The 144,179-nt window shown below is 36.4% G+C and overlaps 10 protein-coding genes and 1 long non-coding RNA gene across 11 annotated transcripts in view; 6 read left to right on the forward strand and 5 right to left on the reverse strand.

Moving 5' to 3' along the window:
• The first annotated feature begins 763 nt into the window (after positions 1-763).
• On the forward strand, positions 764-9,933 carry LOC146146798 (acyl-CoA desaturase-like). The gene is made up of 7 exons (XM_083388654.1): positions 764-1,006; positions 3,770-3,882; positions 4,481-4,611; positions 5,412-5,617; positions 6,418-6,464; positions 7,146-7,331; positions 9,073-9,933. The coding sequence occupies exons 1-7, from the start codon at positions 972-974 to the stop codon at positions 9,261-9,263; spliced, it is 909 nt and encodes a 302-aa protein (XP_083244780.1). The 5' UTR covers positions 764-971; the 3' UTR covers positions 9,264-9,933.
• Positions 9,934-12,135: 2,202 nt separating this feature from the next.
• LOC146146799 (HBS1-like protein) lies at positions 12,136-19,666 on the forward strand. The gene is made up of 10 exons (XM_083388584.1): positions 12,136-12,792; positions 12,895-13,251; positions 14,006-14,155; positions 14,542-14,722; positions 15,196-15,373; positions 16,108-16,273; positions 17,040-17,180; positions 18,079-18,272; positions 18,651-18,810; positions 19,443-19,666. Exons 1-10 carry the CDS (start codon positions 12,295-12,297, stop codon positions 19,584-19,586), a joined length of 2,169 nt encoding a protein of 722 aa, XP_083244710.1. The 5' UTR covers positions 12,136-12,294; the 3' UTR covers positions 19,587-19,666.
• Positions 19,667-20,397: 731 nt separating this feature from the next.
• On the reverse strand, positions 20,398-24,446 carry LOC146146800 (COP9 signalosome complex subunit 7b-like). Its single transcript, XM_083388585.1, has 7 exons — positions 24,238-24,446; positions 23,758-23,925; positions 23,433-23,557; positions 22,873-22,950; positions 22,295-22,400; positions 21,740-21,876; positions 20,398-20,836 (listed from the first exon to the last, which is right to left on the reverse strand). Exons 1-7 carry the CDS (start codon positions 24,433-24,435, stop codon positions 20,794-20,796), a joined length of 855 nt encoding a protein of 284 aa, XP_083244711.1. The 5' UTR covers positions 24,436-24,446; the 3' UTR covers positions 20,398-20,793.
• Positions 24,447-25,555: 1,109 nt separating this feature from the next.
• Positions 25,556-26,899, forward strand: LOC146146801 (transport and Golgi organization 2 homolog). Its single transcript, XM_083387000.1, has one exon. The coding sequence runs from the start codon at positions 25,632-25,634 to the stop codon at positions 26,445-26,447; it is 816 nt and encodes a 271-aa protein (XP_083243126.1). The 5' UTR covers positions 25,556-25,631; the 3' UTR covers positions 26,448-26,899.
• A 1,631-nt stretch (positions 26,900-28,530) lies between these two features.
• LOC146146802 (proteasome subunit alpha type-3-like) lies at positions 28,531-29,707 on the reverse strand. The gene has a single exon (XM_083386895.1). The coding sequence runs from the start codon at positions 29,662-29,664 to the stop codon at positions 28,909-28,911; it is 756 nt and encodes a 251-aa protein (XP_083243021.1). The 5' UTR covers positions 29,665-29,707; the 3' UTR covers positions 28,531-28,908.
• A 4,121-nt stretch (positions 29,708-33,828) lies between these two features.
• Positions 33,829-65,157, forward strand: LOC146146803 (tripeptidyl-peptidase 2-like). Its single transcript, XM_083388530.1, has 31 exons — positions 33,829-34,128; positions 34,477-34,608; positions 36,175-36,270; positions 36,730-36,834; positions 37,121-37,245; positions 39,002-39,165; positions 40,113-40,267; positions 42,285-42,361; positions 42,812-42,939; positions 43,661-43,760; positions 44,392-44,540; positions 45,380-45,495; positions 45,866-45,956; positions 46,642-46,725; positions 48,051-48,166; positions 49,026-49,144; positions 50,010-50,116; positions 51,269-51,423; positions 52,887-53,003; positions 53,705-53,899; positions 54,465-54,602; positions 55,109-55,353; positions 56,120-56,198; positions 56,443-56,478; positions 57,480-57,640; positions 58,744-58,840; positions 59,601-59,731; positions 60,772-60,905; positions 61,603-61,724; positions 62,528-62,647; positions 64,387-65,157. The coding sequence occupies exons 1-31, from the start codon at positions 33,970-33,972 to the stop codon at positions 64,474-64,476; spliced, it is 3,843 nt and encodes a 1,280-aa protein (XP_083244656.1). The 5' UTR covers positions 33,829-33,969; the 3' UTR covers positions 64,477-65,157.
• A 581-nt stretch (positions 65,158-65,738) lies between these two features.
• Positions 65,739-69,742, reverse strand: LOC146146804 (F-box only protein 36-like). The gene is made up of 5 exons (XM_083387500.1): positions 69,604-69,742; positions 68,183-68,297; positions 67,760-67,932; positions 66,808-66,909; positions 65,739-66,033 (listed from the first exon to the last, which is right to left on the reverse strand). Exons 1-5 carry the CDS (start codon positions 69,700-69,702, stop codon positions 65,947-65,949), a joined length of 576 nt encoding a protein of 191 aa, XP_083243626.1. The 5' UTR covers positions 69,703-69,742; the 3' UTR covers positions 65,739-65,946.
• Positions 69,743-74,756: 5,014 nt separating this feature from the next.
• LOC146146805 (bile acid-sensitive ion channel-like) lies at positions 74,757-86,188 on the forward strand. Its single transcript, XM_083387067.1, has 9 exons — positions 74,757-74,995; positions 75,660-75,795; positions 77,345-77,560; positions 78,009-78,219; positions 79,086-79,275; positions 80,705-80,844; positions 81,514-81,621; positions 82,710-82,842; positions 84,965-86,188. Exons 1-9 carry the CDS (start codon positions 74,845-74,847, stop codon positions 85,156-85,158), a joined length of 1,479 nt encoding a protein of 492 aa, XP_083243193.1. The 5' UTR covers positions 74,757-74,844; the 3' UTR covers positions 85,159-86,188.
• Positions 86,189-112,211: 26,023 nt separating this feature from the next.
• Positions 112,212-114,217, reverse strand: LOC146146806 (uncharacterized). The gene is made up of 3 exons (XM_083386333.1): positions 114,065-114,217; positions 112,943-113,172; positions 112,212-112,371 (listed from the first exon to the last, which is right to left on the reverse strand). The coding sequence occupies exons 1-3, from the start codon at positions 114,215-114,217 to the stop codon at positions 112,212-112,214; spliced, it is 543 nt and encodes a 180-aa protein (XP_083242459.1).
• A 20,853-nt stretch (positions 114,218-135,070) lies between these two features.
• On the forward strand, positions 135,071-136,981 carry LOC146146807 (uncharacterized). The gene is made up of 4 exons (XR_014494832.1): positions 135,071-135,240; positions 135,398-135,465; positions 136,179-136,257; positions 136,779-136,981. It is a non-coding gene; the product is annotated as an uncharacterized LOC146146807 (long non-coding RNA).
• Positions 136,982-138,532: 1,551 nt separating this feature from the next.
• The window catches only part of LOC146146808 (complex I assembly factor ACAD9, mitochondrial-like), an 8,774-nt gene continuing 3,127 nt past the window's right edge, over positions 138,533-144,179 (reverse strand). Inside the window, exons 9-14 of the mRNA XM_083387733.1 lie at positions 143,204-143,453; positions 142,834-142,962; positions 142,011-142,090; positions 141,169-141,391; positions 139,719-139,917; positions 138,533-139,069 (exon numbers count right to left, since the gene is read on the reverse strand). Coding sequence (XP_083243859.1) covers positions 138,906-139,069; positions 139,719-139,917; positions 141,169-141,391; positions 142,011-142,090; positions 142,834-142,962; positions 143,204-143,453 — 1,045 coding nt within the window. The 3' untranslated portion in view covers positions 138,533-138,905. The remainder of the gene's footprint in view (positions 139,070-139,718; positions 139,918-141,168; positions 141,392-142,010; positions 142,091-142,833; positions 142,963-143,203; positions 143,454-144,179) is intronic.

Below are 144,179 nucleotides of genomic sequence, written 5' to 3' on the forward strand. Positions count from 1 at the left end.
AAGTATTTAGAGTTTAAGTTCTACTTGGATTCATTTTTCATTTTTAAATGGTTTACGCCTGCGATCAAAAAAATAAATAATTGCAAATCACTATCTTAATCAAATTAGAAAGCGAAGTTCATAACTCAACAACTAAATTTGCACAAGTTTTGACAAACCAAAGTTGAATACTGGACTAGTGTCGCAAACAGAGAATAAAGCGAATTGTAATAGTTCGTAAAACAATATCAAATTAGGTAATTTTCTATTTGAAATTCCTATTCAAAGTCCTGGGTTTCCGAATTGAAACCAACGTCACTGATATAGCAAGTCACGTTATGTGGTTATTAAAAACCTTCATCAGTCAAAACATCAGGAAAACATTTTATTGCGACCTAGCCTATATTCAACAAAGTTCACAATTTTACGGACTGCAAAACTTCCTGTGAACTTGTAAGTGGCGGATGTATTTGTGTAACCAAATGGTATTTAGCAAAACATTCAGGTTCAAATTAAGTCAATAGGTCCTACGTCGCAAATTAAATTAGATCCATTGTAAAAAAAAACAACTTAGGTTGCATTCGGCATGTGTATCATTCAAGTGATTACAACATCGCTTTAACCCTAACGATAAGTATATTGTTTAAAACCAATAGTGCCATCAGTTCCAATGAGTTCGTAATTTCCACGAGCAGTATAGGCAACAGTTTGCTATATTGGCCAAGGTTGTGAAATCTACAGCAAACACCACAATCCCGGTTATTCAGAGCGATGAAACGTTAATGCGAAATCGTGTGAGGGAAGCTGTCATTTAAAATAGCACTAGGACGTGCGTAAGCCAATGCAGCCGTTTCGACAAAACGTCAACAAGAGAAGTACTTTCGCAATCTACTGTCAAAGGCTCGTGTTGCTAGAGTCCTAATTTTTCCGTACTTTACTGTTGTTTCTTATCAGCTATCTGTGTTTTAAAAAAAGTTTAGGCTGTTCCACAAATGCGGATGGATCACAACGAAACTAAACAAGAAAGGTAAGTATTGAATTGAGTGTGTTGTCCCTTCCGATATATGACCAATATATGTTTAGTTTTTTAGTTAATCTATCTAGGACATCTGTTTAGCTAGATTACGGGATACCGCTTTTTGTAACTGTAAATTAATTGAAATATTTAAATGTTGTCAGCTTTGCGCGTTTCACATCAAATCTAAAGCCTTTATGATACAGGGCATTTACTTAGCGCGGGGTAAACAGCTGATATTTCGCGGTATGGGATTAGGCTGAGCACTTCAGCAGGAAAACGCTTACGCAATAGATCGAGCAGCAAACGTGAGCCTGGAAACCGCAGCAAACTGTTTGGTGATATCAGCTTGCTTTGTCTCGGAATCGCGCAATGTTTAGCATATCAATCAATCAGTCAGCTTTTCGAATGTATTCCAAATTACAACATACAATTTGTTTGTTTTAACAGCGAACCATTAGCATATAAAATTGAAGGTAACCCCCTATAAAACAAGTTTTTGCTCAAACAAAGCTAAATATTTGAAAAGATAATAAGGATACTACCTCGCACCAAATTGTGTAACGACCGCGTGTCTTTTAATGAGACAATCACAAGCTGGATTAAAGGTATAAATTTATAATTACACATTTTAATCACTTTGAATTTTTTTATGTCCAGCCCCAGGGGTCGAGTTGACTCTGGCCATTAAAAGCATTGCTAATATTACAAATGTCTTTGGATTATACCTCATAAACAAATGAAGAGTTCAACTCCCCAGCTTTAAATGCTGCGCATTTACATTACCATTAGGATTATGGAACCTATTTTACTGACGAGCTATAACTTTATGCGTGTCCGGATTGGGCCACAGGCCAAACACGATTTTGGTTTGGAGAGGCATGAAAAGTTTCAGAGAAGACGTCAAAAAGTGACTTCGTAAAACAACTACCCTTAGACACCTGCAATTGCAGAATACGGTTCGAGAAAACAAATTGTGCTTTGACTTCATTGATGTATCCACTTAAAAAATTGCGCGCAAAAAACAGTAGAGTTAAGCGCGTTTGTCTAATTTAAAAAATTGAATAGATGTAGCTCATGATCGATTGGGGAGCATTATCGTAGTGGAAGTTTCGCACGCAAAATAAAACCAGGACGAAGCAACATATTGTGGAGCTATTAGTCCGCGACCTTTCCCCGAAAACTTAATGACACTTCCTTCCCCGAAATGACGCTATTGGCGAAAAAAATGCGCGAAAATGTACAACTACCAGCTACCAGCTACCACGCAACTGAAAATGCATAAAACGAAGATATTCAACATGCGGCAGGTAAATCCAGATTTCAAATTTGGATTTGAATGAAAACAAGCTTATTCATGACGTCATAAATAAGGTTAACTGAAACAAATGTTTGTAGCACAATTGGTAAAGCTATACTGGCGGTTGTTGTCGCTCTTTCTACTGCCATTTTTATAGTTATATTTTGTTTTGTGTCTTTCTTGTCAAGTGTTCGTTTAACAAGTGGTACACGCTCGCCCAATAACATTTGATTGACATAAGGTGAAGGTTGTCGGCAAGTAATTGGCCGCCGGTAAAACGCTGACGCCGCACTGCATGGGAATATTTAATTTTAAAGCAAGCCCCACAATTGTTTCGCTATACCCTACAGAATTTATTCTAAAACGTGTCACTGGAGCGTGTACACTTGGGAGCAAATTTACGCGATTAAACGAATAAACTATATCGGTTCCAATTATTACCCAATCCAAACGACAAAATTGGATTCAAATGCGATTTGGGTTCAAAGCTAAGCATCTGATATTCTACTTTGAACATCCCCACGTGTTAAACACGATTTTTTCCCAGAGAACTTTTGGGGAGTTCTTGGCACATTCCCGTTTTGAATCAACAAAAACAACCTTCTGTTGCAATTTGTTTGATTTTTTCAATCAGTTAACCTTTTTTTACTCAGTCAACCGGCCATTTTCGATCACCCACGTCTCCAGGGTGTTATAGCCAATGATTGTAAAAAGAGATTGCTGCAGTTTTCCTTAACCGAAAAACAATGTTACCTTAACCGAAAAACAATGTTACGAAGTGCGGTGCTTAATCGTTCTAGATTTGATAAAGATAAAGATGCGCTAACGCAAAACATAATACAGCATAAGAGGAATCCGTGACCTGTATACGAAAATGTTAAATGTTCTCTTTTGTCAAAACTACGGGCAGGATGCGTAACTCAAAATAGATGTTAGATGACTCTGAACATTTAGTCGGCGCTCTAATATCAACAGTGTTGTAATGACTTAAGTCAATACACTTAAGTCGCTGTTTTTAAGTGACTTGACTTGGCTTGAGTGTTTTGGACCAATGACTTGGGCTGAAATGAGGTGGTTTCTTTAAGCAACTTTTTTTTATAAAATTAAGCTGTTGGTCCTAATCTTTGCACATAAAACAATTTACTTGCTACATGTTGCGTTTTTCTTACTTTTTAGTTTAGTAATTGCTCATAATCAGACGATTTTACCAATTTAATGATTTATCGTTTCATTAATTTATTATTAGATGGTTCGACTTGGAAATGACTTGAATTGGGCAACTGATGACTTGTTAGTTTTTTAAAAAGACTTGGACTTCTGTTATTTTACAAATGACTTGACTGGGACATTTTAAAATTACTTGTTTACAATACTGAACATTAACTCTCGGGACCTTGTGTCTCAGTTAACCCATGAAAAGTTTTCCAACAACTCAATCCAATGATAAGCATTATGTTTATTTTTCTATTTTTTAGATATAAGGTGACGATAGTATGGAAAAACGTGGGCATCATGACGGTCTTGCACTTATCATCGCTTTACGCTATCATTCTTATGCCGCGCATCATGTGGCCAACTATACTTTGGAGTAAGTATTTTGTCTTATTCAGACCTTTTCGAGGTTACTTAATGTACGTTAGTTTTGTTCTAATAATTTATTTGTGTTGTTGGACAACTTGGATATAACCTTTCTATATAAACGACTGATGTTACATTATATGCTTCATTTGGCGCTGGTCGAGAATCCTACTATACATTTGCGGTTTGGATGGGTCACAAGTATTATTGTTATATTTATTGTCCAATATTTACCATTTCAACAACTAGGTTCGTTACTGTAAAAAAGTTGTGGGTTCTAGACCAGCGACCTTCGTTCTGCTAACAGCTTCGTGCAAAGATTTAACATAAAAAATTAAACGTTTATTATATTTTATCATGTTTTAAATACTTTAACTTCAACAAAAGCTTTGGACTTTAATTAAAATTAATCATTAGTCTGTTTAAAAAGTTATACACTATCCTATATATAGCATTTGTTTTGGTTAGCAAAAATTGGCCACTGCGAAGAACATATAGGAAAAGTCCTATGTACATTCTTACTTCTATCTGTGTTTCTTAAATAGTAGAATCGAGATAATATATGAGCAAATAAAATTAACCATGACTAAAACGGTGTTTTCGGACAGATGCGGCTTACACACTGTTTGCCGGGCTTGGAATCACGGCTGGCGCTCATAGGCTTTGGACACATCGAACTTACAAAGCCAGACTACCTCTTAGGATCTTTCTTGCTCTGGCAAATTCAGCAGCTCTGCAGGTGGGTTAATCGTCACACGTTATGGGAACATTTTTTCACAAAAACAATTGTTTGCGTTAATTGTAACAACCTGATATGTATTTTATTTTAATTTTTTTTTAAATAAACAAACACTACAAAATTTTTCAAACTTAAAATGCCGCAGAGTTCTTTTAGTAGACGCTGAGCGATTCACAAAAACTGCGAATTGTGTCAAAACACACTAGTTTCCGGCTTGGTGTATGATTCAGCTCTTTATACACGCCGAAACTATGCTTAAATTTAAGCCACAAATCAGTCTTGTCGCTTTGTTTGTGTTGAAGTCTAAATTCGCGGGTAGTTAGCGGGCTTGGATAACATTTGCGATCTTGTGAATAAACTTGATAACATGCTTGTGAGTTGCGTGCTCTTTCTCTTTCTTTCCGTTTTTTTCAAGTTGTTGCTTGTTGCCATTCGCTCTAAGTTGTTGTTTTTGCATCTGATATCTGCAGGTGTTTTATAATTTTATATGCGATCTTATATTTATAAATTTCATTTTTTACTTTAACTACCATTATTGGCATTTTACGCATGTTTTCTATACAGAAACTGACGATGCCTATTTATACGGCGAAATAAATATTTCTGTAAAATTTTAAGAAATGGTTTCATGTTTTTATACCTTTTTTTGTAAACAGATTTTTTTGTAAAAAAGATTATCTGATACGAAAGCAAGAATCTTTCTTTTGAATTTTATTGTCTGCGGGAGATTTCTCACTTCCTAAAGTGTTTCAGCTTGTGAATAAACGTAAAACATAAACATAAGCCTATTTTGGTACTAGAACTCGATTCTGGAGTGGTCAAGGGACCATCGGTGTCACCACAAATACTCGGAGACAAACGCGGATCCCCACAACGCAACCAGGGGCTTCTTTTTCAGTCACATGGGATGGCTCTTGGTGAGAAAACATCCAGACGTAATAAACAAGGGCAAGACCATCGACCTCGGGGATCTTTATCGCGATCCAGTGGTCATGACGCAACACAAGTTAGTAAAATAAGATATGCCAGTACAAGTTCACACAAGAATGTAGTTTAAACTATGCACAGATTTGTTATGTAGTTGATAATTAATTGCAAAGCCAAAAAGAGTAGATCGACATCATCTTGATTAAGACGTTTCAATACAAGGTTAAATGAAGATGATATAAGCTCGTATCGAAACGTCTTAATTAAGATAATGTCGATCTACTTGGCCCTTTTGGCTTTGCAATTCATCATTTATGTGTTTTTATGTTTACAAAAATCAATTAGGACAGTATGCGACATGTTAAACCCAGCTTAATGGTACAAAGATTATATATTTAGAGTGTTTGACAGTAACTGGTTTTGCCCATAAATTCTCACTTAACGGGGATGCAAGAGCTTTACAAAACACCATATATATTAACTTTAAAGTATCCATAAACTTCAATTAACAGGAGTGCAAGAGCTTTACTAAATCATTAACTATATTAACTTGAAAGCACACCGAAAGTTATCGCAGACTCACCGAATCTGTCGATCAATGATGCAAGCCATACAGGCTAGAAAAAAATCTTCTACAGTGAGGTTCGAACCCACAACCTCCGGCCATACCGAAACCGTTGCCCCACCAACTGAGCTACATAGACTCAGAGATGAGCGAGTCAATATCAAACAATACGTCACTTGAAAGAATTGATTTAAAATGACCGACATTTTCTCACAACAATGCGTTCTGATATAATTTGGCTTTTGAATCTGTAATATTCTTAATGATCTTAGTTGTAACCGATTACTCTTTTTCACTTTGTTTGTTTTTTACAGGTATTACATACCTTTCATTTTGACAATGATGCTCGTCTTTCCGACAGGTCAGTTTGCTCTTAATCACTGCTTTCTATAGTTAGAAAACATTGATAATATCCCTTTATCCGAAATACAACAATCGTGTATGCGCGAAACCACCCGATCCGTCAGTTGTAAGTGCAGTTCTAAGCAAAAAGGTCTATGACAATTAATGCATCCAAGGACTAAAAAGTCAGACTACAGACCTTAAGTCGTGGCAATACAATAATCATCAATGTTGGGCGCAAAAATGCTATAACTCCTCGACGAGTTTTTTTATTGTATTGTTAACATTTAGCCAATATTTTTTAACCAATAAATCTGTGAAGTGGGCGGTCTTTGCTTCTAGGACGACCACTTTATGTATCCTGGGGGTTTAGCTAAAGGTCAAATAAGTGCATTGCCACGACCTCAAGGTCCAAAGGTCAGATTTTCTGTTCCTTGGATGCCTTAATTGTCATGGACATTTTTGCTTAGAGCTGCACTGATTTAAATGGTTGAGCCCGCAAAATTTGTCAATCATTCTACAACAACAACAAACAGTCATACGTTTTTTAAAGAAATCGTCGCTGTCGGCTGTGGCCTCTGATGTATATAATAATACATATTCTAATTAGTTAATACCGGTAAAAAAATTAACTTGTTAGAGAGTCGTAAAAAAGAAGACTCTGGTTTGGTTGAGAACCTTAAATCCATTTCTGATACAGCGGTACCAGTGTTTTGCTGGGGCGAGAGCTTTATCATGTCCTACTTGGCATGCCTTCTCCGCTACGTTGTAAGCCTACACGGAACTTGGCTGGTCAACAGTGCGGCTCACCTGTGGGGCAACAACAGACCGTACGACAAGAACATCAACCCAGTCGAGAACTCCTTTGTTTGCTTTTTCGCGTTAGGTAGGTTGTTGAACGTAATTAGGGGAACAAGTTAAGCAGGTTTTTTTTATCAAGTATAATTAGGTAATTTTGATAACTCTATTGTTCCGTAACCCTCTCATCGAATTGAGAAAATTTATTTTTTACTACGTTAAAAGGACCGGAAGCCACCCATTAAATCAGGGGCTTTTAAACTGGGGTCCATGGAACCCTAGGGGGGGACTCTTTTAAGGAGTCAATGAAGGTCAATTTCCAAAGTCAATTTAAATGTGACGTCAATTTATGACGTCATTTTCAAAATTTTTTGCCTACCGTGGTCCACGCGAAGCAAAAATAAAATTTTAGGGGTCCGCGGTAAAAAAAGTTTAAGAACTCTTAAACATATCAAATTATAATTAACGCTCAGTGTTTGTTTTGCGTCGAATAAAATATTAAATGACAAAAGTTCAGTATTCATAATGAAAGGCTTAAGTCGATCTATAGTCCGGCACTTTATGAAGCAGGGCTGCGTAGTCGTTTATAAATGAACCCGTGTCAGACTTCCGAGTCCGAGGCCCGGGCTTGGCCAAATGTGCGATTTATTCGAGTCCCGAGTCTGACTCGGCCTGTTGCAGCCTGTATTTCACCCATTTTATAAGTGGGTGTATTCAGCAGTCCACTCTTACGGGTGTCATATATTTCATTTACCGACAAAACATGGTTAAAAAAATCCACAATATGCCAGTGTTGTAATGACTTGAGTAATTGACTTGAATTAAGTGCACTTAAGTCACGGTTTTCAAATGACTTGACTTGACTTAAGTCTTATAAACCGAATGACTTGACTCAAGTCTTTTGGACTAATGACTTGAATTGGACTAAAGTCATTTTGTCAAACATCTTGGGATTAAAATTAAATGTATTTCATTTAAGTATAACTCAAGGTTTGCACTATAAACAATTAGATAGTTGCATATTGCGTTTTTCTTATTTTTTAGTTCAGTTATTTCTCATAATCGTACGAGTTTAAAAATTCCAATAAATAATCGTTTTATTTTTAGGACATGACCTTAAATTGATTTCATCTCAGAATGACTTGACTGGGACTTGATTTGTAAAACCGATGACTTGGATTGGGACTTGACTTGTTATTTTCGCAAAAGACTTGACGTGGCCTTAAGTTATTTTTCAAATGACTTCACTGGGATTGAAGTCATTTCAAAATGACTTGTTTACAACACTATAATATGCTATTCCACCTTAACAATTTACAGTTTGCGGCCTTTTTCAAAATTCGATACAGCGCATTCGAGCGTCGGGTATTCTTGAAACAAATTGACCCGTCAAGTCCCGAGTCATATTGCGCTGTTACGAAGTTCTTTGATGCTGTAAAATAAAAATTATAGCTTGCTTCGGTAATTATTTAAAACGTATTTTCAAAAAAGACCGGTACTAGAGCAATTATATTTGTAAATACCACTATTTTTACACTGATGATGGCATGAGGTAATGCCAAAACATCTGTCAACAGCGAAATGTTGATAACGAATAAAATGGCTTTAGTATTTTTATTAAAATTGCTAAAAAAACGTGTATTCCAAATATTTAAAACGAATATTTTTTACAATAAACAAATTCAAGCTTATTAGGTAATTGCGTTGTCAATAAGTTTTTTTTTCTATTGATATACCATCAGCAACGTACGCTTTGACTATAATATGATTCAAAATCATTATAGTTCATGCTTGGATGATAAAACTGACGTCATTTATTCTGTTTTTAGGCGAAGGCTTTCACAACTTTCACCACACGTTTCCCTTCGATTACGCTACAAGCGAATTCGGCACCAAACTCAACTTCACAACCAAGTTCATTAACAAAATGGCCGCCATTGGCCAGGCTTACGATCTCCGCACAACGCCGCCTCATGTTATCGAGGCCAGAATGAAACGGACTGGAATGCCGCGCACCTAAAGTCGCACTATTGAGACCAAACGAAAAACACGTTATAGATGAAATTTTTAGTTATGCTATGGAGCTAACAACGTTTTTTAAAGTTTTTACCGAGCCTGTTGTGGCAATTGTATATTTGTACATTAGGCCTACAGTTTTAGTTTTTCACTTTGTGGTAATAGGCTCACATAAAAGAAGCTAATGTAGCAAACTTGGCTGTTTGATAAATACGCTGTTGTTATTGTTGCAGTTGACAGTTTAATTTGTTGTATACCACCTCAAAACGTAGGCTACCAATCGGCCAAGGAAGTGAATATAGACCTTCGAGGTCTGAAATTGCCAGCATCCAAAACAACAATAATATTTAAGTATTGTTTGAAGGCTAAGCACAACAGGCTTTGAAAGGTCGAGTTGTGTTCTTGAATTGTGTTTTTTTAGACTTTTCGAATATATGTTGTATACACGTTAACTATATGCGCAACCTATATGTTATATATCTCATTACAAATAAATAAGTTGCTTATTAAAAATCACCGAAGTCCGCAGCCCACAAAAAAAAATGAGTGGCCAATGGGCCCAGGTTTGGAGCAGTTTGAAGTTACGACCAATTTTGTTGTAAGTATACATTTCTAAAATTTGTAATTTCACCGTGCTTTTAAACTTTTCGCTTCAAACTATATGCAACTCTGCACATCCGGTATATTTGGAACACTTCAAATACATGTGACTAAAATGAAATGTTTTAGAATTATCTTAAGATTAACTTTTGGCTTTTAAATGTAGTAAGGGTGAGGAAAAACCTATTGTAATAGAATAAATCTACAAAAATATTTTAGGAAATGCAAATGGAGAACAAGGAATACAGGAAAAGTTTTGGTACGGTAGATTAAGCTTGATCTTTATAACGCTGTTTAACTCGCTACATCAACCAGAAAACCTTTTAGCGATATGTGTATTTGTATTAAAAAAGAAACGTAACTAAGGTTATAACGTGTGAAACAAAGGCAACTTCCAGTCCAAAGTCAACACCGTTGCTTTAAAGTTCGACTTCAAAGTCGCAAACTTAATAAAAATACAAGAAACGCACATTTATAAGGCTTAAAACAAACTGGTTTGTTGGTGGCAACATTGAGTCAAATTCTTCGTCTTTACTCTCTGTGGGACAAACCGCACTCGTTTTCCTGTCAGACCAGCTCACATCAGAATTTTATTTTTTTTTTTATTTTTTTTTCTTGACTGCTATTCTATGGACCTTTTCTTTTTCTATAAACTAAACAAACAGAAAAACATTGGGCTGCAATAAAACCATAGCCATACCAAAGAGATAATCTCTTTGAGCCATAGGCCTACAACTTTAGATAAGCCTTTCCAAGACAGTTTGTATTGACGTGATTAAGTTGAGCAACTCAGTGGTAAGTTGGAGAAATTTACCTGCTATCGCTACAACCATGATTAGTTTTTATGCTAAAAATGTATAAAAGCAAAGAGATTATAACTTATAATCTCTTTGTGTAAAATTGTGCATCATGTGTTTCACATGGGGTATTTCATAATTTTTGTATTATTTTGTATTGAACTTCGTGCGCCGCGCGCCTATTAAGAAACAATATATTTTTATTTTTTTACGCTGAAAACGTTTTGTTTATACAATGTAAAAAGGCTTGAAAACCTGACTCTTATATTTTTAAATTTAAACAACCCTAACAAATATGTCTTTCGAATCAATCCCGAGTGCGTTATGCGTGATTGCATTCAGCTGCTGTCACGTACGTAAGAGCGTGACCTAAACTTTACCTTAATTGTTTTGTAAGGCAGTTCAGTATTGTGCTTATTGTTTTTTAACTGTTGATAGTATATACCTGTACCTGGATTATTGTGATAACAATTGTAAAAATCGTAGCATGGATTAGGGCGCTGGTCTAGAATCCTACTGTTTTTTTTTTCAAATAACAAAACGAGTTGTCAAATATTAAATTAAAACAGCTCGTTAATAAATATGGGGTAATTTTATGCTCTTTTTTATTTGGTATGTAGAAAGTAACGCAAAAAAGTCTACAAATACCGCATACCACAACGCACATTATTATTATTTGGTTAGGGTGTCGGTTAGCCCTTGTGTATGCGGTATTTGTAGACCTTTTTTTCATTACCTACTAGTAAATACAGTAATAATAATACATGACCCACCAGAACCAAAATGCTAATTTGCACCCTAATGTAAACAATGTTGGCAATATAAACCTTCGATGAAAATGTGATAGGTTTCTAGACCAGCGCCCTTTTGTTAACAGTAACGAAACGAGTTGTCAAAATTGAAAGATAGTCTTTTACCCCTGCACCAAAACGTTATTACGTTATTAGAGACGGTCTCTTTGTATAACCACTTGTGGTTCGAGGCTGATCCTTCCCCAAATCCGGCAACGTTATTTGCTTTTCTGTTTGCATGTGTATTGTATTAAGTGTGGATGGGGAGAAAAAATAAACTTAAACTTATTATTTATGATTTGTGTTAGGCATAGCAGTTCCTTAGAAATATCAATAAGGGTGCAAGCACCAAAAGAGGTAATGGTTAAATAGCCTCATTGAAATTAAGCTAAACTCTGTTATATCTAATACTACCACCAGACGCTAACCCTAACCCAAATCAATCAAGAATCTTTTATTGGTGCAAACGTAAAAGAGCAATCCAGTCAAATAACCACTTCCTATTTAACTACAGATTGCTAAAAGGTCTTTGTGTGGTTCAACAACAATTTTTTTACTTCTAGGCTATTAGCGGTGCTGATCCTACCAGGTCTAGTTTCAATTCAGAAGTATATTTATTCATATATATATATATTTATATCTTTAAATCTAACAAATATTTACTTCCATGTATATATTTAGGGTTTAGTTAATTTGAAAGCTCAATGGAACTTTTTTTGTTGAAGTCCAACTTTTCTTTGAGGTATATTGTTGCTGATCAAGGTATTCACAATTCAACAGTCGGAACTTAACATGATACTTTTATGATTTGAGTTTATTACATTGAAAAACATTTAATTTACAAAGCATGGCTAGACATCGAAGCATTAGAAATGCAAAAAGCTTTGATTATGATGATGATTACGATGTCTTTGGCCAATCATATGAAGAAGATTATGGTGTTTCTCCGGGAACAATGGCTCAATATTCCTACTTTCGAAGTGACAAGGATCTTAACTCATACATGCCTACCGAAGCTCCGTTAAATGAGGTCCCAGATGAACATGCGGAAAATGCTCTTCAGCAAAAGTCACCTAGTTCCCTTGCAACATCCATTGAATATGTTTGTGATATAGTGGGTGAGACGTATCCGCAGGAGACAATTCGTGACGCCATTATCAAATTTGATTCTGACATAGAGAGAGCAGTTGATTATCTCCTGAATAACGAGGTTGCCCAAACTAGCAAAAAGTATAATGTGGCAGATGAATGGAGTCAGAGTGGAGATTATGCAAGCAATGGGGGTAATTCTGTATCAAAGCTACAAAACAAAGAACAATATGGAAGACGCTCGCATAACAAAAAGGTGATTGACTTTATTATAGTTTACTTACTGACTAAATAATACTGTAGACACACTTAAAGTTTAAAATATTCAACAAAACGCTTTGTACTGTTATATTTCTAGACATCTAACGAGGTGGATTCCAAGAAAATGCAACATATTTCTATCTCAAAACCAAAAAATGGACCAACAGTTTCAAAAGTCGAAACAAATTCTCGCACTCTAGTTAAAACTGGATTCCAAACTCCAGGCTCCACAATAATCACCTTAAATTCAAATGAACCTACTAAAAACTCACCAAGCACTTCCAGAAAAAGCAATCACTTGGTAGTAGATGGCAGAACTAAACAGAATCCCTCCAAACAACGTGACTCTTCTCCTGCTGCCAACTTACCATTAACACCAAAAAGGCCTCCCAATGCTGAAATTGCTGGTTCTTCCACACCTGGCAAAAATAGCAAAACCAATGTTAACTTTGAGGTTGGTCATACTAACACTTATATTGAAATTGTTTCTATTAAAATGAAGGAAGAAACATTAAATAATCAAATTCTATGTAAATATAATTTATTTATGTTTAAGAATTGTATATCAATATCTATTAACCCGAATATGTAAAAGGAACAGCAGTGCCTTCCATGTTTTACAATGTATGCCAGTATTTCTTAAACTGGTAAAGAATCCACCCTTAAAGCCCAGAGTAAATGATATTAACTACATAAAAATCAAAGAAATGAAGCATGCTACCCAGTTGGATTGCCTAAACCAGGGGTTCCTAAACTCAGCGGACCCCTAACATTTTTTTTGCTTAGCGAGGACCACAAGTAGCATGCAATTTTCAGCGATGAAGTCATAACTTGTTATCTTTTGATTTCGGTCCAAAAAATGTGAAAGTTTAATGGAAATTACATTCAATGCAAAAACGTTTTATTTTTAATTAAAGTTATTTTAAAAATTGATTACTTTTTATTTATACACTACTATTTCCATTAGGCCTTTATGGACCCTCTAAAACTAGTTCACGGACCCCGAGGGGTTCATGGACCTGGCCGAAACCCAAAGAGTTATACCTTACACATGGGCAGAAATAACTATAAAAACAAAGTATATTGGAAACTTAACCTAAGTTGACTTACAATCTAAAAAAATATGAAATACATCATACAAAAAGAGACGTAAAAAGATCTGTATGTTGGCCACCCCTGCAATATATATATATATATCACCACTACAGGAGGAGCTGCAGAAAAGAGTTAGCGACAACAAGATCCAGCTGAGCATGGTTGTTATTGGACATGTGGATGCTGGCAAGTCCACTATGATGGGACACCTGCTTTACCAGAAGGGGGTTGTTTCTCAGAGGATGATTCACAAATATGAGCAGGTTGGTTACTGTATTTTTAGCTTGCAAGACAATTTAATTTTTTATATACTCTTCCAAATTTTGACATAACTTGATAAAGATGTTTTAATACCTACTTGTATCATTTTCAGTTTTTATATATAATACTATTTTCAAGTTTAATATAACATGTTAAAGATGTTTCAAGACCTACTTGTATCAGTAAATTGACATAACTTTGTGTTATAAAATATAATTTATTGATTTATTTTTTTTTGCCTGTTTATTCGTTGTTTTTTGAAGTAAATAAATGCATTTTAAATTGTAGCTTTTTATATTTTTTGAGTTCTTTGAAATGTACAGTACATCATATTTCTATGTTTGAGATGAAGCAACCCAGGTCAATCACTTATTTAAAAAAAATTAAGGAATCTAGAAAAGCTGGCAAGGCCTCATTTGCATACGCATGGGTTTTGGATGAGACAGGCGAAGAAAGGACCAGGGGCGTGACCATGGACATTGCTCACAATCGTTTTGAAACAGAAAAGCATCTAGTAAACTTGATGGATGCTCCGGGGCATAGGGATTTTATTCCCAACATGATAACAGGTTTGTTGCTCTCAATCCAACTAAAAAGGAATAGGATTTGTTTTATAAATAGACTTAAAAATTTGATAAGCAAACAACAATACCACACTGTCCACACTACATAAAAAGTAAACTGTTTTGTGTGCAAAAAATAATATAGATTATCAATTTTTACCTAATAATAAAAAAAAACACTTAAGTCTGACTCAAGTTGGTTTATTTGTCTTACTTTCTGAAGCCTACCTTAAGTCAGTTTGCTTTACGACTACAGTAACTTAAGTCAGTTATAGACAAAGTGTTTTACTTATATCTTTACGACATTGGTAATAAGTTGAATGTACTTTTCCGTTTTTGATTTGTTAAATATACACTAAATATAATATATATATACACGTATAAAAGTTAAATACATAAGTATAAAGTTATCAACAATATAGCTAAAAATCCTATCATATGAACACTAAACTAAAAAAACATGGAATCTGGTTTTTAAGGTGCTTCACAAGCGGATGTTGCTATTCTTGTGGTGGGATCAAGTACAGGTGAATTTGAGGCAGGATTCGGTGTCGGTGGACAGACAAGGGAACATGCGCTTTTAGTCCGATCCTTAGGTGTCAGTCAACTGGCTGTGGCCGTCAATAAACTGGACACAGTCGATTGGTCCAAGAAAAGGTAAGCTCAATCTCCCAAACCAAAACCAGAACTGCTTTTTAAACAACACACCGCACTTTTAGAAAAAGGCTTCATGAAACAATTTAAAAATAAAGCTTCAGTGCATGATTACTAGATGGCACACTAGGAAATAATCAATAAAGAGTGTGTTTGATCATAAAATATGTCTTTTCAGAAAAAAAATACAACAGGAAATTATGAATGAATGATATTGTTTTTGTTCTGTATGAATCGATGAGTTATATTTTTTAATAACCAATGATTCTTAACCATGGAATGCACACCATTTCGTAGTGGAGCACAAGCTCTAAACGAATATTGAACTTAATTCTGCTTTTATGTTGTCGTATTTTTTCCAGCAAAATGTGTAGTTAAGTAAGTAAAGATATGGTTCATGATTTTGTGATTTGCAATCGTTTTGTGACTACTAATTTTTTAGTAGTTTCTCAGTTTTTTTAGAAGATATTTGTTACTTTTTAAGTTTAGTCAGAGCAATATGGTATACAGATCTAAGTTTTGCAAAGGTATCATACAATCTGCCCATTGCCAACCCCTTCACAAACTTTAACAATTAAACTGAAAATTTGTTTCATGCTTTGCAAAAACATTTTTTGGGGTTTGTGGATCCTTTATGTTGGCATTTTTTAGCACTGAATCTCTGTAAATACCATTTTATGTAGAATTTACGGTTTGTCTTGACTAACTTTAAAATTATTTTTATTTGTGCTGCTCAGGTTCGATGATATCGTCTCCAAACTGCGGCATTTTTTGAAACAAGCGGGTTACAAAGATGCAGACGTTAGCTTCGTTCCAGTCAGTGGCCTCCTTGGAGAAAACCTTACAAAACCTGCTTCTGCACCTGATCTTGTTGCTTGGTATAAGGGGCCCAGTCTTTTGCAGGTTAGACACCTAAAGAAGTCCCATATTTTGTAATTAACATTTACATCATTGGTGTATGCTTGTTTCTCGACTCGCTTCTCTCTGAGCTTGTGTAGCTCAGTTGGTAAATCGACGGTCCCGGTATGGCCGAGGTCGTGAGTTCGAACCTCCTTGCAGGCTAATTGTTTTCCTAGCCTGCCTGCTTGCATTATTGTTAGGCAGTTTCGGTGAGTCTGCGATGGCTTGCGGTAACATTTACGTTAATATTAAAAAAATAACAAGCTAACATTACCAGTTTTCGTTTTGGAATTAAGTGCAAATATAAATTCAATTTGGTGGAATGCAGCGCTGTCTGGTTTCAGTTACTTTCCTTTTTCTCGGGACCAGTATTGGTATTTGTTGGCTAAGATAATTTTGCATATAATCACAATTAAAGTTTTTAATCTCATTTTTTTAACTCATTCAATCTTGCGACTGCCACAAGCCTAAATTCCGCGTGATTTATATTGTAAGGTTAACAACCTGTTAACCATTGTTTTTTTAATATTTTAGGCTTGTGGCACACTTTCTCCTTAACTATAATTATATAGTTTAAGATACACGACATGACAATGTTTAATATCATATTATTGTTAGTTATTTAAGTGATATTGTGCATTCAAGTGTGCTTGCTGCAATGCCCAATTTGTAAAATAAAAAGTTATTTCCAAGAGTTTAAAAAAGTTTCGCTTATCAGTTTTATCACTGAATAACGGCTCAATTGTTTTTTTTTTCGGAAAATTACCAGGTGATAGATTCCTTCAACCCGCCAAACCGTCCCGTTAGCTTTGCTCTACGTTTCTGCATTAACGACGTCTTTCGAGGGCAGGGTTCCGGAATATCCTTGAGTGGAAAGATTGAATCAGGCGGGATCTGTCCCAACACCAAGGTGCGTTGAGTATTTTTCCCGTGGTCTTTTAGGCGTATGTAATCATTCCACAAGAAAAATGAACTGAACCAGCACATTATGATTGATCTTGTAAATATAAGTCTTTGCGTTTAAATCGCTAGCCGAAAAATCGACTTTAAATCATCGGCGTTTTTACATTTTATTAGCACGAACTGCTGTAACATTGTTGGTTTAACAATCCAGCGGTTCCCAAACTTTTTTAAATATTTTGCGGTGGGTCCTTAGCAATTATTTTGATATTTCGCGACCCTATAAAAATCAAAGAATGCTATAGGAAAAATGTAAAATCCACACACCAATGAAAGAAAAGGCTAAAACTATCGAATACGCATTTAATGGGATGGCTGCACTTGATTTACTGCAATTAACGCATCAATGTACCCGAAAGAGCTTTAGTATCAAATCACAATTATTGCTGTAAATTGCGGACCTTCTAAAACTGCTATTCTAATGTGTTTTGTTCGTCACTCAACCTTACTGCTGTAACGTAAGAGGGTGTACTGACACCCGCATATGCATAGAGCGGGACCAAATAAAACAAACCATCTTCTACAGCAGTGCTTCCCAACCTTTTTCGATTCGGGACTCACTTTTAATGCAAGTTTTGTTGTGGGACCCACAATGAGATATGACTAAACGAATGAAAAACAAATTAATCAGAAAAAAATACATACACAGGCATCTTACTATCAATGCGAAACTTGAGCTTGCATATTGGATATTTTCAGACCAAGCATAAATATTACGTAATGTTATGCAATAATTTCCCGATCTAATAGAAAACTGAAACATTTAGAAAAGCTTCGAGAATCGAGACCCCCTGGTTGGGAAGCACTGTTCTACAGTAAACATAAACAACTGTGCCTTTGCCGAATAGGTGTTGGTAATGCCTGCCGGCGAACGTGGTGTGGTGAAAAGTATTGAACGTGACGACATGAAAGTGGACGTGGCCCTGGCCGGCGACCACACTGTGCTCACGCTTAACGGAGTCGACATCATGAAGGTGACGGTTGGCAGTGTGCTCTGCGACATCACGCAGCCCATACTGGCCGTGACCAGACTTCAAGCCAGGCGAGTTTTTCTCTGGACTTTTTTAGGACAATCTTTGATGGCTAATGACCAATTTCACCAAAAGAGCACAAATGTCGTTTTGGGACAGTTATGGATCATCATTTGTTTTGCGATATTATTTAGGTTTTTTTGGTGTTGTGTGTCATGGAAGTAAAGAAAACTTTTTAATCCCCCCATGACAACTATAAATACCAACTAATAGTACCAAATATAACGCCCTACTGAATATACCGACCGTTGCTGCCAGGCATTGTTTAACTTGTAAAATTGTTCTTCGGAAAATGGTTTATTGTTTCTTTTGCTGGAAGACCAATTTTACAAGTTATAACGCCCTAATAATCTTCGTTTTATAACTTGCGCTTGTTTGTCGATTTTCAGAATCGTGGTTTTCAACATCGAGGTTCCTATCACGAGGGGATTCCCCGTTGAGTTGCACTACAAAGCAGTTTCAGAACCGGCGATCGTTCGACGCATCATCAGCCAGTTGCATAAGAGCAGCGGCGAAATCATCGCGAAAAAACCCAAGATGATATTAAAGGTGCTTACTTTACTAAGCAAAATGTCTTAAAGCAGGGATCATCAAACTCCGGCCAATGGGACAACATTTCAATCGTAGTTTATCTTCATTAGGAAAATATGCTGCAGGACGTAGTTTGAGGACTCCTGCTTTAGGTGAATGGCCTATGGGTTTAATTTTGTCTGGCCGCGTCATATTTTCCTAATGAATATAAAATACAGGTAAAATAAAGTCGGATGCAGCTCAGCACCAAATTTTGATGCAAATTAAACTGAGCGACAATTTAATAACTCTCAATTAGTAATGACGTCATGTGGTGTCGGATCGCGATTCTTTTTCTCCAAAATTTCGAGTTTCGGAATAAAATTTCAGGCATCAGACAATCCGAATAAAAGGCTAGTTTTTTAAGTCTGCGTTGTTTTCCTTAGTTGGCCTGTGTATAATACAATATTATATAGGCAGTCAAAAACGTCAATTTTAACTTAAAATTCTTTTGAGTTTAGTACGAAATAAATGTTCAATTTGTTAAGTGTGTTAAATTAATAAATATAGCAATTTTCTCACCTTACAAAGACGCTAAAATGATAAACAATAATTTGCAAGCACCCAAAAACCGCCATATCGTTCGCCTAACTGTGGAAATTTTCCCAAAGGGACAAAACGCTCTAGTCGAGGTGGAGACGACTCGTGCTGTTTGTTTGGAGGAATATGCAGTGCTTAAAGAGCTCGGACGTTTTACTCTTCGTTATGGAGGTTCCACCATCGCCGCCTGCGTCGTTACCAAGCTGCTGTCCTAACCGCCTGTTCACTTATTGCCACGTTAACATATGCTGGTCAGGTGTAAATTGAAAGCCGGTCGGTTATCGGGTGGCATTTCAAAAATTACCGAAAAAATACGATTTTTTTAGCTTTAAAGGTAAATGGGCTCGACGTGGCCATGTAAGAAATCGTTAAGTCAGCAAAGCGGTTCCCGTCCTTAAAGGAAATTTAACATTAATCCCATGACAAAATGGTGTAACACTTGTGAACTACGGCGGCACTAGTTTTTTATGCTATTCTGTGGTACCGGGTTGAACAGGCGCTTTCGTCTAATCGTTATTTAACTATTGGGTGATGTTTTCCGAATTAAAACACTCGAAAGAGTGCGTCAACTGGCGTCTTAATGTTAAACTAAAAATTAGTACTCGTATCTTTTCATCACATGCTGGACTGCGAGTTAAATTTTAGCCTGTTTCGGTGCACTGAGTTTCGTGATGGTGTGATTCTTCTTCTGGCCATGCTTTCGGTTTCTGTGTGTTTCAATTGCAATAGTATATTTTCTGCTTTTATTTATTGGAAAAGATGCGAAAAAAGTACGAAGGGATATATTTACCGCGCGTGCGTGGTTTTGTAAGTCAGGCCTAAAAAGCAGGCTGGGAGGCGAAGACAGAGATCCGGAGCTATTTTTATTACTTTTGTTAAAAACAACACTTGTAGTCTGGAGTTGGAGTTCTTATGCTCAATTGGTAAGCGGTTTTGATACAACTATTTGTGTGCGATTAAAGACCATTATTGTCACATTACATTTTCATAATGTGTTGTCCCAGTTCCATTTTTAGTGGCATTTCAACAAAAATTCCAGTCGGGCTGCCGAAAATCTATGTATTTATTTCCTAGGAGTGCTGTAAGCCAAAAAAGGTTGAGAATCACATGGGTTAAGTGTTTGATGACCCTGGACCAGTGCCAGTGCTGTTTTACTTTAGCCTTGATAAAAAGTGCGCTAGTCAAATACTTTTGGTGATTGACAATCTCCACTTTCAGGTGTAAATATAGAAATTGCTAGAACCTCGTATGGAATCTATATGTTTGACTGGTATTCAAAGTGAAAATATATTTTAGGAATGCAAGCTAATTGTGATGATCACTAGTCCTCTTTGCCTGAATAAACCATATTTTTATATTTTCTCTTTGTGTTCTCCTCAGGACATCACGAAGCATAGCCCATTTATGTAAGCTAAAGACTGTTCAGTTTTTTGACGACCACAGTTTCATTCCACTTCCTCGCAATCTAAGTAAAAAAAAAACTTTTGTCAGTTTTATTAATATTTAGATAATTTATTACTACAAAGCTGATTTTTAATGAAATTTGAGGATATATATCAAATTTTTAAGATATTAAATGTCATTTACAAACATGGTTGTCAGTTTGTGATAAAATGATCCATAATATATGATTTAGGTCAATACCAGGGTCCAGGACATTACAAAGAGCACACCTCAAATCAGTGATTCTCAAACAGTGGTACATGGATTTAGCAAATTTTTTTTTGAATTTTAGACAATAAACTATAATTAACAACAGGCGTGCAGCCACGCATACGAAAGTTGATTGTATATTTAATGGAATAAATTAACTGACAATTATGACAATATTATGATATTTCCCTACAACTTTGCCATGCAGTTATGGTAAAAAGTGTCCGGCGAATTGTGTTCATATTTTCGATAAAGGTTTGAGAACCATTAACCTGCAGTATATCAGCGTTGATTTGATACGAAATAATGGACAAACGGATTTATAATAGGGAAAAAAGACAGCCAATCTTTTTTATAATTAGGGCAGATCATGTCAACATCCAACAGAATTTGCTAAATGTTATCAGGACTTTCTTTAGATGAGAATGAAACTTGGTTTTTCAACAATATTTTTTACCACATAAAACACACAATGCCATATTCACCATGATTGAAATGTCTAACTTTGAAGGAAATAGTACCACTGTAATCATATAGCTTTGTATGTGGTAGTATTCAACATTATCTGAATTTTTTAACTGTATGTGTTTCCCTCTAAGCACCTATTGTACTAGTTTTGTCCAAAGCAAGAATAGAACATCTAGCATACAGTATAAATTATTATCGAAAAGAAGCTAACAGATTGTTCAAATGTAAATGGATTTCAATTATGTACCCCTTGACTTTTGATTTCTTTGGTTTAACCTCCACTCCACTGGAAGGGGCTAGATGTTGTGCATGTCGGGACTCGGCCATTTGAAATTCAAGGTCCTGGCTGCTTGTCTTCTTAATTGTGCTCATGATGTTTTCAACCTGTGACAACAAATTTGCTCAAAAAATATCTTGAAACGCTTACACAGACCACTTAACAGGTAGCACAGTTGTACCAAATATAGCTAACCTTAGTTGCACTTACCAGGGATGCGGAGTCGGTTAAAAATAACCCGAGTCCGACTCCGGCCAAATGTGAGATTTTGTCCCGAGCCCGGCCCTGACTCTACAGCCTGGGCAATCAACTAATAGGGGTGTTATATAATTCATCCACTCTCAATACATGGTTAGAAAATATTTCAACATATGCTATTCCACCTTTACAATTTCCAGTTGGCGGCCATATCAGTTTTAAAATTTGGTACTGTGCACATCGGACTCGGGACTCGGGTAGTTTTAGGTGGTCTTACTCGAGTCCCGAGTCCGACTCCGCAGCCCTGCTTATCACATTTTTTGTTACCTCAGTTTTGATGGCTGCCTTTTTGACATCATCTTCTTTGAGGAACGTATTAGCACTAAGCATTTGTGTTCCTATGCTTTGTAGCATTGTTTTGCATCTTGCACACCTGAATTGAACGTTTAAGAAGTCAAATTTAACATTTGGCAGACCTGTAAAATTTAAATTGAAACAAAAAGTAATTGGATAAACATTTTGTCCATAATTAGACGAATCTGTCAGAATGCATTAAACCAGGCGTGGGTAATTATTTTTGATGGGGGCACATGACAAACAGAAACTGTCTTTGAGGCATTGCCAAAAACTGGATCTAAAATGCAGTGTTCTAAATTCTAATGACCTTAGTCAATGACAATCACTTGACTCTTTTTGACAAATAAAAGTGACTTGGACATTTGAAATTAAGCGTTTTCATCAAACATTTTTAATGAAATTACCAAATTGTTTTGTAGAAAGAATTTACTTGCTATATGCAGCTTTTCTCGTTATAATTTAGTTGACATAGTTTTATACTGCTAAGGTAAAGCTGTAGTTGATTCTGTTTACGATTGACCTGAATTTATTTTTATATATGCATTTACCATGATTCTAAGGTGTCCACCATGTAGGTCATATCATCATTAGTTAAATCGCGACCAATTGCCCAATCAACTTCCAGTCTAAAAAGGCAAAAGAAACAGTTATTAGCATATAAAAAGTTCAACAGGGCTACCAAGTACCCCTTGGGTGTTAACAAACTAAAGCAATTTGAATATCCTTCTATATCAAAACAATAGGGTGTGGCAAAAGAAATATAACACATTTTAAAATTTTAAGTATATATATTTTTCAGTTTTGAGTTGCACACTGCTAGTCAGTCCTGACTTCTCATTTATCAAGATAAACTATTTGCAGTAGGTCAAGTGACATTAAAAGATTGACAAGTATAGTTGCATAAATGAATCCCATTTTGTTTGAAACCAACAAAATTATTTATGCCCCTTAACGCATTATGACAAATTACAGAAAAGATAGAACATATTGATAAACATTAATGTTATTGGGTTATGGTATTTGAATGAATCGCATTGTTGTGCCTGGTATGGTAAACCCAGTCTTATTTTGCACAGACTTAGAAATATGTGGTTAATTTCTTTTAAACCTTGAGTTTTGTTGGTCCAGCCTTCCATGAACTATGTCAGCATAAATGGCAGATATCAACAAATTTTCTAAATCTCTCACATTGTTGAGGTTTACTTCTTTCAGAATGGTGTCATACGAAATGTACTAAAAACAAATAATGCGTCCAAACCTATACTGCAGTTATTTTTAAAACTGCTATCTATGTAATACAACACTATACAATATACTTATAAGAGAAAAATATATTAAATGCTGGAAATTAAATTAAAAAAAATAGGTGCAATGTGATAAGTTAATTACAAGAAACCTTCAAATACCTTTTAAGGCTTCAATCAAATGCTTACTTTGGATTTTGAAGCTAAGCTAATAACTGTAAGTAGCCTTAGCTTTTGAGCCATGGCTGGTGTTAAGACTGGCAAAAAGGCAGACTGATTCATGTAATCTTTGTATGTGCCGTATGAAAACACATTTAGCAGCTTCAAGTATTTAGCACTATCGGGGTCAGTGCTCATCTGAAATGCAAAGTTTTGTAGTAAACACATCATACACTAAACTTTTTATTGTTTATTGTTTAGCTATTGTAACTTTTTTTTCTTTACAACTGCCATTTAAAGCGTTTGTTTACATTGTGATACATAACTAAGCAATAAACAAAACACGGCAATGGACACACTAGGTTGTTGCCCCCAAAAAAGAGTGGTTGTTTTTTTATTTAATCAACCATGTCACTGATTTTATGTAAATATATAAAAAATAACCTAATTTGGGTTTAAATAAATTGAATTTCAGCAAGATATGTTATACAACAAAATGGTTTGACTAACTTCTTGAATGTTTGCACATTCTAACAGCTCTCCAAATACAAATATGTCAGTTGATTCCAAAACTTGCTGCACAAGTGCTTTTAATGCAGATCCATGTGTGGACTTGGCTAGAAGCAAAAACTGCTGCAAACTTTGGTTGGAACTGATGATATCAGGAGATGAAGAAGTAATACCTTCAGCATTTATTTCTACCTCCATTTTAAATTATTATCCTTTAAAGAAAACAATGTGATGTAGCATTCTGATGCATCTTTACCAAAGTGATAATGCTTTTTTAAGCATTTTTACATTTTAGAATGCTAAAATACTTAATAATTCTTTGGCAACCAGCTAAATTTTAAGGCTGGTCGAAAATCCTACCACTTGCACTTTGACAGTTATTGAAAAAAGTAATATTAAGAGAAATGACATAGTATTGCCAAATACGGTTCCGCTGTTTTGGAACTGGATTATTGGACCCTGTTGGGGTTAGTGGTGGGTAATGCGTGGAGTAGTTACAAAATGGGTTAGGACTGAAATTATTAGGGGAGTTAGTGATTCACTTAGTGGTGGGTAATCGGTGAGGTAAAGAGTTGTATATGCCTGCTTCTGGCCATTTAATCCTTATTCCGACACATTTAGGACTTATCCCGTAGGATATTACGAGTTACGAAGTAGTCCTATCATTCCAACGTTGAAGTTGTTCTTATTTTGATCTGATGGCTGAGGTTGCGGAGCACTGTTCCTGTACATGTACACCACTATACATTGCATTCACACCAAACGATGGTCAACCGGTAATAAACACAATTAAAAAAAATTACCACCATACGAATACTGCGACTCTGTACCTCCGTCTAGCGGTAACTAATCTGCCCAACAATATTTCTGTGGTATTCTTTTATAGGCCTACCGCACTAAGACCCGTCTATATTTCCTAAAGTTTGAAAACGAAATTAAAAATTGAAAAAAAACATTTACATTTAATATTAGTATTTGGTATAAAAATCAAAATAACAACTTCATTCCAGAAAAGCATATAAATTAACCTTTCCAGCGATGCTAAATATCAGCGCAGCACATTTGGTGCGCACGTGAACAATTGGTGGTTGGTTCATATTTTGCAAATTAAAGGTTCTGTAACTGCTGATTTTAGCGCTGGTCTAGAATTCTACCACGATTATAAAATCAACGCACAAAATTTGAGTTAGGATGCGAGTTAGCGTTTGGGTGTGTGTGGGTCAAGTATTATTATATTCTTTATTTAATAATAATACTTAACCCACCTTAACCCAAATAATGTTTCATTGTGGTAGGATTCTAGACCAGCGCCCTGATTTTATGTTGTGCATAATTTTCTTCTTTTGTGAAGCTAGGTTTTTATTTATACTGTAACTCTGTTTGTATGTAAAAACATGTGCATTATATTTGTCTACATTGATCCGACTTGTGAAAATGGAAATTATAAATTGATCCTCGCAGCTAATAGAGACGAGTTTTATGAGCGTCCAAGTTCCGCAGCCCATTTTAATGGAATAAATAACAACATTCTTTGTGGACATGACTTGCAAGATGGTGTCGAGGGTGGGACTTGGCTTGGTGTGAACAAAGATGGAAAAATTAGTTTTTTAACTAACTTTTTAGAACCTGAACAAACCAAATCAGGAAAACCAAGGGGAAACATAGTAAAAAACTATTTGGAGAATGAAGTTGGCCCATACAATTATATACAAACTAAGTTAAGGGAGGTAGATTTTCGTCCTTTTAATTTTGTGGGTGGTCAGATTTCTATGGCGGATGTTGATTTGCAATATTACAGTTCTAAAGACAAAGAACTGAAAAAAATTGGCCAAGGTTTTCATGTGATCGCATGCACAAGTTTGTCTAGCAAATGGAAGAAAAAGGAACATGGTTTAGAATTGTTTAAATGTGTTCTGGAAGACTTGACTGGAAAACCTCCCCAAAAAATTAAAGACTTGTTGTTTTCTGAAGTGCTAAGCAATAAATCCTCTCTTTTTCCGGATGATCTTGTTAAACAACAATGTAAGTCTAAACTGGGCGATGAGTTTCTTAAAAAGTACTGCTCAATAATGATTGAAGGGCTGTCATCTTATGGAACTGTAGCACAAACAGTTTTACTTGTTGACAAAAACAACCACTTCTACTTCCAAGAAAAGTCTTGTCGTAATAATGATTGGGAAACTCACTCATTTGATTTTCAACTGAATTGACAGACCATTGCTAGTCGTTGCAATTCGTAATTGTTCCTGACTCACATGGTTTGTGGTCGTCTGTTTAGCAGATGTGTTTAGTATAATTATGTCATGTACAAAGTTATTTAGCAGATGCAGTGTTTCAGCTATGTTTATTGTGAGCTGGAAATCAGCAATCAGATGTCACTTTTTACCGACAAATTGTATTAAAATTCTGACAAGCTTTCGCACAACCCTGCTCATAACTTAGTATAACCTGGGCAATATTTTATTAAAACTGCTGTAAACAGTTGCATCTCATTTCCAGTGTTTAATCTATATTATCATATTTGCAAGCTTTTCAACTAAATCCTCTTCAACATATCAGTTAGGTATAGTGTTTGACATTACCTTAAAAAGTATTATTGGTACACAGTTTTAACTTTGCAGTTATTTTGCCATTGTATGTGTTTTATGGTGTTTGTGCAATTACCAACAAATATGCAAAGTTGTACTTTATTTATTGCAAATAATAATTCAACAGTTTTTTAGTGATTTTAGATTCCTTATGAGATGGCCCTTAGGCTAAACCAATTTTTAAATATCTTCCGCATCAGTTCTCCACAAAGACTTGTTCCTGGATCAGTCAGAACTTTAACTACCTGTTTAACTGGGCACAATTTTGGGGGGTTGTCATTTCCAAAAGGCAACACAAATGCTTTTCTAAACACAAAACTGCCTTTACTCAATCCTACTTGTGGAAACAAGAGGGGTAAGAAAACATTCACGATTTATATAAATCAAAAAACAGCTCTTCTGGTAATTTCGGCAACCTATGCCAGTCGCCCTACACTCATTCGGTGGCATTTACCCTGGCGAAGTTGACTCGCATAGGTTGCTGATATATTGGTAAAGAATACAATTACCAGAGGAACTATTTTTTGATTTATATTACTTAATTATTGTGCCTGGTGCTTTGTTGTTGGTCGTTTAATGTATTCCCAATGTGATTTTTATGTTTGTTTAGGAATTGACTATCAACCAAACAACAACAAAAGAATCAAAACGCATGGATGGAAGACAAAAATGCAGACTACTAATGGAAAAATAACAATTATAAAAAGAATGATGAAGGGTGTGTCACGAAGAAGGCTGACACCTTAGTATAATTTAAAAACTACTTAATCACTTTTATTGACATTATGTTTTGGTCAAAAAGATGGGATCTGAAAATGCATTGTTGTAATGGCCTTAGTCCAGTTCTCAACCTTTTTTCTTTCGTGGCCCATTTATGTTGCAAACAGTTCTGTGGCTCAATAGTTTTATGAAAGAAAAAAATGTAAAATAGGTTTAGAACTAAACACAGTGTTGCTCTGGTTTGTGCAGGATTTGATTAAAATATTTCCGTGAAAATATTTACTTTAGGATTGACTCTCTTTTTGTAAGTGACTTAGCTTCAGTGGTCCCAATTTTTTATTATTTAGGGCTGTTCCACATTTAAGGTTTTCTGGGTAAAACTGTTAATACTTACAGAGTTTGCAATTTTTAGGATTTGGGATGTAGTTTTTATATGGATGAGAGTTTTTTATATTCTGGATGTTGGTGGATAACTTTTTAAAGGGTGTTAAAATATAGTTTATTTTAAAATGATAAGTTATTATTTGTTAAAGGAGGCTTATCCAATCCCACGGTTATATGTAAACCTGGGTAAAATTTTGTAGGAGGAAAAAGTTTAAGAGGTGGTAGATTATGTGAAAGTAACCACAACTTACAATGTTTAAATAATAAATAAACTTTGCCAACATGTATACTGAAAATATCTATATTGGCAAGCTATCCCTTTTCCATCTGGGAAGTCATAAGGAAAAGTGCATCACCAAGGGCCCACAAAAAGTAACATAAAATATGTTGCTATGAAGGATATGCTAATTTGTGCTCACTGACTTCAGGTCCCCTTTAAAAATGGCCAGTAATAAACTAACCCTGACAAAATACACAAACTGCAATCCAAATCTAGTTTTGGATTGTACTATTCATTCTAATTTAGTTTAATTATGATGTAGGTTTCATATTATTCTCATTCTAATTAAATATTTCCTAAAAAAAAAGTATGCAGTATAGATAGTTCAATATTAATAGTTTAATACCTTTCAATACTGGCCACTTTACAATAACCACAACAAACATTAATTTAAGGTGTTCTTTAAAGTTGTAAATTTCACACTCGTGTGAAAATAAAATTTTGTAAGCAAATGACTTGTTTTACACAAAATACCAAAAACTTTTCTATGGATCAAACTATAAGTTTTCCTCAGTTAAATTGTATTCTATAGTTTGCAATCAAAACTTTTAACAGTGAGGCCTCTAAAGAAACAACTCGCAACATAGTGAACTTTAAGAATCAAACCAGAAACCGGACCAGTTTTTGATGTGGCAATCACAATATCTGAACCTATATAGCTGCCATGTCAAAAACGAAAAAAATCATGAATAACTTCCTTTAATCCTCTTCAGAGTCACTTTCTTCCATAGCCCGTTTAACCTCATCCTCAACCCGGTTTATAATTTTCTGGGGAACCATTTGGTGAATGCCAGTTGTGTCCTTGGCCACCCAGCTCATTTGCAATTGAAATGCCTTGTCCTTCACCTCATCATGTACGACGTAGATAATCTTCGCTGCTTCTTTGATTGCTTCCTCACATGACAACTCGCGAAGTTTCAGTTTCTCAATTTCAGTTTTTGCAGACTGTTTTGCTTTGCCAATTGCACAGCCATTGTAGCCAAGTGGAACACCAGAAGGATCAATCATGAACAGCTCTGGCTCATCATTGTAGAAAGAAGCTAGAAGAACGCTGGCACCAAATGGACGCACAGAGCTGTACAGTGTGTAAGCATGCATGTACATTGCCACCCTCTCTGTAAGGTATTTTAAAGGAACAGCAGCACCATATTGCAGTCTGTAGTTACTGGCTTCACTTCTGGCAATATCAACAACTTCCCTTGCATCAGTCAACAAACCAGCTACAGCCATTCCAATGTGCTTGTCAATGTTGAAAATTCTCTGGTTGGAGTCGTTTTCATGTAGCTTTGAAGTGATTAACTTCTCCACAGCCAGCACTATTCCATCTCTGCAGCGAATTCCAATTGCGGTGCTGCTATTTTCAACTGCCTTCTGGGCATATTCAACCTGAAATACCCTGCCATCAGGAGAAAATTGGGCAGCAGACAAATCATAACCAGTACCGATTGAACTCATGGTATAGTAGGTGCAATTAAAACCTTAAAAATATAAATTAAAAGTTTTTGCAACATATTTTGTGTGTGGGTTAAAAAAATCACTACTGTTTAACATATAGTTATATATATGCTTTCAGCGTCATTCACCCTGAGGAGGGCCGCCTGCATAGGTTGCAGAAATGTTGGAATTAAAATTAACAGAGGAGACTGTTTTTTTTTTTATTTATAGTTATAAAGCTTCATAGAATTACAGATCAATTTAAACTGGGGTGAAGATATACATTGGTGGCACTGATAAAATAGAAACCTATTTTAGTGTGTCAAATGAGATAATAGAATTCTTGGCACTGGTCTAGAACCCTACCACAATCAAGATCAACACAGATTATTTGGGTTCAGGTGGGTCAAGTATTAATATGTTTGGACTACTGGTTTAGTTACTCTACTTAATACAAAATGTGGTAGGATTATAGAAAACTTCCAAATGCTTTAAACATCACACATGCTTGTGGATTAGCTATATAAAAAATGAGATTCGGGTGGTAAAAGTATTACCAAATTTTATTACTTAATTTAAATCATTTTAATTTTGTTAAGGCTTCTTGTTTAAAACATTACCAAGAAAAGTTGCAAGTTGGTATTATAAGATTACATTTATGACAACTCAAGCTGGCCTGCACAGCAACATAATAACGTGGGCTTAAGGTTTGCTGGGTGAAACAACAGTATTTTAGTGGTACGATGTTCTACAGAAAGGTTACAAAACGGTACAAGTTTAAACATTTTGGACACATTTTTGTCGAAGATTTGTAGTACAAACATCATTTGGGTTAGAATTCTCTACACCAGGGCCACATTATGTTAAATACGCAAAACGGTATTCTGAATCTCAATTGGCGACGGCTAACAACTGTGGCAAAATTGGCGCTGGTCTAGAATCCTACCACAACGTTGAAATGATTATTAAGCAATGCATAATATGTGGGTTAGGGTGTCGGTTAGTGTTTGGGTGTGGGTAGGTCAAGTAATATTGTTTAACACTATTACTGGACTCACCCAAACCCAAACGCTAACCGGCACCCTAACCCAAATAATGTTCGTTGTGGTAGGATTCTAGACGAGCGCCGCAAAATTTGCTAAAATGCAATCAAAAGATTTGCGGGGTGAACCTTTTTGAAATGATATAACGTTCTACAAAAACACTGAAAATAATAGTGAATCCAAACTTTCTACCTTGTTTGAAATTTGCATGCTCATACCAACATGTAGTTGCTGCCTAAAAATTGTAACACCGATTACCACTAAAAAAATGTAAAATTCTACAAATAAACAAAAAATTACCAAAACTTGAAACCATACTGTAAAAAAATAAACCTTTTATGCAGGAAATTCAATTGTCAGGCATATTCAGCAAAAATGGCTTATTTAAAAATAAAAGTAAGTAAAATAAAACTTTAGTGTGGTAACCAACTAAAAAAACGAAATTTTTTTGACTGACTTAAAAAAATAAATATTAGGCAAATTTGAAATATTTTTTTGCTTTGAGGCGCTACAGTTATACTTTAATAAATAACGACCACATATGATAGGGATGGCCTTTGGACAAATTTAACATGACATTTTAAATGCGCTAAAAATGAAAAATATAGGCTACGTTTTGTTCGGGTATTCTGATGTTTAAACAATTTTTGTTGTAAAGTTCGCGGACAACGCTGAAAATCAGCAAAATATTGCTAACTTGTTAACAAAAGATTTGTTGTGTCAGCCGAACGACATAGAAATAAATTCTTCTGGTTGCGTGTGTAGAGAAACGACGCATGTCTGTTTGTTCTTGTAATTATAGCATGTTCGCCTGTTAAAGTGTTAAATATTTCACCTCCATACCCTTTTCCCTTCCTGGCCGTTCTGGCAAATCCAGCCGGCATTTCGACTTAGTTAATCCCCAACGCTGTCGCTCTTGTGTTATATAGTGTCACGCGGCTGCTTGATTAAAAAACTACAGTCAACAATGCACTCCTTACTGGCGGCAACACGTGTTTTACTGAGCTGTAAGCTATTTTATTGAAAGCGAACTATGCTGAATTATGTGAATGTACAATAAATATTTAAGCAACCTGACAATATGCACTTTGAAATGCTACGACAGTTTGTTTAGTTTCGATTTAGTGGAGTTCGCAGATAGCACGGTGGTCATGTCTCCCTTGTTGAAATATACACGTGGTTCCGGCTGTAAAAAATAATTATTGCTGCAATTTGCGATAACTTTCGAAATCTACCTGAATTTTGTCTGGTTGAACAAAATGTAAGAATTCATTAATCTGTGAACTCTAAATCACAATCTCATGGCCGTGTAAGTTTGGTGAAGCCTCTGTGTTGAAACCAGGGAGTCGAACCGCAACCGAACCGGAACTTTATGAACCGGTTTTGGGTCAATTTTTTGCGAACTCGAACCGTTTTTCATAAGATTTTAAGGAGCCGAACTGGAACTGAAACGCATATTTTAAAAGAACCTGAACCTTAACCGAACCCGAACCAGTGAAAAAAAATAAAACGTTTATTTTTTTATTTTTTAGATATTTCAATAATGAGTTGCTGTTTTTTTAATACGTCACATAACTTAGATAACATAACTAATTACTTTCTACTTTAATTGACCCACATTTTTAGATTTAACGCAATTTATATTGTATCCGAACCGGAACGTTTTGAACCGGTTTTAAAATAACGATGGTCGAACCGGAGCAGGACCGGGACTTTAAAATTGCTCGAAACCGAAACCAGAACTGAACCGTATTCCGAAAAAATCCGCATAAATTATCGTAATTAACTGCGTGACCGAACCAAATTGAATTCTTCGCTTACTATGAGTAAAAAAAAAATTTCAGCGCAAAACATTTATAAACAAAATTATCGCAATTATCTATCTGTGTGACCACAGCTTCAATTGTAGAAAGAGCATGCTTACCGTTAGTCGTTTAAGGCTGGTTTTGCTAAGCCTAAAAATACTTTTAAACTCACCGTGATCGTTAAAGTACGGTGCAATGCCAGTTTAACATTTACCTGAAATTTGATTTGACAAGCCATAATTTTTTTTTATCTCCTGCCCCTGTTAGCCTTTTGCGTCATTGTGTTATTTATCGAACTGTTAGAGGGCTGCGGAATCGATTTTAACCCGAGTCCGACTTCAAATGTGCGATTTCGTCAAGTCCGGATCCGACTCTACAGTCTGTATTTCACCTATTGATGTTGCTCAATAAAATAAGGTGGATATTCAACAATCTACTCTTACGAGTGCCATATAGTTCATCCACCCACGATTCATAATTGGCAAACATTCAACCTTATATCATTACACCTTTATATTTACAGTTTGTGAGGTTTTAAAATTTGGTACTGCGCATGCGCACGTCGGACTCTGGCCTCGTAGTCTTACTCGAGTCCTCATTCCCCGGTCCAAATTCAGAAATATTAACTGACTTCGCGGCGCTGCATCTAAGTTTCACCAGATTTTTTTGACTAATACTTTGACTAAGTAGAGCGTTTTATTTCTAATTTGATGATGTTTTAATTTTCTATTACTTGAGTCCCAGAGGCTTAAAATTTCGAGAAAGGTGTGGTAGGCGGTTAATGAAAATATTTTATTTTTTACCAGAATATTACTGTAAAACCATAGAATACTAAATCATAGAATATTAGTATTCTATTTCTATGGTAAAACATTACAAAGTAAGATCTTGTCCGCTCCTACAGTATTACCAAAAGCTATTCAGTCGATATTATCGCGAAAGACAAATCATTTGTTGGTGCTGGTCTAGAATCCTACCACAACGTTTTACAATTATTAAATCAACACTCAATATTTGGGTGTGGCGGGTCAAGTATTATAATATTTATCATTCAGAAATATTGCTTACCCAAACGGGCCAAACACTTACCCAAATAATATGCGTTGTGAGGATTCTAGACTCTAGAGTAGACCAGCGTCAACGTATTTTCTTTACCATCCAACAATATTACCAATTAAGTATTATATTAATACCTTATGTATTTAGTGTTTTGTTCCTCTCTCTAAAAATATAAAAATATTATTTTTCTTAAGCATTTTAACGGTTCAACCTAATTTGCAACATAAGCTACTGGATTAACACTTTATTTTTTAACATTATATTGTAGTTTATTTTATTCAACAAGTCATATTAGGTTCAACCTTTTTGTGAACCCAATTGATTTTAGCTGACTATCCCAGTACGCATAGCTAAATTGGGCGAACATCTTAACAGTACTAAACCACCAGGCAAATTGGCAACAGAGAACAGATTAAAGAATGGAAACCATCGACACAAACTATCCTCTTAGGAGCATGGTGCCCAAGAGTGAAACTGGGGCCCTAAATTTCCTCAGAAAAAATCCTGAATTTGATGGAAAAGGTGTGACAATTGCCATTCTCGATACTGGAGTAGACCCAGGTGCTCCAGGTTTGCAGGTAAGCGAGACATAATATTAAAAAAATTTCAAAGTTGGGTTTTGACTAAAAAATGCTGTTGCGCTGGTCTAAAATCCCACCACGTTGATTTTCAAGGTAACAAAACGAGTTGTCAAAGTTGAAATTGCAAGGAAAGGCAAAAATATGTTAGAATTAATTAATACTTGACCCACCCGAACCTAAACCCTAACTCTCACCCTAACCCAAATATTGTGAGCAACATAACCCGGGACGAAAATGTGGTAGGATTCTCGACCAGCACCAATGTATTCTCTCAAAAAATGTTTTAAAATTCAATTTTTACATTTTTTTTGTTTGAATTTGACAAACTGATCCCTTTTTTTTTAGTTTACATCAGACGGCCGACCCAAGATCATTGACATAATTGACACGACCGGAAGTGGGGATCTTGACACAAGCACCATTGTAACTCCAGATGACGATGGAAACATTATTGGCCTGAGCGGAAAGACTCTTAAAGTATAATAAACGCTGCAGGGTTTTAGTCAGGGTTGTTGGATAAACCTAAATCATATTAGGAAACGCACAAAATTTAGTAAATTTGTTAATTAATTTTTTTTTATTCCGAATGCTTATTTTGCAGGTGGAATTCCAATTGTCAGATTTCACCCTAGTTCTATCTTATATATATATATATCTAATTTATGACATTGAAGTATCATCTTTTTTGTAAAAGGGTATTTCAATTCGTAATAAGAATATCAAAGCCCATACAGAAGTAGGTATCATTTTGGATGTTTCAAATAACTCTTTATTCATTTTCAACATAAGAGAAAGTCACTGATGGTAAGTGTATATATAGTGCTAAGGCAGACATCAGAAAGAAGGAAACATGGATAGATACATAATCTAAACCAGATGTGCGGCGATTAGAAGGTAGGTAGCCGATAGCAGATAAGGCCATCCACGTGATCAGATGTTGAAAAGATAGAGTGGTATAGAAGCATGGTCTGCGTTAATTTCCGGGTTGTGCCGTGTTATTTCTACGGTTTCCTTAATCAAAAGACGACGCCAACACCGACTTGTCGCAAGAATCTTGGGGTTTTTAAAATTGATTTTGTGACCAGGATTTTGATGCAAATGCCTTGCCACATCTGTGTCCTGCGTGGACCGTGATGAAGGGTTGTGGTTGTCCATACGCACTTGTAGGTTACGCTTGGTTTGTCCAATATAAGTAGATCCGCACGAACATTGCACTTTGTATATAACTCCTGAACGACGTAACACATGTTGGTGGTCCTTGTGTATAAAAAACGAACTGATAGGTGTGGTTTCATAGGTGTGGAGACAAGGACCACCAGCATGTGTTACGTCGTTCAGGAGTTATATACAAAGTGCAATGTTCGTGCGGATCTACTTATATTGGACAAACCACAAGTGCGTATGGACAACCACGACCCTTCATCACGATCCACGCAGGACACAGACGTGGCAAGGCATTTGCATCAAAATCCTGGTCACAAAATCGATTTTAAAAACCCCAAGATTCTTGCGACAAGTCGGTGTTGGCGTCGTCTTTTGATTAAGGAAACCGTAGAAATAACATGGCACAATCCTGGAATTAACGCAGACCATGCTTCTATACCACTCTATCTTTTCAACATCTTATCACGTGGATGGCCTTATCTGCTATCAGCGACCTACCTTCTAATCGCCGCACATCCGGTTTAGATTATGTATCTATCCATGTTTGCTTCTTTCTGATGTCTGCCTTAGCACTATATATACACTTACCATCAGTGACTTCTCTCTATGTTGAAAATGAATAAAGAGTTATTCGAAACGTCCAAAATGATACCTACTTCTGTATGGGCTTTGATATTCTTATTACGTCTTACTACAACCTCCAACCATTATGCTCCAAAGGTATTTCAATTATTAATTAACCTTACACTAGGTCATATAAAAAAGTAAGGTGATTTGAGTTGTCTTTGCCTTGCCTTTAAACTATAGTAATTAAGGTTTAGTACTTGAAATACATTTAGACCACTCATGTGCATTACAATTGTTTTTATTATATTTTAGATTCCTGAAGGATGGAGCAATCCAACCGGAAAATACAACATTGGCGTTAAAGACCTGTCAATGATTTTTCCGAAAAAGCTTAATGACAGACTTCAGGTATGGGAGATTAAGTCATATTACATTATAACGTATGTGTACACTATGCTGAAAGAATGTGACCTTTTTGAGAATAAAAGCCTACAAAGAAAAAATATATAACATTAGTGTTTCAAAGACAATATTGATGTTGTTAAAATAAATATTTTTTTTTTAAACCATGACTTTACGTTTTCCCATACACTACAATAATTTTAAATCTAATAACTCAAATAGGCTGGTTAAACTAGTGGCGAAAAACCATTGGATGGAATGGATATTAGCAGTTGGCATGCTGATATTTGTAGCAAGCGTTTTTTTCGTTCGCACATGTGTTGATTGGTAGATACTTAACTGACTGGCGAGTGCAAATTTTTATACAATATGAACCCTGTCTTATGTTAGTGACTTTTAGTATTGGGATTAGTTAGTAGAGTTAGTTACACATATGAGCTAAACTTTTTATTTAACTGTATATAGAAAGAAATGAAGGAGGCTGCATGGGATTCCCAGCACAAAAGAGTGACGGCAACCACCTTGATGCAACTCGACCAGAAAAGTAAATCTGAAGAGGAGCTTTCAACTGTAAGTTGATTTTAAGGTCACACTTTTCAAAACAAATCAAAATAATTCTAAAATTAACTGGGCAATTGGACATGGTATCTCTTGACCCCTTGTCAGTTGTCTTTGATTAATTATGTTTAGTCGTTTTTATACACACAAGAAACTTGTATATATTGTTTCATACAGTATGGCTTCCCTTTTTCAGCTAGGACTATTCACACTACAATTAAGTTCAAGTTACTTCTGTACAGTCTTTTCACTGGACCCCAATATGTTTTTAATACTGAAATGAAATTTGCTATAATAGGAAGAAAAATTGTCCAAAGAAGATCTTCAGGCCCAGATAGAAGTTCTTGATAGACTTGAGAAGTCATGGACTTCACCAGGAACACTCGTGGACTGCGTTGTTTTTCACGATGGAAAGACCTTCCGGTTAGCATATAGCAGTGGTTCTTAACCTTTTATGGCTTGAGTACTCAGATATAATAAATATATTGCAGCACCCTGATTGAGAACCACTGGCTTATATCGTGGAATTAAACTAATTTTTCTTGATTTTAATTTTTCTGTTTAAATATGTGTAAGTGGTCTTAACATTGTTTGCCCTTGGAAAAGCTTCCCTAAACTAAACTAAATAAAGGATGTTCATCACTTTTAAATAAGGTTGATAAACAGGAAGCAGCATTTAACACTGCTATTGCTGTTTCTTAACAAGCTCTCATTGAGCCATGGCATGTGGGCAGGAGTTCAAACCTCGACGGGGTAGATTTTTAAAGCCTTGCCTTGCTTGCATGACTATCCTGATTAAACTCATTTTACCTACTATAATGTGTGGCGTTATATCCTTGACTTGTATGGCTTAAACAGGGCTTGGTCACAGAATATACACAATGTGTATGTGAATGTTTTACTTCCTGGTTTGCACATTATCAATTCGAATTATTGTTACAGATTGACTGATTGTGGACCTCAGCAAAAAAAATTGTACAACAGCTTTCCGTGATAAATAACTTTTGTTACCATTATGTTGAAGTAAAATGAAGTAAAAAATTGCACTAAAATAACTGCTGTTTCATAAATCTTTGGTTTCTCTAGAAAACACAAAATTTCCTTGGGGAGCTGTGTTCTATAGAGGGATCTAAAATCAGTAATTGAGCTAACACTTAAAACATCACGATTTGAGAAATACATATTACCAAGCACAAGCAAAAGCAATCCTTACATTCATACTGTATTATTATTAAGTATTCTCATAATTCTGTTTGTTGAGCGTGGATTGTAATGTCTATTCAAATACTCAGCTCGACCCCAGCATATTCTTCAGATTTCGCTCAATTATTACTCGCTTCGCAGATTTGCAACAACCTGGATAAACTTTTTCCATGTGTGTTTTACCTAATTTTTTGAATTAAAAACCCTAATATATTAGGAATTTAGAATGAGACTAGTTAAGTTTCTGATTCCAAGCTAAGTACAGGGTTAGGTAAAAAAAAAACAGTGCTTTTCAAAGTGACCCCCTGGGTTTTTTTAGAATGTCCACCAGTTTAAATATTTATACTAACAACTATAAACATTGGAACACTATATACGGATCTGTTCATAAGTTTAATGGTGAAAATAAATAGACGTAAAAAGCGACATGCTTTATTTTCAAACGTTTTCGGCAAAAAAAAAACGTTTCTATAAACGGCCCGTTTACGTCTATTTGGGCCGTTATTTTTACCATTAATGTATATAAACGGGTGTAACTGATGTGGCCTTCATATCACTGATGATGGCATGAGCATTTGCCGAAACGTTTCAACAATAAAGCATGTCGCTTTTTACGTCTATTTGGGCCGTTATTTTTACCATTAATGTATATAAACGGGTGTAACTGATGTGGCCTTCATATCACTGATGATGGCATGAGCATTTGCCGAAACGTTTCAACAATAAAGCATGTCGCTTTTTACGTCTATTTGGGCCGTTATTTTCACCATTATGAACATATTCTGTTAGCAACTTTAAAAGCTCTTTGGTTACTTAAATTCTATTTAACCAAAAGGCTAAACAAACAATAATTTAAGGTGTTCTAGCTCTTATAACACTGAGAGGTTTGTGCTTTTGAACAGCAGAAACGATCAGCTTAATATGTGAAAATTGACAATAATGGTTCCTTAAAAAATAACTGTGCGACTCTTCACAGGGCGTGTGTGGATATCAGCATGACGGGCGACCTCAAGTCGTGTCCAGTGTTGACCAGTTACAGCGAATCGCAGCAATACGCCACGCTTAGCCGCACCGCCATGTTCAACTTTTCTGTGAACATCTATGAAGACGGAAAAGTGTTGTGCATCGTCGCTAACGGCGGTGAGTAGTCCTTTATTTTTTTTTTTAAATATTTTTTTTTGGTTTCTCTTAAAAGTATTTTATCACTCTTGTCAGTATAAAAGTCATAATAAAACTAACCTAATGGTTGAGGTTTAAACAAATTGACAAGGTGCTGGTGTTCATAGAAATAACCAGGAGTCTACCAAACACAAACATTGGTAAGCAATAAAACTCAAAGTTTAAAAACCATAGTAAAATCAGGATCAGACATTTTTTTAAAAAGCAATATATATTTCGATATTTCGCCTATACTGGCATCGTCAGTTCCTATAAGTAAAGTAAAATACATAATATACAAAGCAAAATAATAATAAAATTAATAAAAAGGTCACAAAATTAGGAAATCAGTGATTCCACTTACTTATAGGAACTGACGATGCCAGTATAGGCGAAATATATATTCCTTTTTAAAAAAATTTGTGATCCTGATTTTACTCTGGTTTTTAAACTTTGAGTTTTATTATTTATATACGCGTCAGCGGAACAGTGATCGACAAGCAGAAACCTGCTGCTAATGGTTTTGGATTCCATTAGGATACGCCCTACTATCAAACACTTGTATTAAACGCTAATGTAAAGACTCGCACGATTTTTGTACAGTTCTGTCCACAGTCTAAATCTAAACAATGTATATAAAATTATAATATATATATTTATATATATATATGTATATATATATCTTGAACGGAAAACACATATCCTGTGTTTTATCCTCTACACACATATCCTCTATCCATGTTCGGAATGAACTCGCCATCAACTGTGATTGTGCTTGCAAAATGCGTCCACCCCTCAAAATTACAAAAATCTAACCTAGAATGTATAGAAAAAGCGTTTCTCTACGAGCTATCACATACAGCGTCGCCGCGAAATTAGTCGGTTAAGTAATATACCGACACTAACACAGTCTCCTCATTACGCTCAAGGTTCGCACGGAACACACGTGGCAGCCATAACTGCCGGATACTTCATCGACGAGCCAGACAAGAACGGGGTTGCACCCGGTGCGCAAATCGTCGCCATCAAGATCGGAGACTCTCGTCTTGCGACCATGGAGACAGGCACCGGCCTTATTCGAGGGGTGAGTGAACGACGAACATCAGTCTTGCCTTCTGTATTGTGACCAGGGCTGGGGAGCCGGAGCCGGAGCTGGAGCCCGGAGCCCGGAGCTAAGCATTTTCTCTGGAGCCAGAGCCGGAGCCGGAGCCATTATTATTATTTTTGTGGAGCTGGAGCCGGAGCCGGAGCCATTTTTATTATTTTTGTGGAGCTGGAGCCGGAGCCGGAGCCCTTTTTATTATTTTTTTGGAGCTGGAGCCATTTTTCAATTTGTGGTGCTAAAGCTAAGAAATTATATTTTGTTCCATCTCCAACGTTAGTTAGCTAAAAGCAATTTTTAAAACTTGCCATTGAATAAGTGACTGGTGGCACCGGAGCTGGAGCCGGAGTCATTGGGTGTGTGTTTGATGGCTCCGGAGCTGGAGCCGGAGCCAAAGGATATGAGTTTTACGACTCCGGAGCTGGAGCCGGAGCCATTTAATAATTGCCTGATGGCTCCGGAGCTGGAGCCGGAGCTAATGCTATTTTACGGTGGCTCCCCAGCCCTGATTGTGACTACCGTTTCCTGGTGCAACCCTGACTGGTTGAGTTTTATATAACAACGTCATTCAGGGCTGAGCCTTTAGCTTTCCAGTTTAGTTTTTTTGTGCGTCGTATAGGTTGACAAATTGCAACGTTGCCTCTTTTGCCCCGGCTGGTGTGTTTAGTTTTGCATTATACAGGGCAACACAGATGGAGTTCTAAATATTAAACCTGTGGTTCTCAACCTGTGGTACGCGAAGTCATTTTGGGTGGTACGCTGTACGCAGTATGTTTTTAAGCAAAATTACAGTTTTACCAAAAGGTTAAGCATTTTTTTTATTGTTATAAACTATACATTCATTATAATGATTGTATAGTTAAATATTTTATGCTTCTTTAACGATAGGAACTATTATCTTTCCGGAACATCTATGCAATTTATTTTATGACATCATAGCAAAAGAACAAAGAATCACAAAACTTGACCAGTATCTTGCGAGTTAAAAAAGGAAAACTTTTTTGAGAGTAGTGGGCCGCATATGTTTCGAAATTGCCGGCCTAACTCTAATTAGCTAATCCACCCCTTTTAATAATCCTATATACATTTTGAGTAAAGTTGAGTTTTTCGACAATTTGTTGGTACGCAACAAGATCACAGAAGCTCGAGGTGATGCGCAGTGAAAAAAAGGTTGAGAACCACTGTATTAAACGTTTTAAATGTGATCTTTTGAGTGGGCATGAAAAAAAAAGTTTTATATTGTTTTTCGACCGTTTAGTTAAACACAACTGACAAACGCGTCGTATACTGAGTTATATCCGGGCCCGGGGGCTTTTACTTTATGAAAGGCGTTCTCACTCACTTTATGATTGTTGAAACGGAGTAAGTATTGTATTTATTTTTAGGTTTACACTGATTACAAGCCAAAACTATTTCATCTAGTTTGATTGCACACCTTTTTTACACAGTGATTTCCAAACGGTGCACTAGTGTGCTTCGCGAGATTGTAAAGTGGTTCCTGGAACTTTTTGTAATGTTGGAAAATAACTCATCTATATTACCAATAGGCATACACGCAAGCATTTTAGACCTACATACTCACTATCCACTACCAGTTATTGATATTAGGACATTTACATATATAGTTTGTCGCGTGTTAACGGCAATTGTAAAATTACTTGTTCTTCTGTTAGAAGTGTGCTGCGAAATATTTTTTTTTAGTGTGCCGCAAGCTAAAAAAGTTTTGAGAACCATTCATCAGGTGGTTTGTAAGACAACTTTGGTAAAGCACGTTTTACCTTCGTTGGCAAACCCCTTTCACACAAAGGTTACCCAGTTGACAATTGCATTAAGTTTAAGTAGTGGCGTGCAGCGCAATCTCTATTATTTGTACCTTTATCGATCGGTTAGCAACGACGCGCCTTTGTATTTTTTCTGCGCCGAATAATCCGATGATAATTGACCCGGAAATGTCAGAAAGCATTCGCGACCACGTTGTGATGTGCTGTTTATTGATTAGGTCACCGAGGCTGTCCGCTTGAGATGCGACATTGCAAACCTCAGCTACGGAGAGGCCAGTCACTGGCCGGGCTCTGGGTAAGACAAATTCGCCACTTTTGAATTAAATAGCTACGTGATAAACTTGTTGATAAAATAATAATAGTATTGTTTACATTGGAATCTATTCCTGTTCCAACACTTCTAGTTGTTGGTCCATACCGTAAGATACAAAGTATCCATACCGTATCTATTCCTGTTCCAACACTTCTAGTTGTTGGTCCATACCGTAAGATACAAAGAGAACCTCAAAGGTTATAAAAAATATCTAAAACAACTTTATTGAAAAAGAGCAGAATACTAGAGTCACACAAAATGCATCATCAGTTCTGCTTAAAATCTCATTCGAATTAAGATTTTAAGTAGAACTGATAATGCTAATTTTCTGCGACTCGAGACCCATAGACTGAGAAACACAGGTTTAATATCTATAATTAAGTGTCAAAAAGGTTTTATAGCCTTGTCCAACAAAATATCGAACGGTTTTAGAAAGATCTGCGCTGCCATCGAGGAAGCAGTTACGAAACACAATCTGATTTTCGTGTCCAGTGCTGGAAACAATGGTCCCGGTCTATCCACAGTCGGATCACCAGGGGGCACCACAGAGAACATTATCGGTAAATATTCGTGGAAGATGAAACCGGCTGTTAAATCAAGTTAGCTTTAACCCCCATGAAGTAAGCTGGTATCTGCTGCCGAAACGTCGGTTTACACCAGAAGAGCTATTTCTATCTATTGTTATGTTGCCTGTTGGAGCTAATATGTATTTTGGAGTTTTAGTGTGTTTCTTTATAAGTTTATGACTGTCGATCTAACCTACAATTTGGTTTCAATTTGGTTTTGTCTTTCGAGTCTTACCGAGTATGTTTTTCAACGAATTTTTAACAAAATATAGGCAGGAAACCATCAAAGATTCAGAATAAATCACTCAATATTAAAAGAAAATCGCACTGTCTCTGTTTAAAGATCGTGTTCACTAACGAACACACTAAACCGTAATTTTAAAAAGTAAAATGTGTACTTCAGAGGTAGGTAACACATACCGGCTACGTATAATTATAACACCGGCTTGTCTTAATAGGGCAAACGAAATTAGTTGATTTGTAGCCAGGCGTTGCTGGTTTTTTTGGGCTCTCCTTTGGTGAGATTCGAATTTACGACTCTGATAATTCCGTAACCGTCGCTCAACCGACTTAGCTACACAGGCTCAGATTTGCCATGGCAGCACTGTATTCTGCACCATGACATTACCCAGGTAGGGGAAATGTGCCGTCTGCCTTTTCATTGATGAAAGACACAGCTAGCACAAGTATAAGGTTTCTCGTATTGTTTCGACAGGCGTCGGTGCTTGGGTGTCACCTGATATGATGACTGCCGAATACTCGATGACTGAAAAACTGCCGAGCAATCAATACACCTGGTCATCGAGAGGCCCAAGGTAAGCTGATTAATTAGAAGACTGATTGATTTTGAACTACATAATGTCTCTCGCAAAAGCAAATCGGTATTTTGAGACCGGAATGTTAGTTTTTCGATAACCCATTTTTTGTCGTTGTCATACAAAACGAATAGTTGGTATCATAGTTATATTGCCAAAAGAGCCGTTACCTATGCTATAATACATTCAGGATAGATATATACGTCCTATCGATTGTATAACTCAAGTACTGGATAAAACATTTGTTAAACACTTATCTGTCCGTCGTTAGAACTGATAACGAGTATCGCATTTGATCCTGTGTTTTAATTGAGAATAATTGATTTTTTCATTGCAAACGTTCAACAACTCTAGTGTTCTCAACCCCCCCTCCCAAAGTGAGCCGCCACGCTTTATTTACTTCCACACTTTAAGCGTCGCTATGTTGCTGGAAAGTAGGTTTTACACACCCGACCTACTCTCTGTGGCGCATTATCACAGCTTGTGGTGGCACTTTAAGTGTTAAGCGGTAGAAATTGTCACTTAAAAATTGTGCTATAATATTTAAAACGTAGTAAAAATATCAAAGCTGGCAAAATGAGCCGCCATGTTTATTTGACCTAGCCTTAATTTAGGTTTCTTGTTTTTTCAGCCCCAACGGGTCCCTAGGGGTGTCCATTTCCGCCCCGGGTGGGGCTATCGCCTCTGTGCCAAACTGGACGCTACACGGAAGCCAGCTGATGAACGGAACGTCGATGTCGTCACCCAATGCATGCGGCGCAATTGCCCTAGTTCTATCAGGTATATGACAACCCAAGGATATTGTCTATGTCAAGTCATTCCATTTTGTGAAATAATTTTTCGTAGCTGCTATGTCAGGGTTTCCCAACCATGTGCCTTTTTCAAGCGGGCCATAAAAACATTTAAAAATAATATTTTTGTAATTTATTATCTCTAAGTCTACTCCACTATAACTAAAGAAATAAATTAAAAGTTAATAAAAATAGTAGTGCAGCAACAAGCTACTTCTTGATCTTGAGTTTACTTTCTTAGTTTTACTTTTAGATATATTAATGTTAATATATTTAAAATTTGCGCAATGGCTACCCCTGCTAATAGAAGGAAGTATCCTGTGCTATCTGAATCTGAAATATTGGCAAATTACGTTATACGAGTTTAAACCGGGGGTAGGCAACCTTTTCCTAGTCGCGGGCCAAAACCGACCTCAAAGGACTTCAATTGGGAGCAAATGTTCTTTAGATGTTCCTGCCTTAGTCAAAGTCAGTCATTTAAAAGTTCTAGTCAGTTAAGAGAGAAATATATTTCGCCACAAAATATGGCATTTATAGTCTCTTATTCAAATTGACTTGATTCATAAATGTCTGACTTTGATCAATCCAGGGAAATCTAAGGAATATTTACGTATGTGAAATAGCTAAAATATATGCGAAACGGTCACTTATCCATTTCGCGTGGCTGACCGAATTTGGTCGCGGGCCTAAGGTTGTTAATGAACTCTGTTATTGCTCGGCGTCCCAAGAAATTTTTCAACACTAGCTAGCACTATATTTCCAATTCACCATTCATCATTGCTTAAATTCGCCAACCCAAATAGCATTGCTTATTTTGTTGCTTGCTAGCTTTGAAGGCACAGGAACTCCACTATACACCGTACAGCGTCAGACGGGCTTTGGAAAACACGGCGGCCTCACAGGCCTCCATCGAAACCTTCGCTCAAGGTCACGGGTTTGTTCAGGTAAAATAAACTGGTAATATTCGCTTGGTAATTTCATCCAGTGTTCTCAAGTGGCGCCCGCTTATTTCGACCGTTTTGGCCACTGTGTTAATCTGTAATAACACGCTAATACTATTGTTTAACTTTCCAATTATTTTCATAATGATTACCCAAGAATTATTATATGAAGTCGCATTTAGTCTGAAATAGAATGTTATTTAATCGAGGTTTAAAGCGATATGTTTGTTGTTTTGAAGTCGAATACTAAAGCATTTTTTTTCTAACGTACTATTTATACCGTTTTGTTATTTCCAGTAACAGCCGTTCTCAATGTTTTTGTCACAGTCATTTTTGGGGAGTTTAGATATTTAATAACCTGGTGCCTTTTCAGGTGAACGAATGCTACGACTACCTCGTTAAATATGCTGCGACGCCGGAAAATAAAATCTGGTTTGCCGTTTCACTTCAAGACAACGCGAAAGGTTCGTCGCTAACTTTCGTCGTTTGCTACATTTCCGTTAAAAACACTTCAGCTGGAATTAAGTGCATACGCAATATGTTTAGTCATAGAGAAGGCGATAGTCACTTTTATGTGATTTTTTTGAGTGATTTTACGGTTTCCATGAGTAATTTTTGCCATAATAAACCATGTGTAAAGTGTCTTTGGTCGACCGTATATGTATTTCCTATGACAATAAAGTGATACAGGAAATAATTTAAGATCAGTAATTAAAATGTTGTACAGTATAGTGTGCATATGGTTCGTATATAATATATATAAACTATTCTAGTGGCGTGGCCTCATTGACATAAAAGTAAACTGTTAAACTATTTAACTTAGTAAACTGGTCCGATTATGAGCAACAATTCAACAAAAAAAATAACGCAAGCGCAATATATAGCATTAAATTTTATAATGTGCAAAACTTGAGATCAATTTTAATGATAAACATTTGATTTAATCCCAAGATATTTGACAAAAAGACTCAAGTCCAAGTCAAGTTTTTTGCCCATAAGGCTTAAATTTGGTGAAAGACTTAAGTCAAGTCATTTGAAAACAATGACTTAAGTACAATTAAATTTAAGCCAATGACTTAAGTCATTACGAGATTACTAATTAAGCCGTTCGTTATTTCTCTATGTTGAACTGCATGGTGTGACTTGCAGGAATCTACCTCAGAACTCTCGAGGACTCGGTGAAAGCTCACACGATCAGTGTCAATGTTGAACCAAAGTACCACGCTTCCGCCGGTAAGTTGGCGCCCGCGACAATTTGCTTATACGAGATATAAACATAATAAGAATATCAAAGCCCATACAGAAGTAGGTATCATTTTGAACGTTCAGATCAGATGTTGAAAATGAATAAAGAGTTTTTCGAAACGTTCAAATTAATACCTACTTCTGTATGGGCTTTGATATTCTTATTACGTCATACTACAACCTCCAACCATTATGCTCCGTTTTTTTGGTATTTTTTCTCGTTGAGACACCCGAAGCTTATCGGAATCAAGTTAATCAAATAGGAAAAAGTCATTGTTTGTAATTTGGTATTGGAAACTCGTTTTTGATGCAAATATTCAAACCAAACAATTAGGAAAAGTTAGATTTGAATTTAAAATGTTTTGACATTTCATTACCGCTGTTATTCTGGCTCCAATCTCACTTCCCATTTCCATTAATGCAATTTGCTAGCTGTTTTAGTTTATGTAATTATAGTTCTTAGAAAAGGGGCTAATATAAATAGTATCATACGCTTTGTGTCCATAGCAGCGTTTGTGAATACTAAATAAAACAGGCGCGGTTCAATTTGCAAATAAAACATGCGCCGGCGTAAGTTAAAGGGCTGTTTTAATTCATTATAAATTTTCATATGTCATTCTTTGACACAGCAGCATTTTGAGGTTTGCGTGCTCGCTAACCCTCTTTACGTATTAGTAGATTAAGGATAGATATTTACGTCCTTTTAATTGTTCACAGTACATATATAAACGAGAATAACTCCAGTACAGGATAAAGCATTTCCTTAAAACTTATATTATCGTCATTCTTATTGATATCCGGCGTTGTTGATGGACTGTTTTAATTTATTATAGATTTGCTTGTGTCATTCTTTGACCCAGCAGCATTTAGACGTTTGCGTGCCCGCTAACGTGTGTACAAACTGAAAATAAGTTATTCTGGTATTTATTTGTTGGTCCGACCTTTCGGCTAACTATCCAGAAAGCCTTTATCAGGCAATGTAGCACACGTGGACAAACAAATAAATACCAGAAGGACTTATTTAAAACATTATGCCTGGTAGCAACAGCACATTTTGTGTCTACACACCTTTTTACACGTTCTCTTGTTTTTCACCAAAATCCCAACCTTAAAAAAACTGCCTGTAGTTTGTGGTTTCTTAAAAAAACAAGACATATAGCTTGAGGTCCGCATCATTTTAATATACTATAAAGCAGACCTAATGAAAATTGATTGGCCGGACAGAAAGTGTGTACAGCATCTATCTAACATATGGCAAATTATATGAGGTTAAAATGTAACAGCTGAACGTATATATGATACTGTTTAAACAGGTCCTGAGGAGAAGATAGACTTCAGCTGTCACATGGCTGTGTGCAGCGACCAATCCTGGGTCATTTGTCCCGCGCACCTCGAACTCATGAACATGCCTCGAAGCTTCAATCTCAAGGTGAACATACCACAAACACATTTGCGCTGATCAGTGTTCCCTCTAATTTTTCACCACGTGCGCGGGTGCCCAAAAATTTGACACAAGAGACGAAAATCAGCGCAAAGTGCCCAAATTAGTAAACGTGAAAGTGCCCAAATAGGCTCTGCGGAAGACCCATTTTTGGGTCTTAATTTTTTTTGTCTGTTTAAGATCCGCGAGCGTATAGATTCACCCGAAGCGTGTCACAGTTTTACTTGGTAGTTTGTGAGGCGGACTTGGCCAAGCTATTTTAGTTTCTGTTCTTAGCATGAAAGTAGAGGGTTGTCATTGAGCAGTGATCACCAAACCTTTTCATAAAGGGTTGAATAACTGTAAATATTGACCAACGCGGACCGGATACTGAATTTTGGATTCACCTTGTTTGGCCTAATTAATAATCATAAAACAAACTAAACATAAATAAGTTTTATCGAAATGTATAGTGAGCTTTATGAAATTATCATTTGATTTAAAATTTCAGCGCTTGTCTAGACTCTACCACAACGAACTTTATTTGGGTTAGGGTGCGGGTTAGTCTTTGGGTTGGAGTGTTTCAAGTATTATTAACTAATAAATGCTTGAACCACCCAAACACAAATCGAAACCCTAACCCAAATATTGTGTGTTGCTTTAATAATGGTTTCAACGCTGTGGTAGGATTATAGACCAGCGTCAAAATTTCTTTAAAATTTAGCTTAGTTTTGTATCCCACAAACATTTCGGTTAAATAGGTATTTGGGGTATTACGGAACGACGCTACTGGCCGGATCTGGCCAACGGACCGTAGTTTGGTGACTCCTTTGCCTAGAGCCACGTTAACCTTTTAACGCTTTTTTAGGTCGATCCCCGAGGCCTGCCACCTGGTGTTCATTTTGCGCGAGTTCAAGGTTTCAACACAAAACAACCGCAGATGGGCGCCCTCTTCAATTTGCCGGTGACAGTCGTCGTACCACACGTGTAAGTGAAGATAGTGTGGGCTGTGATTAGCGTATTGTGGCCTCTCTTTTGGCTGGAGGCGACTGTGGTTTTCCAGCGACGTTTTATTTTGATTTAACGACGGTGTGTTATGTATACATCTCTGTTAGTGACAAAAAAGAGTTAGTGACACGAAGTGGTTTGCGTGTTGGAAGAACGTTTGACAAGCAAGGCATGCACAAAACTCAAAATCATAAGTGATGGTTGTCTTCTTTTCTTTAACCGTTGGCAGAACCATGTATTGCGCTATAAGTTTTAGAAATTCACAATTTTAATCCGATTTTTTCTTGTTTATCAGATTTTTATGTAATTACGTTAAATTGGCTTTTATTCGCCAGTTCACACAGGTTTAGCTGGAAAACACAATGTCAATTTCTTTTTCAGGATACAAAAGTCGACCAAATGACTGATGCCCGAACCTGAAATTATTTAAACTTACTTGAACAACCCAAACCTAAATCTTACGAATCTAAAACTTAAATCTTACGAATCTAAAACTTAAATCTTACGAATCTAAAACTTAAATCTTACGAATCTAAAACCTAAATCTTACGAATCTAAAACCTAAATTTTACGAATCTAAAACTTAAATCTTACGAATCTAAAACCTAAATCCTACGAATCTAAAACTTAAATCTTACGAATCTAATAAATCTCAGGATTTTGTTTGAATTAATGTTGGACTTTGACCGTCTACAGAACCATTGCGCTATAAGTTTAAGAAATTCGCAATTTTAGTCCCGATTCATTCATGTTTATCAGATTTTTTTGTAATTACGTTAAATTGGCGTTTATTCGCCTGTACACAGAGGTTAAACTGGCCAACACAATGTCGTTCTTATTTCAGGATCGAAAAGTCGAGCGGCTACACGCACAAGGGTGAGAGTCGAACTTTCAAGCCCGGACAGATTTCAAGGAACTTCATTCACGTGCCCAAAGGCGCCACGTGGGCAGGTGAGAAAACTGGTTCAAGTTACAATTGTAAAATTGTTCTTCCGGCAACATTTTATTAAAGTACCAAAGTTTTGACCACCTATTCGGGAAATCTTCTTTTTCAAGGCAATATAATTGCAACTAGAGGCAAAAAAAAACAATTGTGTTTTTCCTTTATTGTTTGTCTAGTACAGGGCTTCTTTTCATCGCGCCAAAAACAAGTTTTTTTTTGTCTTGTGGGCCAATGTTTTTAAATTGCGATTCTTAGGCTTATTGCTGGCAAATTATACATAGTCTATGGCATATATACTAACTTTATGGAATGTATACCTTTGTTCAGTTACGGTAGTTATGAAATAATTTCAACACCAAAAAATTAAAAAACAAAAATTAAAGTGATATTGCTATATTGAAGCAAAGCAGTTCGCGGGCCAAAAAGTTCGCGGGCCAAAAAAGCTGAACTCGCGGGCCAACTTTGGCCCGCGGGCCTGCAGTTGGACCACGCTGGTCTAGTATATAAAGTTCACCCATAGTTGCGGTCAATTGTCCATACCTGATAGCAGCGGTAGATTCAGTGTTTTTCGTTATTTGAAAAAAAAAATCGTCCCAGACGCTTCGGGGTAAAATAATAGTTATTAAAGAAAAAACACACACAACGTTATAGAATGTTTTCTCTTCACCACGCAGCAATATATTGAACTTTTGGGAAGCAATTCGTAACTTGTGAAAGTATAGGCAACGTCGAACTATTAATATCGGCGTGACAAATTCAAAAAAATCTTAAATTTAGAATCAAAATTTAGAAAAAGCAGCACACTAACTTTGCTCCAACAATTTTCATGCCAAAAACCTTGAAAAAAATCATCCGACTGATTAAGAGCCCTGTAACAAGAAATTGTTTCCATTTTCTTTTATTAAGAATATTTTTTATTACTTAGTATTTTAGAAATTGTTTCCATTTTTTGTTTTATTTTTTAATTTTTTTTAGAAATTGTTTACTTTTTTTTTATATTTTATTTTGAAATTGTGTCCATTTTCTTTTTGTTTTATTTTTTAAATTTTATTTTAGAAATTGTTTCCATTTTTTGTTTTATTTTTAATTTTTTTTAGACATTGTTGCTTTTTTTGTTATTTTTTAATATTTTTTTCAGAAATTGTTTCCATTTGTTTTAGAGCTAAAGCTTCACAACCACTCGTCGGAGCAGTCGGCCCGCTTCGTTCTCCACTGCGTCCAGCTGCGACCTCAGCGAGCCTGGCGTGAACACGAGTTCTACAAGCTCGTGTCGGTACCGCCGGGTGGCGTTAGTGAGCAGTCCTTCGCCGTTCACGTGAGAGCTGTTTAGTTGTATTCTTCGTGACATCGTGTTGGGAACACGCAATAAGACCTAAAAAGCAACAATACCTAAAGCAGATCTATAAAACCATAGTATTAAGACCAAGGACACAATAAAGCCAAATACGCAGTAATATCCAGTGCAGAATAAGATCGAAATCGACTGAATAAAACCTAAATCTGCCGGAGTATGTCCTAAATAAGGCCCAAATGGCCAAAATAACGCCTGTACCTGTAGGTGAGGGTATGGGACAATCGGGGCCGTCGGTCTGGCATCGGCCGTTTTGGTGACTAACGATGGTTAGTCCCTAATTTTACCGGCACCGTTAGGGCGCCGCTGTTTTGGCACCGCGATTTTGGTCCTATTTGGGGTTATTGGTGGGTAATGGGTGGGGTTAAAAAATGGGTTAGTGTTGAAATTTTTAGGGGAGTTAGTGATGTACTTAAGGGTGGGGTTTGGGATTAGTTAAGGTGTTGTTTAGACCGGATTTTGGCCGTTTAGATCTTATTCGGTCGGATTTAGGACTTACTACGACTATAAGGTGTTAGTCCCATTTTGGTCTTATTCCAGGGGTGGGCAACCTACGGCCCAAGGGTCAGATCTGGCCATCCGACGCAAATGCGACCCGCGGCCTATTTTATAAACTGTACACGAAGCCAACTACTTATGAGCAATTTTCTTGCGCTTCATGCTAATCTTGTTCCTCCATCGAGTGTAAATTTCAAAGTACCCTAGTGTTATCTCTGATTAGCAGTCGTTGTGGTTCCTATGGTGCGTAAAAGTCTACACAAATATGAACTGCCCGCAGAGACATGAGTTTGGTTTTGGCCCGCGACTAGAAAATTGTTACCCACCATGTTCTAAGCCAGGGGTTCTTAAACTTTTTTTACCGCGGACCCCTAAAAATTTTTTTTTTGCTTTGCATGGACCCCGGTAGACAAGAAATGCTCCAAAATGACGTCATAAATTGACGTCACAATACAAATAGACTTCATGACTCTGTTAATTCGGTCTGAGAAATGTGAAAGTTAAATGGAGTCTAACTATACATTCAGTACAAAACCGTTTAATTTTTAATTAAAGTGTTTTTTTTTTAAATTAATAACTTTAGGTATACACTAGTTCTTTAATTAGGCCTTCATGGACCCCCTAAAACTAGTTCACGGACCCCCAAGGGGTCCATGGACCCCAGTTTAAGAACCCCTGTTCTAAGCTATATTGTCGAATGTCTTTCGACTTGTTTTTCGTAGAATATAAGCCACTATTTAAACTCGGTGCAAGTATTTACATTGTGCCGATTGAATATTGAGGAATTTGAGCGCCAGTTGTAAAAGTCAATTTTTTTAATCTAAAATTTCCAATTTAAACAAACAAATGGCATTCCTATACAAATTCCTTCACCACACTTACTTAGTTAGATTCATATTTTATATGGAAGTAAGACATTTTTATTTTAGGATGACATCACAATGGAGCTTTGTATCGCCCGATGGTGGTCAAACCTGGGTGACGTCACTGTTTCTTATGACGTCAAGTTCAAAGGCTTGAAGTTCTCCAGTAAACCGATAACCATGGTATGTGGTGGAATTTAATACAAGCGATATGAGTCTCGCAAAAACTAACATTTACCATACCTTGGAAACTAATGCTAGATAATTCTAGTTTAATGATTTAGAGCAAAATGCTGCTAATTCTAATTATAATCTAATTTGAGAATTAGATTTGTGGTCTAATTCTAGTTCTAATCTAATTCGGATTTTACCAAATATGCTACTTTGTCCAACGGCGTTTTTAGTCTCTCTGTCAAAACAAAGAATTTAATTTATCTTCGGTCGGAAATACTTAGAGGTAATTTTTACAGTCTGAAAAGCATAAGCTATTTTAAAAGGCATGAAATTTAGCACACATATATTGGCCATTCACATTCTTATTAGAATAATTTGCGATTTAAGCTAAATAGATTGTGAATAATTAAATGTAATTCTGTTATAATTTCTACTTAAAATTCCTTTTTTAAAGAATTCGGTATTTCTAATTTAATTAAAAAAAATGAAATGATCTACTTCTAATGTAAGTTGTCAAGTCTGGGGTTCAGCCAAATTTAATCCAGATATAGACAGGCAAATGCAGGGAGATTTTCAACCGGAATTATATTGCCTTAATTATTTTCGCATGATTTTTTTGCATTTACCATCTCTGTACATCCGTATACGTACGCTATAGATAGGTGAAAAGACTGCGCTGGCCTTATAACGTTAAACACTTTCTATTGTAGCACTCCATGGACGGCATCCACCGCGTCGAGTTGTCGACCTTGGCACGCGAGGAAGTACTGCCCTCGGTGACCTTGAAACACGTGGTGCAGGCGCTACGACCTTGCGAGCACTGTGTAAGGCCACTGAGCAGTCGCGACAACGTACACGGCGAACAACCGGTTTATGAGATGGTTAACGTCTACAACTTGCACCTGGTAAGATTCTAAAGTTCGACAAAAATCGCTTAAAGCCAGTTTGCTTTTTTCTTGGTATGCAATTTGTTGAAAAGGGCAATTGTTGAAAAAAAAACGAGATACAAGCTGTGTTGATTATGGTCGGTTGGATAAATAGTCTTATTTTAGTTCGATATTTTAAATATATCACAAAACAAAAATAATTGTTTTCCTTTATAAGGTAAAAAAACTGTCTTTTATAAGATGAAACATACAGGCGCGCCTTGTACATCTGTCAAAAACACTAAACAATTTAAATTGCTCTCTATAGTTTTGCCTTAATTCAATTTAATTTAATTTTACCTTTACCGTGCAGCTGACTGGAAGGTCCATTGGACCCATGGCTACTCCGGCCGTATCGTGCACGAATTTGTTTTTTGTCGCAGCCTACTTGCGTGTTTTAATTTCAACGCCAACGGAAAAATAAACATTACTCACTTAATATACTTACTGATTACTATTTAGCTAAGTAAAGCGTTGATTCCGGCAACAGTTCATGTCCTAAAAAAGTGCCGCGCCCTTTCTTAATATCCCCTCGCTTTTTTAGGCCAAATCCGGCGAAGTCACGATATCGTTTCCACTGTTGTCCGACCTGCTCTACGAAAGCGAATACAACAGCCAGATCTGGCTGCTGTTTGACGCCAACAAGCGGTTCATCGGAGCTGGAGACGCCTATCCCCATCAGGTAGTTTTGTTAGTTCGCATCGCCACATTGAAAAACAATTGCCTGACTTCTTCCACTTAAAGTTTTACTTTTACACATCGAGGTGTACTTATCCAGCGATTGCAATATTTGATTGATATTTTACTAAGGTATTTGGTTAAATACATTAAAGCATTCAGACATTAAGGAGGTGTACTTTTCCACCTATTGAACTTGTGACTTATATCTTACTAAGTTAACTCAGTTAATTGGTAAAATAAATTTAATGCTATATATTTACGATTTATTACTGCCAATCAAAATATAACCACTTAATCTGATGGCAAAATAAAAATCACAAGTTAAGAAAAGATAAAAAAAAACTTTCTTTAATTAAATTTTGAAACCTGTACCATCAGACTATAGGCCTATCCACTTTAATTGGGGAATTAAGGCTTTGATTATAATTATGTCTCAAAATCCAGTAAAATCGGAGGCTTGCTTGTTTACGGACCCCCCAACATGCAAACATGACGTCATCTTTTCAGTACCCGCAAAAACTGGACAAGGGTGATTACGTCATTCGCCTGCAAGCCAGTCACACGTCACGTGACGCCCTCGTGCGCCTCAAGGACGCCGCGCTCTCCGTCAAGGTCAAACTACCCTCGTCGGTCACGCTTGACGTGTTCGCCAACCACAGGGAGGCGCTGTTGGGCGGGGGCAAGATGACGTCACAGTTCGCACGCCCCGGATACCCCCTACCCCTCTACGTTGCCCCCCTGGCCGAAGACAAGTAAGGCCCCTGATTTAATTTTGGCGTTTTTTGTAGAATTACAAAGGCAATATATTAACCGTTGCTACTAGGCATTGTAATATTGTTAAAAAACAACTCCTCTGGTAATTGTAATTGTTAACCAACGTTTCGGCAACCTATTTAAATCGCTTTCGTAAGGGTGAATGACATCGAACACTATAGTACAATATATGGAAAACACACAAAGCTGATTTGGCATGCTACAAACACTTGCTGAAGGACTAGATGCGTTACGTTATTGCTGATTGTTTGTTATTTTGTCGTTGCTCGCGTTTTTTTTTTGCATTTTTCCTTCGTGTGTTTTTCATTTATTGTTCTAAGAGCTTTCTGTGTCATTCACCCTGACGAAGGCGATTTGAATAGGTTGCCGAAACGTTGGTTAAGAATTACAATTACACGAAGAGCTGTTTTTGATTAATATTACAAGAAAATGCCTCAATAAAGCTAAACAAATGTTTAACAAAAGTTTTTTAATCGAAAATTTTCGGAAATGCAGAAGTATTTTTTTTGCTCTAACGAAAACTCTATGAAGGTCATTTATATTTATGCTACCTAACTTATGTTATCTTTTTTATCAATTCATAAATTTATAAAATTCAAGACAATTTTTTTGTATCCGGCCGGTGATTTTTATTTCACAGCCCTTTATTTTTAAAATTGTATCAATGTTTTTTTCGTACCCAAAATAATGGAAAATTAAGCCTTGTGAAAAATAAACGAACTTAAAAATTGCTCGTTGTCGCAGGTTGCCGAAATACACGGCGGCCGGTCAGTACCTCGCCGGTTCGATGAGCGTTGCAAAGTGCGAAACAGGCAAAAAAGCGGTGAGTTCTTGTGATGTTAAATGCTTGTAGGGCTGTACTTTTCATTTAGGCCGAGGTGGTGAGTTCGAACCTCACCGCAAGCTAGGTTCTTCTAGCCTTGCCTTGTTTGCACGAAAGATAATCTTAATTAGGCCAACTAAGTTCGCCAACCCTTTTTTCGCTTGGGCATCTGTTGGTTGCGTTTGAGATAACTCACAACACAAGTTCTGTGTAGAATTTATATATCGACTGTCTTTGTTAACAGAATACGTATTGCGGAAAAAAGCAAAGGTTCGCACAGGTACGCCTTCTAAAGCTTCTGTTATCTTTCTGAGTTGTGTTTTTGTTAATGCTTATTTTTTTATTTGAGTGGTTGAGTTTTAACTTTGTTGCTGTCTGAAATGGTACGTTAGTTGACCACTTTTAAAAAGTCTATTGCTTCACCTTTTTTTACCTCCTGGTGCAAATGTTTACATTTTTAGAACGAAGTTTTACTGACCCCGTTATACACGAGTGTATATTAATAAATATCTGAATGTTATTTGTAATTATCTAAATATGGGTTGACGGATCTCGATTAACAATTCTACCGACTTATCACACAATTTACAGTTTCATATAAATTATAAAAAATTGAAAATGTTGTATTGGATGTTTGTTAAGTATAGTGGCATAACACTGCCTGTAGTGTAGAATGTTGGTTGGTCAACGGTTGCCTTCCCATTTCGCCAAGCGTAATCCGCTCAATTCTTCATTTTATTCGGATTCAAAAAAACACAAACATGCTAGCCATTTAGTTCCTATCTCGGCAACTTTGTTGTTAGACTTCGAAACCGCAAGATTTCTGACATAACAGCCTATTATGACCGATACAATTTCCCATACTATATTAGTACTACTTTTATTAGGGAATGCTAACAGTTTACCAGTTGAGTTTATATAGGAACGTGGCTATAACCCCTCCTTCCCCCTAACTTCATTTTTGGCCTATTTTAAATACGCAAATTCGAAACTTTTTCTTGATCCGCGCAAATTTGGTTTATGTTTTCAGTATGCCTTAAGTTTGCCTTTATAAAAATTGCAAGATTTCACGTAAAAACTAAACGTCCTGTGTAAAAAAGGCAGTCCCTTACTCGAAACGTCGTGTGCTTAGGACGTTTGCCCCTTCCAATAAAGGAAAAAAATGTGTAATGTTTATTAGAAAGTTTTAACAAAGTCGTCACAAAGTTTTACCTTTAAAAACAGCAAGGTTCCACGTAAAAACTAAACGTCAGTCCCTTACTCGTAACGTTATGCGTTTAGGACGTGTGCCCCTTCCAATACGTGCTGATCGACCCACCGGCCAAGGGCAAGTCGTCGAGCCGGAACGGCGCCAAGAAGGCCGCGTCGGCCAAAATCCAGGCGAAAAGCCCAGAGAAGTGCGACGAAGAAATGCGCGATTTGCAAATCAACTGGATCACGAAGTAACATTTATTTGGCATATTGAGCAATGTTTTCTGTATATAAAGCCAGACCTATTCATGCTAAGGAGTTAAAGACTGCACAAAAGTCTAGTTGTGTTATAAGTTAATATTGTTATTTCACATTCTGATTTGGCAGTGCAGGATTATTTATTTATGTTGAAGAGTTAAAATTGATTCCAAAGACTGCACAGAAGTTCTAGTTATGTTATAAGTTAATAGTGTTATTTCACATTCTGATTTGGCAGTGCAGGATTATTTATTTATGTTGAAGAGTTACGATTGATTCCAAAGACTGCACAAAAGTCTAATTGTGTTATAAGTTAATAGTGTTATTTCACATTCTGATTTGGCAGTGCAGGATTATTTATTTATGTTGAAGAGTTAAAATTGATTCCAAAGACTGCACAAAAGTCTAATTGTGTTATAAGTTAATAGTGTTATTTCACATTCTGATTTGGCAGTGCAGGATTATTTATTTATGTTGAAGAGTTAAAATTGATTCCAAAGACTGCACAAAAGTCTAATTGTGTTATAAGTTAATAGTGTTATTTCACATTCTGATTTGGCAGTGCAGGATTATTTATTTATGCTGAAGAGTTACGATTGATTCCAAAGACTGCACAAAAGTTTAGTAATGTCCTGATTCAATGGTGTTATTTACACTCTGATATGGCAGTGTATAATATTCGTCATTCGACAGTGTACCTGAATAGTGTTCACTACCTTGTGATATAAACTGTATGTTTTGCCCATTGTTTTACTGTAAATAATATGTCAATCGAGGAAAGCATCTTTCAAAGGAAAAAAGTGTAAAAAAGGATCCAATTGCGGTTTAAGGGGTCAACTAACTGTCCAATGTGTTCCAACCTGCATCATACATGGCTGAGGTTACGGCCCGATTAATTTAGAATTGTCCATTTACATTAGCCAACTTGAATTTTAGGGTTGTCCATAATTGCACAATCCACATAACCCAGATTGGCCCAATGATAAATTTAGAGCTAAACACTCGGACGTTTTTCCCGTATTCGGTTAGGTAGGTTAATCCTATATTGTGCTTTATTGGCCATAATCTTACTAGTAAATTTAATTTCGATTTTTAGACACGAGCGTCTTGATTTGTTCGAGAAGCTTCGCTCCGACTGGCCAGAACACCTCGCTCTTTACGCCGCCAAAATGCAAGCCCTTGATGCTTCCAAGGTTGGTTGTTGGAAGGGTTGTCACATACTTGTTATTTAGTTCGATACCGATAACCGATATTTAAAAAAAAGAGTATCGCGATCCGACCCTATGCCAAGTGACGTCATTACTACGATGAAGTAGCAAAATTATAGTTATTGCAAAGTGCTCTGGTAGCGATCATCGCTTCTTTTTGAAAAGTAAACTTTTCTTGGAAATTTGCCTTTAAAGGTAGAAGGTTGGATCGCAAAACATGGCTGTAATCCACAAACTTGATTTGGTATCGGATCGGCACCGATACCACCCTGGTATCGGACGAGTAGCGATGCTACCTTGACTTGATATCGGTTATCGGCCCCGATCCGATCTTATCGGACATCCCTAGTTGTTAGTGTTAAGATTAAAAGTGAGTTTGCTAAAGCACATTTTGATGTAAGCGTTTTATGATCTATTTAATGGTGCATTCTATCACTTGGTCAAACGGACAAAGGTCACTAAGCACATGGTGCCTTGACATAGTAGACACTTACTGTTGTAATTACCTTGTCGCGGTAGGAGTTCATATTGTGAGTTACTTGTAAGTGTTTGGTGATGATGGTTAACTTCCACTGATGCTGTTTTTGTTTCAATAACATTGTTTTGTATTCTATTTGAATAAGATATGATAATGACTATCGGATCCATTAGTTTTCAGTTAGCATCTTTGTAAACGGCATGCAACTTTATAGGTAGATAAAATGTGTGTATGGCGTGACTAATTGACACTTTGTTTTTGCGGCAGGACCGAGAGGCCAATTTGGACGAGATCATCGCCACCGCCGACGAAATAATTTCTCGCATCGATGTAAACCAACTCACTTCACTCTACGGACTCAAGTTCGACCCACGGCCAGACGCCGCTTCTATCAAAAGGTACCTTCTTTTGCAGTTCGTTTTCTATCAAAACGCCCAACATTCACTTGCGACGTAATAGTGGTAATTCGAGTATACTTTCTGTCTGGCTTGTCTAGTGATTAGTTTTTTTAATAGTGTGCTGTTTATTCTCTATTATAGAGCTTCCAAAATCGGCCAACACTTAATACTGATAATAATCACCTGTTTCAACAGCTCAGTTGGTAGAGCGACGGTCCCGGCTTGACCGGAGGTCGTGAGTTCGAACCTCACTGCAGGCTAGTTGTTTTTCTAGTCTGTCCTGCTTGCACTATAGATCAACAGATTTGGTGAGTCTGCAATGGCTTTCGGTGTACTAATTATACGTAAGCCGTAATCGTTTGTCAAAAAGCAGCTTCAGAAGGGTTAGATCTCAGTTGTTAACACACATATGTGTGCAACTGTGCATGTTTTATTGAATAAATGATATGGTACTGTGGATCCCCTTCAATGAGTTTGCTTGAACTAACAGATTGAGCAAGCATTGGCGTATGGTTGTTTCTCGGCTCGCTCCTCTCTGAGCCTGCTTAGCTCAGTTGGTAGAGCGACGGTCCCGGCTTGACCGGAGGTCGTGAGTTCGAACCTCACTGCAGGTTAGTTGTTTTTCTTGCCTGCCCTGCTTGCATCATTGATCGACAGATTTGGTGAGTCTGCAATGGCTTTCGGTGTACTGTTTCAACAGCACTGATTTAAAGCACTACATACTGGCTTGCTTTTATCCACTGTAATAAAATCCCTGTTAAAACTAAAGACTTACTGTACATAGGTTCAGTGAGGTTTCATATCGTTCTTGCTTCTCACGGCCTACCAGCTAAAATTATGAGCGGGGGTCTCCTGCATCACTATTACTTTAGACGCTAAGTTTTTATTACAGGAAAAAAACAGCATTACGATTTGACGGCGTCCTGTATACAATATATGTTGATATTTTTAAAAGTGACAAACATCGTATTGGTAAAACGAAACAGCTCCATAGAATTGGGTGCAACGAACACTGGTTTACGCTTGCTGTTATGTTTCAGTGATTCGGATAAGCAGCGAGGTCAGCTAGTGGGCGCTCTTGTGACCAAGGGATGCGCGCTCGCCGACAAGATTTGCAAGATGACCGAAGAACGTGAAGCAATGAATGAAACCGAGGAAGATTACGGATCTGCCGGTGAGTACACATCACCAGGATTCTCAGTTTTCTTTACAAACGCATAGTGTTGTAATGACTTGACTTAAATGCATTTTACTATCTGGCGGATCGGTTTATCCGATATTAAAAAATAGTGAATCGAGCAATTTAGCATTGAAACTGACTTTTTAATTATTGTTTTAATTTATGATAGTGAATTTAAGATACAACGTAAGTTTAACTGCAAGGCATGCTTTGCAAGTAAATTGATTGACAGTTAATCAGAACAATCACCTAATACCATAGGCATGCCTATTGTAGTAACTGTTCTAGGGTTAAAACTTAAGTATAGTCAAAGTCAATAGTCATGAACTGTGATTTCGTACCAGTGTTGTAAACAAGTCATTTTCAAATCACTTAACTCCCAGTCATGTCATTTGTGAAATATCCTGAGTCCAGGTCGAGTCTTTTCAAAAAATAACAAGTCAAGTCCCAGTCCAAGTCATCAGTTGCCCAAGTCAAGTCTTAACTAGAGCAAGTCTTCTTCAAGCTAACCCACTAATATAATAACAAAACGCTATTGGTTGAAAATAAACCTGAAAGTGAAAAGTAATCAGCGCGTTAGTTGGGAATTTTTCTCGCTTTGCACAGCCTTCACAAAGGCTACAGCAAGGAGCGAGTTCAACTGTTTGTTATTTTCTTTATTCCTCCGCCCTTTTAAGACATGTTTTTTTAGACGGAGAAATACACGAAAGCAAGCGCGAGGATGGGGAGCAGTCGGGCGTGAAAGAAGAACTTGTGAAACTGACGGAACTTCACAACATGCTGCAGATGTTCGTTGAGGCTGCTGACTCAAAGGTATACGGCGCCTTTCGGAGAGGCTATATAGTATATATTATAATATTGACACGTGGTCACAAAAAAGGTTTTATATAATGCGATCAAAAACGATAGGCGCGCAAACTTACGTGATCTTTTGCGCGAGATTTTGTGTGTGTTGGTTTAAGTTAAGTTTTTCGAGCTGAAAACAGTAGAAAAAATTCGTCAAAGACTACGTTTTATTATGTGTGTGTTGAGTAAATAATGTGCTGTTCACTCTCTAGTAAAGCTTAAAAAATCGGCCAAAATTTTGCAAATACCGATAATAGTCACTTGGTTCAACAACACTGATTTAAAGCACTACATACTGGCTCGCTATTAAATATAATCAAATGCCTGTCATAACTGAAAAATTATTTTACATAGGTCCAGTGTGTTTTTTTCTTTTCACGGCCTACCAGTTAAACCCTCACCGTTGGCAAATATGACTACATTTATCGCGGCTCGCGACGCTCTGGCAAATGAGTTAAAAATCCCAGTCCAGTTTTTCGAGCTGAAAGCTTTAAACAAATCCTTACGGTCCATGTTTACCATTTCCCGCATGCTGAACAAACAACCCATCAACTGCTGTGTTACCGTTGTTGTAGTTTTACATAATAATTTACTATTCGATCTACTAACTTAGACAGGTACGTTTATGCAGGCCGAGCGGTCCACCTTTTTCAGCGTGTTAAAACTCTTGTTGTTCATTGAGATATAAAATGTGTTTGATTTACACCCAACGTACTGGAAAGCATCATGTTTTGACTTGAGCCTAATAACCGCTTAATATGTCTTAACAGATGCTGCCCTTTGTGTACAAGTACGGACTTGCCAAGAACCTGTTCGGTTTGTCGGCAAAAAGCCTCCTAAAGCAGTGTGAAGATAAGAACAACAAAGAGACAGATCTTAAGTTCATCAAGGTCAGTCACATTGGCTCTTTGTTATCTTAACCGTTTTCCCTGAGAAGAATTAGTGCGGCTATTTTCACTGTTAGCCTTGCTGTATTGAAAGGCTGCTGTCACTGTGGGCCTGTTTTTATGCACTTAAGCACGCCTATCTGTAAATTAAGCATCAGGTTTTTAGTCACTATTCCAGTGATTCCCAGACTGTGTGCCGCGACACCCAATGTGCCTCAAGTAATTGTCAAGTGTGCCGCGAAACTTTTCTAATTTTTGAAAATAAGTTATTCTGTATTAGCAATAGGCATACACGCAAGCATCAAATTAGTAATATTTAGAGATTTACATTTAGTTTGTCGTGTGTTACGGGCGATTGTAAAATTACTCATATTGTTTTTTTCTGTTAGAAGTGTGCCGCGAATATTTAAGATTTTTTAGGCTACCGAAAACATAAAAAAAATTATACCATGAAATCCACATTGGTATATACTGTGATGTAGCCCTGTTGAGGTAGTACTGGTCAACGAACACGTCGCACTGATATTTCGCCCGCCTTCGTAGAGGCTATTACCGAAATCAGTTGGGTAATCAGGCCCACACTCTGAATAGGCCAACTCTGATAGGGTAATTAGCCTTCTGAAGATGCCCGGTATATGTATTGTTGATAAGTATTTCGATTAAATTGACTTTCTCTGACTTAAGCGCCAGTTTTTGAAAATCCTAGAGCAGGGCTCCCAAAACTTTTTAGTGTGCTATTTGATTTTCTTAAACTTTTATTAAAATTCGACAGTAAACCGAACAATTTTAGTAATAAACCGAACAGTTTTAGTTGTCGGCATTTTCGCACGCATTTGTTGAAGTAATGCGTGCCAGTTTGGGATTGTTTTTGTTTTTATTCATTTCTTCTTTTGCGTTTCAAAATGCAGAAAAGTTCAACTTATATGGATTCAGTGTAAAATTGATTTAGGCCGACTAGCGACATCCAGTATAGTTAAGCCCCTTCTGTTAGCTATATGCAGATCAATGCAGTATAGCGGAATTTATTAAAACCAACAACCATCCTCAAATCCAATAGAATAAAAATGCCATTATATATTATAACTTTCATTGAATGGTAATATGGTACTGTAGACCCTTCAGTGTGAAGTTTAGGCGTATGGTTGTTTCCGACTCGCTCCTTTCTGAGCCCGTGTAGCTCAGTTGGTCATTCATTGAATATATGGCCGTGGAGTTTTTCTGTCGTAATTAAATCTTAGAATTGGAATCTGTTTAATTTAACGTCCGAATTTTGCTGCTTTGAACGTAGACACTTATGCACATAACTGTAGAGAAATAATACTTTTTCCACCGTCAAATGGGATTTAAGATTATTTTCTCGTCGCAAAAATGTCGGGCTTTCCGCCTGTTACTATATAGTTATAATCTAGCGGTTCTCAACCGAGTGGCCGCGGCACTCTAGGATGCCATTTTTAACGTTCCAGGGTGCCGAGAGATATTTCAAATTCTTTATGATTCCAATTTTTGCTCTATTGGTAAGCTTTTTAATACAAGATTTTGTGTACGATAATTTAAAAACAGTTTTTTTTAACCTTGTTGCACAGTTAATGTGCTGTTTCAATCTCGTTTATTCTTACGTTACAGTTAACCACTCAGCAAAAATACAAGCAAGGGTGCCGCGAACTATTTATAATTTCTGATAGGGTGCCGCAAGCCAAAAAAGGTTGCGAAACACTGTTGTAATAAAATCTTAACTTTTCTAGGTCTGTCGCAAGCTCGGGTGGAACCATGTGGAACAACATTTCGAGCGTTTCCTCCCTATTAAATACCCACCCGCCTACATTCCTTTCTAAGTCGACGAAGGCCAAAACAAGTGCTTTGGCAAATTTCAATGAACTTTTGCGAAACTCGTGGCTCTAATGTATATTTCTAGTCCCGTCAGTGGCCAACATTTTATCTCTCAAGCGTTTTATATCCTTTTTATTTTCTGGTGTTTTGCCCATAGCGAAGTTTTAGTGTTGTTTTTTGTGATGTCACTGATTGTCTGTGACGAATCTCAACTTAGATTTGACGTGGAAGCACTGTTTTTAATTATACCTGAACCTGCGTTACTGCTCTGCGATATTTTTAAATTTGCTTATGCTTGATAATCTATACTGCAGGTTTGCAGATCGTGTTTTAGGTAGAAGAGTTTTGAAAAATCTCGCATGTATCATTAAAAAAATTTAAGTTGTCGATTAGTTGATTTCCAATGATAAAAACACATATGTAACCAATTAATGTCTTATTTTACGAATGTGTTTTTGTATTTCTTGGTGCAACGTCTGGACACCAAATGTTTTATTACAAAATTGACAGCATTGGCATGATTTTCTACGAATAAGTAGTAGCCAACGCGTAGCCGAACTATTAGATCACACCTGGGCAAAATAAGGACTAGATCACACCTGGGCAAAATAAGGCCCGTCATTCAATTAACCCTGCCTGCGGCTAATTTTTCGTACACTTTTTCAATAAAAATGAACCTTAACGTTTTTTATATTGGTTTTAAAATATGCTATTGAATAAATTACACTTGTAAGGCCACCTTACTTTTCCGTTCTCTAATCAGCTTATCAACACAACGCTATTTACAGTTTGTTTTGAAAAATATTACAATTTTAGGTTCCTTTTTGGTTTCCATTTCTGATCCAGCCTGACACAACATATCCTGTTTCTTGTGGCCCCCAGTCGAAAATAAATGCCACCAACTTTTTAAATACAGTAGGCTACAATTAATGTACCGGTGTTTTAAACTAGTCATTTTGCAATGACTAAAGTCCCAGTCAATTCACTTGTAAATAACGTAAGTCCAAGTCGAGTCTTTTAAATAAATAACAAGTCTAATCCCAGTCCAAGTCATCGGTTGACCAAGTCAAGTCTATGTAAAGTCCTGGTAAAAAAATAAAACAATATGGGATTGGCAAACCTGTCCGATTATTATGATCAATAACTGAAGTCAATTCATTACAATACTTCCTCGTTTAAAACTTTAGATTTTCTCAAAACATACTATGATCAAATAAAATCTAATTTTTTGCACTTGCGAGTTAAATTAAGCAAAACTTTGTTTGGGAATGACCCTTGCCACGCAATTTATGGTTTATTATGAAAATAAAATCAGCAATATACAAACACATTAAAAAAAACTTTAGGAAGGATATGAAAAGTTAAACACTTGAAAGCACCCGAAAACAAAATGAGAAATGCCAGCCAACAGTTTAAAACAGTTGCAGCCTGAGAGACTTAAAGACATGGGATCGACATTATTTTCTCGCCATCATTTATTCGGGCTGGTTTTCAGTGAACTGCGCCCTTAGCTGATGGCGACGCATTTGAGCCTGGAGTTGCAACTTGTTTGTGAAGAAAACCTGAAAGTTTTAAAAGTTGATTTTTAGCGCATTGTGAAAACCTCAAACCAAATTAAATTTGAAGGCCAACTTCTAAGTCAATCCTTAGTAATAAAAACACTAGGCTACAAACATTTTAGTCTTTAAAAGCTTATTTGATCTATACTAGTAATTCGTGAGCCTATGTTTGATGGATCCCACAGTTAGATCTCGTAGCTCCGAAAAAGAGTTTTATAACAACTTTGCGAACAAACAGAGGAGAAGAAATAAACCAAAATAAATAAATATGGTTACTAAATAACGCAAAAGTATTTTGCGCTCGCTTCGTAAATCTAAAACGAACGTTTGTTTCAGTAAACCACATACACATTTAGAAATAGGAACTAAAGGCATTTTACAGGGCTGGATTAAGGGTAGTGTAGGCCTTAAGGCTGTTTACTAGTGAAGGGCCTAAAAAGTAGTAAAAATACATAGATGAAAAATTGAAATCTGTATCACTATAAGCCTTACACAAATGCAACCTTCAAAAAGTCGAGGGCCGAATTTTTCAAGGGCCAAAGGCTGTTGTCTTAGTAGCCCAATGGTTTATCCACCACTGTTTTTTTACGATAATGTTATTAGATTGGAAACGAACGTGGCTAGGCTTTCAGAACCAAACCTTGAGCAATATCGCCCGGTAGCACTTGTACACTATTAGCTTAGCATACACTTGATGTTGTGGTACAATGCACGGTCTCGCGCACAAGTGTACACGACAAATAAGAAAAGGCCGAAACCACTGGCAGGGTTACGTACGTGCTTCCACCCCACTTCGCCAGCAAAAAGCTTCATCTCCGGCGTTATTGTGTCGCAGTGGCTCTCAACGATGTGCTCCCACAACTGCTCAGAGTTGCACAGCTGGAAACAAACTTCAATTAGAGTTTGCTTTCAAGGTTTGAAACCACTCGGATCTATGTCGTTTAATATTGGCGGAACGCAATATTAAAACTGAGTAAAACCTGATTTAGGCTGTATGTCCAATTTTAATATATTGGCATAACTTTAACGTTCGTTTCACATTTCGGGTGTGCTAGTATTCAAAAGATTTTAGTATGAACTATTTTAACCAATGTTATTTGTTCTGGCCTTTTTTAAACTTGTCCATTTAACTATCAGAAATATAACCAATTAAAACAAACCAATAAAATAATACAAAACAGTTTACTACTAAAATCACAAGCAAACATAATCACTTTTTTTTATTTATTAATCGTTTAAATTAAAATGTCGGGCATTAAAACACAAAATCTTGTCAAGGGTAACTTGAGCCGAATCCATTATTCTTGAATACAATAGTTGTGAAATGGTGAGCACAGTCATGATCAGATTGAATTCTTTTGTCTGCTTAACAACACCAGCACTACATTTCCATTCTTGACTCACACAAACAAAACTCCATAGTTTGCAGAGTACAGCATATGTCAAACGGTATAAATTAACTTTAAAGATTAAATTATAAAATCTGTTCAATTTTTGTTTTCTTACGTTTATAAAATAAATTGCACTGTATGAGTTTTGCCCCAAAACACTTTGGCGTAACAATTTTTAGGGCATTGTATTTTATAATATACAAGACCTTTAAAGTTACCCTACTGAGCCATATTACCTTGGATATTTAATTTAAAACATGTTATAGCTTTAATTTCAACACCAGATCCTCGCATGAAACCTTTATTTATCCTAGTACAATATTAAAAATTGAGCCTACCTCATGAAAATGCTTGTTAGTTTGTGCCAACTTTCCCAAATCTTCAAGTTCCATGAAGGAAATTATGTAGACCTGAAGCGATTTTTTCAGCCTTGGAAAGTAGTCAAAATTCCCTGAGCACAAGTCTTTTACATAATTCAACATGTGCGCGCCGAACACTCGCTTTACTTCAGCTGCAAGACAAATACACAAAAAATACCCATGTGTATCAGTTATATAAAACTAAATAAATAAACATGTTATTTATGTAATATGTTTGATGCCATTGACAAGTTGAACCTTATAAACTAAATATTTTAATTTGTTTTACTTTTTTGCCACTGAACAAAAACAATTATAAGTATGGTATATATATAGAAAATATATAAACATTTAAACAGGTTTATACATGTATTCTGTATGAAATTAGTGCATAGTACTTACTGTGCATATTTAAATCATGCAAGAAATCTTCATGGCTTTCTTTACTTTCACTGGGAGAAACTTGTGTGTCCGATTTTAGACAGGCAGGATTAATCTTCCAGTACCTCCAAATAAACTACAACATGAATGAGTAAAATATGTGTTGAAATTTTTGTCAAAAAAGTCAAAATTTTGTCAAAGTTTAGAAGTTAAGTCAAGATTTGTCAAAATTGTTTTAAAATTGTTTACAAAATGCCCCAAAATTGTTACAAAAAGTAGCAATATTTTTTAATTGTTATTGAGTTTAAATTTTTTTTAATTAGATTCAGAAACATTTTAACTGTATTATATTTGCATTGGAGCAATATATATATGATATATGTTTAACATCTCAGATTTGGACAAATGTTTATTAAATAGTATTTCCTGCATTGTTTAAATCAATGTATTTCTGAAAGGTTAAACTTTTGGTAAATCGAATATTTTTAGGTCAAACAGGTAAAATAATATATAAAAAAAAAAATTTGTCAATGTATTTAACACAGAATTGTGAAAATGTCTATGAACAAACTTATCTTAATTTGACTTTGCTATTATTGGTGAAAAGTACCAAAGTTATATACAACATTCTCTATTTAACAATATAATGATGCCAAGTAGGGATGTTCAAAGTAGAATATCGAATCCCTGGATTCAAATCCAATTCTGCCGTTGATTTAGGGCAGGGGTTCTTAAAACTTTTTTCACCGCAGACCCCTAAAATTATTTTTTGCTTCACGTGGACCCCTGTAGGCAAGAAATTATTAAAAATGATCTCATAAATTGACGTCACAATCAAATAGCCTGTCAGAAATATGCTGATGGTTTAAATAAAAAGGAGTCTAACATTCAGTGGTAAAACGTTTTATTTTTAATTAAACTCTTTTTTTTTCAATTTGATTACTTTTTAAACGTACACTAATATTTCAATTTCGCCTTCATGGATCCCCTGAAATTAGTTCACGGACCCCTTGGGGGTCCATGGACCCCAGTTTAAGAACCCCTGATTTAGGGTAATTGGAACCGATATAATTGAAGTTTTTACCGCCGATTGTTGCGCCTAATTGTACGAACGCGAGTGGCAAGTTTGGATTAAGGCCTGTCTCTGCGGCAACACATTTATAGTGCTTGCTTTAAATGTAGCTGCAGTGCAGTGTCAGGGGTTTTTCGGGCGACCTAATTACTTCGCGTCTCGCGATAACCTTCGCCTAATGATTAAGTGTCAATCAAGCGTTATTGGAATAACCCGCAGTACTGTGTAGATTCTCCACTCCTGGTTAGTTGCCACTTAAATGCCATACTTCTACAAAAATGAAAACCTATCACATATATTTTTGTGATCGCTGTGATAGATGATGGAACAGCCTTATTTTTGGTAAGCAAATTTCAACAAAGGTCAGTACCTCTTTCATTGTCATCTGCATATTCACAAAATCTTTACTGGGAGCTGGAGCTTGGCCACTTTGATTCAACATCTTGCCATCTTTCAGCAAACTTATCATCACGATTTTAGGTTATTTCTTCTGAAAATATTGTCTTAGCACCATAAAGCAGTAGGCAATATATTAGGTTTTGTTAAATATTATAAAATAAATTAATATTAAAAAGTACAATAAAACCCAAAATAGGCGATGGACCGGTTTATATCACAAGGCATAGTTTGTCTGAAATTTTTTGCATCAGCCCAAAAGTTTAAAGTTGTAAATATATAAGTGGAAAAAATCTCTTAATAAAATAGGTTCTATTGGTTGAGAGTTAGTGTTTGGGTGGTCCAAGTATTGGTTGCTGGTCTAGAATCCTACCACAAATATTAAATCAACACATAATATTTGGGTTAGTTAGGGTGAGAGTTAGCATTTGGGTGGGTGAAGTAATATTGTTAAATTAATTCTAACATATGTATGCCTTTCCTTGCATTTTCAACTTTGACCACTCGTTCCGTTACTGTTAAAAAAATGTGGTATAGGACTCTAGACCAGCGCACAATAAATTATTTAAGAAATGCTTGAGTGTACTTTCTAGTAGCTTTATTTAACACACGCGTCAACAGTACACCTGCTGTGAGCTTTGACTAACAACTTAGCCCACAAGTTTCGCGATACAACGGCCGTCCACGTCCACACCAAAACACAAAAGCCTCGTGTTTAATATGCCTCGCCAGTCGACGACACTCAATGTAATACGAGAAGACACAACAACGGTTCGTTTTTCTTTTATTTCCTGCCAGTCTAGTAAACTTTATCGAGCGTAAACACAGTTTGAAATCTCTCATTTGACCCATTGTTTACGGTTATTCCGCTACAACACAGTTAAAGGGGAAATTGTTGATTAATAATACATTCTAATGTAAATTATAAAACACTTGACAAAATTTCTCTATTCAAAATATATATATCCTAAATTTACTATACACACTGCAAAATGCATCTATTGCTTATTTTGTTATTATTGTATAGCAACGGATTAAAAGTGTTTTGCTTAACGACGACGTGCTCAATGGCGCGGTAAGAATTTAATTAGGCCAAAATTCTATATTTTTGGTCAGTGCCCGGTTAAAAATATTTTTCAAAATCTTTCCTACTACCATTGGCCTATGAACTATGAGTGTCTTTTCTAGTGGAAAATATATCCCAGAGGTTTTCTGTTGTTGTGTTTTTTTTTATGAAAACTTTACATCGCCATGCCATAAGATTAAAATGAAAATGGTATTTTCCCATTTACTGCGATACGTTAAATTTTAAAACAGATATTTACCAAGTTACCTCATTATGCTTAAACAAAGCCGGTCGTTTTTGACAAGAAAATATCGAAAAAATATAACACGCCGTTACGAGCGCTATCGTGTGCGCGGCATCACGAATGTTTTCGTTTGCAATGAAAGCCATTGATCAATTCTGTAACTCTTTTTGTCTTGCGCCTCTCTTGGAAAAGTTTGAACTTGCGGCGCAGGCATCAAAATATAAATTGGTCATAATATGACGTCATCAAAAAAGCTATTCTAAAAAATAAAAAGGATGACTAAAGACAGGTCTAATCGCTCGTAGAGCAAAAAAATATTTGTTCTAGTAATTTAGTTTGGATAAGATCAATTTAGGAGACTAGATGTATTGGGAAAATCAAAAAAGAAATAAATAACAGCACATTTCTCGATAAAATGACATAGGCTATAGGCCTAGGTCTACACGATTTTGAAAAACTGGCAAAATTAATTGTCAGGAAGAAGGTCTATTTTTATATTCTGCCGAGAAATAAAAAATATAGTATCACTGGAATATGGCATTTTTCAAACATAAGATGTGTTAATATGCCTACGTTATGTCGATATGTTAAACGCCAAATTAATAAGCGGCCTGACATAGCCTACTGTACAGGTATTGGCATAATGCTGGTACTGATGTTACACAATGACGTAGCATGATCACGCAGACGCACCAAGAAAAAAAAAGTTTTTTTATTATTTTAACTTACTCACATGATAGCCTAATTATGGAGATTATTTTTTGATTAAGTCAAAAAAGTCAAAATTTCGTTTGTTAAAACCAAAGAGATTTATAATTATTCTCTTTGGTTAAAACTATTTCAAGTCAAAATCGTTTACCAAATTAACAGAAACTATAGTCCCTGGTAGCTTTTCAAATGGGCGATTACTATGGAATTTTATCAATTTAAATTAGGCTATATTTAGCCTCATTTTAACTGTATTTCTATATCTTCATTATAGCACCATCAGTCCATCACGTATTAGCGAGTCAGCAGAATTAACTACACTGGTCTGGTTTATGGTATTAGGTTCAGCTCGAACTCGGATGAATGTATTGAACAAAATTTCCAGTGTCATTTTTTTATGGTAACTTGCAATTATGCCATTTCCTTTTTCGATATGCGAGTCCTATACTTTTTACCTTGTAGTTTAATTAACATATCTACTAAGCATTTTCAAGAGTTTTTCATAAAGCCGAAAAATAAAAAATAAAAACTTTGTGCGCAATTTAAATCCTTTAAATACATTCAAGAAGGCAAGCAGGAAACAAACTTGCATTAATCAGTTGAAATTACTTAATATTTTTTCAATCAAAATTTTCAACTACAAAACTCTTAATTAAAAAAGATCGAGTTTTGAAGTTCAAACAACTGGTTACTGTAAAGAAATCTCCCATCGCCAAAGCATACTGAGGCAAACGTTCGTTAAGGATAGTCGCAAAACATCGGGATTTTTTCATTTAGAGGGGACTTGTTGTAATGCTTATATCCAAACAAGTTTGGCAAACAAGTTGTGAGTTATTAACTCAACATCTGTAAGGTCTAAATGAACATCATATTTTGATTTTAAATACGTCTTAAAACATTCGCGCGAGGCGCTAAAATTTCATTTGTTAAGTTGGAAAAAGTTATCCGAGAGTGCTATCGTACACACAACACACGTCGCCTTTGTGCTGGAAATAAGCCATATAATTTTGGAAAACAATAGGCCTACACGTTTTTTTTTTAGTAATTTTACTAAAAATACTGAAGCCATTGTATTAAAAAAATCGAAATTTCGCTGTTTAGAAATGTTTAGGCAATACCTCATCCTATCATCAGTGTAAAAATGCAAAAAAAATACTAAAAAATGTCGATTTCATCGAATATTATGCGACATGTCGATTTTATGGAATATAATGGCTTTAGTATTTAAAAAAAAAACATATATCGTGTTGTCAAAATTTGATTTTTTCGTTTTTTGCAATGATGTTTGTTAACACAGTTTTGGAGGGTATGGTCTAGTACGTGCCGTCCTGGATCCGTCCCTGCCGATTTCTACAAAATATTTGCCTCCGTTCTGGTTTGACTCATTGCAAGCGGAACAGGGTCTCGCTCACTTTCCCTTTGTTATCCAAAACACAAAGAAAGGTGTAAAATTCTTTTTACATCTCGGCTTTGTTACACCAAATTGAGACAAAAACTAGACATTATTTCCATGATATTATTTGTTTTAGGTATGACGTCACTTACCTGCCAACCAAAATATCTATAGCCCACAAAACCCGTCTTAGGTGCTGATGCCTAAGTTATTTTTAGGTGGTTCATTTGGTCACCTACTGCATACAACAAAATATTTCTTTTAAACTAATACATCCCAAAATATTGTTAAGATTTATTTTTAACACAGCTTTACTTCTCGTCGCATTGTTTACGTTCTACTTAAAATTATATTCCATACATTTTTGTATGTGAAAATGCAAAACCTAGTTCTTTTGAACAACAAGTACAAAACCAAAAGATTTCCAGTCATTTCTGAATGTCGTGCAGACCCACGTACTGTGATAACTGATCACTATCGGCCTTTTATGTCAGGCGACATGTCTTGTGATCATTTATTTAACAGTGTATAGTGTTCGTATACTTTGTCCGCCGTGACACACCACAGCCTGATCGACGGAGCCTTGCCGAGCGTGAAAACCTACCCTTTTTGCTTACACACTTTCAATTACGCGTGACACGGGTTTCAGCCCAGTGGAAATCGGAAGCTATTCGGACCACAGAAGAATATGCCTGTTGTTCGGCATTCCACGCTGTGAGTATCAAATGGCTGTGGCTAGACAATATTTGTTGTCTGTTGATAATGATTGGCATCAGTGACCTGTATAGGTAGCCTATCGATATGTACGTTGTCTAGTCGGTGTTGATACAATTTAGTGTTGCCAGTGTCGAAAAGCGTCAGAAAAAAAATTATGTTTAGATTGTTATAAAATTCTCACAGGTTCGTTGTTAAAAATGGGAAAAATTATTTTGTTATAGTTAGGTTGAAACATAAATTGCTATCAATAGCCCTAATTGTTTTGTTTTTATTGTTTGAGCGATCACATTGTATACGGTATGTTATCTTTGTAGAAAACATATTGTGCCGTGAGATAAGCTATAGTTGTTCTAACTTAGTGACCTTTCTAGTTTCGAACCTTCGCGACCCCCTAATTTTGGTGTATTTCACGTAAAACCAGAAAACAATCATATAAAATTTGGCAAAAAGTCCGCATTCTTAGACAATTTGTTTTACAATTTTGCAAAAATGACCTGATTAACGCGCTTTTATTCTAACAAAACAAAAAAATGTATTGTGGGTTTAAAGATAAAAGAAAGCTTAATAAACATTGTTTAACTATTTTATAGCAGTATTTGTATATATGTTTTTACATTAGTTTTCCGCTAAATTGTTCTAAATGGGAAAATGTTGTTAGACAGTTTTATCGAGTTTTGCAAAACGACCACCTTTTCTATTTTTATTAGTGAACGCCATTAAAATGGAGCTTTGATTGGCCCCATTAATGACAAAGTCGGATAGTGACGTCAAAAGACTGATTCGCTAAAATAAATGTCGTTAACTAACACTAGTGGTAGAGTTAGACTGGTTGAACTTTTTGTTCTCTACTGTAGTACACGGCGATTTACGCATGTTCTGCAGTTTGGATTCATGAACTCTACAAAGGGCAAATGCTGTTAAATTACACTATAAACGTTTTTCTTTATGCGCCTATATAATGCATCTTTAATTTTGACAGTTTAACCAACAAACCAAAAACCTGTTTTTTTGCGCCTCGCGCGTTTAGGCTGGATTTTTGCTGCTGAAATATTCGAGTAGTTTCCACCCTAAGAACGAAGGGATAAAAATGGGGGACGGCAACGAAGAATCATCTGAGCAAAAGGGACGTTATTACGTGGAGGAGGAATTTGCGCTGGAGGTCGGATGTTCTGGAGTTTCGTATTGGGTGAAGAGCAAACACGTGCTCCAACGCATATTCTGGGTCCTTTGCGTCTTAGGTGGGAAAACGAAGAAATAAACTTTATTGAAATTGTTACTAAAATACATAACTTCCTAGATTACTTATTTACGCAAAGTAATAAGGAATGTTCGATAATATCAGATCGTTGTCATTATTCCATGCCAATAGTATCCGTACTCGTCCGACCCTAGGGTATAGGGTACAAATAAATATAGGACTTTTAGAAATGAATTACGATCCTTCGCAACGATTTCTCCCTAAAATGTAAATTTAATAAAAAACATTAGGTCAAACAATAAAGATAACTAAAAACAATTTTAGCCGAGCAACAAAATTGGCTTTGGACTTTTCGATATTATCTGTTTTGCTTGTTTGAGAAATGACGTCATTTGGTATCTGATCGGATCGATGCTTATTGTCTAAAATATCGGGTATCGGTATAGAAATGGAACATTACGTATCGGACATTCCGTAGCACAACGAGTTAGGATGCAACAATAGTTAGGATACTTTGGTAGCCTGCCACTCATAGACGGCGATTAGTTGACTTTGCTGTACAGCACATAGGTTCAAATGAAGGAGGTAAGCAGTTTTGCGATTTAATGTTTAATTCCCTAAGTGGGAAAACCCTAGTTTTAACCTAACTAAACTATTACAGTCACATCTAAGCTTACCCTTTTCATAAAACTTGTTTTATTTAGCCATGACGGGGGCCATGATTCAGCAAGTGACGTCACGAATCGTAGCCTACTACCAGTTCGACTCAACAACAAGTGTCTCTCGCGAATTTATCAGTTCCATTCAGTATCCTGCAGTGACCATTTGCAGTACTAACAGGTTATTGTCCAAATATGTATGTGTGGCACATTTTGCTATGGACTAATTAAGGTTTAGGCGAGTTTTAAACAGGGCTGCGGAGTCGGTGACAAATATCAAGAGTCCGACTCCAAAATAGTGAACCCGAGTCCGATTCCCTAGTTCCGAGTCCAACACTGATGGCCAAAGGTAGATTTCGCCGAGTCCTGAGTTTGGTTCCGTCTCTGCAGCCTGTATTTAACTCAATTACGTAACAATATTAAGTTTGATTTTTAGCAATTCGCTCGATGTGTCATAGACAGAAATACGCAACATATTATTGGAAAATATTCAACCATATATGCTATTCCACCTTTACAATTTAAAGTTTGCGGCCTTATCAATTTCGAAAATTGGTACTGCGCATGCGCGCTTCGCCGAGTGAAACCGACTCCGTCGATTCCCAAGTCCGACTTCGACTCCGCAGCCCTGGTTTTAAAGCTATTATTCTAAATAGCAGCTAAAAACTGTTCAATTCGAAAATACTGCAGTCAATTTGCTTTATTAACTTAGTCATGAGCCCTGATCTACAAACAGTTTACAATGGCCAAATAACTGTTGAAATGCATATATGAACCATACACTCTCATTTGTATTTCGCTCAAAATACTCCATCGCCACTACTGTTGACTTTATCGAACCAAACGCTACAAAATCTCGATTACTTCGCAACAAAAGTAAAATCGCTTTTTAGATTGCTTGTTATAGTCTCTCTGTTTGGAATATTTACAGGCCTTCTGAAAGGCTTTTTTTATTGGGGAAGCTTCAGGAAATCGGTTGACCTGATTCGGTCAATTTCTTGGGGTTGGAAATACACCGCCACAATTCACTGTTTAGTTGTTTAGGTACATTCTAAAACAGTGATTCTCAACCTTTTTTAGAGCCAGAGCCGCATTTCAAACCTTAAGTTTGCGAGGAGCCGCATAAAAAACAACAGTAGGCATGTAATTAAAAAACATTAAGAAAGCAACAAGAAAACAACAAATATACATTACGCTAGCCTAGGCTAACTAATTAGCACTGTTGAAACAGCTATTTCTTATTGCCATAGCTTGTCGATCAAGACTAAATATATTATGACGTCACAAACCACAAAATTATTTTAAAGAGCCGGACGGAAGTAGCCCGGGAACATTAGTACTTCGTACTTGTGATCCTTGCTGATCAAATTCATTCACTTTTAATTTATTTTACTTCCTTTGTTGCAATTCTGCTACTAACTAGTTTTTCACTCCGTTAGTGAGAGCCGCAAAATGTACAGTTGAGAGTCGCATGCGGCTCTGAGAGCCGCGGTTGAGAATCACTGTTCTAAAAGGTTAGGATATGTGGTGTTTTATCCCCTTTATAGCCTTATTGCCACCTAAGCATAAATTTTGCTTTCTCTTTCGGAAATCGCGTTTACCCACTCATTTGGCAAGTAAAACGTTAAACCTTTTTTGACACACTTGTGTGCCAACCGAGTTCGCGACTAAGCTTATATCATTTAAGTTCTGAAAGTTTTACTGGAGATTGAATGTGTCTTGTGCTGTAGGCTTTTCTCAGCCTCTTCGACAGAGGAACTGACGGCAATGCGAGTGCTGAACAAAATAACAAACCCGAAGCAACTGGCTTATGCCCAATACGCAAATCTTTCGGTCGACTTTGATTCTCTCAATTTCTTCTCGAACATTAGCAACTTCACGGTCAGTTCATACTACGAGCAAAAGGGAATGCAGATGCTGGACAACCAAGTGTTGTTGACTTGTTTGTAAGTACTGATAGCTCATTGTGGAGTGTATCATTTCTTAGTTGTAGTATATTGAGTATAAATAGCTCGGCTGTGCTTTAACCACCTGCAGATAATCACTTTCAATTCAACACTATAGTCATTCTTTTATTTGAGTAACAAACATTTTACTACTTTCGAAACTACCTAACCATCAACCAGAATAACACTTCATATTTATTTGCTGCAAACAATGATATCTATATTGCTACTGTATCCAAATGTGCCTATAGCTGTCAGGTTTCGTTGATTTAACCATTTTTTACTTAAATAAACTTAATTTACACCATAGGGCGTATTAGTCAAAAATAGGATGTGCGTACCAGCCGAAAGGCCAAGCGCTAAATTTTAAATGCATTTTACATACCATGAAGAATTCAAAATTTACATTTTCTAATGCAGGATTGATTAAGATGCATCTTGTTTTCAGCTTCGGGCCTTTGCCTTGCTTTGCGGCAAACTTCACCCCTGTGTTGACGAGCATGGGTCAGTGCTTCACATTCAATGCGGATAGCAGCACAAAGCTAAACCAAACTTCTGGTGGCCTGAGTAACGGTCTTGTCATGTATATCGACGCAAAACATTGGGAATACACCGAAGAACCTCTTTGGGGTAACCAAGAAGCCGGCATCATGTTTCAAGTAACTTTATTTTCCGTTATCCAATGCAAGTGTTGTTAAACGAATACGTTGAAATGATTGTGTTTTCGTTCAGATTACTTAAAGTTGAGTCTAAATTACGTCATTTGCAAAAAAACAGTAAATCAAGTTCAAATCATTGGTTTCCGTGAAAAATATATATTAATGAAACGGTTAAGTCAAGTCTTTGCCCAAAATACTTAAATGAAATCATTTTGTTCAAAAGGCTTTGGTCAAGGAAAAAACTGACACCCAAAGTCATTGCTAGTTAACTAGGTTTTATGCTGTGTTTTTATCAATTCAATTATGAACATTTTAGAATATTTTCTGCGTTTGAAGTCGAATTTGTAAGTTGGATACACTTCAAGTCAAAATTGGTAAACTCAAATAAAGTAGTAAGTGATAGAAAAACAAACTAAGTACGAACATTGGAAAACCGAAAATTAGCTTGTTGTGATATATTCTTGTTTTTCACCATTCAGATTCAGGTAACTTTTTTTACTAGAAAGTAAATTCTAGCTGAAGTAGTAATTAAGTAACTTTTTCTTTTCTCAAGCTGAAAAATATCCCAGTCACTATCGACCTATATCAACAAAATAATACTTCTAAGAATTGATTTTAGGTAAGGAATTGATTTCAGTGTTTTCGAAAATCTTAAGCTACATCTTTTAGCAGTGGAATTTGGCATGTAGGGACTGCGTTTTATGAATGCCAACAAGTGAACAAAGGCCAAACAATCAGCTTTATCCAATACGATATTAAGATCTTCCAGCACCCTTCATATCTCCTAGCATCCTTTTATAAATGAGTTGTACGCTTCGACGTTTCACGCTGATATAATATTGGCATTTAACTTGTTATTTCTATAGGTTCACGGCCAGCACGAGATACCTTCTGTTCAGCAGTATGGAATATCTGTGCCAGTGGGAAGCAAGGGCTACGGAATACTCGAACGCAGAGATCTGGAAATAATGCACAAGCCGTGGGGAAAGTGCGACCCTGAAAACCAGAAGAATCTCATCTATTTTTCCAACTATTCACTCACGACTTGCATGCTGGGTAAATTCAGTTTAGAGACTGGTCAAATGGCGTTACACATTTTTTTATTAATTTTTGCGGCAGTTTTACTACTATAAGAACACCTTTAGTCGGGTCAGTTGTCACTATTAGCGAGTATAACGTAACCTTTTAAATCAACGATTGTTATCGGCAATGGCAAGTTGTTTGGCGCCTGAAACGGAAAATCCATAAGTTTAATAAAAAATATAAAAAAATCTATTGAAAAAGGTAATCACTATAACTTTAACGAACAGCCCAGTAAATGTGTAATGGCACTGTTTTGTTTTTCTTGACAAAGGAGTTTTAAACGTCTATAAGATATGTCTACCACCACGAGGTTAGATGCTACAGTTTTCTTTTGAAGCAGGTTATATATTAACGTTTCTGTTTTCTGACGTTTCCGTTATCCACCCCCAGTACAAATTTTTAGCCAAGCACGTTTAATTCAACATACGCCACGAATAAGACGAACTCTCGCTTCTATATAATGAAAGCTTTATCCAGGTAATGAACCGTTAAGCTTTTGTTGTAAAAGGACACAATTTTAGCGAAATAGTACCTTCCCATCAATAGCATACGCGTGGGCGCTAACCAACCATAAACTCATTTTATGATGTCAGCTGTTTGTTTGATTGCGACATCAATAATTTCCACTCATGGGTTGCAGAATAATTTCACACCTGTCAATTTTTTTAAGATTATGATTTGACATACGGTTATGAAGATAAACACGCTAATAAGAGGCCCCATACCTTGAAGGCTTCTTACATATTGTAGCCTATGTCCAGGTAAAATTTGGTATATTATCAACATTAATTGTTTTTTACATTAGTATTCAGTAGGCCGCGTTACATTTTTTGCCCATGCGTATAAGGCGACATATAGAAGCCTACTAAAACTGAAAAAGAACTATTTAACCTGAAACATTTTTAACGTAAGAGACCCTAGTAGTTTTTTTGCCATCTTTTTAACATAAATAGATCTGCGACAGACAATGTAAGTACAATGAACCTAACGCCATCTTCCGTTCACATACTTGAACATATATAGTGCAGGGGTTCTTAAACTGGGGTACATGGACCTCCTGGGGGTCCGTGAACTAGTTTTAGGGGGTCGATGAAGGCCTTAGTTAAAAAACTAGTGTATACTTAAAGTAATTATTTTTTAAAAGAAAACACTTTAATTAAAAATTGAACGGTTTTGGACTGAATGTATAGTTAGACTCCATTTAACTTTTACATTTTTCGGACCGAAATAACAGAGTCATGAAGTCTATTTGTTTTGTGACGTCAATTTATGACATCATTTTGGAGAATTTCTTGCCTACCGGGGTCCATGCAAAGCCAAACAAATTTTAGGGGTCCGCGGTAAAAAAAGTTTAAGAACCCCTGATGTAGTGTGACCGTAAATATTTGTTTTGTTCGACCAGAATGCTACACGGCGCAAGTGATCAAAGAGTGCGGGTGCCGAACTTTTGAGCAGTACTGGGCAAAGAACTTCGCACCCGAGTGTTCCATATATCAACACTACAACTGCAGCTCACCTGTCATGTCACGGATACAAAATGAGGTGAACTAGAAACGCAGCTTTTTGACAAACGACTTAAAAGAGACGAAACAATATCAAAAAGCGAGTGTCACATAACAAGGGATTGCGGTTATTTTCATAAACGTTTGAAAAATATATATGTATCAAGGAAAGATACTTAAATATGCTGCTACCATTTATAATTCAGTAAGAAGAAGCTCTTTCCGGTAATTATAGGAAGCCTTCATCAGGTAATGCAAGAACGCCACGCAAAGTAAAACGACGAACAACTCAGTTGTTATGTTTTGACACCTGATGAAGACATCGTTTACATACCAGAAACGTCGGTTAAAATTAATGTGAAGTACCGTAAAGAGCTTATTTTGGAAAGCTACTTATTTAATTATGTTTTTTGAATCAGTACATTGACTTAGCGCAAGCTTGTTTAATAGAATATTTGGCTGCTGAGAGTGTGACAGTAATGAAAAACATAAAAAGTAATATTTAGGATTTTTGGTACAACATTTGAAATTCGGGCTTAAATCTAGCAAAGCGTATTACTACACCACCAAGGATAAACTATTTTGTAGACTTATCGTTGCCATGTTACAATACAATCCTATATAAAATCAACTTTAAAGTCCTCTTATAGCTGTCATACTTGCTTTGGATTTCTATACAGATCTTGTAAACATCCCAATACTTTTCCAGTATTCTCCGGAGCTCTGTAACTGCACTATACCCTGCTCTTTCTCCGAGTTCCCGATCCGGATGTCTTACTCCCATGTTCCTACAAAGCCAACCAAAGACTATTACCTCGTAAGTATCGCCATTTGTGACGACGTTTCCGTTGAAAAGTCGAAATTCGGAGAAGCAATTTATTTTTGCTACTAACCGTAACTTTACAACTAGTACCGGTAGGCTATAGGGTAGGATGGTTTAAGTAGCCAGTGGTCGGCAAACTTTATTGTTGCACACAATACTCTTTTCATAGCTACTGAAGCCCCATCACGTAAAACCACTAAGAAAACAAGCAAATAATTACTTTTTTTAAATTATCTCAAAAAATAAATCAACAATGAATCTTAAAAACACCGCTGGTGTAAGCTGCTTTTTTGCAAGATATATTTTAAAAATAGAACACGCTTGTTCTAAACATTATATGTGAGTTTTTGTTTAATTAGCATAAAATGATTGAGCGTTTATAATTTCGAGTATCTTGTTTCATCCAAACCAAATATCTTTTATCAATTTCTCATCAAATCGACTAACCACACAACAAACCTATTTACCGCGTTTTGCCTCGTTACAGACTTTGGATAAACTTGCGACATGAGTGTGTCTTGTTAGAAATATTATTTGACTTAAAAGCCAAATCTAATGTAGGTATAATATTGAAATTGCAAACCGTTAAACAGGAATTTGAAGAACGATCTAAAAACCAAGCAGTTATGTACCGAGATGTTACAACTTAAAAAGAACGTAATATTTCCCATTACTGCCGAATGTCACTATTTATACCGCTTCAACATTTTTTACGCTCTATATTGCAGTGTTGTAATGACTTAAGTCAATGACTTGAAACAAATTGCTTGCTATATGTTCCATTTTCCATATTTTTTAATGAAGTTATTGTTCATATTCATGTGAGTTTAAAAATTCTAATAGTATAACGTTTTATTTTTATGACAAGGACATGACTTGAAGTTGACTTGCTCTAATTATGAATTGACTGGGACTTGACATGCGCAACTGATGACTTGGACTGTGACTTGACATTTTATTTATTTGAAAAGACTTGACTTGGACTTAAGTTATTTTACAAATAACCTGACTGGGACTTAAGTCATTTCAAAATGACTTGTTTACAACACTGCTATATTGTCTATTATGTTTGTGAAATATAGAATATTTTTCAACTTCCGGAGAATTACATAAACGAGAACGTTCTCTCATTGGACGTATCGTTCGAGGAAATCGGATACTCGAAAGAGGTTCAATCGAAAAAAGTCGACGAGAGCAGTTTGCTGAGTGATGTTGGTAAGAAAATTAAGTGCTTACGAAAATTGAACGAGAATTACATTTAGTTCATTCACAAAAACCAATAGTTTCTGTAGCAATTTGTTTCAATAAGAATGTGGATGGCGAATATTCGTATACTAATATTGACAAACCTACTTGTTAGCGTGTTTATGCACTTTAAGCAGTTAGGTTTACCAACAAGTCGTTCCGACCATGGAGTAGTAATTCAAATTCTTTGTTCTGACTGAGATAAAATCGGGCCAATTGAGTTGAAATACCGAATGTCAAACACTGTTTGACACAACACACAGTTGCATTGCCTACTAGTTTACTAATTTTTACTTTCATGTTTAGTTATATGATAAACCTTGATTTCTTTTGGACCAGGATTGCTTGGTCAGTGAGATACGAACCCAAAGTAGTTCGCTTCACACTGTAAGTAGACAACACGAATAGTCATCATTACGTTGCGAAAAAAGTATATTGGAAACATAATTGTTTAATCAAATTTTACGTAAACATTTAAGGCAGTGTTTTTTAACCTTTAGATCCAAACACTATAAGTGTAAGTATAACAGCAGTAATAATACCGAATTTAAATAATATAAGCCATTCGTTTATATTGTTTTTAGAGTTTCTTTTTAATGTTTGACAATCTGGGACGCTCTTTCACTTATGTTCGTGAAGAGTTATGCAAAAAAAAAAAAAAATAACACCGCATACCACAACGCATATTGTTTGGGTTAAGGTGCGGGTTAGCGTTTGGGTGAGGGTGGGTCAAGTAATATTATGTTTATTATTAATAATACCTTGACCCACCCTCAACCAAACGCTAACCCAAACAATATGCGTTGTGGTATGCGGCATTTGAAGAAAGTTTTTTTTATTAATTTTCACGTACATAAGTAAAAGAGCGCCCAATCTGGCTTAGAACCAAATCTGCATAAATCTTACAATGTATATAACCGACTGCAAACGGCGGCCCTATTTGGGGTCACGGCCGTTGGGTTGGCAAACACTGATAAGGGATTTACTTTTTTTTTAACCAAAGCGTAGTAACAATTACTTACTTCAAAGTTGTTATTCAACTTGCCCCTGACTCTGAATAGTTCAACTGTCATCTGAATCAGCTAACAAACTACTATGATTATACTCCGAAAAATTCCAGCGGGGAGTACCTTTCCGTACCAAGCGTGAAACAAAATCTCATTTTCTGCTGCAATATTTCTCCTCCAAATAAAACATGTATGCCAGAATAGATTGTTAACTGTCAATGTTGAAAATATCCAAAAAATATCACTTTACCAAAACTCAATTGTTTCTGTCATGTGTGACGTAACAAAGAATTTGTTAACGTGTGAATTAGATAGCAAAATGAGGAATTAAAAGCCGCATTTCTTAGTTTGTTAGCGCAAAAAGCCACTTATGAAGAGTCGCATGCTGATTTTATATATTATTCTGTCGTGGATATTACTATGTATTTGGGTATATTATGGTCATTATACCATGATATTGTAGGTTTTCTGCTTTAAATATTGCTTTGTAGCAGGGCTGCGGAGTCGGTTAAAAATAATCCGAGTCCGACTCCGGCCAAAGAAATAAACCCGAGTCCGACTCCGGCAAAATGTATGATTTCGTCGAGTCCCGAGTCCGGCTCAGACTCTACAGCCTGTATTCCCCCAACTTACGTAACGAAATAAGATTGATATTCAGCAATCCACTTCTAGGGGTGTCATATAATTCAGTCCCTCACAATACATGGTTCGAAAATATCCACCATATGCTATTCCGCCTTCAAAATTTACAGTTCGCGGCCATATCAGATTCAAAATTTAAAACTGCGCATGCGCACGTCGGACTCGGGACTCGGGTAGTTTTAGGCGGTCTTACTCGAGTCCCGAGTCCGACTCCGGCAAAACAAACCGTCTCCGTCGCTGATCTCATAAAATTTCGTGGGACGGTTCAATATAACCGGTGCGAACAGGCTGAGTATCACCACTGAGTACAACGTACATCTTATTTGTATAAGTTGTGCTACAAGTGATAACAACAAGAATTATATAAATGGCGTTATTAAGATAATGTCTTGCTTGAAGACGTAATCACTTTGTACAATTATGTGTTTTGTGACACTTTATAGGTGGACAGCTTGGCCTCTGGGTGGGAATGAGCTTTGTGACTTTGATCGAATTCCTCCAATACTTTGTCGTTCGCATCGCCACCTTTTTCAAAAAGCCGGCTAAAAAATCGAGAAGCAAATCTGAAAAAGAACCAACGGCGCTGTCCAACGGTTCCATGAAATCGCGCCCTGCTTGGACGGGAATAACAAACTAACATTATTTCTGTTAAAAAAAATTAGGAAATGAATATGATATTTACCTTTCGAATAGTGTTACGTTTATCACCGGATTTACACCATTTAAAAAGAATCTGAAGTTCAATGACAATGTATATAATGTCCCCCAAGTTTATTGTTTATATTAATTGTGTATATTAAATATTCAACGAGTTACTTTTCCAAGTGATTTTTGTTCTTTTTTTTGCAATAATGTTATCCCGTTACTATTGTAAAGTTTGCTGTGTTAAGTTTGCAAGTATTTTATTACTTTTCCCGATTTTGATGCAAAAGACTCATTTTGCACAATGTACATATTCGTTGTTCACCTAAATTGACTTACCAGGTCGAGCATTGCTTTGGTTTGTATCATTCTGTAGATATTTTGTCGATGTTACTGGGTTATACTTTTTTGTTATTTATTAGGCTCCCTCTAACATGCGCGTATCGAGACATTTTTGGCTGTAAAATTGTAATTGGAATTAGTCTTGGATTTTATACCAAATTTCCCATTAAAAAAATTCTATTACAGGGCTGGCCAACCAATCAGATACCAAAAGCCGCACTTGTAACCTGGTTAACCATAGGAGCCACACCTTACACACATGGAACGAAATGAATGGCCTATCGCTCCATTTCTTACTAACCCCACAAAGCGATCGCGCGAAAAAAGTGGCTTTATTTCGATAAATAGACAAAATTTTAATTTAGAAGGAAACGCGACGCATTGAATGAAAAAATACACATTTCTCGATATAATGTCGTATATCAATATTGTTTGGGCATATTTTTTTCGTTTATCTTGTTTCAAAACTGTTACTAAAAATAGCTGACTTTATTCGACCGAAAATAAGAAACAGAAAAAACATAAATAAAACCTTTTTACATCATTTTTGTTACTATATTAGCTTACTTGTTTGAAAGTGAATTGGGTACACTAAAAACTGCATTTGTTTAGTCCCGTAAGCTGTCTATGTCCACAAAAGGGGCCAAAAATATAATTTTTTTCGTTTTTTTGCGAAAGTTTATTTGAACTTTCAAGAATCATAATACACACGCATTGTATATTGCACTATATAGTATATATCATGCATTTATGGCAAACAAATTTTAAAACGAGTTATTTCAGGCTTCGGTGTCAAATCCGTAGTTGGGATTGTCTATCGAAACACCGCCATCTTTGTCGTAAAGAGTTTTTGAGTCCTCCTGAAAAAGTAGAAAGAGGTTTAATACTTAACTTAAGTCTCTGTTTTCAAATGACTTTGACTTAATTCGTATGATCAAAATGACTGGACTTGACTTTAGTCTTTTGACCAAAATGACTTGACTTCAGTTTATTGACCAAACTGACTTGTCTGGACTTAAGTCTTTTGGAGAAATGACTTGACTTGGACTTCAGACATTTTGCCAAATATCTTGGGATTAAATTAAATGTTTTTATTAAAATTTATTTCAAGTTTTACACATTAAACAATCTGATTGCTGTATATTGCGTTTGTGTTTTTTTTTGTTTGAGTTGTTGTTCATATTCGGACGAGTTTGTAACAATTTTAATAGTTTAACAGTTTACTTTTATGTCAAGGACATGACTTGACATTGACTCGCTCCCATAATCACTTGACTGGGACTTGACTTGGGAAACCAATGACTTGGTATTTTTACAAGAAACTTCGCTTGGTCTTAAGTCATTTCAATCTGATTTTTTACAACACTTCAAATTTCCATAAAATAGTTTTAGCTTTTTAGTCCATTGCGCACAGGATTTTTCGACTTTACCAATAAAATTTAAGTTTCTTTTCGCATGCAACATAAGTTATAAAACCACACATCAGGACACAGCACGGTAAAGACCATTCGCTTACCTCTCTGGAGAAAATTTGCGTGAGGGTGCTAAGCTTCAGTTTGGACAGGTCCACTTGTCGTTTGAAGTAAATTAAGTATACAGCAAGTCCGACAATAATCGCAACGAGTAGGGAAACGATGACCGCTGGCAAATAAAATTAAAACGATGTGATACAAAATGCGCTTAACAATATTAAATGTGAGCATATCCAATAGATACAATTAAAGAAAGCTAAATGAAAATATATCGGTAGTTAAAACAAAACGTTACTGCTGTATATATAAAGAAATTAATAGCACAAAAATGTAAATAATATAGGTATTAATTGCCATTATAAAACATATAGGTTTTCAGTTTTATGCTTTTATGCAATTCATTCTACATAAGGTACAAGCCAAATGAATTACACCCAAAAGACTTGTTAAAAGTTCAGAAGTGGTCAAAATTAAGTTCCGAACAAAAATTGGCCAGTCTACCTCAAGTAGTTCTAACCGTTTGTTGCAGTGGCGTAGGGCTTTATATGGTCTATTTATATGTAGCCTTACATTTTTTAAAGATAGGAAATTAGAAGTTGACTCATGACATCTTAAACTTGTTACAGGTGACATGATACCACCATACTATACAAAGGTATTCTTTTTTGTGTCTTTAAAAAAGTAAGTATCTTCAAACAGAACAAAGGCTTTTATAATTCAATTTAAACCGAAGATATTTCCAATTTAATAGAGTAAAACATTTTCAATGCTTTTAATTGAATAATTTTTACGTGTCCACTAAAACTAAATTAATTAATTGCAATAAGCCAAGTACCTGCGGCAATAGCACCAGAACTTGCACCGCCGTCAATCGGACTTGCGATATCGGTACACGTGTTTCCACCATAGCCGGAAGGACAGCGGCAAGAACCCTAAACAGGAATAAAATACATATTACGGTTTTGATGGACCTGTGGCTATATGTTAGTGTGAGGCTATTAATTTCCTATGAAAAATAAGTCATGACGTCGCGAATTTCGACATAACGTGACGTCACAATTCGAGTAATATTAAGAAGCTAAAGCAAACTTAAGTTTTACACTTATTTTGCGAAAAACGCTGAGGGCCTACTTTTGGGTGGGTTGGGGCTGCAGTCCCATAAGTCCCCGACTTAATCCGGCCCTGTCCATATAATTGTGCGTGTGCTTTAGTAAATTTGCAGGCATTTGAAAAAATTGACAAAAAGAAATGTAGCTAATTCCGTAAATTATTATTTTGGATTGATTGGTGCTGGTTGTATAATTAACCTCAGCACAAAGAAAACAAAAATATTAAGTAAAAACTATACGTTTTTTTTTCTACTGATATTGTTCTTTATGTAAATAAAAGGTATACGTTACTTGTATTGCAGTACATTCCTGATAATCCGCTCGGGCATAAGCACACTCCCGTTACAATATCGCACTGTTGGGCGATGGGACAAAGTTGGGAACATTGATTGACGCATCCTGATCCCCAAAATCCACTTCCACAAGCTGAAATAGAAACATAACTCGGGTATTTCTAAAAACTAAATTAAGGAGTCATGGACCAACTTTTATGCAAATGTGTTTTTGCGATAGCATCTCTCGTTTTATTGTTTTACTATCTTATTATAATTGTCTTAACGCAAATGTTTTTTTTAGAAACGGAGGCTAGCCTTTCTAGCCTTGCCTGACTTTAATGTAAATTCGTCCAACGAAATTGTTGCATCTTCGCACATATAATGTTAAAAAAGTTCTGATTTCAACAAAACGCATTTAGTAGTTAAGTTTGGAAACTTTCATTTGAGAAAGTGCCATATTACAGTGCTTCTCAACCAATGGTTCGGTCAGTAGTTTTACGTGGCTAGATTAATTGAGATTGGTGCTTAACAAAATGATTTCTCCAACGCAAAAATAACGCAAGGATTACGAAAACAGGGTTCATATTATTTAAAGTCTAAATTATTTTTGCTAATGTCACCTGTTTGGCAATTCGATCCGGTCCAGCCTGGCTCACAAACACATGAGCCACTGACCGGGTCACAGGATCCATCACATGCACACATCTGCGCACAGTTGTAGCCAAAGTATGGAGGTGTACAAGCTTGCTCGCACCTGAACGAAATGTGATCGTCATTTGTTGAATTACTTCATTCAATACTATCCGTTGAATGTAAAGTACAGGCTTTGAAGTTATTTTCAAGAAAAACTCCATTTCAGATTTTCAGTGTTGTAATGACTTAAGTCACTGTTTTCAAATGACTTGACTAAGTCTTTCGAGCAAATGACTTGACTTAAAGCATTTTGGATAAAATACTTGGTTTGAATGAAGTGTTGTCATTGACCCTTTTTTTATAAAATTTGGTTATTTATTATTTAAATTTCTGGACGTAAAAATAAGGCTTAATATATTTCAGAGTTTGTTATTTTTTACTTAAGTTATTGCTGGTTGGACAAGTTTTGTAGTAATTTAACGTGTATATTTATTTCAAGGACTTGACTTTTCCTTATTTTGACCGGGCAAAAACAAGGAAAGTATTGGATAAAAAGGACAAATGAATATTTACCTGTTTCTATTAAAAATAATGAAATATACAAATATTTAACAAATTTACTTACATTTCGAAGCAAAAAATAATTCTAAAAGTAACCCGAAAAAGAGCAAGTAGAAAAAGACTGTAGCGACTGAGTTTTATTCCGCTACAGTGGGGATATTTGGCATCACTGGCTTGCTTAGAGGGTGAACGCAGTCTGACTCGGCGAGCGTCGCATTACGAGTATTAAATCAGTAATTAACTCAAACAAGTATAGTGTTAAACAAGTATAGAATTAGCCAATCTGGCTACCCTGAGGTAGATCCAAACCCACCGATGACCCGTGAATCCAGGTGCGCATTTGCACGTTCCCGTTCTATGGTCGCAGACACCTTCGTTAAGACAATCGCACTGGTAGGCGCAGTTGCTACCCCAAGTTCCTACCGGGCACTCTGCAAAATGAAATTAAAGTTCCCGTCATTTTGTCTTAGGAACGTTCCAATAAACGCTAAATAAAAAAACAATCGGGTACACTATGCACGGATGTGTAATGTAGCTTGATAATAAATTGCAAAGCCAAAAAGGTCAAGTCGATCAACATCATCTTATTAAGACGTTTCGATACGAGAATATGATAGAAGTTCGTATCGCGACGTATTAATTAAGATGATGTCGATCTACTCGTCCTTTTTGGCTTTGCAATTTATTATCACAAAAAAATATCACTTCGCATTTCTTGTGTTACCCTACATAAAACTTATATACCTTAAATTAGGAAAAAGCCATCAATTTAATTTCTTTACTTACCGATATCTAACTTCTCAATTTTATAAAAATATCTTGTTTCTAAATGGTTTTCGAAACAATTATTAGTTTAAGATTTCGTAAGCGTGCACAAAAATTAACGTTCAAAAATAGTTTATTTGCTCATTTTCAAAATATAGCAAAACATGGAAAAGTTGCCTAAGTATATTCAGAATCACCTGAACGTTTAAATAAGATTTAGTCCTATCAAAAATGTACGTCAGAGTATTTGTATTGTCAATACAATTGTTAATGCTAAGCAGGATCAAACACACGTTTTTTAACGTTCCGATTAAAGTATATGTTAACTTTGGAGTGTGCTATAAATATACGAGGCAAACCAAAGGTTAAATAAGAAATTGTTTGCTCATTAGCAAGAGGTAAAATAACGCAACGACGGTTTGCACAAACATCAAACATTCCGATTTTATTTGTTAGGAATGTTAATTATTACCAGACTCGCAAAGGTCTCCGCGGTAGCCAGGCAAGCAGGTACAAATTCCAGTCTGTGGGTCACATCCACTGGCATATTGAGAACAAAAACACACTCCAACGCAGTCAGCGCCCCACGAACCGACAGGACAAGCTGAAACGATTTGCTATATTAAAGTAAAGTGCAACCAAATCACCACAAAAAAAATATTTCGAAAGAAAAATAAATCTTCCTCCAAATATAATTATATATGCCTAAAATACCTCCTGTTTCGCATTTTGCGTTGTTTTGCTTAAGAAATATTTTTGTTTGACTTTTCGACATGACCTTACCCCGTAGTTAAGTCAACTGACTATTTTTACTTTAGTGACAAAATGTGTTATAATCTTTTTTCGTTTCATGTTAACAAATTACAACAAGAAATATTTCATGGTGTTATAAAATTTGCCTCGTTGTTTTATTACTGAATATGCATGTAAATTTCCAAAATTGCCTTTACTTTTTTTTCCTTTATTTTAGAGAAATTGTCTTCTTTTAGGTCGATGACAGACAGGATTGAACGATTTTAAACTAGTGCTATAGGCAGAGTACCAAGTATTTAGGCTACTGGGTGTTTTACTCCTAATATAACATACAACTGTTGGAAGTTTCCTAGAGATTGGCTGAAAGTACTGACTTGTGGAGCAGTCCGATCCCAAGTATCCGGGCAAGCAAGAGCAGAATCCTGTGGATGGATTACACGATGAGGTTGATGGGTTACAGGTGCATTGGGATGTACAATCGTCGCCGAAATAACCAGGTGGGCAAGCCGACTCGCATAGATCTGTAGAGGTTCGAATTATTATGTAAAATGTAGGCAAACTTGTAAATAATATACTGAAAATACATTCGCCGCAGCGTCTTACACAAAGGGTAGTTCCAAGGGTTGAAGACTTTGTGCCAGTGTTGTTATAGTGGATCAATTGACTTAAGTTCACTTAAGTGACTGTTTTCAAATGATGTGACTCGATTAAGTCTTTTAAACAAAATTACTTGACTTGACTTAAGTATTTATCTTAATTGTTGCACATAAAACAATTTGCCTGCTATATGTTGCGTTAAAGTTATTTTTTTATCTGATTTATTGCCCATAATTGGACAAGTTTGCCAGGTTTATTAGTTTAACGTTTTATTTTTTATGTTGTTTACAACACTGCTTTTAGCCATATCCACGCCCTCTTGGCGGAATAAAAGAGATTGTTGTGTTAACTCAATGGAAAATAATTTTACATTGCTTTTTTTCGTACTATTCCTATTGTTATCAAATCATCTTTTATTGTAACTTAGGTTACCTCCGGTATATCCAGACAGACAATGGCATTCTCCGTTGAGAGAGTTACAATGGTCGCTTTGGGAGGACACACAGCCGCACTGCGCTTGGCAATTAGCCCCGTAGTAGCCTTCCAAGCACTGAAAATTTAACATTTTAAAAGGTAACGAAAGATTAATGGTGAATACATTTACGAGTGGAAGCTAAAAAAATATTATCTCCAAGGGTGTGAGAACTGTTTCAAGGGGGTGTTGGGATGCTGAATCAGACACAGAAAATTATTACTGTAATTTATTTCTTTGCTCAATTAAACATAAAACTAACTCACATTTAGACACTGTGTTATGAGTTGCTTGTACAACAAAAAATTACAATGGTTTTGTTATTCGAGCAATTCTAGATTTGAAAGGGGGACAGAAAGGAAAAAGGTTAAGAACCACTGGCATAATGTGAGCCTAGGCCTTAAAACGTTTAGATTTGCCCTTAAAAAAATGTTGGAGGTTACCTATCATTTTTATAAAACTAACCATCTGCGTGCAATCATTTCCAGTGTATCCAGGAGCACAGTTGCAATTTCCAGACACAGCGTCGCAAAGTCCAAAGTTCTTGCAATCGTACCTGAAAAGACAAATGTACGGCGTGCCCTACTTTCTTCAACCCCATCTACTATTTTTTAATAAATTCACCTTTCAAGATAGAATAGCTGCGTTGAATCGTAAACCATGGCTGAAATGTCTATAATAATTTAGTAACGAATCGGCACCGACATATTGCACAAGTATCGCCATCACCTCTTGGCATACGGCAGTGGTTCTCGACCTTTTATGCTTTGTGGCCACTTTTAAAAGGTTTCAACCCTCGTTCTCCCCTGCTTTTAAAATACCTAGCATTTTGTTTTTCGCAGCTTTACTTCTTCACGTTAATAACAAATACATTTATTAAACAAATCAACCCATAAATGCGTTTTTTCTAAAATTTTAACAAATCTTTCATTTTGAATCCATAAAAATTAGTTAGTCATCACAAAGCTTGTTTTTGGACTCCGCCGAGGTAGTTTTAATTACTTATAGATTGTTATGCCTGTGGCTACCGAATGAACGCTCCGTGCCCTCTCAGAGATAAGGCATCAACTCCGATATGTTGTATCAGACATCCCTTAGGGAATCATCAAAAAATCAACAACAAAAAAACATAAAATCGTGCCCAAACTTACGGACAACGCAAGGCGCAGTCCTGTCCGTAGAATCCTGGCGAGCAGCTTTGGTCGCAATAGGTCGACTGGAACCCGGGGTTACATTGGCACTCTCCAGTTTCTGAGTCGCAGCCAGGCGACGCGTTCGTCCCACAGTTGGGACACGTGTACACACAGTTCGCTCCGAACTTGTTTTGCTGCACACAGGTATTGTTGAAATTAATTGGGATAGTTTGAGGATGCAACAAAACTATGTTTTGAAGATGCAACAAAATTTTGTTTTGGGGATGCAACCACACACATTCGCAACAGGGCTACGGAGTTGGTTAAGAATAACTCCGAGTCCGACTCAGGCGAAAAAATGAACCCGAGTCCGAATTTCGAGTGCCGAGTTCGACTCCCGAACTCCGAGCAAATGTGCGATTTTTTGAGTCTCGAGTCCGGTTCTGACTCTACAGCCTGTACTTCACTTATTTACGTATCAAAATTATAGTGGGCGTTCAGAAATCCATTTCAAATAGAGTCATATAATTCATCCACCTATGATGATACATTCACAATACGCTATAGTACCACCTTTGCAATCTTCAATTCACTGTTTCTTAGTTTTAAAATTTGATACTGATGCCCATGCACATGTCGAAATCGGGACTCGGGTAGTTTTAAATAGTTTTACTCGAGCTTCAAGTCCGAAGCCAGCAAAACAAAACCGACTCCGTCAAGTCCCCATTTCCGAGTATCGAGTCCGACTTCGCAGCCCTGTCCGACAACTTGTACAGCATTTTGCATAATCTGACTGAGTCTTTCAGACATGAGCCTTCTTTTTAATAAAATAGAACACTTACTGGACAAGGTGTCCTGCAGTCCGAGCCCGTGTAACCTTCGCTGCACTGACAGAATCCAGTTACATGATCACATGATCCAGTGTTACTGTCGCAGTTGCAGAAGGAGGCGCAACCCTGCCCGTAATATCCTATAATGTAAAGGTAAACATGTTAGCTGTATGAACTACATACATTTATGCCCAAACCTTACACTATCTCTGTTTTGCCTGTGGAGTACACATGCCCGCCGCAATTGTCTACTTATTTTAAAAGAATATCACCAATAAATTTTCGAAAAAAAGTGGTACGACGCAAAATTCGTTTGGGATAAGCTTTGGGTCATTTATCCTTTACAAAATATTGTAACTTACAACATTTATTTATTTGGTAAAAAGTGAAAGTATCACCCCAATGATTACATCCATAATTATATGTTAGCCAAGTCAAGTTTAAATCACTTTTCAACCCAACATATACTGTATTATAGAATATAGAAAACGGGAAAAATATCCCTTTCCATCGGGCACAACAAATGTCCATTCAAAGTTTTGTTTTTCAGATATCTATTAAATCGGGTAAATGAACGCTGTGATTTGCGGGCACTGGCTCATAATGTAAATATACATTTCTACATTGCTTCCGGCCAAATGAGTAATTTTTGTTAAATTTAAACGATAAATGCTGTTATTTCAAGCAATATGAATTTATCATGTGCCTAATGTTTCAAAACCCTTTCAAATGAGATTTTGCCTTTTCAAATGAGACCTTGTGGGCACTTGTTAGCGCAAGTCGTTCCAGTGAAGCCGGGGTTGCATTGGCACGAACCGTCCACGTTGCTGCAAGTTCCGGACACGCACTGACAGAGCAAGGTACATCCCTGACCGAAGTAGCCTGGTGAACAAGGCACAGAGCAATCGGCGTACTGGTATCCGGGGGCACAAGTGCAACTGCCATCGGCCTGGCAACAATATACAGATCGTACTTATTTTTTTTTTAAATTAACCAAAACAAAGTAACAAAAGTAAATAAGTGGTGAATGTGTAGCGGCTTATTCTTCCGATTGACCACAAAGTGGTAGGGCCAGAGTTAAACTGCCCATCTGTTGAAGGTCAACATTTTCGCCATTTTGGTTGTGTTGTAGGTAGTAATATGTGTCAGCAGTAGGTAATAAAGACCCCCGTCAGGTAAGTTTTAGACATTAGTTAAAGATGGACACTCAAGTAAAATTTTGGATTTTGATAAATTTTTATTATGTTTACCTTACTCAATACCATAAAATAATTTGTCATGTGTAACTATTATAACACTGTTTGTGACACTCGGTGGCTTAAATATTGTATTCCAATAGTTTTGAGAATCAGTGGCCCATCTGTCAAATTTACGTATTGGAATACTTGATGTTTTTGTGAACATATAAAAATTTAGGGTCAAGTTAGCGCATATCGAAACATTTACAAACTTTGTGAACAAAACACGAAAAAAAAGAAAGGTACACATTTATTCAAACGGTCATTCGCCTTGTTTTTGTGCTTTTATGGTTTTTGCTATCTTTGTCTAGGTTCATTGCTGAATCGAACGACTTAAGTTCCAGTCCAAGTCAAGTCTTTGTCAATAAATCACAAGTCAAGTCCCAGTCAAGTCATAATTACAGCAAGTCAGTTCCAAGTCAAGTCCTTCTTTTAAAAATTAGGCCTTAAACTATTCAAATTGGCAAAACAATTCGATTACGAGCAATAACTCAAAACGCACGGTATAGCGAGCAAATTATTTCATGTAAAAAAACACGATATAGCCCAATTTTATAAAACAAAACTTGATAAAAACAAGTTATTTGTCCGAAAGACGTAAGTCAAGTCATTTTCCCAAAAGACTTAAGTCAAGTCAAGTTAAGTCAAGTCATTTTCCCAAATTACTTAAGTCAAGTCAATTCATTTTTCCCAAAATACTTAAGTCAAGTCAAGCCTTTTTTTCTAAATTACTTAAGTCAAGTTAAGTCATTTTTCACAAATGTGTTAAGCCAAGTCATTACAATACTTTTCCAAACTCACCGCAGAGCAAGTGGCCCCGTTTTGACATACGCAGTTGTACGCACAATCCTTGCCAAACTTTCCGCTTGGACAGGGACTCTCGCACTTGACTCCGTAGAATCCCTCCAAACAGTCACACGAGCCGTCGGTTAAGCACAGTCCGTTGTTCTGGCAGTTGCAGCCGGTTCCCAGGCACTGGTTGCCGGTACACTAGAATATGATCACTAAAGTTAACAACGCTAATGATTACACTTCACTGATTGACAGTTTTCGTGAGTTGGAAATATTTTTGTTATACTCAGTTATAAACAATATACCAGCCCACCTAGCGAAATTTTACCACTTGTTGTTTGACAAAGCCGTGCGTTGGCGAAACTACATCTGACAACTGTTTTTTACTCGATATAATTTTCGATGGTTTCCTTACATAACAATTATAATTATCTGGAATAAAACGCGCAAACTATTTTGTTTTTTATATACATGGAAGTGCAAATGTTAACATCCGTAACCCAGTAGTATTGTGTCGAAAGTGAAGTGTTTATACGAGTGGATCCATTTCGAGTGGATCCACCACGGATCCATTTCAAAAAAATAACAAGCTTACGAGCCTCTAACTTAAAATTAACCATCCAAATCATGGAACAGTTGTTGGGTTTTTGATAAAGCTTTAGTCCTTGTTAAAGGTAAAGTCTGTTGCTAATGCGTCGCATTAAAATAGGATACATTTTGACATGTTAATAAAGGCTATAACCATTACGGTTCAATAAGTAACCTCAACCTTTGAGTTTTGGTAAACATGTTCACAATATGTATACAAATATTCAACATATTTGGCAGCTCCATTTTAATTTAGTGTCAGATTTTAGTGCACTCGCGGACCCCTGGTTGGGAACCACTGGTCTTTTTGGGCTACAAGCAAGCTTCGTGTCATATGGTCACACTCGTTTGCTAACCTGGTTCTCACAGGTTTGTCCGGAAAATCCCGGTTTGCAGATACAGATACCAGTAGCGCCGTCGCACGATTCCGTGTTGTACGAAACGCACTGACACACGTACATACAGTTCTCTCCCCAGTGAGTAATGTCGCATGGAGCTTCGCATCGTTCTCCCGTGTAGCCCGCCTAAGAGATAAAAAAAAGAAAATATTACTTTGAAGCCAAATCGAACTTATTTTGGCAATCTGTGTTATCCTAGGTTTAGATAAGCAATATGACACGCACTCAATATCAAAATAGATTAAACTTAAGCTGGTAATTCAGTGAGAGTCTAACTCACGTCTGTGGGTAAACGCAACCAGCGCTCTACCGACTGAGCTATCAAGTTCACGAATAAAATAGTTCACTCGTGTAAACCGCCTCAAAACACATACTATTTCAACTACGTTGTAGGGTATACTGATAACGTAAGATAGGGTGTAATACACAACAATAAAGCAGGCGTTTTGAACCTCAAATTTTCGTAATATCCTTAACTCTAGGCTTAACGCGGACCCACTAAACTTTTTTGATTCGCCAGGGTCGGTAGAATTTATAGGATAGCGACATGAAACAAATAGACTTGCTATTTTCAGGCCAACAAATGTGAACCTAAAATAATGTCTAAATACAATTAAGCAAAAGGCGGCAAAGCATTTTTTTACACTACTTTATTTCAAAAATTATATTCCTTTTTTTAAATTACACACCAAGATTTAAATCATGTCTTCACGAACCCAAGGGCTGCATGGACCCCAGTTTAAGAACCCCTGCCTTAATTCAAAGGTCTTTATTTTGCAAATTAGAATGACTAGCAAACCGATTTGCTCAAAACAGGGGGTTAACCTTGCAGTAACACGCTCCCGTAACCCCATCACACGACTTCATCGAGGCGCTGTTGCAATTGCAAGTCGACTGACACCGCTCGCCGTATTTGCCGACTGGACAAGCGTTCTCGCAGAAATCACCCACAAAGCCGTCGGGACACTGGTCACATGATCCCGAGATTGGGTCACAAAGCACCCCACCCTGACACCCACAAGTGCTGGAACAACCGTCACCTGAAACAAATATGGAGAGAAGTGAATGTTTAATTATACCTATTTTTGTTTTGCTCGTTTAAGGTAGTGAACCTGATTTAATGAGGAGCTGAATTTAGTATATATATATATTTTAGATATGTAGCCTACTTGTATTTTATGATGGCATAAAGTATTGCCGAAACGTTTGTAAACAGCGAAATGTTGATTTTTCGAATATAATGGCTTTAGCATTTAGTATATTTTTCGAAAAACGTAAAAACACGTTATCATTGCGCAAAACACAAGTTTACCATTTGCGCAGAAAACAAGTTTTTTTTTCATCTGAGCCTTATATGGTTGCTTAAAAAAAAATTATTTTTTGTTAAAAAAAAAATGTGTTGTTGGTCAAAAATTCATTAACAAATAAATACAGTCAAGTTAATAAAGGCAATGCTAGGTGAAGTTAGATTTTTGTTAATACGTTATGCGATTTGTTATTGTCATAGGTTCCTGCAGTAGCCTAGACTTAATATAAAACTAGCAGTAATTTCTCCAAAATTTTTGAAGTTGTATAAGCAATAAGACATAGCTTATTTAAATTGAATTTTAAGTTTACAATGCTGTTGACTTTTTTGTGTTTTGTTTATTTTTAGATTACCAATTTTTTAAAATAGAATTAGGTCATCAAATTAAGCTATGCTATTAAACTAAAGTTTAGCATCTGGGTCGCCCCGAAAAAAGGTTTACATTATGCATTTACCATAGGTTCCTGCGGAGCAAAGAGCCTGACACTGCACTCCATGATAACCAGGTTTGCATTCACACTGACCGGTGGTCGGATGGCATCGCTTTATGTTACCGGTCGTACAAGAACATACATATGCACAATTTACGCCAAACCTATAAAACAAGCAGCATCTATTTAATACTCTTATGAGTTTATATATAGGCTACGTGGATACATGTACAATAATTTGCTGTGTGGCATTTAAAAAATAAGTTTATATCTAGTTAGATTCTGTATGCCAATAGGAATTTGATTAATTCAGCAAAAGCTAATTACAAAAGCGCACAACAACAGGGCTGCGGAGTCGGAGTCGGACTCGGGACTCCAGGAGTCGGTTTGTTTTGCTGGAGTCGGACTCGGGACTCGAGTAAGACCACGCGCAGTACCAGATTTCAAAGATGACATAGCCGCCAACTGGAAATGGTAAAGTGGAATAGCATATGGTTGAATATTTTCTAACCATGTATTGTGAGTGAATGAATTATACGGCACCCCTATAAGTGAATTGCTGAATATCCACGTTATTTTAGTTACGTAAATTGGCGGAATACAGAATGTAGGGTCAGGGCCGGACTCGGGAGTCGGATTAGGATTTATTTTTTTGGCCGTAGTCGGACTCGGGTTATTTTAAATTTAAACCGACTCCGCAGCCCTAAACAACAGTAGGCTACCAGAGCAATTAGCCTGTGGCCCAAACAAGTGTTCGACCGTTGTAATGTCATTTAGCAAGTTAAGTGAAATTGGACTTTTCGAAGTTTTGGCTTGAAATTGTGCACTTGTGATTTCGACGTTTTCGGTTGAAATTTGTTATAATTGTGACGTTTTGGATTAAAATTTGTGCTTTTGTAATTCTTTTTGTGTGGAATAGTGAAACGAAAAACATATTTAAACGAATTAAACAACATACTGGTTCGGACACGTCGCTTTCTGACGGAATGATTTTCGATTTTATGAAATAACACTTTTTTTTCAATTAAACTTTCAAAGTTCCACTTCTGTAATGCCAAACCGTGTCATCCTTAGTTTTTTAGCATCTCACATGCCAACTGGACATTCCAAGTCGCACAAAGTTCCTGTGAAGCCAGCATCGCAGTGGCACGAGCCTGTGTCTTGATCGCAGCCTTGTGCGTTCGAACCACAGTTGCAGTTGTTCGTGCATGTACTGCCCCACATGTTTGGAGGACAACCCTGAAACGAGTATCATGATTTGTAGCAATGTGCATTCGAAAGTGGTTAATACTAAAACGTTGCTCGTACCGTTCTAACATGGTGTTGAGCAGTGTGGTAAACAAGTCGTTTTTATATGACTTAAACCCCAGTCAAATCATTTTTGAAAGAACTTAAGTCCAAGTCAAGTCATTTTTGAAAGAACTTAAACCCCAGTCAAATCATTTTTGAAAGAACTTAAGTCCAAGTCAAGTCATTTTTGAAAGAACTTAAGTCCAAGTCAAGTCATTTTTGAAAGAACTTAAACCCCAGTCAAATCATTTTTGAAAGAACTTAAGTCCAAGTCAAGTCATTTTTGAAAGAACTTAAGTCCAAGTCAAGTCATTTTTGAAAGAACTTATGTCCAAGTCAAGTCATTTTTTGAAAAAAACTTAAGTTCAAGTCAAGTCATTTTTGAAAGAACTTAAACCCCAGTCAAATCATTTTTGAAAGAACTTAAGTCCAAGTCAAGTCATTTTTGAAAGAACTTAAACCCCAGTCAAATCATTTTTGAAAGAACTTAAGTCCAAGTCAAGTCATTTTTGAAAGAACTTAAGTCCAAGTCAAGTCATTTTTGAAAGAACTTAAACCCCAGTCAAATCATTTTTGAAAGAACTTAAGTCCAAGTCAAGTCATTTTTGAAAGAACTTAAGTCCAAGTCAAGTCATTTTTGAAAGAACTTATGTCCAAGTCAAGTCATTTTTTGAAAAAAACTTAAGTTCAAGTCAAGTCATTTTTGAAAGAACTTAAACCCCAGTCAAATCATTTTTGAAAGAACTTAAGTCCAAGTCAAGTCATTTTTTGAAAAAAACTTAAGTCCAAGTCAAGTCATTTTTGAAAGAACCTAAGTCCAAGTCAAGTCATTTTTTTAAAAAAACTTAAGTTCAAGTCAAGTCATTTTTTGAAAAAAACTTAAGTCCAAGTCAAGTCATTTTTGAAAGAACCTAAGTCCAAGTCAAGTCATTTTTTTAAAAAAACTTAAGTTCAAGTCAAGTCATTTTTTGAAAAAAACTTAAGTCCAAGTCAAGTCATTTTTGAAAGAACCTAAGTCCAAGTCAAGTCATTTTTTTAAAAAAACCTAAGTCCAAGTCAAGTCATTTTTTTAAAAAAACTTAAGTCCAAGTCAAGTCATTTTTTGAAAAAAACTTAAGTCCAAGTCAAGTCATTTTGAACAATTGATAAGTCAAGTCATTTCGAACAAATGACAAGTCAAGTGCTATTCAAGTCATAATTAAAGCAAGTCAATTTCATAGCCTTGTGTTATAAAAATGAAACTATTTAATGGGTAAATTAGTCCGAATTGGGTAATATCGTCTCCTAAAAAATTAACAAAACCTCAACACATTGCAAGCAAAATGTTTTACATGCAAAACATAATGAAAAAAAAGCTTAATGAAAACACTTTAATTTAATCCGAGTCATTTGTCCAAAAGACTTAATTCAAATCAAGTCAATTAAAAACCATGAGTGTTAAGTGCACTTAAAGTCATTGACCTAACAGAATATTTATTTGAAATGGTAACTGTTTATCTATATTTAGGATTTAGGATTAAATTTAAAAGCTAGACATCAAGTCAAGTCGCAGATAACACAGCGTTTTGGTACTGCTATTTCTGTGTGAGTTGTCCAAAAATATACCATACAGTGCATTAAGGCTAACCTATAAGAGTAAAATGTGATTTTAGGTACATATATATTAAAAAACATTTTTTCCAAAAGATTTTTTTGCAGGTAATGAGGCTATAGGGTACTCACATTCTCGCATTTCGCGCCTGTTGTTGTGGGTGGACATACACACTCGCCAGTCTGCGAGTTGCACGTATATCCGTTGCAGTCACACGTAAGCACGCAGTCGTTTCCCCACGAATACTCGTCGCAAGCCTGGTTGCAAGTGCTGCCCTGGTAACCTAAACGTAACCACGGCACAGTTCACATTATAAACGAAATGAAGGGCTTCCAGTAACGCCACACATTACAAAAAAATTCAAAATCCTATTGTAACAATATTTAAAGCTATTTCCATGACCCTTTAAATAAAGAGTCCATAACCGCATATATATTATACCCCTATAACAATATTAACGTAAAAATATCCACGTTTGACTTTAGTGCTAAAAAACATATGCGTTTTATTTTCGGTAAAATATTTTTTTGCCGACAAGTTGATTTTTAAACGAAAACTTTTGTCAGTTTTTTAAAGCAGACGTATTTTTAACTCTCGAGCCGTTTTCAAACCACAATTCACACTCGTGGACCGAGGTGGCCTTTTAGACCTGTTTAATCTGAGCACTCCAAGATTTTTATAAAGCCTGCGAAAGTTGTGATGCTAATAAGCTTATTTTTTTATACAAATCTTGTTTTGGCTTTAGATATCCAACAAACATACTTTTAACAAAAATGTAACAAAAAATAAAAAAAAATAAACATTAAAATCAAGTTAATAATCTCTGCAACAGCGCGTCTACGAGCTGAGCTGGCGGCTGTGGAAGGAGAAGAACATCTCTCAATACTTTACAGACTCGTGTACGTGTTAGTGCAATGTATGGTAACGCGTGCATCGTATTGTGATGTATAACGCGCATTCGAATATGTATGTATGTGGCGTAAACGTTAAAAAATATGAATTTTGATGTTCAGCGATATTTACCCTTGACAAGCCGAAAAGTTCCAACTTTAACGATATAAACTATAAGACGCCACCTTTAAAAAGAGCCATCATGCTCATACCTAACATTATACGACGTGCAAAAAAGTTACAACAGTAAAATCGCGGAAAACCTACCAGCGTAGCAAGTGCAACTTCCATCCACAGGCGCACACGCTCCGTTCTGGCACGAACACGCGTTTTGGCAATCAAGACCCCACTTGCCACTTGGGCATGTTGATTCACACGAGTAGCCAGTGAAGCCAGCTTGACACTGACAAGCGCCAGTGCCAGCATCGCATGTCGAGGTCACCTGAAATGAAAAACATCTTTGTAATGTCTTTGCCACCCCATTTAAAGTTATTTTCATTTCTCGAAACTTTTTAACTTAGTTTTTCAAAAAAAGCAACTTACTTTGTTACAATGCTGATTCATTCACTTGACTCGATGTAACAAGTTGCTTGATTGGAAAACTTAGTTGAAAAGTTTAAAAAATGAAAATAAGTTCAAACAACTAAGAGTTTAATAAGGCCATGGATCTCTAATTTGTAGTAAAGCTTTTCCTAAATAAAACCTATCGGACATAATTAATTCCTGTTTAAAAGAACCCATCTGTGAGCTAATTTTTTGTAATATTTCTAAATAGTATACAACGATTAAATTCTAATATTTCTGAATATAACGATTAGAAGGCTGAACCATCCTGCACATTGTGTATATTGCGTGAAGGTCTCCCTACGCCTTCGAAAAGACTTAAAATTAACCCTTCTCCAAACTAAAACCGCCTGATGTCAAGTCAAATTTCCAGGTGTGCAATTAAGGTTTTATGCCCACCTGATGTGTTCTATTTTCAGAGAGCGTAAATATTTAGCTGTGCCATTTATTAATTGAGGTTGCTAACAAATCTTTTGAAAAAAAATCGAATGTGAATCTGCCACCCAATGTTGGAATTGCTGGATGTCAGATAACTTTCCTTCCAATTTTTAACTGTAAAGCACACTGGATTAAACGCATAGCAAAAGCGTTGAAATGTTGTCCTGCATGATATTCCTATTTCTTCGGAGCCCAATGGTTGAAGGTTGTAGTTAGACGTAGCAAGAATATCAAAGCCCATACAGCCGTAGGTGACTTTTTGATCGTTTCGAAAATCTCTTTATTCCTTTTTTAACATCTAAAGTGAATAAAGAGATATTCGAAATGTTCAAAATGCCACTTACTTGCATATGGGTGTTGATATTTTTATTCTTATTTCTAGTATTTTCAATCCTAGAATTTTATTATACCTATACACTACAAACAATAGAGACTTATAGTTATCAAACTAAGTTACGTTCAAAGTTAACTTTTACAAAAATAACTATAGTTTCTAAGTGACAGTCAAATCAATCTTCAGATGCGCTATATTTTGATTCGCAAAAAAACAGTTACGCTCGAAGTTAAGTAAAACGTAATAATCGCTCTTTAGTGCTAGTGAACAGATACTACGCTATAATGGCTATATATTAATTTGCAAAAAAGTGAATGCTACCCACCGCATTTTGACCACATTGTTGGCACGTCTGGCTACAACCTGATCCCCACGTGCCGTCCGCGCATGCGTATTGGCACCTCTCGCCATGGAAACCGTCCTTGCATAGACACGAGCCTGTTTGAGGGTCGCATAGCTGCGTGTTGGCAGCCACGCAGGCACAATTAAGGCTGCAACCTTTCATAAAAATCTCCAATTAAATAATCATACTTAAAAGCTTTTATATTATATATATGTCGCAATTGGTCTGCTGGATAAGTTTAGTTTGCAGTTTAATTTTGAAAGATAGATTTTTATTTTTGGAACAGCGCCAAATAAGGTGCAATACAAAGATATCATTATTGGTTTACTACATAAAGATTTAACTAAGTAAGAAAACTTTGCACTTAGTTTATCATTGATGTGTTATCAAAATCGTTTGTTTTTCACTAATCAGATTCAGGCAGATTCTGTTATGCAATAGAAAATTGTAATGGTACTGGTTGACTTGTATAATTTAAATTTTAACAAAGCAGCAAAAATTTTATAAACAGACCAACGTCTCAATATCAAGATTTATACAGGGTTAGTTTGACTATATACAATACACATTTTGAATTATTATGTACCTTTTCCGTAAGTGTTAGGAGGGCAAGTTTGACCGCAGTTCTCCCCGCTAAATCCGTCCGCGCATTCACAAGCAATCTCGTACTCGGAAATGTAACCGTCGTTCACACATTCACCCCAAGTCATCTGCACAGCAAGAGAAACAAAATACAAATATGGAGAAGATCGACATCATAATGTCACAATAACTGAAGATGAGAAGATAATACAAGGTCGTTTTGAAACGTCCTAATATTCAAGATGATGTCGAACTACTCGACATTTTTAGCTTTGCAATTCATTATCAAGCTACATTACAGATCCGTGCATAGTGTAACCATGCAAGAACATATACAGAGTGGGCCAAACGTGTTTTACAGTTATAAAAAGTAGGGTTTGGTCTAAATGTAAACTTATTATTTTGGGATTCTTCTCATACACCTTGTTCTTTACAACATCCCAAAAAAAGAAATCCATTGGTGTCAGATCAGGTGAGCGTGGTGGCCATTGAATGCTACCTTTTCTTCCCAGCCAACGCTGTGGAATAACAGTAAGCCTATTTTTGGCCCACCCTTTAAATTAATAAATTACAAAGCCATGTCGACACCCTGCAGTAAGAGGCTTCGCCGGCCGATTTCTGTTGAATTTACCTCTTCGTCAACTGCGCTGTTAACACACCACGGTTTGCATTCCTGTACCACACCGTTGTGTTCAGTAGCAGCCCCAGATAGAGGTGGTGGGCCGTACATTGTCAGTCGCTGATTTCCGCCACAAAACTGTTCCGCATCGCCCCGGCACGGCATGGCACATTCGCTGTAATACAGTTCAATAAGCGTATTATACCAGTGTTTCTTAAACAGGTGAATGGTTCACCCCAGGGTGAATAATATTTTGCAGGGGTGAACCAACCAAAAGGAGTGAATAAGGGTGAACCGTCAGAAATGGATGATAACTCGCTACTGACTTGTTGTTTTTGGTGTTGTTTGCTTATTGTAATAGTGAAGTTGTTTTGCACCGAGTGTATAAGCACAGACATTTGGTGACTGTGATTTGTGCTTTTGTAGCTTTATATTTCTGGACTCGAGAAATTGTAGATTTGCAATGGTAAAACTTAGCTTGAGTTGATCTTAACAAAAATCGACAACCGAAGTCATTTAGTGATGTTATACATAGACGAGATAGTTGTAATATATCATAAGACAAGTGTGAATGAAATCTGGAGATAGATACTAGGTGAACAAAACTGAAAAAGTTTAAGCACTGCATTATACTAATCCAAATCGGCTCTTCTGGTAATTGTAATTCTAAACCAACGTTTCGGCAATCTATGCAAGCCTTCGTCAGGGTGAATAACACTGAAACTTTTGAAATGACACCGAAACAATACACAAGAGGAGCTGTTTATGATTAGTATTACTATGCCTGGTAGCAACAGTTTACATAAGCGTATTATAACGAGAACACATAACGGCTACATGAGGAAACCACGATGCGTTTATCGTTCTGTAAAACAGAAAATTAAAAGTAGATTCTTGCCAGCTTGTCGGGCCTTGCGTTTCCTGTTTTCCGAGATCTGTTTGAGTTATTTCTGTTATATTCTAGCAGTGCTGTAATGACCAAATTCAATAACTTGACTCAAGTGCACTTAAGTCACTGTTTTTGAATTACTTGACGTAAATTACGCCTTTCGGGCATAAATTGTATTTTGTAGAACTAACTGACTTGACTTTGAGTTGAAACGAAGTGTTTTCATTATATCTATTATAAAATTGGGTAATTTATACTCAGTTTTGATCATAAAACGATTTTCTTGCTGTATATTGCGTATATTTTAGTTGAGGTATTTATCAGAATGGAACGAGTTTACCAATTTTATTAATCTTCGTAATTTTTACGACAAGGACTTGACTTGGAATTGGCTTTAATTATGATTGACTGAAACTTAAGTCATTTCAATATGTCTTATTTAAAACACCAGTAATTCCCAAACTGTGTGCCGCGACACACTCGTGTGCCTCAAGAGATTGTCAAGTGTGCCGCGAAACATTTAACATTTGTTTAGTGCGCCACGAGCCAAAAAAGGTTGGGAACCACTGCTGTACACTACAGCCTTTAACTGTGATGGGTATACATAAGCATAAAAGCTTTTACTTTTCTCTGTTATACATAACGTTTTTCCAGGAGATAATTTTGCCTAATAACTAGGCGACTCATTTGGTTTCTCACCTTTCAACAGTCCTTGGCAGCTTGCCGATCTGATTGTCGCAAAAGCACTCGTACGCGAACTGCGTGCCCGCATATCGGTAGTTGTTCTCGCGACATTTTTCGATGCAAAACTGGGGCGTCATTTTGGCCGTAACCTCGTCTGTTTGAGGTACCTGGATTATTTAAGATTCGGGGGGTGATAGCATACAATTATCGTAAGTGATTATTATCAATCAATCAGTCCTCTCTCGTGCATAGTAGAATTGTAAATACTTTGCGTTCAACTACCACTTGTATTTGTAACGGCGAAACGCCGCATCCCCATGACTTTAAAAAAGTTTGTTTTAACAGAAATCTTACACGGTCGTGACAATTCCAATAACATGTGCTTTGCAACCAGAACTTTATTTTACATAACTGATTTATTACTGGTAGTAGCATTTTGTCTAATCGGAATTCTTTATATTTTAGTTTACTTAGAAATTAGGATTATTATTAAATATTAAAATTACAAAAACAATTGGTGAACAATTTCTCGTCTCACACTATACTGACCTTTGTTGCAAACTTACCACAAATTCCATGTGACGATCAGCCACGTCGTCCTGAAAGCATCCAAGGTATACTTCGTTGCCGTAAACTGTGTTCGACAAATCAATCTGCTGCTGTCCGATGTAACTTTTGTCCTACAACAGATGCGACATGGATCATGAATGAAGTCGTTTATAGTGATTTATTATAAGCCAAACCTTTGTTAAAAGTAGGGTTGGGCATTTGACCGGTCAAATACTCGTCAAATAGGTCAAATATTGGTCAAATACTATACACACTATCAAAATGCAATTGAAGTTCAAAATAAACCTTGATTTTAACTTTAAATAAATATATGAATGTTTTGGATTAAGAACAATGGTTTGTGAAACAAAAACAATCATTCTATGACTCTCAATAAGAATCAAGTTAAGCCAACAAGTTCATTAACGAAATTCAACAACAAGTAAATGCATCAGTAAAAATATATTTTTACTCCTCATCACAACTTTGTCACTATCTGAATTTTCTAAATCATCACCAGGGTCCACTGGAGACAAGAGATTTGGTTCTTCTAAATTTCTAAGTAGCGCAAGAAGTAGCGCAAGACCCCGACTAGTGTTTATGACAAATGCGATTCTTCATACTATACCTGCATTTATTCTAAACAAAATAAATCTACTTTGCTATTACAAACACTTGTTATTAGCACAGAACATTTGTTTGCATCAGGTAAACCCTACCATTTTATATTTGAATTCTTTAAAAAAGTTACAAGAAAGATTATTAAAAACTCAAATCACAAAAACAAAAATTTGCAACATTTGAATCCAATCGAGTATTTGACCGGTTAAATAAAGTGCGGTCAATTGACCGTATTTGACCCGTCAATCGACCGGCTTGCCAACCCTAGTTAAAAGTATTGCATGTAAGATCATTAAATACGTTGCCTTTTGTAATTCGCCATACCGGCAATAGAGGTGACCTTTGCTTGAAATTTTATTCCGATATCGTTACCCGATAGTTTGGACAAAATGTATTGCGATCCGGACTGATACTGATGACGTCAAATTAAAGCATCCAAAGGATTTTTCTGAGGATGTTAGGCCGAAATTCGTTTTAGCGTGAAGAAGTTCAATTACCAACATTTGTTAACCTATTTTTTGAAAAACTTTACCGCGAATCGTGACTAAAATACCTATGTTACCGTACTATCGGATCGGCACCGATACCACCCTGGTATCGGACAAGCAACGATACTACCACTTGCTATTCGATCTGCTATTATCGGACATCACTTATTGATGTTTTTGTTTAAGATAACGCGGATGTTTAACGCGGATGTGCGACCAAAACGCCGTAATATCTGTAATTTTTTTGTTAAAACTTTCCAAACGCAGCTTTTACCACAAAAGACAGTATGAAGATGATAGTAAAGCTATTTTGTTTAAATACTATACATTGTCAATTCTCTACTAGAGTTTTCAAAAACTATACAACGTTCGAACCCATAAACGTTGTGGCCAGTGTGGAAATGACTCAAGTGTACTTAAGACACTGCTTAAAAATAACTTGACCTGACTTAAATCTTTCAAGTCTTAGACAAATGGCTTGGGTTGAAATGTAGTGTTTTCAGAAAGCATTGTTTATACAATTGTTTTTTATCCTAATTTTGCACATAAAACATTTGCTTGCTGTACATTGCTCTTTTAGTATTTTTTATTGTAGGTATTACTCGGAATCGGACGATTTTACCAATTTTCATAGCTTAAGGTGGAATTTGTTTGAAGGACTTAATTGGAATTTACAATTGCTATAATTATGACTTGACTGATACTTGGCTTGTTATTTGTTCAAAAACACTTGACTTGGACGTAAGATATTTTACATACGACTTGTGCTTAAGTCATTTAAAGACTGATGCTTAAGTAATTTGAAACCTACTTGTTTGAAACACTGCAACACACTCAAAATTACTATAGTTCACAATAAACTCTACCGTAAACGTTTTGTCGAAGGGATTGGCAACGACATAGCTGGGATATTGTCCGATAAGTTGCACGTAGTCGATTCGCACCCGGCCATTGCCCCCATCGCCCCCACAAGCGGCGTATGCACCGTGACCCCCTCTTCCCCCGTTCGCTGAGATGTGGTTCAGTCCTAAAGGCAACATTTTAATGAATTTTAGCATTAAAATACAACGTTCAGGCCATAAAATTGGATTTTTGTTGCACACAAAAAATAGCAGTAAAGTATGGATATAAAGTCGCGTAAATGCACTTGTAAGTCGCTGTTATTAAACACAGTAGAAATTACTTAAGTGCAAACTACAAAACTCTCTTAAAATGGATTCATCTTGGCAACTTGTTTTAGAGTTGATTGATTTTATTATTTTAATACTTGATTAGTAAAGTTTGGTAGTTTATCGCAACTTTTATCACGTAAAAATTTTACACTAGATTTTCGTTGGACAAATACTTGAAATAGCGTTTGAAGAGTTACTTTTTTAGCAGTTTAAAATTTAAAAGCGATGCCAAAGTCTTGACTTGTAATGAGAGCGCATTGGCCAACAATTTAACTTGGACAACAATTTAACTATTTAAGTTTGTCCCTAAATGATTAGTTTACAACGCTATATCGGATCCAGTTATAGTCATTATAATTATGTCTTACCGACGTTGACCACTTGGCCCCTGAGGTAGAGACTACCCCCGCTTCCACCACCCCCGGCCCCCGAAAAGTCCCAGCATGACGTAGTGCTCCCTCCGGCGCAGCTGCTTTGATCCTGACAAGCGCTCGGACACACATCGCAGCTGTTTAACGTGGTTGTGCGAATTAAAAAAAAATATATATAAGATTATATAATTTTTTGTCGGGTTTACCTTTTTGTAAATCTTAGGATGTATCAGGCGGCCTAGGCAAACATACAATACAGAATAATCAATAAAACCATATTAGGACCATTAAAATAATAAAGCCAAATACCGTCGGGTTAGGTCTTATACCGCATGGGACGTTTTATCGATTATTAGGTATCAGTCCGATTTCGTGTTTTATTCGACATTGGTGTTGTTCTAATTTTGGTACAATATATCAGGCCTATGTATATTATGAGTGTTATTAGGGGCCACAGCTTAATTGGTTCTTACATTTTGTTTAACCACGCAAAATTCAGGAATATTTCGCAAATTATCGCGTTTATTGCAAAGTTAATTACTTTACATCGCCAAGACAACGACAGTAGTCAAAGCATTTATTTTCAGAGGAAGTTTAGGGCGACATAGTAATAAACTGGTAACTATACTTTTATTAACCTGGCAAACGCCGGGCATTTCGTCTTGCATATAAGTTTATGGAGTAATATAATAAGACCACTACGATGTTGTTTTATTTAGGCTGTGGATTAGCATCCTGTTAAAATCGGCGCGGTTTTATAGCTTTTACGTTTTCTTTCTCAACAGCGAAATACTGAAAACCTGTAATATTTAAAACTAGAGGTCGACTAAAACAGTTATTCATAAAAATGCAAATTGCTGAGAAAGAAGGTGACCAAATACATTTCTAAAATTCAATCACACCATATACAAAATTCCACATAAGTTACTTAACCAAAATAAAAACATAAAACTAACCTGGTACTAGTGTCACCTTCTCCAATGTCACCATTAACTTGCACATAACCGACCACTTCGATATGACGTAAGGCGTCCAGTCGGATCGCCCCTCCTCCATTTCCGCCTCTTAATGTCAAAACAGAGAGAAAATCGATTTCCACAGACAGCTTATGGTTTAACTCCTAAGGTACTTTTTTATCACCAAACTGTGTAACCTCGAAAAGTCAAAAATGAAGCGCAGCGCGAGTTTTTTTTTAAAGATATTGGTGTCACAAATGACTTAAGTATTGGTGTCACCTCCTTTGACTTAAGTTGGTATAATGTTAGTTTAGATAACTGATATGTTATGTTTTGTCTATTGCCTTGCCTTGCAGCCAGGCTTCGACGAAACAAGTACACTCATATCGTTAAAGCTTGAAGAATATTACTTTTTTATGCAACTTTTTTTGTAGAAAGTGATTCATCAAGCTAAAACGTTTGAGAAACACTACTTTAAATCAGAATAGTCCTATGGAGAAAAGCTTTGTATGTGTATTAACAACAGAATCTGGCCCTAAAAGTTCTAAAATTTATTAATAAAAGTTTTTTCTTCCTATGGAGAAATATCGATCTACTAGGTCTTGCATACCGCTGCTTTTATCGCTTGTATATATGCAACCAGTCAGCATAGGGCAACACTAACAATATATCCTTATAAGTGGTGCCGGATTAGCCATTATAATAAAGCTATGACCTTAGACTTAGGCCCTGGAAAAACTTGGCCTTGAATATTTTTAAGGTTAAATTTTTGTAAGGGTGATAGTGATACAGATCAAGTACCAGTACAGAACATTTTTTGGCCTAAATACGAATGACGAGTCGAGTCAATATGTGCGTATTTTTATTACTTTTTGTGGATTGAGTCCTTTCTCTAGAAAAAAGCCTTGGGCCAACAGTAACCTTAATCCGGCCCTGCCTATACCCAAGTTATTAGCATTTAACAACGTAGCTTACCTTCCGCCGTGAGGATTGTCAGTTAATTTATTGTCGTTTCCGCCACTTCCTCCCCCCGAACCAAGATAAAGGACAGATAATTTATCGTCGCCGTAAATCGATCCTCCCTCTCCACAATGCGAGACGTCCATTCCCGGCCTCAGCTTACAAGTTCCACTGTCATGAATACCAATCAATTTTAGTGTACTTAGATGTGTTATGTTAACTTCGAAGTACTGATGTTACTTAAACTACAAGTGAAGATTTATCTTGATAGCATGGTTCCTGCTAACTTTGTCTATAAAATCAGTATAATTAATTTGGTGTTTAAACTTCACAACGTCCCATCAACGTAATTAAATTCACTAACATTGAGCATCAAGGTGCTACCAGCGCAATTAATCCAGACTCTTACCCTATCAAGGATGCTCACATTTTTAAAAGCATTTTAAAACGTGTGCACTTTTTTAAACAATGTTGAAATGTAAACATTTTGAAATGTCTTCAAATATGTGCGCACTTTGTAAACGTCTTCAAAATGTGCGCACTTTTCTAAATAACAGTGTGCGCACAGTTTGAGATAGGTAAAGCGGGAACAATTATAACGCTAACTCTAACTCTAACTTAATGAAGGTACATTTTTAAAGCTATCTTATAATGTGGGCACATTCTGAAAAAAAATGAGATTTTGGCGTACACTTTTCTGCGAGCATTGTGCAAAACAACGCCACGTCCCCTGTAGTCTTACCCGGCGCTTCCGTAACCGCCTCCCCCTCCCGGTTTTCCGTGGCCGTTCGTTCCGTCGAGTTCACCCCCTCCTCCACCGCCACCGCCCACGTTTGCCGTTACACCGTTTGGGGTAGGGTAACCGCCGGTGTAAGTCTCTCCCCGTTTGCCCGACTCTTGCTCAAGACCGGGAGGTTCACCTCCTCTGTACCCCTTGCCTGTTGCGGTCAGCACTCCGTAGATGTCGATGTCCTGGCGTTCAAATTAAAAGGAGCTAACCGAATAACAGTTGATCAGTTGTTGTTAGATTGGTTATATTAAACTTTTTTACTGAAAAAAAGTTCTTCTGGTAGCTGTTTGTTTACAAATAACAAGCAACAACAAATAAGTACATGGAGAACTTCTTTTCAGTATATACTATGCCTCCCAAAAATTTATAACGATTTCATAATCTTCCCGATATGGACTTTTACAGAGTTTACCAGCGAAATATTCGCCATATATACTCACAGCAACAACACTAAACACGTTTCACATAAAAAAAAACACTTTAAAAAACATAAAATGATTACCTAAACAACGTTCTGCTAGCGTGTGAAATCCATGGTAAATAACTTATAACCGGCGCTATCAACGCCAGTGTTTAAGTACAGTGTAAGACCCGCAATACTGTTGTTTTGTTAGGCAAAGTGTCCAGATGCTTTTATGTAATAGTACAATATTTACAATACTAAACAACATTTATCAAATTATTTGCTTTTAAATGTCACTATAGGTAATAATTAAATGTCAATATAGGTAAATAACAAGAAAACATAGACGTTTGTAATTAAGACCAATTTAACTACGCTGGTAAACAAGAGTTATTGACGTATACTTCTTTTCTAAAGGGGTTTGAACTTTTATGAATTGTTTGCTTTGAAAAATAGTGGAGTAATTATTAAAAGTTACTTAAAACTTCTTAAATTGTCTACTGTACTGTTGACAATAATGAAACAACGCTCAATTTCAGGTATACATTAAAAAAAAGCAGTGATTCCTAAGCCTATTGTCTTTTTTGTTTACACATGTGTTGCCTAACCCTTAAAAGTAAAAAAAGAGTAAAACCTACTAAAAACAATATGAAAACAAAAAAGCTAAAAACCTTTGCATAAATCTCCAGTTTCCCGCTTTGCTTGTCGCCACCATTCCAAGCCTTCACCCTGACTGTACAGTAGTCGGGTACGACGAAGTGCGAAATATTGCAGTGCACCCCGCTAATTTCATCGCCGTCGTTAAGGTACCAGTCACCGCCCATGTGGTCAGTACCTTCGCAAGGTGGGTGCACGCTCTCGCCAAAGTCCCAGTAACCGACCAGGCCTTTGTTGAGCGCGTTTTCCTGCAAAAGTTCCATGGAATTTATTTTTGTCGGCGAAGATCAGCCATTCAGAAAAGCTTGTAAATTTTAAACGCGACAAGATTTGTATTTAATTGTAAAAATGTTCTTCCGGCAAAGTTTTTGTACCAACGTTTCGAACATCTATTCGGGCAATCTTCTTCTGGGCGATCCTATTGCAAGTACATGCGAATGTATATACCAGTACAAACAACAAAGGAAAAAATACAATGGACCACGTTCTACAAATTGAAAATTGTACAATTGCAATTGAAACAATGCCTGACAGCAAGAGAATATTCTAGATTTTTGTTATTATCCTTCGTGTTGTTTGAAAAGTCAAATTTATCAACTGAAAAAACATTTGAGCCACATAGTAACAAAAATATAAAATCTTGCCTAATTTTATTTAAAGAAATAGCATAATGTTAACTGAACTTAACGCTAAACTTGCTCGCCGAAATGTTGTCTACATTTTGACCTTTATATTAGTAAGATAGACAATTCTGAGAAAAATATATGTATGGATGTAAGACTAAAAAGCTTAGCATTCATCATATCGGAACCGTTGTCGTATGCTACAAAGCAGGCAATTCGTTCTCTCACCGTTGATTTATCGTGGGCCAAGTGTTCGCTCATGTAGCTCTCGGAGATTTCTGCAGCGCTCATGTCCCGCTTCCAGACTCTCAAACTCTTCACTTCGCCGGGAAAGTAGTTGCCGCAGCACTCCTCCCCACCCACGTAAAAACCGTTGGCCGTGCCAGGCAACATCTTTTCAACCTAAACCCACAGTTGGTTAATTAAGTCTTTACCAACTAAAAAGTTAATAAGCATTCTTGCCTTTTCATTGCTTTGTAGTAAGAAACATATGAAAAACTTTTAACTTTTCGTAATTTGGTAAAAATATGTGTAATATAAATTCGCATGTAAACTAGTATGTTGTTTATAAATGCGCGTCACGCATTGGACAACTGGCAATAAAATAATAATTAATATTATCAGTGTTTAGTGTTTACACTTTACATGTTGCTTTGTCATGTTGCGGTCAAAATAAAAACAGACAATTCATTAACACATGCAAACTTTGTTTCGTTTAGTGTCACGGAAATTATTTTTTCGTATTTTAGGCAAAAGCTGAATTTTGAGATCCACTTCGTAGCTGAAATAAGTATCATTATACTACGTTGTATACGAAAAGTAGGTGGTACGGCAATAGCCATGTAGTTGGTGGGAAAAAGGCACCATAAGGAGGAATAGTTTGACCAACCTGCGCACTGTCAATCAGAGTTCCGTCCACGTAAAACTTGGCAGTGGTACCGTCGTTGGTTTTCACCAAGTAGTACCACCTGCCGATTTCGACGCGTTGTGGGTATTGGATTGCCCTGGTACAGTCGCCGATCGGCTTGTAGAAAGCCTTGAAGTAACCGCCTTCCATGCCGATGCCCCAGTCTCTACAAACATCGAAGCCACCAGCCACAGCCTTCAATACAATGCGTTTTTTTTTACATTTTCCTAACGGCAGTTGTTTATTTAGTCTGTGTCGACAAATTAGACTTACGACTTACCTGAAATAAGGCAACATGTTGATCTTAATGCAAAGGTGAATTTAGTTTTCATATTATTAACTTTAGGCCTGGAAAAACAGCCCCACCAGTCACCGCCTTCAATACAATGCGTTGGTGAGTGTTGTGCAGTGTTGTAAACAATTTATTTTGAAATGACTATAGTTCCAGTCTAGTCATTTGTAAAATAACTGCAGTCCATGACAAGTCTTTTGTGAAATAATGTAAGTCCAAGTCAAGTTTTTTGTGAAATAATTTAAGTCCAAGACAAGTCTTAAAAAAATGACATGTCAAGTCACAGTCAAGTCTTTGTTCATAAAAATGAAACGTTAAACTATTAAAATTAATAAACTCGTTCGATTATTATGAGCAATAACTTTTAGAAAAACGCTACATATAGCAAACAAATTGTTTTAAGTACAAAAACTTAGATAGGTAGCCAAGTTTTATAAAAAAAAGCTTAATGAAACAACTTCATTTGAAGTTTTGAACCCAAGTCTTTTGTGCAAAAGACTAAAGTCAAGTCGTTTACCCAGAAGACTTCAGTCATTTAAAATTAAGTCATCATTACAACACTGGTATTGTGATGGGTGCATAACGGTAGTTATGTTTGATGTATGTGATTACAACAAATGAAAGTTACGACATACTTGAAATAAGTCAACGAGTTAATCTTAGTGCAAAGGTAACTTGAGTATTTAAATTATTAAACTCAAGCCGGGAAAAAACTGCCTAAATAAATCCATTAGAGTTTCCTGTATGCAAACTTTTGTTTCGCGTCAATCTATTTCTAAATAAATAAAACGCTTTAAAAACTTGTAAAAAACTTTAAATTTGTTAACATAGTATTGTTTAAAGAACTATATGTTAAAAAAATACTATTTTCTAAGAAGGTTTGATATCAGACCTACAAAATAAAACGCGGACAACGATACGAGTCGTAAATAGCGTGTAACTTTCGAACCAATTATTTACAAAAATGTAACGAAATTTAAATATCGCTTACTTGACGTCCGTCGGGAATGGACGAGGCTCGTACCCAAACCTCCATTGTATAAACTGGGCCAGGATTCCACTTTCCAAGGTCAATATAGGAGTCGTGGCCGTCCAACACAGCTGCGCAGGCAAACGGTGGGCCTATCTGCACCGGACCACAACAAATATTAAGATGTAAATGATACGTGCTGAAATAAATAACAACAACATGCTTGCCGTCACACACAAGCATAATTATTAATCAATTATAAAGGAGTTCTTCTGACCAATATGCATTCAGCGCCGACGTTTCGATTACCTATACAAGGAATCTTCTTCAGTGCAATAAACTTGTAACTTTACAGCAGGATATATACAGTGAGTCAAAAAGACAAAAATAAAGATAGCAAGGCTAGGCGAAAAAAGGAAGCGAGGCGCGAATAACAAGAGAACGCGATAACCGGCTGCGGCCTTTCAATGGCCGCTACTGCACAAAAATTAATAATTGTTTATTGTATAGTTTCTATATTGTTGTTATGTTAAAAGCGTGCCGCGAAATATTTTTTCAGACTTAAATACGACCTACCCATTACAAAGTGTTAATACATTTTTAGTGTTTAACCCCTATTCAAGTTGTTCATGCTTTATAGCCAATTAAAAGCAAACAAATGTGAGACACAGGCTGCCTCCGCTCACCAAGTTACTGTCGACACACTTGGAGTAGGTTTTTTCCTGCATCGTAAACGGAAAACGGCAGTTTTTGTTTCCTCCTGTGCCGCCCACTGTCGCCACCACGTGGCTGGGAACTCCAGCACACGAGCCTCCGTTCTGGCACGGGGGTTCCCCGTTTCTATATAAGGATCGAATAGGTTACTAACGACTAGGGGTGGCCGATAGAATCGGAATGAAGTCGATACACAATGCCGGCTGATAGTATAGGTACCCGTCGTATGATACGCTGCCGATCTGATACCAAATTTCAATTTTTTTTTAAATATTTAACCACGATTTGCCATATAAAGTAGAATTTTTTACTTTGAACGGTAAATTTAGGCAAAATCAAGGTTACCAACTTACAGCGATTAAGCCTAAAAATGAATTTTTGCCTAACGTTCTCAGAAAAATTATCGTTCGACGTTTCAGTGGTTCTCAACCTTTTTTTCACTGCGTACCACCTCGAGCTTCTATGATCTTGTTGCGTACCAACAAAATATCGAAAAAACTCAACTTTACTTAAAATGTATATAGGATTATTCACAGGGGTAGATTAGCTAATTAGTTAGCCCGGAAATTTCAAAACAAATGCGGCCCTGCACTGCTGTCAAAAAAGTTTCCCTTTTTTAACTTGCAAGATACTGGTAGTCAAGTTTTGTGATTCTTCGTTGTTTTGCTATGATGTCATAAAAAAAATTTGCATGGATGTTCCGGAAAGATAGGCTAATAGTTCCTATCATTGATGAAGCATAAAATATTTAACTATACAATTATTACGACGAATGTATTGTTTATTACAATAAGAAAAGCTTAAACTTTTGGTAAAACTGTAATTTTACTTAAAAACTTACTGCGTACAGCGTACCACCCAAAATGACTTCGCGTACCACCAGTGGTACGCGTACCACAGGTTGAGAACCACTGTTCTAAATGAATCTATTTTATTTGTTCGATCATAATGATGTCATTGCTATCGGATTGCGATACTTTTTGTCAAAAATTTAGGCTTTTCATATTGAAATAAAATGTCAAGTATCACATATCCCTGATAACGGCTAAGGCTGCTTGAAATACATAAAAAAAAAAAATTGGATTAATTTTGCAAAGTATTATCGAAAAATCCTCCAGATGTCGCACCTTATAAGAATAAAGCTATAGTATATTTCGAAATACGTTTTTTACTTTTGCGTTTAGATTTCATGTAGGCGAAAGTTGTTATTTAATGAAGCAGTATGCGACTTATACTTGTTGTGTATTTAACCCGTTTTACCAAAAAATGTAACTTGAGTGAATTTTCACCTAGATGAGTATAATTTGAATTTTGGGCGGACATTATTGTCAAGGTAAAATGCTTTTGAGGAAAACTCATTAATCACTGCTTCGGGCTACAGTTTATGATTCTAGGTGGACAGCACACTTTGTTACTTAAACAGCTAGCATTCAGTAAACTAAGGCGCAATGACTTACTGATCTTCGTAGAAGGCGCAATAGTCGAAGCTTTCGCATTTGCTTCCGTAAAAGCCATCGGGACAAGCGCATTGTCCAGAAATGTGAATGCAGCTGCCACCGTTCTGACATCCGCATTCGGACACTGAAACGAAAGCGATAAGATGTTGTCTTTTCATATAAATAAAAAACAGCTCGTCTGGTAATTGTAATTCTTTAGCAACGTTTCTGCCATTTATGCGTACAAAACGAGCTTTCTGTGTCATTCACCCCGACGAAGACGACTTGCATAGGTTGCCGAAACGTTGGCAAAAAATTGCAATTACCAGAGGAATTGTTTTTTGATTTATATTACTATGCTTGGTATCAACAGTTTATATGTTGCCTTTTCATTTTGATGCACATTTTAAACTTTAACATACCGTTGGTTGGAGCAGAGACGTGGCAAATAATTTAAAATAAAAAAAAAAACACGGAATATTTATGGGTGTGGGGTCGAAAGCCCCTGATTCACTTTCAAAAAACTTGAAATAGTGTTAAGTTAAGCGTGGTATTGGTACATTTCCTGATGAAGGCACCCTAGATAGGTAGGCTAGTCCAAATGTCGGATAAAACAAACACAACAAAGGTGAAAAAGAAAAGTCCCAGAAGAACTTATTTTCAGTCAATATGACGGAATTCTAAGGGTATTTCAAAAATTCCGAAATTAAATTCCACTTGGTGTATTTAATATTATTGATCATTTTTCCATCGCTTGCTGACGAAACAGTCGGCAAAGGACTTACTTAAGCAACGTGCTTGCACTTTGCAGCCGTTCGTTGACGTTTGGCAGTAGTCCTGTCTGCAGGTCGGAGGTGATGTACTGTTGTCGTAAGTGCCCTTTCCGTACGTAACCTGCTTCCACCAACTGTAACACAACGAACAGCAGTGGTAAAAATAGATGAATCAGGTGGAACCATATAAAGACAAATTGTATTGAATTCTCGACATGCATCTATTTAGAATTAGACAAATACGGCAATTTACAAAGATCAGTGCTGAAAAGTTATTCTGAGACGACATCCAGATAACAATAAGTATGCGCACAAACTAATGAATATCGGTGACTCATTCAGTTCCGGTAAATATAACACAAACCTAAACAGTTGGAGTCCCAAAAAATATGGCTATTTTAGCTACGTAAATGCAAAAAAAATTGGAGCTTGGGGCGTTTTGCAATTCTCCCTCTTATATGTCATAGCTTGTTTTGATGTGTCATAGCTTGTTTTTGAAGTGATAAACTAGTTGACTGTCTAAGGTCGCCATGCGCCTTATCGCAATCCAACTTTTTATTAACCGAACATAATTAACATATAAAATGAAATTAGTATTTACCTGCAACCCCAATTTGTTTTCAGATAAGTAATTTTTTATTCTTATTACAGCGATTTAATTAATACGCTAAAGATAAATAAAATATAAGAGAACTGTAGCTACACGTGTGGACCGAAATGGGAAGTTTAAATTAAAACATGGATTTTAAGTTAACACTTAAAACACGACGTTTTACCTTTTTTTTTTAAACTTTTTCAATATACTTATTACGCTCGTTTAAACCACAAGCGCAAGGAAATCACTAAAACTACAGGTATTGGTTAGTGATGGCGACCCCAGGATACGCTTAAGCGACCCCACATGGGGCTCGACCCATAGGTTGGAGACCAGTGCTCTAATACGACAGGTATTTTAAATCTTAAATAATACAAGGCGTTTTTGTCGCATTGTATCTTATTTGACGTTTTTCTAACCATCTCCATGCCCCTCTTCCCGAACAAATAACCTCGATCACCCTTGGTAACTTACTAGTCAAGTGAAGCGCAAGATGTCATGAGAGAATTTTCCGGGCACTGAGCAGTGGGGTTGTGCATGTCCTTGCTCTCAACATTCACGTAGTAAAGGTGAGTCGGGTCGTACGGCCAGCATGTTACAATGCCCTGATAAAACGAAAAAAGTCACAATAAACCGTAAACTATTTTAAATCAGATATAAAGCTCGATCAAAATGGAACTTGAGCTGTAAACAAATCGATAGAGACGAAAGAGTTACTTCTAACACAGTAAAACGATATTATAAGATCGTGAACACAAAGCAGCCCTACTTTTATTGGTTGAGTTTGCATCTTTTCATAACTGGTCGCTTAAATTAGCTGATTGAAATTATAATCTTCGCCATACTTACTCTTAGAGACGTCCGTTAATATTTGATCGTAGCCGATACCCGATGCCAAGTGTTAGTATCGGTACTCGTCCGATACTAAAGTTGGTATCGGTGCCGATCTGGTACTAAATTAATATTGGAATTTCAGGCACGATTTGTAATTCACTGCAGCGCTTTCTGCCTCGAAAGTAAAAAAATAAAAATTAAGTAGGTTAAAAAACAGAGGTAACTAAAACTTCTTAACTATAAAGAACATTTTGTCCTAAAACCTGTTAAAACAGTACAATCTATTTTGCTTTTTGGGCATAAAGTAATGACGTCAATTGGTATCGGATTGCGATACTTCTTATCCAAAATATCGAGTATCGGTATCGGAATACAACGTCAAGTATCGAACAAATACCAACTTACTATGCTGGTCTGACCCTGGCCGGAGTTGGACACGCGACATTCGTCTCCCTTAAACCAAACTCCGTCGCAGTAACGAGCCTTACATTCACAGTGCGTGGCCATCATGCCAGCGGGACAGGCCACGTAGGCTGTCGCGTCGTCATGGCTCGCAGTCGGTGGACTTTCGAACTTCAAAGACTCTAAAAAAATAACCTAGATCTCAGAAAACCTGAAACGATTTTTTTTCAAAATAAGTTCTTGAATTTTTATCGTAAAGAGTTGTACGTACTAATAAGCAGTGTTGTATACAAGTCATTTCAAAATGACTAAAGTTTCAAAATAAACGTCAACTCGCCGTCCAACTCATCACCAGTTGCCCAAGTCAAGTTATTATTAGAGCAAGTCTTTAAGTCAAGAATTGGCAAATTCGTCCCATTTTTATGAGCAATAACTCAACTATAAATAACAAAAACGCGATACGTAAAAAATTGAGACAAATAACCCAATATTATTTAAAAACATTTAATGAAAACACCATTTTAACCCAAGGTATTTGACAAAATGACTTAAGTCGAATTAAAGTCTTTCATCCAAAAGATTTAAGTCAAGTCAAGTCATTTTGGTGAAAGGACTTAAATCAAGGCAAGTCAGTTGAAATTAGTTACTTAAGTCAAGTGACTTGTCATTACAACACTTATAACAAGTCATTACAACACTTATAACAAGTCATTACAACACTTATAACAAGTCATTACAACACTTATAACAAGTCATTACAACACTTATAACAAGTCATTACAACACTTATAACAAGTCATTACAACACTTATAACAAGTCATTACAACACTTATAACAAGTCATTACAACACTTATAACAAGTCATTACAACACTTATAACAAGTCATTACAACACTTATAACAAGTCATTACAACACTTATAACAAGTCATTACAACACTGATAAATAATAAGTAACAGCACTAGCTACCCTTTTGAGGCGTATTTATTTTATATTTCCATTAACTTTCAATTTAAAGTTGCACTGCCTTGTTACTTACCAGTATGTTGTTCTATTTTTTAATACGAACATTACAAGTTAAATAGTTTGACCAGTTATAGACCAGTTATTTCTCAACCCATGTAGCCACCAGAAATTCAATCGTCGTTAGAGTTTGTTTGGTCGCTAACTGCAGTCGTTTTATACGGTTGGAAACAATAAGTTAACTAAATAAGTTAAGTCCAGTGCAGGGGTTTAGCTCGCGAAAATTTGGCTGTTACCTTACGCTTAACATGCGGTTCACCGCAACAAAACGAAGAAAAACACTAACCTTCAATGACCTCGCAGTACGTTCCAGTGAAGCCTACGTGGCACGAACAGAAGAAGTTATCCACGTTGGTTGCGACACACATTGCCGAGTTCTTGCAAGGGTTGGCCACCAGGCAAGGGTGCTGTTCGTACAAGGTCACCTTCATTATGACGCCCGACTGTGACATAATAGTGGGAAAGCACGTGCCTGGGTAACCACCGCAACGACCCTGCCGAGATTGCTCGATACCTTAAATAAAAATAGTCCGCTGTAGAATGGTATAGATCGGGGTTCTTAACATTTTTTGTATGTTTTACTCTTTTAGTAAAGATGAATATCAGATTTACCCCCAATTTATAAAATACTGCTCATTTATTAAACAAACGAAAGTAACAATTTACATCAGTTATATTCAATACGACGGCACTTGCTTTTTGGCAACAAGTTGTTTAATCAATTATTAAGGGGTTCTTCTGACAAATATTTATTCAGCGCCGACGTTTGGATTAATTACCTATACGGGTAATCTTCTTCAGGGCAATAAACTTGTAACTTTACAGATATATATAAAGTGAGTCAAAAGACAGAAAAACAAAACACAAAAAACAAAGGGGCAAAACGAGGCGAAAAAAGGAAGGAAGGAAACAAGGCGCAAATAACGGGAGAACGCGATAACCGGTTGCAGCCTTCTAATGGCCGCTACTGTACAAAAATTTAAAGGAAAGTGTATGAACTGTGTCTTGCTTAACGTTCTTGTCTGGTAAAGTGATAGATAATGCACAACAAATATCAGATTCAACATGAAGTTGGTTTCGTGCTTTAGATTTGATAGTAAGCGATGCAGAAAAGCCGCATTCGCATAGGTCAGGGGTGTTCAACTCAAACATGCCGGCGTGCCAATTTTTATCCTATAACTTCTTCCCGTGCAAAAGTTTATTAACTAATTCGCTTTTTACAAATAATAAAAACGTGTAGTTGGCAGTGCGCATTACTGCATCTAAATGTCCGTCGGTGAGCTGACTTTTGCTTTTTGTTTCCTCACACCAAACTTTATATTATGTGAATGCTAGCCTCCACTATACAATATAATGTTATAGTATTAATAGTAATTGTTAGGTGTCGCGATTGCCGCGATTGTTTTGTGTTGTGAATAAACAATGACAATTTACTGTACAAAAAAAATAACTATTCTTGGGCAATCGGCTGAATAACAAATAAGTAATTTAGGGAGCTTGCGTGCCATTTTATATTAGGTTGCGTGCCACATTTGGCACGCGTGCCGCTTGTTGGACACCCTGGCATAGGTAAATTGAAGAAAACGAAGCCAGCATATTCAGAGCTTGAATACCTATTGGATTTACCCCTAACATGAAGAAATTTACACAAAAAGATTGGTATAGATTAAAAGCCACTTTACAATATTTTAGATCTAGTTCAGTTGTTCCCAACCGGTCAAAATAGTTTATCTGGGGGGTCGCCGTGTTCTATTTTAAAAACGAATAAGTAACAAAAAACAAACAGCATAAACAAAAATAGCAGTACAAGGAGCAAGAAAAACCGCTGACAATTGTGTAAATATCGCATTTTTTGTTCCACAATGTTTTTTTTTAGTTTCGGGATGGAATATGAATGAAAATAAACTATTAATTGTCGTTTACACAAGGCTTGATCGAACCAAATGGGTAAGTTGTTTGATAGTAATTTCATACATTTTTACGTAGGATTGCTTGGTATTTATCATAAAATGTGTTTTCTTAAAACTATAACCTCAACAACCAGAAAAAACATAATGGTAAACTTCATAGAAGGTATTAGCAAAATATAGAAATATACAAATAAACAAAGGAGAAGTTATCACATCTTGTTTAAACTTTGCAGAATAAATGTTTGCTGTTACAATTTTGTAGCGCAACAGCGGCAATGCTATGTTGACCTAAGCTTCGTTTATTAAAACCATTTTGCCATCGATACACGAACAAGATGTTGCCAATTGCCCATAGTGAAGCCCAGTGGTTTACAACTTATTTAAATTACCGTTAGAATAGTACGTACGCGATGTCAAACTACACACCGCGTAAAAATTCACAGTCGTTTCTGGTGTTAAAGATTAGCTTTATTAAGATAACAAACAGTATAAACCTTAAGGGTAAAAAAACGGCGGCAGTTTCAATTGTAGTTTTTTCACCAAAAAGTTCGGCATACTAAAGAATCGACAACCTAAGAAAATGATGGTGAAATTTAGGTGCTAAGTATTGTCAGTTTAACCGTGAATTGCCGTCGAGACGCCCGTTACAAAAACCTCCTTACTAGTGACAAAGCAGTGAAATTCGGCCGAATCATTAATAGTTGGTACTTCAAATTATCATGTCTGGCGCTGTATTATCACCCGTTGCCAGAGACTTTATGCACAAAATATACCGCTGTTCGTATAACATTAATAATTGTGCATTATGCACTGATCAAGAGGCAAATTTAACAAATTGAAATGAGAAACTTATTAATTGTTTCTCATTTCAGTTTAAAGGAACACCAGTGTGCCGCGTAACTCCATTTGAAAAACACTGATCCACCCATTATAACAATAACTAATTTCTAAGCAGTAATAGTCTCATCTAAAAACGGTTGAAGAACAACGATTTCAAAACGAGATTTATCAATAAAAAAAAACACATAAAGTCGGCGCTCTTTCACTTATGTACGTAAAAAGTTATGCAAAATACAAAACAAAATAATACCGCATACCACAACGCATATTGTTTGGGTTAGGGTGCGGGTTAGCGTTTGGGTGAGGGTGGGTTAAGTAATATTATGTTTATTATTAATAATAACTTGACCCACCCTCAACCAAACGCTAACCCGCACCCTAACCTAAACAATATGCGTTGTGGTATGCGGCATTTAAAGAAAGTTTTTTTTTATTAATTTTCACGTACATAAGTGAAAGAGCGCCATAAAGTCTTACCTACGCGGTAGACCGAATTTGCGTAGTGGCCGCCACACATTTCGTCGCTGTTTCCAGTGCATGGCCAGTCGCATTTGCTTTCATCTGCCTTACCATGGCTTCCATACGTATCACCGCAGAAACATTCTTTGGCATACTACAAAGAACAATATCATGAAATTAATTACAAAACACTTGTGTCTTTAACGCAAAATTCCAAAACTTTTGAGCTTATACTATAGTAAGAGTATTTGGTTGGGGAACCCGCCTAACTATGCAGTAAACGACAAGACACGCTGAGTAGGCATACTCTAATTCAATAACTTGAGACTGAAGTTGATACCTAACACTAACAGCGATAAATCGACTTTATACAAAACGTAACCAAATAACTATTTGCAACAAATTAGTAATAACACTACTGTTAAAATGACACCACTGACTGAGTGTTAACAGAATACTCAAAAACTATTTAAAGAACAACAACAAAACGACTAAATACTAGTAAAACTACATTAGTAAGTATAGAAAATCTAATATTAGGTACATTTGTGACGTAACAGTGTATAACAATTGAGGGTGTATGGCCTATAGAGAGGTACGTTCTGTCGACGTAAAGCCTTATTAAATATGTATTTATGACAGAGTGCAACAATTTTCATTAGTAAGTTCGTGTAATAACTTCAGCAACCCCAAAGCCTGTATTTTGGTTTGCAATAATTGCTGTTCATCTTTGTAGGGTAACAATAAATGTGGGACAATGCTGTTTACGTTGTTGTTGATTTAGAAATTATGGCACACAGACTTGAAAATAATCTCTTTTTTAAGTTGATTAAACGTCTGGCGATGTTTAACCAACATAAAAATGGCCATTTGTTGTCGCGAAAACAATCTAGTGGGTTTTTTTCCGGATCTAGTGTTTTTTTATCAGGGAGTCGAACCGGAACCGAACCGGAACCTTATGAACCGGTTTTGGGTAATTTTTTTCTGAACCTTAACCGAACCTGAACCGTTTTTTGTACGATTTTGAGGAGCCGAACCGGAACTGAAACGAATAATTTGAAAGAACTTGAACCTTAACCGAACCCGCGAACCTGTAAACAAAAGCGATTCACTCCAGCATGACTTCACAAGTCGCAACTTGTACAGAGCCAAGTTATTCCATGTTCAAAATTTTATGAAAAAATATGAAAATTAATTAAATAAAACGTGGATTTTTTGTTTCTTAGATATTTCAATAAAGAGTAGCTGTTTTTTAATACGTCACATAACCTGGATTAAATGCCCAATTCAAATATTATTCTCTACATTTATTGACCCACGTTTTTCAATTTAACGCGATTTATATTGTATCCGAACCGGAACTTTATGAACCGGTTTTCTAATAACGACGATCGAACCGGAGCTGAACCGGAACTTTTAAATTGCTCAAAACCAAAACCGGATCTGAACCGGATTCCAAAAAAATCCTTGAGCCCGAACCGAACCTGAACCGGAAAAGTCAAACGGTTCGACTCCCTGTTTTTTATTGTCCAATCTAGTGTTTATTTAATTTTGAGAGTGGCAGTCCTGTTGTTGATTAAAAGCAGGCAGGAATATACTTTTTTCCGTAGAATATAGGCTACAATAGAGCAGTGGTTTGCAACCTTTTTATTACCCAACCCCAATTTAATTAAACGGAAATCAGCATTAAATGCGACACGTGTTTGTTTTAAGATAAGTAGGCCTAATGCTTTAACGAAATACCACAAGAGATTGAAATTAATTATGCTTAAATGACCCATATAGGTTCGAGAACACTGCAATAGAGGGTCGACATAAAATAAAACACCTACCTGTGTTCCGGCATATTTGTAACCCTGTTGAGTGCACCGCATTATGCAGAGATGCGCGGTCATTTGGGGGTCACTCACTGGGCCCAGTGGCAAATCCCTATCTGCTTGATCATTGTAGCAGCCGATGTATCCTGCACATAAGAGTTTAAACCAGTGTTTTAAAGGTAAACAACACGATAACAATTTATTCAATTTCAGTTTTTCTTAAAGCGATATCAAGACCTGTTGTGATAAGCACAAAATTAATATTCGGGTTTTGTTGACTGTTGTACTAAACAACTGGCACACGCAATTACAATTATATTATGACACAACAATAAAGGAAAATCACTATGGAACATTTACTTTGGTAATAGTGAATATTCACTTTCATAAAACAAAAGCTAATTCGTTTATTACGTTAAAGCTGTGATTGATGGGTGGTTCATGGAAACATTAGTCAAATTAACAAAATGCTTGCGGAGCATCTGACGTTATTTTACTGAACACTAGTGTTCCGCGAAAAAACGGTTGAAAATCACTGGTCTAAACCTTAGTTTGATAAAGAATCGCAAAGACAAAAAGGTCGAGTTGATCGAATCATTTTGATTAAGACGTTTCGATACGAACTTGTGTCATCTTCAGTTAATGACTACTCGCCCTTTTGGGCTTTGCAATTAATTATCACGCTACATTACAGATCCGTGCATAGTGTACCTAAACCTAATTAAATCCTGTGCAAAAGATAACACACATATTTCTTTCTTCAAATGTTGTGTTATTCTAGGAATTATTTAGGGTTTATTTTGACAATAGCTATTTTCTGTCATCTTCAGAATTCACTCACGTCCATCTTGTATCAGAGGACTCCCAATACTATTGTCTCCGTTTGCAAAGTTGCCCTCCCATCGCCATTCGCTCTGTCTGTTAAAAGTCCAAGGCGTTCCAGTAAAGTCGATGGAAAACTTTCCCATCGGGGTGCATTCGGGTGAAAAGGAATGCTTATCGCCAGCGTGCCCAAATCTTCAGAAAATGGAGCCCGAAATATATGATATATAAATGCATAAATGCATATTTTTATTTGCACAATTAGGGCATTCGGTCGAATCTGACAGCAGAGTGTAGCTCGTTAACTGAGATGATATAATAAGTGAACGGAAAGTTTATAAGCAAAAAGGAGATATAGCGGACACCAGGGCTGTGAAGTCGGTTAAAAATAACCCGAGCCCGAGTCCAACTCCGGCCAAATGTGCGATTCGTCGAGTCATGAGGCTTTGACTCTACAGCATCTATTTAACCTATCTACATAACTAAATTAAAGTTGATATTTAGCAATTTATTCATAGGGTTGTCATATAATTAATCTAACCACAATAAATGGTAAGAAAAGATTCCACCAGATGCTATTCAATTTCACAATTACAAATTGGCGGCCATATTACTTTCGAAATTTGGTACTGCGCATGCGCAGGCTAGACTCGGGACTCGGGTGGTCTTAGCCTACTTGGTTTTACTCGAGTCCCGAGTCTGACTCTAGCAAAACAAACCGACCCCGTCGAATCCCGAGTCCGAGTTCGACTTCACAGCCCTGGACACAACTTAAGCACTAATTGTTTTTTCTACTTACTTGACTGGGCTTCCGCTGACAGTAGTAGCGTAGTTGAAATCATCTGTGAAAACAGTCTTCGTCCTCAAATCTACTTTCACCTTTTCGAACTCGGTTCTGCCGAAATCCTGAAAATCCTCTTCCGGAAGTTTTTCCAGGGTACAGGCCTGGTCGGAACCTGATTACGCATAACAAAAAAAAATTATTAGGCTCTAAACTTAGCACTGGAGCTATATGTGAGCTGAGGTGTGACACGTGTGAGGTTGCGGTTTTTAGGTAACAAAGATAATAACAAAATGTATTTATTTGAGCAAAGAGAATAAGCCCAAGAAGCAACTTGTTGAACATTCTACATTTGCATTTTCAATGGAAACCTAAAAATCATTAAAACAGCTTTTAATAGTTTTTAGTTAAATTTACTAGTGAAATCGAACTGTCAAATATTTAATGCAGTAGAGAAACACGCCACAGACCTAAAAACCTGCGATTCAATACAAATTTTAAGCGCAAGATTATGCCGCTTATATACTTAAATAAAACTTGAGCCTTGCTTTAATATGATATTTATTTAAGATAGGATTTCTTCACTTATATGTGATAAGCCTGATAACGTACCGTCAACCTAAAACAGGTTACGCTTACCGACATATCTGTACATCTCGGCATAGTTTGAACTTCTCCCGGATTGCAAATGTAGGTATTCGGTAGGCTGGGTGTTGGAACCCTGGGAAAGTCCCGTGCAGTAAACCTGTACCCCTACCCCCGGCTTCAGTTGCAAATAGTGAAATCCGTCGGTTAGTGATTCGAGCAGTTGTGTTGGCGTGTTATCTTTCAACTCCTGACACGTCTCGTACATTTGGATGCAGTTTATAAAGTTAAAGGCGGCGAAAGTAGCCAACAGAAACAGAACTATTTTCGTCATGATCGTTTGTCAGCTACCGCATTTTCACATAGATCACTCCTATGCGAACGTATTTAAATAAAAAGCAAGGCCGTTGTATTTTGAGCATCGATAAAACATACTACAGTGCAAAATTTGTATAAACACACCAATTTTTTTTGGTTATTCTGCAGAAATGACTATAGGCATCATTGCAAAACTAAAACTTATATCTAACAATATTAATAAATCAAAAAAAGCAAATTTCTATAAGTCAAGGTTAATCTTTTGTCTTATTGTTGTTAATTCAGGAAAACATTTAGCACTACCTTTCCCGCGGTTCATCTAATAATCGCTTCAATCATAGGCTACCATATGTCCTCTTTTGGGAGGACTTGTCCTCTTTTTTCAAGAAAACTAAATGGTTCTCCGAAGAAAAAATATATCAATATTTGCGCTAAATATTTGAGAATCCCAAAACAACCAGACATCCCGAAAATCAGCGTAAAACATCATTAAACTCAAACGTAACAAATCTACTTTCGTTTAACTTGCCGGCAAAAAAATGTCCCATTTTTGGGTGCTGAAAATTTGGTAGCCCTATATTCAATCATATACTTTAAAATGTACAACTTGAGTTACATTTACTTGCCTTTACGAAGTACATTTTACACTATTTATATCGGATAAAATAATTATATATTTGACAGTGTCCATCAACCAATTTATGTTTTTACCCGTCACTTGCACATGCGCCTATAAACTATGTGTATTTAAGTTAAGCTAACCTCTTTTAAGCAAGCGTGTCAACATGAAAAGAGATGCACTGCTACAAACCACCCAGCACTGTCTAATTGCAATTTTACGATAAAAAACATTGATAGGAAAAGGAGCCAACTAAAGTTATTATTGTTGATTGATAACTACACAACTTGTTGTCAGTTTCAACAATAGTTACTCCAACCTAGCTTTTCTAACTATACGTATCCGATCTTTATCGGACGAAGATTTGCTGTCGAGCTGTAAATTATAGCGTCTGTGTCGTGAGTGGGTTATTGCACCGCCAGACACAATCATATTTAGACAAACAGACAGCTAAGGAACTTTGGACGCGCCGTAGAAATTATTAACGACGCCAATCCGACTTGCAATACTTGCAGGTGTATTTACGATTGCATGCGGCGCACATTGCAACTAAATGCACTGCGGTTAGCCAGCGAGTTTAGAATGCCTATTAATAAGTTACTGACCCCCTGGGTGTAGGTTAAACCCACTGTGTTGGGTTCATGTCGACTTGCCTGTAGCAAAGATGTTGAGGCTTAACCCAGGTTACTCGGATACAGATTTTCCAACTATCAATTCGTCGACATATACATTTTATCATTTAATTAATTATTTTTCAAGTTGACAAAACCAGGGTGACATATTAAAACATATACTTTGTTTTGTTTATGTCATTTACTGTATTCTGTTCCGAACTGTAAAAATATCCGAAATGAACTTACGTCCTACATGTGCATTTTAAAGCGTTGAAGTCAATCAATAACTTAGTTTAGAGTGCAGGCGTTCTTTAAAATAAAGGCAATGTATGCTTGACTTCGGAAGAACTTTTGAAGTGATTTCGCTTCAGCCATTCAGCTGTGAAGTCAATGGTCCTCTTATATTAGGAGAGTGTTCTTATTATTTTCTGTGAACAATGCGACAAGTCTCCTTCTAATTAGCGTAAAACGATTATAGCGTTTTGCCAATTTAAACTATGTAAGCGTAATTCTTTGCACTTTGCGCGGTTATCTGTACTTCAAATGCATATTTGCACACCAGTTTGTTCGAAAACAACAAAATTCTAAAAAATACTTGAATTGTGAGGTAACTTCTAAATTTAGGCCCCTCAGCAGGGGTTAAAGCGGGTCATCTTTTTACTGGAACATAAAAATTATTTTACTAAAACGCATGACAAATTTCGGAGATGATATCACAAAGTGACGTCATGACAAAACAAATAAAACGAGTCACCTTAGAAAATGTAATGTTATCTTTGAATGTCGTGTGCAAAAATATGCAACTGAAATTTTAGTTTAAATGCTTCAAAGAATATGGCGGAAATAGCCAGGTGAAAAAAGAACATGGGTGGTAAAATAGAAACATTTTACCGTACGGCTTACTTGCAAAAAAACAAGTGGTAGTATCGGTACTCGTCCGATACCAAATTAAACTGGCATTTCAACACTAATTCGCGATCAAAAGGAGCGATTTAAACTTGAAATTTTTTTTAGAAAATATTACGTTAACAACTAAAAAAGCAAATTTCAGCTTTATAACCCGGAAAATTAACCTCGAATGTTTAAATTTCATCTATTGTGTTTCTTTAGGCATAATGCTACAATCTAATTGCGACTATAGGTGAGTAAAATCTATATATAGCAATGCACTATGTTTATAGATCACAGGGGAAACGCTGTGCGGGCCGTTTCGGCTTCATTTCACAAATGTCGCTAGTCAAACATATATCCTGGATCTGGATTCGCCTCTGCTTTTGGATGCTGTCAGTTTGAATGACTGCTTTTTTAATACTAACTTAACTACGCCAAGTCGACATACGAAACCTAAATATGAAGTTCAACTAATTCAATGTAAAAAACAAACACCTTACCAACTTCGCGTGTTACTTGTTGCCCAATACCACCGAGACTTACATACTTACATAATATGATTAAACAAACACTACCGTACCTTATAAAGCATCAATGAAATATGTTGCCTGTGGATTAAACTGTTGCCTGTTAAGTGTATAAGTTACATGAAGTAAACAACATGAAAAGCGGTATACACTAGGCTCGATTAGATGTAGTGCCAAACTTCCGGATGGAATGTTGTGTGTCGGCCGTACGTGGTGTGCGTGAACTTATTTGACAATTTTTTTTGTTAGTAAACCATTAAACAGACGTGGTAGTGTTAGGCAGTGTTGTAATGAATCAAGTCAATGACTTAAAGTAAGTTCGCTTAAGTCACTCTTTGCAAATGACCTGACTTGACTTAATTCATTCAGTGAAATGACTTGGGTTGAAATCAAGTGTTTTCATTTAACATTTTTTTATAAAGGAATTTATTGTTTTGAGTTTTTGCGCGAAAAACAATTATCTTGCTATATTTTGGTCTAGTTGAATTGTTGCTCACATACGGATAAGTTTACCTGCTTAACATGTTTTACGCTTAATTTTTATGTCAAAGATTTGACGTGTGAAGTTAACTGGCTCTTATAAATTCTAGCCCTTGTTCAAATGATGCATTTTAAACCTTAAAAATAGGTGATCCAACTAAACGTCCGCGCTCAAGATATGTACAGCGGTAAATGGTCCTTAGGACCTTAAAGGTTTTCCAAACTTTTTGCTTATATCGATATACGATATAGTTGTGTGATTTTTTAGGGTTAAATTTCTCCCACCAGGACATACCCCGAGACAAAATTGCTTCCTAAAAAAAGTATAAAAAAGTGAGACAAAATGTGACGTAGGAAAGTTGTACTGATTTCTCTATTTGAAAGGAAGGGGTCAAAGGATAATGACGATTTTTATGGTTACCTTAAATACTAAAACTGAATGCTAACTCATCAGCAGAAACTAGGGCAATTATTTCGTTTGGTGTTTGCTTCAAAATCACTTGATGAACAGGAAATACAGTGGAAATGCTTTATTATAAAGTATTTAAAAAGAGACACAACCGTGTCTGCTGAAAGCTTTCGCAAAGCAAAACCTTTATGTACTCTTAACCTAAAGGCTTGTGAATCATAAGTATGTTTGTTACGCGAACTTCTGCCGAACAAAACCGAAAGTTTGCTGAACTGGAGGACGAGTTGTTGTTTGCAAATTTACCACACAAAAACATCTTCCGATCTTGCAAACCGTTATGGAAAGTCGCAAAATAACCTGGATAATTTCAGTCTTGCCACACACACTTATCCAATATAGACCCACGAGGGAATTTCGAGTGAAAGCCCTCCCGCGCCATCGAAACCAAACTTTCGCTCCTCTCCAATTGACGTCACGTGTTGTGCTTTCCGTCTTGAAAAACCGCCATCGATATTATAAGAAGGCTGCGGTTGTGAGGAAGACTGTTGAGATTTTCACTGGTTCATCATTAAATATACAGATGGAAATATTTTATGGAAGTTTGTGCGACATTTTTGTCCTATACATTCTGAAAATTTGTTAAAAATCCTACAAAGTGTTGCAGGCGACTAATCAGTAGATAGTTACGTGGGCTTTGCAAACAACTTGGTAACAAATAAACGTTACAATATTTAACCCCATATAGGCTTTGGCATTTCTGGCATTTCTGGCATTCAATCTTCATTGTAACTTTGTCAGATAACTAAACTAATTTGCAATTCAAGTTAAATTTTGTAAGACAAATTGCTGTGTTAAGATGCCTTATATTCTTGTTATTAAAATACATTATCCTTAAAGGAATCTAATAGCTCGGTTCTCTCAAGGGTTTACGAAGTTTTTTTTATCAAAATAGCAATGTTTGGTTATATATGGGTATAAAAGGCAAAATAGGATGCCTTAAATACTTAATATAGAGCTGAATTAATTGACCGGTGTTTATATACTGCTAATGGAAATTGCGATTAATGCGCCACATTTTCTGCCGTTGATTAAAGCGTGGTGCAAGTAAACATAAAAAGTTGTATAATAGCCGGCTTAGGGTCCACGGAATTTTATGTGCATCTGCACGTGACAACACCATAAGAATCTAAAATAACGTCATATTCACTTTTGTATTGAAGTCAGTGCAGAAGCAAGTGCAACACCCGGAATAAAACATGGCGCTTAAATTTCACCAAACCACAAGGAAAACACCCCAGCGCGGCAGGAAGATGTTTTGAAGTTCTTAAGGAAAACATGCTGGCCCGTTCGCGGTATAAATTGCGACGCCAGTGTGCTGTTGGTCTAAGTTTAAGTCATTTCCTGAACTCTATCACAAACTGCAAGCACAAGAAGCAATTTTGCAAGAAAATTATTGCGCTTAAATTCATCGTTGCGAAGACTATAAAATGTGTCAATTATTAAGTGTTGGAGCTTTATTATGTGCGATGCTGGCAGCTACAAATGCAGGTACGACTTAACCTTAACTGTATGTTTATGTTAGAAATATTTATGTTACAAATATTTTAACCTGTTTAAAAAAAACTTGCAAAGTTGAACGAATTAAGCAAAAATAAAAACAATATCAAACGTTTTGTTAGAATTGTGTTTAACATTGATTTTATAGCTCCAACTGCTGTGACAGAAAAAACGCCTGCCGTTCAATACGAAGTTTCAATTCAACTGGTAATCATGGTAAGTAGCCTAACCTAATTAAGCTTACCTATAAGCTTAAATCATTACTTATAAACTCAACAAGTAAACTCATTCACGTAACAAGTGCGTTTATCAAATTGTTAATGAAGTAATCAAGGTAGGCTAATTTCAGCCAAAATAAACTAAACTAACGAAAGAGATTGATTTCGGCTTTTTTCAGTATTGTATCCTTCTTTAAAACTTCAAATGCCAGGATAAATTGTTTTTGTCAGGTCATATACAGCAGTGGTCGGCAACCGCCGGTCCGCGAGGAGTTCGTTACCGGTCCGTAGCAGGGTTGCTAGACTAAAATTTTGATTTAACCCAGCCGTAGCGTAGGGTAGGCCTATACGTAAAAGCCGGAAAAGGTTAGGAAAAGTAAAAAAAACAATTGAAGGTATTTTTATATCCAAATCACATTAACTTTCGTTTAAATATACTCCATGGTTGATTGGCTAACTCCTCGTATGTACAATAATCGAAAAAGAGCCAAAGTATAATGTTTTTGTTATGCTTAACCGTTTTCACCCTAAAGTGCAGTAAAATAAAATCATGCAAACAATGTCCCTTTCCTTTACTGAGCATTTGTTGTTTTTCAAGGCCGGTCCGCGGCAAAATTTCAGGTTTAAACCGATCCGCAGTGTAAAAAAGGTTGCCGACCCCTGATATACAGTATCTTTTGGGTGTTTTCATTCTTTTTGTGTTACTTTTAGTGGGTGTGCCCTAGATTTTGCAATCCTGCTCATCCACACTATTTCCAACCAACGACGTGCGCCACTGCTAAAAATTCATGTAAGCATGACTTTTTATCTTTAAACCAGTTTCTTTCTACAGGAGTTCTGTCTTAAAGATTTTTTATTAAATTCAAACTTTATGGTGCGTTTGCTGCAAATATAGTGTCTTGTTTATTTCCTATACCTAATTCGCTACAGTAACCGCCTTTTATTACTAAATTTCCTGTTTCTATGTAGCCTATACCTATTAATTCTTCTCACATTTGTTTGTGTTATGTACATTGCCCTACTAACATTGTTTTCTACTAATCAAAATACATATAGCTTGATAATGAATTTCAAAGATAGAAAATGTCGAGTAGCTTAAAATGATCTTAAATAAGACGTATCGATACGAACTTTTGTCATCTTCAGCTGATGTAACATGAACTGAAAAAGTCCTACTAGACCTTATTGGCTTTGAACACTTTCATCTAGCTACATTAGATTTGTGTGTATAGTGTACCCAAATAGGAATATACATAAAGTTAAATATAATATTATTTAGTTAAACATCTTTGCTGTATTATTATTTTCCAGTGTTTTGCATATACTGCCGATACTCTTACCAATGTGGCAAGACAGTACCGAAAACAGACCTTGTCGGATAAAAAGGTGCTTCGCCGCCTGAACTTCGAACGTTCGGGAAATTTTGTTGACCACCGCTGTAAATGGTCGCAACATGTTTTACGTTTTGGTGTACTTTTTTAATATCTTTGCTATTAAATAAACTGTTTTTGTTGTGAAAACTATGTTGTAAAAAAATATCGACTTTTGTACACATAGTCCATTCAACAGAGTGAGAGAGATTATTAGCACTTATCACAATAGGAAGGTTTACTTGTATTTAGCCTACTATGCGAAATACTTCTTGTGCAAAAGTTGAAGTACATTTTAAATAAGTCAGCAACAGACGTTTGACTGCGCGCTTGATTTTCAAATCACAACGCTAACTGTACGACAAAACCCAAAAGTTTGCAATAAACAACAAACGAGCTAAAGCTTTGAAAACTGTTGTTCCGTAAAAGTGGTTGTCAAGGGACGTCCTGTTGTTATGCGGTCAGTAACAAGGCTGGTTTTCGCTGGAGTCGCCCGTAGATACTCAAGATTTCCTGTAGTTAAAGCCGTTTTTAAAAGTACTCAGCCATCGATTTGTTTTTAATATGCAGGTGTATCATTTATTAAGTCATCGCTGTTTAACTATAGCTATTAATTGACTGCAATTCATAACTATATACTCCTTTGAAAGAGGTTAAGAACACCTACGCTGTTTAAAAAGACGTAGGAGAGTGGGCCATTTTTTTTCCTTTAGGCAACTTGTTGCAGTTTGATAAGTGCTTTATTTATTTTCGCCCGCTATTTTCTACTGAGTATGTTCCGCAATAATAAAATTGGAGCGTAACAATCATTATCTGCACATATTTTGTGTTACTTTACAAAACCAGCAAATGTTCTGCACGAAGTTTATTACTCCTTTACAGAAGCATATCAGGGCTACACTACATGTTAAGTGTATATCAGGGCTACACTACTTGTTAAGTGTATGAAATAGTAGTGACTAAAAAAAAATTTTTCATGGCATCATTATTAGGCAAATCTCTTTATGTTAGAATGCAATTCAAGAAAGCGTAACACTGGGAAACATATTCGTGCGTAACACTGGGAAACATATTCTCAAGTCACAGCTTATACTAGTCGAATAACGAAAGGTTTTGAGCTAGTTTAAAGTCAGGGTGTTAAGTTTATTTCGCACCGCGAAGGACATACAGAAAAAGTCGACAGAACAAATACAGAATCTTGTCATAAGATGGTGGAGAGGCAATGGATAACGAAAAACCAGCTTGGGTTACATATTTTCCCTGAGGCAAAAGGGATGATTTTGCGTTGGGTGTTGAAAAATAGTGTTCAAACATTCATCAAGGTTGCCGAACATTTTTATAAAATAAGTTAAAAATGAAAAGTACGAAAATTTGTAAGTTTTCGGGGACCTAAGATTGGATCACCCGACGTGTTTTGAATATAATAAAAAACAACAGTATACATGCCATGGTCAACAATACAACAAATAGTATAGTTTAAAAATTGTTTTACCACGGCAATTTCGAAACACAAAACCTAATCTGTACTTAAAACAAATCCAAACACCATATTGAACGGAAGTTTGGAAAGACACATGGGGCCTGTCAAAGACTGTTCAAAACGCAAAACAATTTACTACTTAAAGATATACAGCATGGGTTCTTAACCGGTGGAGCATGGCCACAGAGCAAATTGTAAAGTTAGTGAATTTTTTTTTTGTTTTTATACGTTTAATTTTTTAGTTCGTTTTACAGCACATTCTCAAGCTTCGCTTTGACCGTTGCGTTAAGTGTAGGTTATTATAAAACAGTCTTATTTTTTTCTATTTTTCGAGTTATTCTTAATTTCTTACACATTTCAGTTATGTAACCAATTTAAACCGAACTTTAAGAAGTAAGCCACGGAATTTTTCAAAACAAAAGTGGGCCAAGACCATAAAAAGGATAAGAACCCCTAATTTACAGACTTCGTTGCAACCCTGGCCATCCTTTCGATGACGAGCACATTTTGAGAACTTTATGACACGTCTTGACAAAGCGACTGATCTATTTTGCCGCTACCGATTGCATAACAACTCGCGACGCCGCGTCAATTGGCCAACTCCAGGATTCTTTTCCTCGCTTCGATGAACTTTGGATTTTCGACGTAGCGATGAGCGACCTCCAGCGGATGGGCGCACAAATAGCGCCGCTCAGCGGTCAGTTCGTCACTGGCTTTCGATTTGCTGAAGGCGTACGAGAAGACGTTTATCCCTGCGCGAAAATACACGTTTAGGAATTTTTTTTGTTCTGATTTTTTTAAAAAACATTTAAGCAAAGTTAGTCATTTTGTCGAGTCAGTTTTATGTGGCGAAAATTAACTTCGCTTAGGTCAGGGGTTCTTGAGCTTGAGACCCCTAAAAAAAAATTTTAGTTGACGTAAACCAGGATCGGCATAATTTTTTTACGTCATAAAACCGGTACACTCAATAAATCGACTGTTTTCAGTCCAACAAAGTGAAACTGAAATGGAGTCTGAACACATTTAAAGAGAATGCGCCATAGTGGTTTATTGTCAAATTAAACTTTTTGGTTTTCCAGGTTTTCAAATCAAGACTTTAATAAGGCCTTCATGGCCTCCTAAAACTAGTCCATGTACCATTGTACCCCTAAGGGGTCCACGGACCCACGTTTAAGAACCCCTGGTCTAGTCATTCCATCTCAATCGTAATAAGGTTGCTATAGAAATTGTTAAATATTCCAAACAGAACAAAATTTCCTCTTGCATTGTATGGGGAATGGAAGCGAACCTTAAAGGTGGGAGGCGCAATTTCACGAAACAATTTGATCGCTTAACTTTGAAAAAGTAAAACGTCGCACAAGAAACTAGATTTCGGGCAAAACTCGTGCTTTGTCAACTTACTAGAGACCTCCTCCAGCAAACGCGAGGTTTCCCTGCTTATTTGTTGGCCGAAAGCGTGCGTCAGCAGCAGCTCGTGTTCGGCACTTCGCAGACCAAGGATGAGCGACTTGTTGCAACGGGCCAGGGCGCAGACGAGGGCGTACAGGTTCATACTGATGTTGCTCATTCTCTCCAGGACAACTTGCTCATCTTCCAAGTGCTATGTAGAGCGTACGTAGAGAGTTGAGTAGAGATAGATCGATATATCGGTTTACCGATAATATCGGCCGATATTTAGCTTTTACCTATTTATCGGTATCGGTAAATGTAGGCCGATACTTTGTCCGATATTTTAGTACGAAAAATTATATGATTTTTCCTGTACAACAAACAACCATTTTTTGATAAAAAAATTGGCTTTTAGCATCACGCCAAGTAAATATGCAAAATAGTAGTAAAATAAAAAAGGTATATAAACTAAACGTTATTTAGATTTTATTTTCAATTAATTCAAGTTGAGAACATTTCCCGGGTATATAAAACAATCGGTATCGGGTATCGGTTGACAAAATGGTAAAAAATAGGGTATCGGTCCAAAAAAGTGGTCGATCTATAGGATTTAGGGATACGTAATCCATACTTAAACTCTGGTTGTTAAATAAGTATCTAAAATAATCTTTTGTTGAAACGAGTTAAAACAGGTATATAAACTGAACGTTATTTTTTGCAATATTGATTATATTGAAAGAAAAGGCTAATGGTAGCCCTGATTGGGTCAAAACTTTATTTTAGCGTTTGGTTATCCTGGGAGAAAGTAACCACAGCGTAACATAACGGAAATGTACAAAAAATTAGGGTTAGACTCTGCATAGAACTCCAGTGTATACAGTTTAACAATTATTTCGTAACATTGAATAAATGAATACGTTTTTTACACAGTTTTACACAGGGCACAGGTTCTACAATCTATATTAAACTTTTAAAACCAAAACTGAAAAACAATTTTCATAATTACCGATTTCTATCAATTGGTGTCCTGACCGCTAAAGATGAAAATCGTTTATTTGTAGAAAAGTGCGATATTCGCTGGGCTAAATCAAAGAAACCTAATTTTTGTTAAATGTCACCTTAGTAAATTTAGCGAATTTTACGAGCTTAAAATGCAATTTTATCTAGAAGAAATTAAAGCTTGTCACCTTTATTAGTGTGAGACGTCATCGTACAGAAAATGAAATACATAAATCGTACTAAAACATAAGGAATATGATCAGTTATGGTGACCCACAAAAATTTCAGAAGATCCGACTTGGGGCCGCGACCCACAGGTTGGAGACCACTGGGTTATAAGACCCAAATTAGTAAAATGGACCGTGTAACTGCGTAACTGAGTAAATGACTGCGTAACCGACTAGCCCAGAAGAACTGGAAAACTTTATAAGTAATAACTTGATAACTAAACAAACGTCCATACCTTGCCGTACGTGTCCAGATTCTGAAACACTCGTTTAGCGTAGGTCGCAGTGAGGTTATCGATGAGTTGGCCGACCGAACTCAGCCTGGGATCCAGCCAGGTTTTGGTCTGGGGTTTGCCCTTGGGCCCGAAGACGGGTTTGTGAATTCCGACCTGGCGCATATCACGGAAGCGATCCCATGAAGCTGTCCAGCGCTCACGAAAACCACCGGCCCTTGACGCCCTGTGAGTAAGCAGATACGTTGTGTAAAACACAAAACTAGTAAGTCCAATATTTGACTACTTATTATGACTTATAACGTCGTTCGTCTGATGGAGACCGAGTCGATTGAGCGCATTTTGAGCACAACGTGCAAATCCGTGTTTTGGTTTATACAAAAGCTTGGAAATACTTAGTTGATATTTTTGGCATATGAAAACGACGGTTTACTTGAAATAAATGCTAAAATTATTGCAAAAAGCCACAGAGAGCTGACATAAGTATACTTTCTTGCCTGGCATTGTATTACTTGTAAATCTTGCCAATTTAAAACTAAAGTTTAATAATTTTCTTAACTTGGCGACAATTTTGAAAAGCTCATTAAAGTTTTCGTTATACTTAAAACAATTTTTGTGCATTTTGTAAACAAATTTAAGTTGAAATAAGTTTGACAAAATTTTGACCTAGTGTGTAAATTTTGACGAAATTGACTTTTCTGCCATTTAAAAAACATTCACCCTAGTAATTAACTGTCTCGGGATTAATCAATATTAAAAACTTATTCCTTAAGACATTTACAAACAAGTTTTAAAACTAGTGCACTACGTTGGCAACACAGCCGATGTTCAGAATCAGAACTTACCTTATCCGATCCTCGAGGGACGTTGCAGCGTGTTGTAGGCATCCACGCGCAATGTACTGTCGCAAAACATCATTCGAGCCCTACAAAGAAGAAGTATTTTAACACCTACTCATACTACATTAATACATATACGTTTGTTTCGTTTTATTTGAAGAAATTTTCTAAAAGTTTTTTTGTGAAAATTTAGGTTTTTCTAAGCCGCTTTATCCGTTTTCACTCACGTGATTAATTTATCAAAATGTGGTACTCTGAACGGACAAGTAATAAATGCAGGCTACAGTATGTCAGAATGCTGACGACTTGCCGACTATGTGGGCCGAAGAAGCAGCAAACAAACTGAAGAAATTGGTGCAAAAAATAAATTTATTTAAAAAAAAGAAGATCCATTTTAGAAAAAACCTTGTTGTTATTTCCACATATATTCAATCTAATATATATTTTTAAGCACGAAAAGGAAGTAACGCTACATTTGGCGGGAATTGATTTTGATGTTTATTTTGAAGAAATTAACTGAAGTGTGGATTATGTTGTTTATTGGGGAATAGGCAGTGCAGGCTAATAGAATGTTTATTATTTTAAAAAGTACTTTTGCGCCTTAGACGCGACTCTTAGGTCACTGTTTGTGTTGGTAATTACTTTGTTTATCGCCTAAACATGGCACGCCTAAGGCGCAAAACTGTACATTCGATAGGCTAACATAGTATTTAACTTTAGAAACAAGACAAAAAAAAAAAATAATAATTTGGGACTAAAATGCTCGTCATCAGAAAGCTGGCAAGTTTCTAAAAATATTGTAGCGAAAAGGCAGCGCAGACGACCCTACCTTCATGAAACAAGTTAGTTTCATATCATCCAGAAAGTCGCGATACGGTAAGCTACCGTTGAAGGAATCAAGGCCAATCAATTCCTGGTAACTGTCGATAAATTTTGATCCAGCAACGGAACTGAACACCTAAAAAATAAAAAGGCTAAAAAATTAGAGAAAAAAGCTAGATGATGAATTTTGATTCAGCAACGGAATGAACACATGAAACAAACAATTAGGAGGCTAAAAATTTGGGAGAAAAGGCCAGGTTTTTCTACAACGCAACTGGTACGCTAGTTTTTAGATTTTTATTTTTTTAGCGATACTTTTTGTAACTTAACGCCATGTATAGTAAAAAGCGAAGTGTCGAAATGTGCTTTTCGCTAACCTTGACCATAGCGGCTTCAATTGAACAGTCGACACCGTTGTCTTCGTCGTTATTTCTGTCTATGTTTCCCGCAGTCATGAAAAGCATACTTTCGATGACGTATGCCGTGACGCTCATGTCGAAAAGGCGCTGTTTGACCAGAAAATGCTCGCTGAGTCGCCGACCAAAGCGAACTTTCTGGTGGCTTCGATCGTACAAGTGCGAGATCGCCGCTTTCATTTGCGACGCCAGAAGATTGCTGGAACTCAATCTGCGAGAAAATCCACTGGCTGAAATTTCCGTGTTTAGTAGACGACCGCAAAACCGTTAAATGTATTTTTGACATTTTGATGTTCGCAGCCATGTACTTCAAATTAGGGATATGTCCGATATTTGGCATTTCATTTCGATACCGATACCCGATATTTGGGACAAAAAATATCGCGATCCGATACGAAATGACGTCATTACTACGGTCAACCGAGCATAATGAATAATCTCGAAACGTTCCAAGATATTTTTTCCAGATCATTAGGCCCAAATTTCCTTCAGTATAAGAAGTTTATCTTCAGTGGTTAATCTACCATTTAAAAAAAAATTGGCCTATAGCTAGTTTTCAAGGTAGAATAGCTAAGTTGGTCGCAAATTTTGGCTGAAAATTCTAGAATAATTTGGTATAGGATTTGCGTCGAGGTCAGAGGTCAACAAATTTTTTTAAAGAAGGACCAAATAATTGTAAGGCCTGGCAATAACGAGCCGGATATAAAATTTTGATGATTATATCATTAGACAAAGTAAATGTCAATCATTTTTTTAAAATCTGTAGTAACCTTTATGAAATTGTCGTTCAGTCAAATCTATTATAATTTAGTGCTAAATTGCATCCTACAGAATATCAAAGTATTTCATCTTCATTAAGGCAATATGCCGGGGACGACAAAATGAACCCAGCGGTATATATATATATATAAGGATCATTTAAAGATCTGTGGTGGCC

This window comes from Ascidiella aspersa, chromosome 4, assembly GCF_963924565.1.
Source record: "Ascidiella aspersa chromosome 4, kaAscAspe10.2, whole genome shotgun sequence".
In the NCBI taxonomy this organism is placed as follows: domain Eukaryota; kingdom Metazoa; phylum Chordata; class Ascidiacea; order Phlebobranchia; family Ascidiidae; genus Ascidiella; species Ascidiella aspersa.

Coding starts and splice junctions, on each gene's coding strand:
- LOC146146803 (XM_083388530.1), top strand. CDS start 33,970: ATGGAAACCATCGACACAAACTATCCTCTTAGGAGCATGGTGCCCAAG. Junction 45,496..45,865: donor AAGGTCACGGGTTTGTTCAG/GTAAAATAAACT, acceptor GTGCCTTTTCAG/GTGAACGAATGCTACGACTA. Junction 53,900..54,464: donor ACGTCTACAACTTGCACCTG/GTAAGATTCTAA, acceptor TCGCTTTTTTAG/GCCAAATCCGGCGAAGTCAC.
- LOC146146802 (XM_083386895.1), bottom strand. CDS start 29,664: ATGAGTTCAATCGGTACTGGTTATGATTTGTCTGCTGCCCAATTTTCT.
- LOC146146805 (XM_083387067.1), top strand. CDS start 74,845: ATGGGGGACGGCAACGAAGAATCATCTGAGCAAAAGGGACGTTATTAC. Junction 74,996..75,659: donor CTGGGTCCTTTGCGTCTTAG/GTGGGAAAACGA, acceptor TGTTTTATTTAG/CCATGACGGGGGCCATGATT. Junction 75,796..77,344: donor ACCATTTGCAGTACTAACAG/GTTATTGTCCAA, acceptor CTTGTGCTGTAG/GCTTTTCTCAGCCTCTTCGA.
- LOC146146798 (XM_083388654.1), top strand. CDS start 972: ATGCGGATGGATCACAACGAAACTAAACAAGAAAG. Junction 3,883..4,480: donor GTGGCCAACTATACTTTGGA/GTAAGTATTTTG, acceptor GTTTTCGGACAG/ATGCGGCTTACACACTGTTT. Junction 6,465..7,145: donor GATGCTCGTCTTTCCGACAG/GTCAGTTTGCTC, acceptor TTTCTGATACAG/CGGTACCAGTGTTTTGCTGG.
- LOC146146800 (XM_083388585.1), bottom strand. CDS start 24,435: ATGGAGGTAGAAATAAATGCTGAAGGTATTACTTCTTCATCTCCTGAT. Junction 22,401..22,872: donor GTGGACACCTTAGAATCATG/GTAAATGCATAT, acceptor CGTTCAATTCAG/GTGTGCAAGATGCAAAACAA. Junction 20,837..21,739: donor AAGAAATCAAAAGTCAAGGG/GTACATAATTGA, acceptor TTTTTTACTTAG/ATTGCGAGGAAGTGGAATGA.
- LOC146146799 (XM_083388584.1), top strand. CDS start 12,295: ATGGCTAGACATCGAAGCATTAGAAATGCAAAAAGCTTTGATTATGAT. Junction 13,252..14,005: donor AAACCAATGTTAACTTTGAG/GTTGGTCATACT, acceptor TCACCACTACAG/GAGGAGCTGCAGAAAAGAGT. Junction 18,273..18,650: donor GTGACCAGACTTCAAGCCAG/GCGAGTTTTTCT, acceptor GTCGATTTTCAG/AATCGTGGTTTTCAACATCG.
- LOC146146806 (XM_083386333.1), bottom strand. CDS start 114,217: ATGGGCGGTGACTGGTACCTTAACGACGGCGATGAAATTAGCGGGGTG. Junction 113,173..114,064: donor AACTGGAGATTTATGCAAAG/GTTTTTAGCTTT, acceptor TTTGAACGCCAG/GACATCGACATCTACGGAGT. Junction 112,372..112,942: donor GGCGGTTACGGAAGCGCCGG/GTAAGACTACAG, acceptor TATTCATGACAG/TGGAACTTGTAAGCTGAGGC.
- LOC146146801 (XM_083387000.1), top strand. CDS start 25,632: ATGTGCATTATATTTGTCTACATTGATCCGACTTGTGAAAATGGAAAT.
- LOC146146804 (XM_083387500.1), bottom strand. CDS start 69,702: ATGATAAGTTTGCTGAAAGATGGCAAGATGTTGAATCAAAGTGGCCAA. Junction 66,910..67,759: donor CTAACAAGCATTTTCATGAG/GTAGGCTCAATT, acceptor GTTTGTTTCCAG/CTGTGCAACTCTGAGCAGTT. Junction 66,034..66,807: donor GCGAAGTGGGGTGGAAGCAC/GTACGTAACCCT, acceptor TAAAACTTTCAG/GTTTTCTTCACAAACAAGTT.